Here is a 143,936-nt window from a genome sequence, read left to right as displayed (position 1 = left end):
GCCACGATCGGATGATAGGAGTAGATCGTTTGTAACTCTAACGAGAGCAGTCTCAGTACTATGGTATGGTCTAAATCCTGACTGGAAATCCTCACAGATTCCATTTCTTTCTAAAAAGGAACACAGTTGTGTTGAAACTGCCTTTTCTAGTATCTTTGACAGAAAAGGTAGATTCGAGATTGGCCTGTAATTTACTAAATCTCTCGGATCTAGTTGAGGTTTTTTAATAAGAGGTTTGATAATAGCCTGCTTAAAGGTTTTTGGCATGTGTCCTAGTGTTAAAGATGAATTAATTATATCAAGAAGTGGACCTACGACCTCTGGAAGCATTTCTTTCAGTAGTTTAGTCGGCATTGGGTCTAACATACATGTCGTTGATTTTGATGATTTGATAAGTTTAGATAATTCTTCCTCTCCTATAGCGGTGAATGATTCTAGTTTTACCTCAGGGACACTACAGTGCACTGTCTGAAGAGAAACTGTAGACGGTTGCATGTTTATAATTTTCTCTCTAATATTATCAATCTTGCAAGTAAAGAAGTTCATAAAGTCATTACTGCTGTGCTCTATGGAAACGTCAGCAGTTGAATCTCTGTTTCTAGTTAATTTAGCCACTGTGTCAAATAAATACCTAGGATTATGTTTGTTTTCTATTAAGAGATTTGAAAAATAAGTAGATCTAGCATTTCTTATGGCTGTTCTGTACTCAATCATTTTTTCTTTCCACGAAAGGCGAAAAACTTCTAGTTTTGTTTTCTTCCAACTACGTTCAGCTTTTCTAACAGCTCGTTTTAGAGCCCGAGTGTGCTCATCATACCACGGCGTTGGATTAGTTTCCTTAATCTTCTTTAGACGTAAAGGAGCGACCGCATCTAATGTGCTGGAAAAGAGAGAGCCAATAGTTTCTGTTGCAGCATCGAGTTCTTCTAAGTTGTCAGGTATACTAAGGCGATGAAACTGCTCGGGGAGATTATTTATAAAGCAATCTTTAGTGGCAGACGTGATTGTTCTACAATATTTATGGCTGGGTGGTGGTTTTGTAGCCTTGGCTAATTGTATTATACACGAGACTAAATAATGATCTGATATATCATCGCTCTGCTGTAGAATTTCAACAGCATCAATATCTATTCCATGCGACAGTATTAGATCTAGGGTATGATTACGACAATGAGTGGGTCCTGACACGTGTTGTTTAACACCAATAGAGTTTAAAATATCTGCAAATGCCAATCCAAATGCGTCTTTATTATTATCTACATGGATATTAAAATCACCAACAACAAGGACTTTATCCGCAGCCAGTACTAACTCTGATAGAAACTCAGCAAATTCTTTGATAAAGTCAGTATGGTGCCCTGGTGGCCTGTATACAGTAGCCAGCACAAATGTCAACTTACATAATGTTACATAAAGCACCATCACTTCAAAGGAATTATATTTGAAATTCTTTTGAATGATTCTGAATATATTACTATAAATTACAGCAACACCTCCCCCTTTGCCTTTCTGTCGAGGATTGTGTCGATAATCATAACCTTGAGGACTAGATTCATTTAAAGTAATGTAATCGTCTGGTTTTAGCCAGGTTTCTGTCAAACACAGCAAGTCTAGTTTATTGTCTGTGATAATTTCATTTACAATAAGTGCTTTTGAAGAAATAGATCTAATATTCAGTAACCCAAGCTTTATCATTTGTTTATCTGATTTATCTGTGATTTTCATTTTTTGAACATCAATTAAATTTTTACCCTTAAAAGGTTTTGGAAGTTTTTTGTATTTACTAGTTCGAGGTACAGACACAGTCTCTATGTGATAATATCTAGGTGAAAGTGTTTCTATGTGCTGTGAATTATCTGAGTTCTGTGACGTGAGGCGGCTAGCAGACGGTCGGTTTAGCCAGTTTGTCTGCGTCCTGATCTGGGCCCTGGTTTGTCATGTTTCAGCTCTAAGACTATTTGCCAAATTTCTAGAGAGAAGAGCAGCACCATCCCGGGAGGGATGAATACCATCTCTTTTCAACAGATCAGGTCTGCCCCAAAAGCTTTTCCAATTGTCTATGAAACCTATATTATTCTGCGCACACCACTTAGACAGCCAGCCATTGAGTGATGATAACCTGCTAACTATCTCATCACTCCGACGAACAGGAAGAGGGCCAGAACAAATTACTTTTGCTGACATTGAATTTGCGAGTTCACACACCTCTTTAATGTTAATTTTAGTGATCTCCGACTGGCGAAGTCGAACATCATTTGTGCCGACGTGGATAATGATTTTAGAATATTTACGTTTAGCATTAGCCAGCACTTTTAAATTTGCTTTGATGTCAGGTGCTCTGGCCCCCGGCAAACATGTGACTATGGTGGCTGGTGTCTCTATTTTCACGTTCCGTGTAATAGAATCGCCAATTACTAAGGCACTTTCAACAGGATTCTCAGTGGGTGCGTCACTGAGTGGGGAGAACCTGTTTGATGTTCTAATCGGAACGGAAGAGTGGTGTTTGTTCTTGCCATTATGCCGCCTCACAGTCACCCAGTTAGCCTGCTGCGTGGCTTCTACAACCGGAACCGAATGTGTAGTGTTTACTAGGCTAGTCGCATCCAAAGCAGTATCTAAGGCCCTTTCATTCTCACTATCCTCAATTAAAGTTTGGATGCGTGTCTCTAATTCTGAGATTCTCTCTGTCAGCCTGACAATATCCCTGCATTTATCACATGTGTAAGTCTCACTGCTGACAGAAAGAGCTAAGCTGTACATGTTGCATTTACTACACATGATAATCGTCGGACATGACTGACCGTGTGTTTGATGAGCGCCGTCCGAAAAACTGCAACACACACGGGACTCGCTGGCTGGATGTCTCGGTCGCTTGCCGGTGCCTGGGGCGAGGGTGATGTGCGGGACGCTGTACCTCGCGGTGGATCGATGAATGCCGGGCAGCAACGTCTCCACAGCTTCCCGATCTGGCGAGGACAGATCAGAATAACATACATCGGATAAATCCGCCATTCAATCGACAAGGAAGGTTGGTTTAGAGGAAAAAAAAGAAAGTAGACGGTAGCTAGCAGGCTATGGCTAACACTAGGTGATTACGCTGGTGGATTGCTAGTAATAAATCGTTCCGTTTAGTAATACTATGCAATAGGTTAAGTAATCTAGTGAAAAATAAGAAAGTTATATTATGCGAATAGGAATAAAGAGAAGGATTTAGGATAATCTCCACGAAGCTCCGAGCGTAGATCAGACAGCTGGCAGGCAGCAGCGTTGAGCAGCGTTGAACCGGAAACCGGAGTGTGAAGAAATATAGAGCTGAGTATCATCAGCGTAACAATGAAAACTAACGCCATGCTTCCTAATGATATCTCCCAAGGGTAGCATGTACAGAGTGAAAAGCAACGGTCCTAGTACTGAGCCTTGCGGTACTCCATATTTAACTTGTGATTGATATGACATCTCATCGTTTACTACTACAAACTGATAACGGTCAGATAAGTATGATTTGAACCATGCCAATGCAATTCCACTAATGCCAACATAGTTTTCGAGTCTATTTAGAAGAATATTGTGATCAATAGTGTCAAATGCAGCACTAAGATCCAGTAACACTAATAGAGAGATGCAACCACGATCTGATGATAAGAGCAAATCATTAGTAACTCTAATGAGAGCAGTCTCAGTACTATGGTACGGTCTAAATCCTGACTGGAAATCCTCACAGATACTATTTCTTTCTAAAAAGGAACATAGTTGTGATGAAACTGCCTTTGAAATCAGCCTGTAATTGACTAATTCTCTAGGATCAAGTTGTGGTTTTTTAATAAGAGGTTTAATAACAGCCAGCTTAAAAGGTTTTGGTAAGTGTCCTAGTCATAAAGATGAATTAACAATATTAAGAAGAGGATCTATGACCTCTGGAAGCATCTCTTTCAATAGCTTAGTCGGTATAGGGTCTAACATAGATGTTGTTGATTGTTGTTGATAGTACCCTCAGACGTTTCACCATTGTCAGCAGAGGAGACCTGAGGAACTATGTACACATTGTTATTGTTGTGGTAGCAGCAGTGAGCATTTTTCAGCAGGCTTCAGAACTAGAGCCATAAAATTCCAAAGTAGAACTCCTTTAAATGGGAATGGATTGCCTCCACTGGACAGGGAGTGAGCCAAACCGCTAAAAAAGTCCAATCAACCTCCAAAGCAACCCTTTGAAAATGCAGAGCAACAGTCTGAGTTGCCTCCACTTAATAACATCCTAACCACTCCATGTCAAGTTAACAAATATTCACCTGTAACTTCTCTTGCCAGCCAATAAATTATGATAACCTGCTACTTACCAGGACACAAAACTAAGGCATTATGGGATAAAAGTTCCCAAATATGTATTGTAAACGATGGAGGAACAAGTACTGACGTGAAACTGTAAGACATTTCTGAGGGAACAGAAGCCCCAGATGGCCTGCAGCTTGAGGCAGCCAATGGGACCAATATGGCTTATGTTGGATAGGTAGAGATAACTTTCAGATTGTCTTTCCCTGTTGACAGTGTAAAAGAGCTTGTCATTCGTGCTCTTGTCTTAAAAGATCAAAGGTTATCCAAGCTAATCGTTGGCTACAATGTGATTGAACAAGTGATGAAGCAGAGTGAAGTTAATGAAAACAGTGAGTAAAGGAAGATTGATTGATTGCACAAGATTGTTAAGTATGTCTTCCCTGGCATGAAGAAAAACAACAGACCTTCAGTACAGACCTTGACCATGTGACCACGGCGAATCCAAGTGAATACCTGGTGAAAACAACAAAAGACCCAGTGAACATACCAAAACTCATAATTATGCTGATACAGTGTCAAGTTAAAGTGCTGTATGTGAAGCAGGATAGTGTTCTGTTAGAACCACATGTAAACCCGCAGTGTCTCGAACCCCTGGAAACCTTGGAATTCTAAAAAAGGGGAAAAAGTCCAGTGGTCAAGATCAGTGTCAGAACATCACAGACCATAATAAAAGGCTTGCAGGGAAAACTGAGCTTGGGACAATGCAGTCAATAAAGTCTGTACGAAAGTCTGTGCTGCAGCTTCAGCCAGTATTGGTGAGGTTGCAAAAGCCACCAGTGTGGTTGGAAGTAACTGAAGAATTGTGGGACCCATTTCTTAATGTAAGCCACTTACCTATGCACCAGCGAAACAAAGTGAAACAGTTGCTGCAAGAAGAGTGTCATTCTTCTCAAATGACGATATTGGATGCATCAAGAGTCAAGTATCTCCCTGACTGACTGTTATCCGCATGTACACTTCAGTTCCTAAGCCAACTGTATCAGCATGACTTGATTGCTCAGGGCTGGATTGAGAAAATCCATTCTCCCTACACTTCGCCAAATTGTGTGTAGGGAAAACACCCTAGGAAGTAAAATTAGCTCAAATGAATAAAGAGTTGTTTAGATTACGACTGAGCAACTGATTCGTCCAGCGTTCATTTGCTCGAGCCGTAATAAGCTCTTGTAACGGATATAAATATCCAACAATCGTGAAAACACTGATTAGAGCACGGTAACTTGAAATCAACAGTTTAAGACATTAAATCATAAAGCACATAATACAAGACACTTTCTTTTTAAAATCTACAAGAGATTTTATTTATTCTAACACAAACTAATCTAACACAAAGGCACGCACATACACACACACACACACATACATTCATACGCGTTGCAGTAAGAAGGAAATGAGAGAGAAAGAGTTTTGAGACAGAGGGAGAGAGAGAGAAAGAGAGTGATCTGATTAACAGAATTCCTATCAATGCATTTCAAAGATCTGACCTGAACGAACCCTGAATCAATTTAAATGCACCAGTTCAGTTTAATCTGGAGGTACTTGCTTGCGTTGACTTTAAATGTGAATATCCCTCGTTGGCGTGTAGAGAAGGGTATTCCAAGTCGATGATTTGTCGCAGGGTCTTCAAGGTCCGTGTTGTGTTCGGTAGAACCCAATCACGTTTGAGCTTGCTGAAAAATTGAAGGGAAGTGTCTTTGTCACTGGAGTTAAAGTTGAAGCGGCAGAAGTAGTTGGTTGAACTTTTGCGGCAAAACTTAGAACACAAGACTTTTAGCGGTAAAGGAAAATTAAGTAAAAGAAAAGAAAAGTGAGTGAAGGTCGGATGGCTTGAATGAGCAGCTTGTCTGTTCTTTCTTGTTACTCCATTGTTCTTGGTACTTGTCTTGACCTCTCTTACCAGAACAGAACCAACTCCTTTCTCGTTTACTAACCAACTTCTCCCGTTCACTATCTTGCAATATGATCATTTAAACTTAGTTGTTTGTCACCCCTCTGAGGAGTCCTGGCCAATCAGACATTGTCCTGTTTCAAGAGGGCCTTCCTCTGCCCCCAATAAAACATAAGTGTTACATCCTGTTTCTGCTTCAGCAGAGAGTGCCATTTTAACATAATTTCTATTAAATGGAATACAATACATTTTAAACAGATTTCATTCAAGATCAAATTAATCAAATTAAGTCCAAATAAGGCATACTTTCAGTCATTCAGTCAAGAGTTAACACATTTACATGAATTGTGAGTGTTCTAAAGCCTAACTGTTTACAGGTAGTACTTGTGGAAACATAATGCAAAATGTATGTAGTTAAAAGATGTTTGATAAGTCCGTTAAAATTGTTGGAACAATTTTGAAGCAGATTTATTTGTTCGACAGTCTCTTTGGCTTTCCTGTGAAGTAAGGAAACAAAAGGGTCTGGATTGTCTCTCTGTCTTCTTGGGTGACCCTTTGGTATGTCGCTTCTGCTATCAGGAAGCTTGTGTCGTAAAAGTAATCAGCCTGGCTTTATCTGCAGACGGGCCGGAGCCGGAACCTCAATTCTGAATTAGAATTATGTTTTGAAAGAATCATCTGAATGATTCTTTTGTCTGGTTCGTCCACAGTTCCTACATGTGTTTTATTAAGGGTGTACTCACACTAGGCACGGTTGCCTTGAACCGAGCCCGAGCGTGATTGCCCCCCCTCTTCCCACTCCACGGCTGGCCTGCACTCACACTTGCACTTAACGTTCCAGGCCGGAGCACGCTTACCTCATATACAATGCAACTTTTTGTATGGAAGAAAACAGGAAGAAACGTACTTTCGCTAAGATACTGCCTAATAGATTTATCAATTATGCCGCGCAGCGCTTTTTGATTGTGCTGCAAGTATCAGAGGATTATTAGAAGGCTGACATTAATGGAGGAATTTGCAGCTTTACTCACAAACTACAATTCCTGTTCATCAATAAGGTGAGAACCAGACCCCTTATAAACCCAAATACAGTCGAATTAATTACATTAATTGAAAAGTGTACTATCCAAGTAGTAATAAAGATGTTTGCCGTCGTAATGATGACAGTAGCGCACACAAAAGTAGTAGCTGTTCCGTGCTCCAGCACGGTTAGTGCTCACACTGCATGCGAACTGTGCTCAAGCCCAACTGAACTGTGCTCTGACCTACCTCTTCCAAGCGGTCCAGGGATGGATAAATGAACCGCACCCGGGCACGCTATGGAAAGATCACACTAATCAAAGGAACCGGGCTTTGGGGGTCAAAGGGGCTCAGGCATGGTCCAGAGAACCTAGTGTGAGTACACCCTAACAAAGTTTGGGAGGAGCAAGTTCAGATAATTAACCTAATTAACAAGGGAGGAGCACATTCAGTTTACTCAATTAATGAAATAAGAGATATATATACAGCAGACTTGCCTCTGTTCCATGACAGTTTTCCATCATCCCTCCGTCATCCTCACTTCTAACTATTCCTATCCCAACCTGGGATGGGTGAGTACTCTGGGTTTGGGCCAAGTTCCAAGCTCTGAGCCCTCCCCTCGGACAGCATGCTAAATACGTATAACCTTTACTTTATTTAATTAAATGTATGTGTGAACTCATGAATCGCATATGACCGTAAGAAATATGGTAGCCTTAGGTTGTGCATCGACTATAGAGACCTCAATAGGAAGACACTACTTGATTCCCAGCCTATCCTTAGAGTTCAGGACATTCTGGACAGTTTAGGAGGTAACTTGTGGTTTTCTGTAAAAGATCAGGGCAAGGCTTACCACGAAGGCTTTATGTCCCCAGAGAGCAGAGCCTTTAAAGCATATAGTACACCATGGGGCTTATATGAGTGGGTTCATATTCCCTTCACCCTCATGAATGCACCTGCTGCATTTCAGCATTTCATGGAGGAGTGCTTGGACAGACTTAGGGAGGAAATTTATGTGCACTTCCTGGATGGCACCCATGCTTCCTGACGGAAGGAAAGGTGGTTTTCACAAAGACTTTTGGCAGACATCTTGAAGCAATGAGAAAGGTGTTGCAACAGTTACAAGCCCATGAAGTAAAGATGAAACCGTGGAAATGTGAGCTGTTCAAAGTACTAGATTCGCTACCTGGGTTGAATTGCTTCTGCAGAAAGCATTCGAATGGAACCTGCTGACATTGTCAAGTCAATTTCTCCTCTGGCCAATGAACGAATATGTTGTGGTTTAAGTGCAAAGGAGCAACCATGTCTAAAGTGCTGTGTAGGAATCATGGACGAACCAGACAAATGAATCATTCAGATGATTCTTTCAAAACATAATTCCATAAACCCAAGCTCAGAGAATCTAATTTTTGGCTCCAGTCCGTCTACCTGCTAGGTACTTTTATGGCACCCATGCTTCCTGATGGAAGGAAAGGTGGCAAATTTTTAAGCCATTTGTAGAAACCAAATGGTCAAAAAGACAACACAATTTAAGCCCAAGAAGATGAAGAGTCTTTGATCTCCAGATCAAAAGAGACAGAGACAATATAGGCCTGGTTCTCTGAGTGACCTAACTTTACAGCAAAACCCACAGAGACTGTTTCTACAAGTAAAACTGCATCGAATTGTTCCAAACAATTTGAAACGGACTTATCAAACATCTTTCAACTGCATACATTTTATATCATGTCCACACATGCTACATGTAACCAGTTATGCTTTAGAACATCCACAATTCATGGAAATGTGATAACTTTTGAATGATTGATTGAAAGTGTGTTTTGTTTGCAATGTATTTAAATCTCTAATTTATGTTCGAATCATGGCTTGAATGAAATCTGTGTAAAATGTATCATATTCCATGTAATAGAAATCATGTCTAAACGGTACTCTCTGCCGAGACTGGCAATTCCAGAGGCCCGAGGTAAACACTCAGTTTATGATTAGGGCGGAGAAAAGCCACCTTTGAAACAAGATGATACCTGATTGGTCAGAACTCCTCAAAGAGGTGGGACAAACACCTAAGTTTAAATAGTCACATCACAAGACAAAGAACTAGAAAAAGACCAGAAGAAAAAAGACAAGTCTAAGCTGAGGACAGACAAGCAGCTCATTCAAGCCATCCAACTTTTACTCACTTTTCATTTCTTTTACTTAACTTTCTTTTCCGTTGAGAGTCTTGTGTTCTAAGTTTTTCCTCAAAGTTGAACCAATGACTTTTGCTGCCTCAACTTTAAACTCAAAGTCACTACAAGAGACTTCATTCCATTTGCTAGCATGCTCAAACGTGATTGGGTTTTACCTAACCACAATCAGGACCTGAAAAGATCCTGCAACAAATCATTGACTCATCGAATCATCGGAAAAACCCTTCTCTCCAAGCCAAAAACGCCATTGAGGAGATTCACATTTATAGTCGACAAGCAAGTACCTCCAGATTCTAAAACTGAACTGGTGCATTAAATTAATGATTCATGGTTTGTTCAGGTCAGGTCTTTTGAAATGCATACTTTGCTAGAAATCATGCTCATCATTTCATTCTCTCTTAAACCCTTTCTCTCATTTCCTTTCTTTCTGCAACGTGTATGAATGTTATGTGTGCGTGTTTGTGTTAGATTAGTTTGTGTTAGAATAAATAAAATCTCCTGTAGATTTTAAAAGAAAGTGTCTTGTATTATGTGTTTGAAAATTTAATGTCTTAAACCGTCTTGTTACTGAGCTATTAATTAGTGTTTTCACTAGTTGGATATTTATATCCACTACAAGAGCTTATTACGGCCCGAGCAAATGAACACTGGACGATTCAGTTGCTCGGTCGTAAACTAAATGACTCTTTATAATTCCTTATAAATTAATTATTTCATTTGAGCTGATTTTGTTCCTACAGCTGGAAAAGAGAGAGTCAATAGTTTCTGTTGCAACATCGAGTTCTTCTAAGCTATCTGGTATGCCGAGGAGTAGAAACTGATCAGGAAGATTTTTTTATAAAGCAATCTTTAGTGGTAGAAGTGATAGTTATATTATTAATATTTCAAACAGGGAGTTTGTTTATACTTATACTAAATGGAGTATACACAAGACTAGATAATGATCTGAGATATCAGTGCTCTCCTGCAGAATTTCAACGCTCTCAACATCGATTCCATGTGACAATATTAGATCGAAAGTATGATTACAGCAGTGAGTGGGTCCTGACACGTTGTCTAACTCCAAAAGAGTTTAGAATGTCTGTAAATGCCAATCACAATGTGCCTTTTTCATTATCTACATGTATATAGCATGTATACGGCTAGCAGATGGTCGGTTTAGCCAGTCTGTATGTCTGCCCACTGAAAGGGATTAAAGTACCATTTCCATGGTAATGCAGTGTTCAATTTCAAAACAGGTTTTCACAGGATGAATTTTGAGTATTAAGATTTTGATTGATACCTAATTTATGAAGATTACTAAAATATGTGTAGGCACACTGACAATTTCAAACAGTGCTGTGATTCACAACAAATTGCTGTTGTTATTATTATTATTATTATTATTATTCAGTATGTTCATAATGATTTTGGTGCCAATATAAAATGTTATTACAATACAATTTTGTGAATGATATCAATGCTATGATTTTAAACCTCAGTGTCATCCTCCTTGTGGTATTTTTGTGTATTATGTTTTATTAATTAGTAAACATTGCTGTTTATTATTACTATGTATTGTTATATTGTTGCATATAATAACATTCACCTTTGTGTTTATTTTTAAACTGTGTGGAAAACATGCCTTAATTAATTTTAACTGGATTTTACTGTGTGTTAGTTAACTTTGGTCAAAACTAATTTCTTCTAGTTGAAAAAAAATTGAAACATGTGTGGCTATGTTTAATATACTCAATCTATTCAATGTCCACAGATGTCCAACGTTCTGGAAGGTATTACATACCAACCTAAAAAATGGTCCAGCAAGCCTTCAGTGACAAGGGCTTAAAAATTGGGAGACAAAAAAAAAAAAAATGTCTACCATATAATCTTCATAATAAATATACATTTGCAATATATTAGCTTTGTCACAGGCATCTTTGGCAAAAACAAACAGAAAAAAAAAAATGTTATTATTGCTGCTTCTGTGTTGACACAACAAAAGCAGATGGATTGGTGCTTATCAGAATTGTTTGACAGGACAAAGCTGTGAATAACAAAAAAGTGCTACGTTACTCCTATTTTATTACTTTGTTCAGGGTTTATCCACACAAATCTGACTTTGTGAGTGACTGTTATTATGGCCTGGTTTTCTGCAATATCAATTCTTGTGGTGTCTTGCCATCTGAGATAGATGATTACAGAATAAATTAAATCATTAATTTTTATTCCTCTTTTGTATTTCAAAATTCACAGCAAGTCTGTGTGTGGGTTTTGTTGTTGTTTATTTGTTTGTTTGCAACTCCACCACATAATTATAAAGATTTGGGGCATGTCAGAAATGTGATATTGTGAATAGTAGCTGTTGTTAGGTTCAAGGACGTATTTGTTGTTGTTGTTGGGTTCTTTTTTCCCTCTTCTTTCTCCCTGCCTGCATCTGAAATTGCATACTCTCTTGAGTAGGTATTTATTTTAAATAAGTAATTACATCACGACAGATAAAAAAGTACATTCCATATAGTATGAAAGTGTGTTGAAAGTGTGTAATATGAATATAATTCAGACATACTACATCTGCCATGCTGTCATTTTCATGTGACCTACCAGTGTCAGTTATGTCGCTTCACTGCCATTCACAAATCTTCTCCCATGGCCACATGGGATAGTACAGTGTCTATGGTATGCACACTTCAGAATCTCACCGGAAATCAAGCATAGCATCAGTTCTGGCATGTCACATCAGTCAAGCTCGCATCAGCTGACTCCCAGGTGACTCACATCTACACAGCTAATTATCCTCCTCCATCCCCAGCTCCTCCTCTCATCAGTCAGGATTTGGCCTTCTGATTCCCCTTGAATCAGACTAATTCTTGAAAAATGTGTACATGTTAAATTATTGACATTAATGATATCTGCACATTTATGTTGGTTCTGTTCTGTTACCCTAAGGGGGGTTATTGCTGCTTTCCCTGCTCTTATCCAAGCTAGGCTGCATGGATGTGCAGGGAGTTCTTGCCCAGAACAGAACGATACCGCCAATCCAAACTCTATGCAATTATCAATCATATTTGACGATAGTGGTCCTGACAGAAGTATAGGTCATCCGGGTACTTCTTGCCTTACTCTTTTATGAGTACTGTGAATTCGGACATACTTCTTTTGTCACATACTGTTTTTCACCTACTATATAATAGGGAAGTATGTCATTTCGGATGCATCCCATGTTTCTCTTTCTTTAATTCCAGTAAGCGGGAAGTAATGGCTGCCACCTGAGTCCAATGATTGGCTATCTGCTGTGTTTGGAAGATGAGAGGAAGCACTGGGAATTTAAGCAGCACCCTTTCCCCAGAGTGGTGTGTCTGTGTAGAAGTTGTTTTGTGAGGCTTCTATTCACAACCCAGAATCTTTAACAGTTGTTTATTGATTAGGCCTTTTGTTTGGGGTTTTCTTTTGTGCTATTGTGTTAATATTCTTCTTGTTGTAATTGGTACTAATGGCAAGAAAGACTACTAATTTGTAAGTTATTATTTGTTTGTATAACCTCTTATGCTTGTGCTCATGGTTACCTATAGATGGCATCAGTCTTATTCTGGGAAATGAACTTGCTGGTGGTAAGATTTTTTCTAGACCCATTGTGGTACACAAACCTAGTGTTGAGTTGCCTGATCGCTCTACCAAATTCTCTGATGCATTTCCTGCCTGTGTTGACCCCTGCACAGCCAAGAAAATTTGAAAATACTGTTGAGCTGTCAGACACTGTTATTATCTCTCAGCCTAATTGTGAAGAATGCGAGTTGAGTGTTGTGCCTGAAATTGTCACAGAACCTACTGAATCAAGTGCAGTACCAAATTTTTCTCTAAAGGTTTGTAAAAAAGACTTTATTGGCACTCAGACTTCTGACCCTTCCCTGGCTCCTGACATTGATGCCGTGGTGGACATTGTCAAGTGGTCTCACTTTATATTAAGTGGCCTTAACTACTATGTACTAACATCAAAAAATAAGTACAATGTACTTATTGGGTTCATATTGAATTGCAAAACACTTTAGCAGCTTTTGGGGTGGGATACGGGTAAGGTTAGGGAAAGCTTTGCTGGTATGGGTAGGTTTAAGGGTAGGGTTAAGGTGTAAGGGATGGGTAAACAGTGTAATTATAAATGTAATTACAGAAATTAATTACAGATGTAATTACATGCAGGTGTTTTTAAAATATAAGTACAATGTAATAACATGTATGTACACAATAAGTACATTGTATTAAATGATTAATTTAAATGTAAGTACATAGTAGTTAAGGCCACTTAATATAAAGTGGGTCCAGTCAAGTCAAGTCAAGTCACCTTTATTTATGTAACACTTTATACAATACAGATTGTGTCAATGCAGCTTTACAGTGGTAACAGAAAAATAATACAACAAAGTTTGTCTTGGCTGTACAGCAGCTCTAGAAGAACATAGTGTCACTGTACAGCTTAAGTAAGTTCATGTTGATAAATTTCCACTGTAAAACCATTATTAACTTTGTTAATTTATCTATACAGCAGCTCTGGAGAAAACAGTGATGTCATCGTCCATGCATTACATTGATGTGCTCTCGATATTTGTCATTAAAATAACCATAGAAACCGCCTTAAATTAACTATCAAAATAAGGATAAAGTCATGTCTGATAGTTGCAATCAATTTTTTATTGGTTAAAATGAATGGAGAATATCTTGTGTTTTTCCGTGGCTGCTCGAGCCCCCAGGATCAGCGCTAATGGTTTTATAAACAAGGCCCAGTTCAATGCTGGATTTACAGATCGTATGAAACTGAAAAATGGAGCGGTCACAGTGTATTGTGTGTGTTTAAATATTTTTTTTTGTTGACCATTGATAGCTTGCAGACGATCGCTACACAAAAGCTGTGCATGCTCTTTAGCTTTGGCCCACGACATGCCTCCAGGAGCTCGGCTGTTTTCAGAAAGACTCGGTACAGTGTATCTGTCTTTTATATATCTGATAAAACTAAAGATTGTTCAGAGATATGAAGAATGCTATTCTACTCTATAGGTACTCAAGATTAACATGAGATTGGCAGAAACTGCATGTGTTATGTACCCTTTAAGTGTCCCCAACAAAGCAAGCCAGAGGCAACAGTGGCAAGGAACCCAAACTCCATGAGGTGACAGAATGGAGAAAAAAAGAACCTTGGGAGAAACCAGGCTCAGTCAGGAGGCCAGTTCTCCTCTGGCCAACAAACAAACAGTGCATGATTATGATTCGGGCAGGATTGGAACATTCAAAATATTTAATCCAGTTCCATCTGGTTGAAGATCAGATTCATCACGCCGGTATGGAGATGGGTTTGTTGAGGATCTGTGCCACTGGCTGTCATGTTGATGAGGCCTTCACAGGGGAAAGTCTAGTTGACACAATCTCTGCTGACACTTCATGGATGCTTTGTGGTCGTGTCTGGGCACAGGTCCTCCGTCTGATCTGGATACGGCCCAGATCCGGCTGACTACGGTAAACCTCGGGATAAACAGAAAGACTAATATAAGCGTAGATGCCATTCGTCTTATGATGTAACAAGTACATCCCGTGTTCCCGATTCCAGCTGACCTAATTTATTCAGCCTAAACAATTATTTAACTGATTTTAATAATAGAAATTGATAATGTACTATGTGTATGCCAGGTTAAAGAGATGTGTTTTAGTCTAGATTTAAACTGACAGAGCGTGTCTGCTTCCCGAACAATGTTAAGAAGACTGTTCCAAAGTTAAGGTGCTAAATAGGAAAAGGATCTTGATTTTTGATTTTGATATTCTAGGTTATCAACTATTATCAACTGGCCAGAATTTTGAGATCACAATAGACGCGAAGGTCAATAATGCGTTATCAGCTCGCTCAAGCACTGGGGAGCTAAACCATTTAGTGCTTTGTAAGTAATTAGCAAGATTTTAAAGGGGTGGTTGATTATGTTTTAACTTGTTTAACTTTATTTAGTGTGTAATGTTGCTGTAAGAGCAAAAAAACATCTGCAAAGTTAGGATGCTCAAAGTTCAAAGCAAAAATATTTTCTTTTAAAGAATTCTCTGTTTAAGGACTACAAAAAACAGCTGGTAGGGACTACAACGAGCTTCTTCCTGGGTTGGTGACATCACTAACCCATAAATTTACATAAACCCTACCCCTGAGAACATGCAACAAAGGGGGTGAGGCCATGTTATTGCAATACAGTATGTAACAAATGCAATAGCATGTCATAAAAGCAAGATGACAAAATAAGTTATAACTGTAATTAAACTAAACTATACCTGTTCTATCTTCATGCAGCATATTCTCTAGTTCTGTAGGCATCTTACAACAGTTCCCACATGAGCGATTTATAGATTATCATGACAGAATATGCTAATTAATGACTTTAAGATAGTTAACTCCACATCAGCTACATAAATTCATCAACTAACCATTTAGAAACGTCCTGTGGCATTCTACATGTTGTCACTTCTTGAGTCTCTCCATCATTGTGTCCGATTCCAGTTTGAAAATAAAAGGCTGAACAGTTTCTGACATTTTCAGTGAGTCTGCATGACGTAACGTTAATCGGAGCTGCTAAGATAAGCTCCTGAAACTCTGCCCTCTTCTTGAGAGCAGCAGCTCATTTGCATTTAAAGGGGCACTCACAAAAACAGAGCGTTTTTGCTCACCCTCAAAAAGTGACAAATTTAACATGTTATAAAAAATGATCTGTAGGGTATTTTGAGTTAAAACTTCACACATTCTGGGGACATCAGAGACTTATTTTACATCTTGTAAAAGTGGCATTATATGACCCCTTTAAAATGTATGCAATGTTTAATATGGAGCCAATGCAGTGTTGTTTATTAAGCATGCAGGGCAACCACCCAGTAGAGCATAACAATAATCTAGCCTTGAGGTCATGAGCACATGAACTAACTGTACCGCATTCGTCATTGAAAGCATATGTCGTTGTTTAGATATATTTTTAAGATTGTATGCAGTTTTACAGATGCTAGAAATGTGGCTTTCAGATGAAAGATCCGTATCAAAGAGCACACCCAGGTTTCTAACTGATGACGAAGACTTGACAGAGCAGCCATCAAGTGTCAGACAGTATTCTATGTTATTATATGCAGAGGTTTTTGGTCCAATATTTAGAATCTCTGTTTTTTTCAGAATTAAGCAAGAGGAAATTACTAGTCATCCATTTTTTTTCCATATCAGCTATGGCCCTAGTACTAAGCCTCCATACTGATCTTGTGATCGGAATGACATCTCTTCATTTACTGTTACAAACTGATAACGGTCCGATAAGTATGATTTAAACCATGCCAATGCAATTCCACTAATGCCAACATAATTTCCGAGTCTATTCAAAAGTTGTGGTTGATAGTATCAAATGCAGCACTAAGATCCAGTAACACTAATAGAGAGTTACAACCACGATCGGATGATAAGAGCAAATAATTTGTAACTCTGCCTTTTCTAGTGTTTCTTATGGTAGATTCGAAATTGGCCTGTAATTAACTAATTCTCTAAGATCAAGTTGTGTTTTTTTTTTTTTTTTAATAAAAGGTTTAATAATAGCCAGCTTAAAAGTTTTAGGTATGTATCCTACTGACAATAATGAATTAATAATATAAAGAAGAGGATCTTTGACACTTGGAAGCATCTCTTTCAGTAACTTAGTCAGTGTAGGGTCTAACATACAATTCTTCCTCTCCTATAGCAATGAATTAATTAAATTTTTCCTTAGGGACACGACAATTCACTGATGCGATAACGTAGTAGACGGCTGCATGGTTATAATTTTCTCTCTAATATTATCAATCTTGCAAGTAAAGAAGTTCATAAAGTCATTACTGCTGTGCTGTTTGGAAATGTCAGAAGTTGAAGCTTTATTTCTTGTTAATTTAGCCACTGTATCAAATAAATACCTAGGGTTGTGTTTGTTTTCTTCTAAGAGAGTCAAAAAATAAGCAGATCTAGCGGTTCATAAGGCCTTTCTGTATGCAATAATGCTTTCTTTCCATGGAATGCGAAAAACCTCTAGTTTTCTTTTCTTTCAGCTGCACTCCATTTTTCTGGCTGCTTTCTTGAGGGCCTGAGTGTGCTCGTTGTACCACAGCGTTGGACTGTTTTCCTTAATCTTCTTTAAGCGCAAAAGGAGTGTAGCAAATTAGCTCAGAGGGGAAATATTAATATTAAAAATCAATTAATCAGTTCATCCAACAAACACTCAGTATTGAATATTAATTCTAAGAAAAGGGTATTTTTCATGACACAAGTAAAATAATTCTTTCTTAGCATGTACAGCATTTAGAGCGTGTAACAAGACCAGGAATCGTTAAATTGACATTGTTGCAAGCAGAGAATCAGAACTAAATATGTATTGTGCACAAGTTTTATTAAACTAAACACAAACACAACTAACCTAAACAAACACAGACACACAATCACACATACATGGGTAAAATGGAAAGTGACAGAATGAAGCCAGAAATGGAACAGGGAATGAAGCTATGGAAAAAGAATCATTAAACCATGAAAAGAACCACCAGTCTCTGATTTCAAAACACATTGTTAAGAGGATTTTACTGCTTATACCAAACCTTTGTTTAGTTAAAAAATTTGATACTTGCACTGGAAGCAGTCTGTTGTTCTGAACAGGATCTTGTTGATTCCATGAAACGATGGTGTTGAAGTTGCAATCGATTTGTTCTGCATTGAATGAAGAAATGATGACAAACTTGCATGGTTAGTTTGACTCTTGTAGTTGGGAGAGAGTTCTCTCTCTCCTGGGTAATCACATGGCTGGAGTGGACTGTGTCCAATGTGCTGGAAGTGATAGTTCTACCATATTTCTAACAGGGAGTAGGTTTTGCAGCCTTGGCTAGATGTAGTATACATGATATGAGATAATGATCTGAGATGTCATCGCTCTGCTGCAGAATTTCAATTGCATTAACATCGATTCCATGTGACAATAGATCTAAAGTATGATTACATGTATGACGTGTTGTCTAACTCCAGTAGAATTTAGAATCTCTGTAAATGTCAATCCCAATGTGTCTTTTTTATCATCTACATGGATATTAAAATCGCTAACAATTAGGACTTTATCCGCAGCCAGTACTAACTACGATAGGAAATCAGCAAATTTTTGATGAAGTCTGTATGGTGCCCTGCTGGCCTGTATATAGTAGCTAATACAAATGTCAAACGGGATTTATCACTTACTCCAGATAGCATTACATAAAGCAATATTACTTCCAAAGAATTTTATTTGAAATTAAAGCTGCAAGCAACGATGAAAGGGCCCTCGTACCCATGTCACCACCACCTGGTAGCTTTAGGAAAACAGAGCATGGTGGGCAGTATGCATTTAAGTATATAAATATAGGAGGGCTACGTCAGTCATTTGTATTTGACACACTTCCTGCTACCAGCTGGTGGCGATATGACTAACTAAATTTTGGCATGTAGATGTCTTCAGGGCAGAGCACTTATAAAACGTGAAGTTTGAGGCAAACTGGACATTGTATGTTTGAGTTACAACAACTTCCTGTTTCATGACGATAATAGCATGGTTTAGCACTCAGCTAAGTGTTGCTAGTATGTTTTAGAATGTAGCATGTTTAGCACTCAATTGCATATTTTAGTATGTTGTTAGTAGTGCATCACAGTGTTAAACACGTCACTTCCTGTTGCCAGTGGGTGGTGCTATTACTATAACTGAATATTGTCATGTAGATGTGTTCAGAGCAGGACTCTTTTCAAACATGTAAAGTTTGGGGCAGATTGAACATTGTATGCCTGAGTTACAACAATTTCCTGTTTCAAGGCGAAACATTAGACTTTGTCAGGCCACCACGGACATGCCGTTCAACAAAAACTCAAGATCTTTGCAATTTGACATCGCTAAGGAATTAAGATTAGACTGACCAAATACGATGCTGTTCTGGTTAAATCTCAATAAAGAGTTAATCACAGTGAAAAACATGACATTTCATGTTGCCTGCAGGTGGCGCTTTCACTGTAACTGAATATTGGCATGTAACCGTCTTCAGGCCAGGACTCTTTTCAAACATGTGAAGTTTGGGGCAGATCGGACAGTGCCCGAGTTAGAATAACATCCTGTTTCTTGGCGAAATGTCAAATTTTGTCAGGCCGCCACAGACACACCCTTCAGTGAAAACTCAAGAGCTTTGCAATTTAACGTCGCAAAGGCCTTTAGGTTAGACTGACCAGATATAATGTTTATTTGATAAAATCTCTAGGAGGAGTTAGTTAAAGTACAACATCTGGAAATGGCAAAAACTGCAAAAATTTTGCAGAGAAAATTCAAAATATTTCACTTCCTTTTGGATTTTTAGATTTTGCTCCCAAGGAATTTTTTGTAGGTATTGGGCTGTTACATGTGTCTACCGAATTTCATATTTGTACGTGAAACATAGCGTGAAGGGCATTTAATTGAAATTTTGTAGGTGGCGCTATCAAGCCATTTTGCCACCTGTAATTTTGAAACCCATATTAGACGTACATTTTCACTACTTCTGGCGTGTGTGCAAAGTTTAATGAGTTTACGAGCATGTTTAGGCCCTCAAAAATGTGATTCATTCCAGAGAAGAAGAATAATTGACTGAGCAATTACAATAGGGTGCTCACACCTCACACCATCAGTGCTCTGGCCTATAACTAATGACCTCTGAGTAATACTGAAGATATTACTATAAATTACAGCAACACCTCCCCCCTTTGCCTTTTAGATGAGGCTTGTGTTTATAACAGTAATCTTGGGGGTGGACTCATCTAAAGTAATCTAATCATCAGGTTTTAGCCAGGTTTCTGTCAAACACAGCACATCTAGGTTATAATCTGTAAACATATAATTTACAATAAGTGCTTTTAAAGAAAGGGATCTAATATTCAGCAACCCAAGCTTTTTCATTTGTTCATCTGTATTTTATTTTATTTTATATACTGTTTTTTATTTGTTGAACATCAATTAAATTTTTACCCTTAAATGGGTTTAGTAGTTTTTGTATTTACTAATTCAGGGAACAGACACAGTCTCTATGTGATGATATCTAGGTGGAAGCGTCTTTATGTGTTCAGATTTATCTGACATCTGTGATGTGAGACAGCTAGCAGATGGTTGGTTTCAGCAAGATTAGTCAAGGTTCAACTCTAAGACTATGTGCCATATTACTAGAGAGAAGAACGGCACCATCCCAGGAGAGACGAATACCATCTCTTTTTAACAGGTCAGGTCTGCCCTAAAAACGTTTCCAATTGTCTATGAAACCTATATTATTCTGCGGACACCACTTAGACAGCCAGCCATTGGGTGACAACAGTCTGCTAAGTATTTCATCACTCCAGCGAACAGGGAGGGGGGCCAGAGCATATTACAGTGTCTGACATCATACATATGAGTCATCATACATATTGTTGTTGACAGAGAAGGCTATACTAAACATGTGGCAGGCAGTGCAAGTGACAAAAACAGGAGAAGGTGACATGACTTGCCATGTTTGTTGACTGATTCAGGCTTACCACAGTTGTTTGATGGACTCATAGAAAGAGGAGCTTGAGAGAAAAAGACGGTAAGCACAGATGACAAGTTAACAGGCTAGCAAAATGCTAATGCATTGTGCTAGCAATAGCGATTTAGATAAAAGCTAGCGGTGTCAGATTAATGTGATAGGCAATATTAGACAATATCAGATTGTGATGAGTAAGTTATATTAAGCAATATAAACAACAAGGAATAATAGTAAGTAAAGATTCAAAACAAAGCTACAAACACAAGCCACTCAGCAGCGAGGCAGACAGGAAGCGGAAGCAGCGTCACTGTGTTTGTGTAAAACACAGTGTCAATGCCAGACGCTAGAGTAGCTTTTTGGGGGGGGGGGATGGAGTGCTGATGCACAAATGGAAGCCTCTGCATTCTGACTTTGACAAGAGATTCACCAAAATGTACTACCTTCTGATTATAATTTGCAAATTGTATAACTAGCTCATGAAAAAGCTTTATCAGGACACTGATAAAGCTTTTTCTGACATAAACCTGCCATTGTTTTGCCAAATATATAATTTTATGGCCTGGTTTAAAGTCATCTGTGTCAAAATTTGTTTTTCCTTCCTACTTAACAATTGGCAGGTAACCCAAACCAAACCCATACCAGTTCTCGGGAAGCCATTCAAACATTAATCATTGACTGTGTAGGGCCCTTGCCTAAGTCAAAGTTGGGTCACCAATATGTCCTGACTATTATGTGACCTATGACTCGTTACTCAGTGAGCACTTGCCGTCACAGAGTTCTTTGCCATTGTCTGTTCATGACTATGCCAGTTCTTTTCGTGAACGACTTCAGACTAGGATGTAAGTACAGTATGACCGAAAGAGTGTAGAATGTACTTTCGAGCCCAGTGAGTCTGTGCTCGTCTTGCTTCCTGAACCTAAATCACATCACAATGACATTGCAGGCTAGGTTCTCTGGCCCTTACACAGAACAGAGGAAGCTAAGTGATACAAACCGCATCATTTGTACTCCTGATTGTAAACGTAAGAGTAGGATATGTCATCTGAACATGTTAGTGAAGTTCCTAAATGTAATTTAGGGAGCCCATCTAATCTTCCAATCAACAGCCAGAGTATATAAGCAACTGCTTACCTCTCTTCAGTCTCAGCTGTTCCAGCATCCCTCCACCTCCCCAAACTCTACCTTCATCTCAGGTACCTTGCCCTATGTAATCATATCCTATATCTATTCACTGGGGGGGTATATCAGCTATATTAGCTAACCTAATACCCTAAAGATTATATGGGCAAACGAACTCGTTAAAAGGCCTATGTTGTACATAATGTTACTAAGGATACATCCCTCGTTAAACCAGTGTCTGTGTCTACAATAGTTTTGCCAAGTGGGTTAGTGGCAAAGATGCTCAAATTTCATGTGTTCGCTTGCAGAATTCTGATATTTTGGGTAATTTAAAGTCCTACCATTTTCACCTGTCTTCAAGCCAGTGTGAAGCCAATGATGTGCTGTCCCAGTACTATGTCATGATATTGATGTAGGTGACAGTCAGCCAATTAGCCAACAATCCAAAAAAAAAAAAAAAAAAACCCTGATATTTAGGTTTAGTATCTACATGACCATGGTCCTGCCATGCCTAGTCAAAGTCCATGGAGTTCACAATGTATGCTGGTACCTAAATCTGACTCAACTTTAGATTTTGTACTGACTACCATAAAATCAATGCTGTGACTAAGCCAGACTCCTTTCCACTTCCAAGAATGGAAGATTGCATAGACAGAGTTGGTAGTGCAGGCTATGTCACAAAATTAGACTAGCTAAAAGGGCACTGGCAAGTTCCCTAACACCTCATGCTTCAGAAATATCAGCATTTGTAACATCTGATAACTTCCTACAATACATATTAAATGCTCCTACTTTCCAACATCTTATGAACAGAGTACTGTCAGTGTATCTGGATGATGTAGTGGTGTAGTCAAACTCATGGGAGGATCACTTGGTTAAGTTGGATGGACTAACCTTGACCCTAGCAAATTGTGAGTTTGCTAAGGCTTTTGTCACATATCTTGTGTGTGGGACAAGGTCAGGTGCAACCAGTGGAAGCAAAATTTTGTGCCATTATTGAGTTTTCTACCCAGATTAACAAACGTGAGTTGTGGCGTTTCTTGGGAGTGGCCAGTTATTAAATTTAGTAACCAGGTGCTCTGAACCGTGCCTGAGCACGTTTGACCCCCAAAGCCCGGTTCATTTGACTAGTGTGATCGCTCCGTTCCGTGCCTGGGCGTGGTTCATTTAGGCTTGGAAGAGTTGGTCCAGAGCACGGTTCAGTTGGGCTTGTGCGTGGTTCGCATGCAGTGTGAGTGCTAACCGTGCCAGAGCACGGAACAGCTACTACTTTTGTGTGTGCTACTGTCATCATTACAACGCTAAACAACAGTCGTGAACAGTCGGGAACAATCATGCTCGGGCTCGGTTCAAGGCAACCTTGCCTAGTGTGAGTACACCCTTAATAAAACATAATTTGTCAAAAGTCATGGGAATTAATTGTTAATTAAGATCCTCAGGAACACTTAATAATTGCAAACAGGTGAGTTAGAAAAATGTTGGAACTGCACTCTGCAAGGTGCCATAGGGGTTTATTAGAGCTTGAGTTGCATCTTCCCCTTCATTATGGAAAGCATGCCAAAGTAGTTTAACATTTATCATTGAAAGATTTTATTGGCATGTGAACTTGTGAATTTCTTTGTGTAAAACATGGATCATAATTGTGACTCCCTCAAGTGCATAAGCTTATGAGAAGAAGAAAAAATCTCAATGTACATTTTGTGAGTCCTCAGAATGCTTTTGTTTTATTGAAAACATTTGTAACACAATAATGGCAATATATTTCCAATGATTAGTTACTACAGTGGTTCTTAATTCCAGTCCTGGTGCACATTTTGTATACCTCTTTCATCTGACACAATCATTTCAGTTCATAGAGCTCTCTCCTAACAAGCTGATGGTCTGAATCAGGTGTGTTAGATAAGAGAGACATAATGTGCAGAAAGGTGGGCTGCCAGGACCTGAATTGAGATCCACTGGGTTACTGAAATACAAATGTTAATCTGGCCCAGCAATCTGTAAGAATTGTAAAAACCAAAAATGACTGGAAAAGTCATTGGATATTAGTGGTCAACTGAATCTAGTTAAATCGAATGCCACTCTATATCCTCCATCTTCTCTGTCTCTTCTCTGTTTCTTCTTGTCTCTCCATTCTTGTCTTATCAGTCTTTTCAAGACCTGTCATGCCTTTCTTTTTCAGGATTTGTACAGCACTGGACTGGCTCTCAGTGCACGTTCTCCTCCTATGCCCAACCCCAGTGCCCCCTCACACTGCTATGCCCCTCGCCCTGTCCTCTCAGCACATCCAGAGGAAGGACTGCCTGTCCCTGTAGGAATGCCTGTTCGGGCCTGGCACCTGCCTCTGCCAGCGGCTGCTCCCATACCTTTCACCATTCCACCCCCCACCAGCTCTCACCAGCAGGCTGCTCATCATGAACGATGAGGTCATCAGCACTAATGCACTGGCCTGGCTGGTCTGCTCGGGAGTGTCCATCTTGGCCAATGCCTGGGGAATCCTGAGTGTGAGCGCCAAGCAGAAGAAGTGGAAGCCACTGGAATTCCTCATCTGCACACTGGCTGGCACGCACATTCTTAACATGGGCATCCCCATCACCATGTACTGTGTCATTCAGCTGCGCCGACAACACTCCAACTATGAGTGGAATGAAGGACTCTGCAAGGTCTTTGTCTCCACTTTCTATACCCTTACCCTGGTCACCTGTTTCTCAGTCACCTCTCTGTCCTACCACCGCATGTGGATGGTCCGCTGGCCGGTCAACTATAGGTAAGTGAAAGACACTTGAGCTGACCTTTGTTGACATAATAATTGGATTTTCATTTTAATTTATAGTGTGAAAATTATTACATTTTGAAAATGCTTACCTATTAAAAAATTTTTATAAGATAAATAAAAATGATAGAACACTCTGAATCATATTCCATTTAAGTATGCCAGTGTAAATGCAAGTTAAGAAATAGTAAAATCCTTCCATGATGTTACCTGCAATGTGGAGGTCAAAGCAAATTGTTGTTGATAGTTGTTTAAGTCCTGATACATGTCATGCAAAAAGACTTTTGGGTCATTCTGTGTCAAATCAACCAAATTTCGAGAAACTTCCCAGGCTCAAATTTTTTATTTTGTTAATATTTATTTCTATACAGAGACAAACAAACGTAACCCGTGCTGGCAAAATGATTCACAATGCACAAATTAAAAAAAAAAAAAAAAAAAAAAACCTTCAAAATGGTGTATGATCATTACGATTTGAAGTCGATAGAGTCCAAGTCAATTTTGAGAAAAATCAAGTGAAAGTTTTCTGAAGGTTCTGAAATAAAATCACCTAGCTAATATACCTTAAAATCCCTGGTAATACAAGGCTCGAAATTGCGACCATTTTAGTCGCATATGCTCTCAAAATTTAACGTGTGCGATCTTAAAATATATTTGGGAGCATTTATGCGAGTGCAAATAATTGTTGAGGTGCAACCTGTTTTCATTTCTTTACAAAACGTTCGAGATTACAGCACAGTACAGTATGTGCCTGCTGTGAGCTGATACAGTGACCGGTCTATCACACAACCAATTAAACTTCATCTTTATGTGCTTAAGTTTAAATCAGATTTTAGGTTGGTTAATATTAGCCATCAATCACTCCCTTTCACGGCGCTCCGTTGTCACATGACAGGGAGCTAGCGCGCAAAATATAAAGAGCTGAAGAGAGAAGATGAAAAGAACCGTTACACACGACTCGACATTAACACTTCAGTTTTTATATTTAAAACATATGATACAGTTAAGCAACATTATACGACCAAGAGTAAAACTTGTTTTCCTGAATATCCTGAATAAAACATCACGATTGAAAATGTAACACTGATTTCATACAACAGTTCAATGAAATGTAAAAAATAGTTAAAATTAAATCACTTACATTTTAGATGCAATAGTGGCTGTTTTTGTTCTTTTTCAGCAGCAAAAATAGTTGCAAACAAAGATCACAGCAGAACCAACACGCATGACAACAAAATCGTGTTTTCATTACTGAATGATTCAGCATTTTGAACGAATCGGTTGAGTCAAAGAATCAATGACCTGTTCATAAACAACTGTGTCATTATTGAATGAATCATCCATTCGAACGAATCGTTTCAATGAATGACTCAATTACTCACTCATTAACATGGTCACCTGCCGCCACCTACTGGCGGTTTAGTTTCATGTTTAAAAGTAATCATTCTTTCCAACATTTCTTATTTGTATATTCAAAAAAAAAAAAAAAAAAAAAATCTCATAACATTATTTAATGCAGTTGTAATTTTTCAGTGTAAATTATATTTGACTGGTAACAAACCTATAGTATCTTATTATTCTAATTGCATTTATTGATCAAATTATCCCCAAATTATCAAATTTAAGAATTTAAAATGAAAGATGAAACATTTAATAAGATTAGGGGAAAAAGCTCTTTATAAATGGTAAAAGCCCTTGGAGTAAATATGCAGGTTTAAATGTCAAAGCTGAGTGAACACAGATGAGAAAATTGCTTCAGTAAATTATATTTACAACACAAAAATAAATTTTTTTCCAGACAAGCAACTTTTTTATTTGGACAAGCGAATGACAAGGCTTTTTATGCTGTTTTTTTTTGCTGGTGCTCCTAACTTTTTGAAGTTGGGAGCACCAGTGCTACCAAGTAAAAAGGTTAATTTCGAGCCCTGTAATACCACCAAATTTGGCACAAACCAAGTCAAAACCCATATCTACAGGAAAAATAAACATATTAAACTTTTTTCCATGATTCCACAGTTATTTGATTAACATTAATGAAACAGACAGCATATTAAGACCTACTGTACCACATGTAGGCTATCTAATATAACGTTACACATCAGATGTTTTTTCCCAACTGTTAGCCAAACGTTCACTTAAGACACAACAGATAATGTTTGCATGAATACTCACCAAGACAGATTTTTTTTTAAATACTGTGATTCTGTGTGTATATCGGAATCGCACGCTGTCTGAGGCGTTTTTGTGTGCGCGCTTCGGATCTGTCAGTCAGCGCAAGCAAGATCGTTTTGTTTACATCAGCATTAGTTTGAAAATCACATTTCATTGGTTCAAACTCATGCCAACAAGAATTTGCTTTGATGAATATTCACAAAGTTGGAATGCTGCGCTTTAAAATGATACCACCGCACTTGTGCTGAGGGAAGTGCCAGTCCTCCAGAAGTGAGCAGAGAAAAACAGCATTTTTTAAGGAAAGGTACTCCTCTCAGAAAATATTCAAATAATGATACTTTTAGATGTTTAATTGCTATTTGAATCATTGGGAATGCTAGACAAGGACTTAATGAACTAATTTTTGTGAAAACCTCAATTTCGAGCAAAATGAACATTTTTCACTTGTTTTGCCTGTAGCTCGAAATTAGCATGTGTGCATTACAACTCATTTTGCCAGCACGGGTCACAAATAGTAATGGAAGCCAAAATATTAAATGTCACAGATGTATATTTACTGAGTAATCCATTATTTTGTAAAGGGGGGTCAAAATGACAATTTTCACCTGAGATTAGAAAGACGGCAGCATCATTTTATTTTTACACAGAGATTGGTAGGTGTATTAGTAAAATCTGTTGACTTCAGCAATCTTTGTTTCATTATATGCCAACGGTGACAGTTCAAAAATGACAAAAAGCACTTCTTGTGTTTTTTGCCTCAAGTTTGCATGCCTGTAACTCAAGATGTATTAAAGATATCTTAATATCCTTTTAGATTCTGGTTCTTAACAAACTTTACTTTTCGCAGGACCTCTGGTTGAGTTGACACGGAATGACCCTTTTACTGTTATCCTTTGAAATAACCTGACCAGTGCCCAAAAGTTGCAATAGTCTTTTGTTACCTATTGTGATGTATATCCAGTAGCGAACTGTGACTCTCAAACCTTGGCCCTCTCACCCCCTTCCCTTGTTGGGGGAAAAGTAAACTCAGCCTAGAAATCAGCCTAACTACTGTGTCCTCTTCTATAATACTGCATGTTACCTTTACATGCCACAAGCAAACATCAGAGTGAGCATGAGAATTCACCAAAATTAAACAAAAAGTAATAAAATGCAAATCATCATTACAAAAACTTGCTTCATCACACATTCGGTGTGTCATTTCAGCGGAATATGGTGACAACTGGCTACAAAACCAACTAAATTTAATGCAAGCCGATGCATCATGACAGCACAGACACTTTCTCATATGTTGATAATAAATCATATCATTAGACTGGCAGAGCAGCCGATTAAATGTTAAAGACCGTATTAAACGTATGATTTGAGAAAAAATTTAACTATTATGCAGAATTACAGCAAATGTGCTCTTTAAAAGTTGATCTCGAAAACGGCGTGGATGATAAATTAACAACAATATCCTCATCATTAATGTTGCTTGCAGTGTTCATAGCCAATAGCTCTAGCTGTTTTATCCACAGGGGGCGGAACGCGTCATAAACCTACTGATAACAAGCCCCACCCATTAAAAGGGATGATATGATTGGTCAATTTTTCTCTCAATTGAAATTCATCTCTCATTGACTTGCTATGGCTTGGCCTTCTGTAATTTCACAGCTGGACCACCAATCACTGAGCTGAAAGCATTAGGCAGAAACATCCTAATACGGAGAAAACGGACGTCAGCACAACACTCAACACAACTCAAACTTAATATGCAAATTTGAAAGGTTTATTTCCTGAAAAAGATTTAGATGTTTATTATCAAATTATAAATTTCTAAAATAACATTAGAATTGATGACTTTTTATTAAAAAAGGTTTTACTTTTTAAACTATTATTTAGAAGTTTGTAAATATTATTTTTTATAATAGTTGAGGCCTCTCTGAGGAACCTGACGGTTCCCCACTTTGTATATCCAAGGGAAATGGCTTCTCGAACAAGAAAAAATGTAGGATGGGGTTTGATTTTGTCCATCGGGATTTGATTTGATCTAGCAGGGCAGGGCAGGGCAGGGCAATGCAGAGTCTCGTTCCCTGTTCTCAGGGAACCATGGTTACATGCGTAAGCTGAGATGTTCCCTTTCGAAGGGGAACTCAACTCTGCGTTTCAGTACACTTTGAGGAATGATATACCCATGCCACCATGCTTAAGGAAAGTGGATGCCAAAAGATGGCTAGACAAACGTCAAGCAGTTTCGAAAGAAACGCCAGATAGCAACTCACCCTCGGGTCACACAAAGGCTGTCAGTGGCAGCATTCCCTACGGCCTACAGCCCAAGCTGAGCCTCAAAGAGGCCTTCCGTAGAAAGCCTACCAAGGCTGCTCCAAGGCTTCTGGGACCAAATCTTCAGAGGAAAGAAGGTCCCTTTAAGGGAATGTGGCCAGGGAACCGAAAGGAACCCCGGCCAGCCACTATAAGGGGAACGTAGTCACCCTAATGCCACCAGGGAGGCCGATCTGGTCTGACAAAGGACAGACTTAGTCTTGGCCAACCCTGTCTGAATACAGAATCTCAACATCGCATTCTTCAGAGAAGAGAGCAAGTAAGAGCAACTGCAGAAGGGGCAGTAAGCAACTCAAACCCACACATAGAGACGGGCATTCTGGAGAGCAGAACTCAGCTGAATGCTATAAACCCTCTTATTGAGGGGAGTAAACTCTGCTCAATCCTAGGATCTACTCAGCGCTTAATTATTTGCACTGAGGAGGCTGTGCGCTGAGAGACCCTGCTACAGGGGAGCACAAACCAGCCTGGGGCTGACCCTAAATGGGAGGCCTCATGGAAGCCTTCAACCAATGATCAGCTTAGGGAGCCCTAAGCACTATTAAAAAAACAACCCTAACAGGGGAGTACAAAACTCAACCTAACAGATAGACCATACTGTAGGCACATAATCATGGAGGCCAGAAAGGGGCCTACAACATGACAAAAGTTCTGCATAGAGAACTACATATCACACTAGTATACTTAGTCACATAGTGGGAAGTCCAAAAGCAGCCTGACAAGGCTGCACACATGAACATCTAACTTGCTGGAAGCAAGAACAAACTACATGACTTAGTAACAGCAGATAAGACTGTGAGTGCTCACATAACAGTCCATCCAATACAATCCAGCAAGCAGTGTACTCTGTAAAAGAAACTTTTACTCTATAAAGCAAGAGGAGTACAACATACGCCATCATGAACTAAGGAAGGCCCAATAACCTCAGTCAGACACGTGGCGTCAGCCTGTGGCAGTGTTTCAAGCTCCAGGAGGGACAAATAACCGAACTACAAGGAGGTTAATAAGTCACCTGGGGCCCTGGCCAACCAGCAGCATACTCAGAAAAACACCTCTAACTCTCTCAGCGAGAGGAGTAGACTATAACATACACCAGCATGTTCTCAAAGGAGGCCCAGAAGGCCTACCTGTCAACACGCGGCGCTAGTCTAGTGGCCACTAAAGTTCTAGGAACAAAAATAGAACCAAGTTACTTATGAGGTAGCTACTTAGCTCAACTAGAGCTAAAGGAAAAACCATGCTCAAGGAAGCAAATGCAGAAAAACTGAACAACAGTGCGGTTTAACACAAAAACTCACCCTGAGAGGCAAGCCACTCAGAAATGTACTCAGTAAAAGCACCTTTTACTCTCAAAGCGAGTGGAGTACACAACCGAACTCCAACATGCTACACAGAAGGCCTACAAGACCTACAAACACAAGACCTGCAAACACGTGGCATCGGCTAGTGGCAATCATAACCACACCAGCCAGCAGGCCATGCACCCAGTAAAAAACACCTTTTTACTCTTAAAGGTGCCATAGAATTGAAAATTGAATTTACCTTGGCATAGTTGAATAACAAGAGTTCAGTACATGGAAATGACATACAGTGAGTCTCAAACACCATTGTTTCCTCCTTCTTATGTAAATCTCATTTGTTTAAAAAACCTCAGAAGAACAGGCGAATCTCAACATAACACTGACTGTTACGCAACAGTCAGGATCATTAATATGTACGCCCCCAACATTTGCATATACCAGCCCATGTTCAGGGCATTAGGCAAGCCAGCCAGTATTAATGTCTGGAGCTGTGCACAGCTGAATCATCAGACGTTATGCAGGTAAACAAGCAAGGACAATAGCGAAAAATGACAGATGGAGCAATAATAACTGACATGATCCATGATATCATGATATTTTTGTGATATTTGTAAATTGTCTTTTTAAATGTTTCGTTAGCATGTTGCTAATGTACTGTTAAATGTGGTTAAAGTTACCATCGTTTCTTACTGTATTCACGGCGACAAGAGCCGTCGTTATTTTCATTTTTAAACACTTGCAGTCTGTATAATTCATAAACACAACTTCATTCTTTATAAATCTCTCCAACAGTGTGTAATGTTAGCTTTAGCCACGGAGCATACTGTCAAACTCATTCAGAATCAAATGTAAACATCCAAATAAATACTATACTTACATGATCTGATGCTGCATGACGAACACTTTGTAAAGATCCATTTTGTTATATTAGCTGTGTGAACTTTGTTTATGCAATGTATTATAGAGTCACAAGCTCTAGTCACAAGTTCTAGATAGTGGGGCCTAGCATACACTGCATACACTTATCTATGCAAAGATAAGGGCCTACCACCTGAGAAAACAGCACCAGGGAGGCTACCAGATACCAATCTGAATGGCTAGGGGTTTTTCCATACCCTCCCAATCTCAAACATGGAGATCAGGAAGGAATGGAAAGCCTACGGGAGCTACAGCACTTATGAACAGAAAGGAACCGCTCGTCAAGCCATCCGCGTGCGGCCCCTTTCTTAACGCGCCCTCACAGTAGCCGCAGCCTGCCAGAAGCACGTCCCACAAACACCAGCAGCTCCGCATATAAAGCAGCCAGAAAAGCTCTCGCTGCCGGATGCGATGACGTCAAACACGGACGTCATCGTCATCCAACAACTCATTCTCGTCAGCCCCGGGGGGTTGAGAGAGAATGCAACTCTCTCAAACTTCCCAACGAGCTCACCTGCAAGCCTCAGCACAAACAGGGCCAAAATCACCAGGCACAGATGCGGACACCTCTTCCCTCGAGAAGAGCGTCAAACAAGAACGGAGCATCCCGATAGGTAGACGTTCATAGTAAAAAACAGAAAAACACAGACAGCGCCCTCAAGCACTGTCTATGCGTGCTTCTCTCCCAGACAGAAAACACCCAGAAATGTGTATATCAAGTGTCAAAACCTGGGATACAGATGAACACACTCTCTTGAAACGATTGTAAGGCATAATATAGATTCCCTTACCGGATTCAATACAATCGTGATCAGACAGAACAGTCCCGAAATACGAAAAGATACTGACTGGTTCTCTAGGCGCTCCTTATATACTTTCAGGTTGTGCTATGATGACGTCATAGGCTGTCGCCGGCCAATGGTATTGGAGTGTTTTGATTCTTGGCTTTCAGACATCGGTTCACGTGTAACGTTTCCAAAAGCGTACTGAAACGCAGAGTTGAAGTTCCCTTTCGAAAGGGAAACTACAGCCACTGTAATTTCTTGAACATGAATATGTGGACATCAAAGCATGCAAACTGGGTGGGTTTAAACTTTTATTTTGAAATCGCAATGAACAACAATTTGCAAATTTAGTGTTGGCATAGATTTACAAATGACTTATGTTGCAAATCTTATGAAATGGCACAAACTGCGTTGACAAATGATGTTTTATTAACAAAGTTCGGGAGGAACACATTCAAATGATCTAACTAATCATCACATCACTCAAACCAGCAGTCGGCAATCAGCAATCAACATGTCTACCCAATCATCATGATTGGAGACACACACACACATTATAGGATTTTTTAACCATTCTATTAGAAGCACATTTGTGAGGCAGTGATGTTGGCAAGAAGGCCTGGCTCACAGTCTCCACTCTAATTCATCCCAAAGGTGTTCTATCGGGTTGAGGTCAGGACTCTGTGCAGGCCAGTCAAGTTCCTCACAGCAAACTCGCTTATCCATGTCTTCTTGCTTTGTGCACTGGTGCGCAGTCATGTTGGAACAGGAAGGGGCCATCCCCAAACTGTTTCCACAAAGTTGGGAGCATGAAATTGTCCAAAATCTTGGTATGCGAAAGCATTAAAGGCCCCGATATACTTCAAACTAAGTTCTTTTTCGTTCTTTTTTAAGGAGTAAAACGAAGTTTGAAATGCGTGAGCAGCGATATACTGTAATCGAACATCTGACACTGCCCACACTGCTGAGAGCGACGGTTAGATGAATATGTAAATACGCGCTGTACACTTTCTTCTCAGTAATAAAGTAAACACAACAAAAATGAGAAAACTGCAAGCATTTTTATAGAAAGCATAAAAAAAGCGTCTGATCATAACAACATTGGAATGTTAGCACAAGTTCTGCAAATTAGCACTCCAGTCACGTCACGTTTATATATATTGCACTTTATTCAATAGATTGCTTAAAAGCAAGCAGCTTTACAGTATCAAACATGAAAAACAGTGTCAGTGCCTCATTTCATCAGAAGCACAACTTCATTTTGTACTATAAAGCGGCTATCCAGTGTGTTCATGTTTTCACCCGCGGAGCTCTAACCTCAACAAACCCTACAGACTAAATGAGTGAGAGAACAGTTCCACGCGAGTGAAGTTGGAGCCTCGGCGCACACCTCCTATTACATTACCGTCACGGACCAATGGTAGTACGAAGGTGTTTTGCAGCCCATTCCATGAAGCTCTCTACACATTGCACTTGAGCTAATCTGAAGGCCACATGAAGTTTGGAGGTCTGTAGCTATTATCTGCAGAATATATCTGCAGAAAGTTGGCGACTTCTGTGCACTGTGCACTGTGCGCCTCAGCATGCGGTGACCCTGCTCTGTGATTTTACGTGGCCTACCACTTTGTGGCTGAGTTGCTGTTGTTCCCAATTGCTTCCACTTTGTTATGATACCACTAACAGTTGACCGTGGAATATTTAGTAGTGAGGAAATTTCACGAATGGACTTACTGCACAGGTGGCAACCTATCACGGTACTACGCTTGAATTAACTGAGCGACCCATTCTTTCACAAATGTTTGTAGAAGCAGTCTGCATGACTAGGTGCTTGATTTTATACACCTGTGGCCATGGAAGTGATTGGAACACCTGAATTCAATAATTTGGAGGGGTGTCCCAATACTTTTGGCAATATATATATGGGTCATTCCTGGGATTTGATAATATTAAAAACTTTTTAAAGTGGTGGTTCACCAAAATTAATTGTTAAAAACTTTTCACAGTACTTTGGTATGTCCATTATAATGAATAAAAATTATTTTTGCAATTTAATAATTTTTATCATAAAATAATGTCTTATTTCTATCGTACACTAAGCATTTTTTCATGTCCCTGAGGCACTTCACTGAACTTGTACTTTTATTTAACAAAATGTGCACAGTGTCTTTAATTTTTGGCAATATTGAAAGTATTTATTTGTATTTGCTGTCTTGTAAAAAATAATTTTCTAAAAAAATTCAAGATATTTTATAAAAAAAAAAAAAACTGACTGTAAAGTTATGTCCCTCAGTCTGAACTCAACCCCGTCACGCCAGCCATTCTCCGCCTATAATAATTTAGACTCCACCCATATGTGAAATCATTATCCAGAAATAACATCATTCAGGTCTCTTTTACAGTGGTGCAAAAGATGGTAAGGGGTATCATACTTTTTATTCATATTTTTGAGGTGTATTATAGTCAGGGACGGGTACTGTCAAGCTTAACAACTCAACTCCATCACATAAAATTAAAGGTGCAGGAAGCAATATCTGAGAAACACTGTTGATATTTGAAATCAACCCCTCGCTTCATCACTCCACCCCCAAAATACACAAACACGCAATACAAGAGTGGATGACTTTATCATAGCTGAAGCAAAGCAAAAAAATGCTTCTCAAAAAATAAAGCAAAGATGACGAACAAACAACAAGGAAGAACAAAAAATGAACATCTCCTTTTCTACAGTCTTTCTTCAAATCTTCCTCTTGCTCACTCTATCTCCTCCCCCATCATGTGTGGACACACCCCTTACTGCTGACTGGCTACAAGTGTTTTGTGGTGCTCGCATGCAAATGTGTTGACCCAGAAAGAAAGGCACAATATGAGAGAGAGACAACATTAAAAAAAAAAAAAAAAAAAAAAAAAAAAAAAAAATTAAAAATTGAAGGCAATTTCTCCCTTCAAAGTCTCTTAGTCTTCAACCCCGTCACACTATTCTCAACTATTATTTTGGAAAAATTTATTTTAATTTTAAGGTATTTTTTGCTGATTACCACCTGACATGTTAAGGACTAACACAATAAAATTGTGGTTTTAGTTAAACATCTAAATTGAAAACATTTTTTTACAAAAAGAGACCGGAGACACACAATTTTTTTTTTTTTTTTAACTTCAGTCCCATAAAAATGTGAAAATGATCATAAATGTTACATTTGTATTTATTAAATTGTTATGAGGGACACATGAGCAGTAGGTAGATGTTTGTTTTATTGCAAGTTTTGCGTAAAATATTTTTTAAACCAATTCCATTTTGTCCGTTACGGGTTGAGAATAAAAGGTGTTTGTAACTGAAAAAAAAAAAAAAAAAAAAAAAAATAAAAATAATAAAAGATCTTTAATGCCTGAGGTGAGAAAATATGATTTGTTGGAAGTTTAATATGTAATGATGTGGGGTATTTAGAAAATTAATTCTATGTAGTAAAAAAATTATATGTAGTTGAAAAATTCTCTCTCTCGCTATATATATATATATATATATATATATATATATATATATATATATATATATATATATATATATCTTTTCATGTGACAACACTGAAGAAATGACACAATGTAAAGTAGTGAGTGTACAGCTTGTATGTACAGTGTAACAGTGTAAATTTGCCGTCCCCTCAAAATAACTCAACACACAGCCATTAATGTCTAAATTGCTGGCCACAAAAGTACACCCCTAAGTGAAAATGTCCAAATTGGGCCCAAAGTGTCAATATTTCTGTGGCCACCATTATTTTCCAGCACTGCCTTAACCCTCTTGGGCATGGAGTTCACCAGAGCTTCACAGGTTGCCACTGGAGTCCTCTTCCACTCCTCCATGACGACATCATGGAGCTGGTGGTTGTTAGAGTCCTTGCGGTCCTCCACCTTCCATTTGAGGATGCCCCACAGATGCTCAATAGGGTTTAGGTCTGGAGACATGCTTGGCCAGTCCATCACCTTTACCCTCAGCTTCTTTAGCAAGGCATTGGTTGTCTTGGAGGTGTGTTTGGGGTCGTTATCATGTTGGAATACTGCCCTGTGGCCCAGTCTCCGAAGGGAGGGGATCATGCTCTGCTCATTCATGGTTCCCTCAATGAACTGTAGCTCCCCAGTGCCGGCAGCACTCATTCAGCCCCAGACCATGACACTCCCACCACCATGCTTGACTGTAGGCAAGACACACTTGTCTTTGTACTCCTCACCTGGTTGCCGCCACACATGCTTGACACCATCTGAACCAAATAAGTTTATCTTTCTTGTGCATCAACTTTAAAAGAGGCTCTCTTCTGGGATGACAGCCTTGCAGACCAATTTGATGCAGTGTGCGGCGTATGGTCTGAGCACTGACAGGCTGACTCCCCACCCTTTCAACCTCTGCAGCAATGCTGGCAGCACTCATATGTCTATTTCCCTAACACAACCTCTGAATATGAGTATATTTATGGTCTTAAATATTCATATTTATATATTTTTATTAATATTAATATTGAGTCAAATGATTCCTTCCAATATTTCAGGGCACCAGTCAGGAATCTCACATTGATAATAAAGAACAATCATGAAAGATTGTTGACTGAATTAGAATTTTATAAATTGGAGGAAGTTTATCATCTGACCAATTTGAAGGATTTAGTGAGATTTGGGCGAGCTTGTAGAGCCTTTGATTATCAACACAAGAATGACACAGTTTGCAATAAAATGAATTTATTAACAAAAAGATATACAAGAGTAAAATATCACACTCACTAAATACCAAGAAGGAAAATGACTAAACTACTAAGGAAAAATGACTAAACTACTAAGAAAATTATTTATTATTTATTAATCAATAATCAAACAGAAACTACAAACTACAACACAAATGGATGTTAACAAAACTGAATGCCAAGTAGATGAGCAACGGATTGGATGAAGCAATGAATGGGTAAATAGCAGTCTATGAGGGAGTCAATTGTGGTCTTTCTGGATGCTGGTATGAAATAGTAAATAAGCATTTACTATGAATACAGATAATGTGTCTAATGTATCTGTCTGTGTATGCTGACCCTAGATAAACAGTCTCTACACAAATAGCAATCTCATTTAACAACAACCTAATGCCAAGGCCTTTGGGAAAAGGTTTGGTTAGCTTATATTTACATTTCACTTGGTCGGGTGATCAGTCCGGGAATGGGAAACGTTGTCCACTGGTATCCTTCCGTGTGCAGTGGGAGACTGGATTGCTTTCCAACAGTTGCAGAGTGCTTGAGGTCTTTGTGTAATCTAGCGAACTGTAGGTCAGATGGTGGTCGGTCCATAGGATCTTCTGTAGGTTGGAGGTACTTAAGTTATGCAGGTCAGGAGCCAAAGTCCTCTGCAGAAGCAGCTGGATTGCTTGAAGATCCGTGCGGTGAAAGGTTTACTCGCAAGAGTATCACCTGGGTCGTGCTGTTGTTCTTCCCTCGTCAGGTCAGAAACTCAGAACAAGGGTTTGTTCACTTGGGAAGCTTTTATTCCTTCCCGTTGGGGAGGGGATTACTAGTCCCCACCTTTCCTGCTGTGGTGATGTGATTGGGTCATAGCATTCAAGGTGTCTGCCCATCACATCACCTTCCCATCCTGTGGAACTTGTTGTATTGTCCCAAAATACAGAGTTAAATAAGACAGTGTCTTTAGGACCTTGAAAAATGCTTTATTTCTTTTTCAAACCTTTCTCAAAGTCCTTGTGGCAGTGTTCTGAACTCGTTGAGTCCAAACTTGTTGGTTGAGGTATCACACTTCTGTCTCAGTGGGTGCAGTTGCATTGGCTTTTATTCCAGGTGTGGAATAAAAACCAACTGTGCACACTGTGTGTTTCCTGGATGAGTAAAAGGATGTATAGGGCATCTTCCTTACAGTATTCCTGTCCATTTTTGGTGATTTAATTTTTTGTGCACTTCCGGTTGACAGGGTACACTGCCGTGTTTGGCTGCCGCTCCTCTCCGTTTTGTTTTTGTTTATTTTGAGTTTTCAAGAGGGTTTTGGAGCATGTGAAGACTGCCTATTTTATTGCCATGCAGGAATACGCATCACCCGTTGGATCACTGTTTTTATTATTTGTTTCCTACTGGAATCTACTCTCCTGCTGTGTCTCCAATGGACTTACACCATTGTGAGGTTACGGCTGGTGTGGACTTCTCCAACATGGCTTTAAGGTACACTGCTTGCGAACTGTTGAACCTTAAAGGAAAGTTTTATCTGGCAAATTACATATATGCTCGCTGTTGGAATATTGAGACCTAAGCGCTATATACATCGCTCATCAGGACGCAACTTCTCTTGCTTGTCATCTAATACTGTTGCTTATCCTACATTTCTGTGCAAATCTCAAAGGCTGTCGTGTAGGTGTATGGGGGTTAATTTTAACAACCTATCGGCTCTTTACCCTCTGGAGCCTGAGGCTGATTTGGGGCCTGGAGAAGTTTTGACATGCCCTGACATTTGTGCTTTTTTCAGTTGTTCATAAACATATTAATGGAAAAGTGTCATTACACTGTATTCAGCACAAACTAGGCTACAATAATATGTGAGGAACATGTATGTATATGTTTGTATTTTTGAAGGAATAACGTTTATGCGTGGTTATTGAAAAAACAAAAAACTTAAGTCACTGAAATAATGTCAAAAAAATAATATTATATATGTGTTCACAAGACTTCTGCGTATTGGAGGTTGTAGACTAGAGTTTTTGCTTCAAAATTCCTTGATCCTGCCTACTCCTTCATATAAAACAATATATTGATTTAGTTTTTGTAAAACACTTTTTGTCAAGAAACACAGTATGCGTGGAGGCGTGAATCATCATGAATAATGGGTCATTTACACCTGAGAAGACAAAAGAATCTCATAAAGAGATCTAATGAGCTGCATATTAATGAGGCCTCTCAGTCAGGTAGGCTGTGAAAAAACCCTCTGTGATCATGTCTCAAGCTTATCATGGTGTATATCAAACATACAGAAAAAAACAGCAATACTGTGAAATATTATTACAATTTAAAATAATGGTATTCTATTATATACTTTAAAATATAATGTATTTCTGTGATGCAAAGTGTCTGAACAATTATGTTACCTCTATGGCATTTCATATAGGCTTTTAGCTTAAAAGCATGCACATTTGGAGAAATATTGATGGATTCTCATATGTTTATGTCAATTTTCTATACAGAGGAGTAATATTTATTCAATATTTATTGTCATCACTATGAGCGCTGGATACTGTGTTTTCAATTAATATTTGCAGCCAGAGGGCACTCTGTGCACCTTTATTCCACAAATGCCTCCTAAAGAAGAAAAGGCCATGTGACAATCCAGGAACTAACCGAACTAACAGAGCTTCCAGTGCAATGCAAAGCGTCGGATGCAGTCATGTAAAGCATGCTGCCACTGGACTCTAGAGCAGTGGAGACATGTTCTCTGGAGTGACGAATCACGCTTCTCTGTCTGGCAATCCGATGGACAAGTCTGGGTTTGGCGGTTGCCAGGAGAACAGTACTTGCCTGATTGAATTGAGCCAAGTGTAAAGTTTGGTGGAGGGGGGATTATGGTGTTGGGTTGTTTTTCAGGGGTTGGGCTTGGCCCCTTTAGTTCCAGTGAAACGAACACTTAATGCTTCAGCATACCAAGACATTTTGGACAATTTCATGCTCCTAACTTTGTGGGAACAGTTTGGGGATAGCCCCTTCCTGTTCCAACATGACTGCGCACCAGTGCACAAAGCATGGATGAGCGAGTTTGGTGTGGAGGAACTTGACTGGCCTGCACAGAGTCCTGACCTCAACCCGATAGAACACATTTGGGATGAATTAGAATGGAGACTGCGAGCCAGGCCTTCTCGTCCAACATCAGTGCCTGACCTCACAAATGCGCTTCTAGAAGAATGGTCAAAAATTCCCATAAACACACTCCTAAACCTTGTGGAAAGCCTTCCCAGAAGAGTTAAAGTTGTTATAGCTGCAAAGGGTGGGACAACTCCATATTAAACCCTACGGATTATGAATGGGATGTCATTAAGTTAATGCAATATAGTGTATGTCTGCAATGACTACTGCTTCAGGATATGATGTGTAGTAGTCTATAACAGTGAGTATATAGACATTCTGAGTAGGACCCACCAAATCAACACCTATCTTGCCCCATGGTCTGGATGGTAGTTCTAATGGATGCAGTGGATGTTCTTCATGCAAGGGGGATTCAGAACACACGCATTACAGTTTTTGACCATTCTTTCTACATCCATGTCCATATTAGGCCAATAGAATTTTTTTTTTCTCAAAAATTGCTTTGTGCGAATTACACCTTGATGTGACTCGTGTGCAATTTTCAAAGTTTGGGAAGAAGAACAATCCTGTGTCCCTGCAGCAAAAGACCATCATGGGGTTGACAACTCCTCTGAGCAGCGTTTGTAAGCATGTAGGCTTTCAGGAATTGTAGCAGGACACTGTCCTGTCTCCACTATGGCAATCAGTTGCATCAAGGTAGTATTTTCCATTGTAGCTCTTTTAAGTTTCTCAAGAGTCAAGGCTTGTACATCTATCATATTTACAGACAACACTCTGTCCATATACGTGTCCACGTAACTGTTGTCCTCAGTGTCTGAAGCAAAACTGCTCCAAGTCCGACTGGACTTGCATTACAAATCACAACTGTTGGAGCACTCATGTTGAAGTATGCTAGGCATGGCTTACTAGTTAATTCTTTTTTATTATTATTCAAGGTCAGTCTTTATTCTCGGAATCTTTGAAAAACATTTCTCAGTCTTTGCTCTAGTTCATTTTCATTTTCAGCAAACATGACCACATCATCCATGTAGCACACCACACGTGGCATCCCACATAACATAGAGTCCATGGCTTTCTGATATGCTTTAGGACAATCTGAATGGAACCTTCCTAAAATGGTAGCACCTCCGGTGCATTATGAATATGGTCATTTGTCTGGATTCAGGTGCCAGATCAACTTGTTAGAAACGCTTACGGGTATTCAGTTTTGCAAACACCTTTGCTCCCTGCATTGCTTGCAGTCTATTGTTGGTACTGGGTGTCTTTCACTTACCACCACTTTTTTCACTTCTCTCAGATATGTTGATCGGATTGCCAAGCCTGCGAGGAATTGCCAATCAAGATCTTTCGTGTGAGGCTGGCCGTTGTTCGCAGGGGTGGCTCCTCTGGCTCCTGCATCTCCTCCGCCCACCGCCTTCGAGCCGCGGGCCGGCAGACTGTAGATTACTCCTTCAGGCGGCTGATGTCGGCCCAACGCCCTTGCATGCCGGAGCCGCCGCTCATCTATGTTAAAGAGAGTTCCCGCCCTCTGGCAGAAGTGCCGGAAATGGTCTTGTTCAGCTGTAGAGAGGATGATGCCATGTCCACGAGTGCTTCTGACTCAGGTGCCTGGTCAGAGGTCCCTTCAGAGGCTAGCTGCACCCCGACTTCAATGGCCATGGAGCTGATGAGCATCCTCACGGAGACAGTAGCAGATTTGGAGTTGGACTGGGCAGCTCCTGAACAGCCGTCTAAATGTTGGATGGATGGGTCTTTCCTAGGCGCAAGCCGCCAAATGGACACACCACAGAGACCCGCCCCTTTCTTCCCTGAGCTCCACGAAGAGCTCACTCGTTCATGACGCTCCCCTCACTCAGCCCGAGCCCATGCACAAGGAACTCAGCTTCTCACGACAGCAGAGGGGGTGGAGAAAAGAGGGTACGTGTAACCACCTACCATTGAGGATGCTGTCACGGCTCACCTATGTCCGTCCTGAGGTTGTAAAACCGCCTCATTGCCTTATAAACCATGTTGAGCCGCAGCTCATATCGCTGAAAAGGCATATATTTCTGCAGGACACGCAGCATCTGCCTTTCACATGATGGCAGTCCTGCAGGTATTCTAGATATGACTGCTGAGGTCCCTGGATGAAGAAGGCCCGGACCCAGAGTCATTCCGCAAATTGCGGACAGCAGCTGATCTAGCCCTGGCCACATCTAAAAAGGTCGCCCAGGGAATCGGCCGCAATATGGGCAGCCTTGTGGCTCTGCTTCATCACCTGTGGCTGACGCTTATTCAGATGCAAAACGCAGAGAAGAGGCAGCTCCTTGACACCCTGGTGAGCCCGCAGGGTCTCTTTGGAGTGGCGGGGAGGCTTTTTCTGAGAAGTATACAGAAGCATTAAAGCAGTCGAAGATGCTGCCAGGTCAAGGTCCAGATCATCATCAGCTCAGCGATCGGCCGGATATGTTCCCACCGTGAGCCTGAGCCGCCGCTTCGGCCTGTGGAGAAAAAAGAGCAGCGTTCCTGATGTTCATGCCAGGAGGAAAAGTGCACGGTCCATGCATGACAACAGGCCAGCAGCCAAAAGAGCACGTTCTTGCTCAGAGTTCACTCGGCGGCCAGAAGAGAACTGTCATTCAACCTGGGGACCATTTCATAGTGGTGGATCTGAAAGATGCTTATTTTCACACCCAGGTAGCCCCTCATCACAGGCGCTTTCTGCGATTTGCATTCGAAGGTGTTGCATACCAGTTCAAAGTGTTACCATTCGGGCTGGCTTTAGCCCCACGTACGTTCACGCTCTGCATGAATGCAGCACTCTCATCCCTGAGACTCAGTGGAATGCGCATGCTGATCTCAATGACTGATCATCGCTTAATCAAGGAGTGTGCTCGAGGAACACAAACACAGGCTCCTCGCCCATCTAGTGCGTCTAGGTTTGTCTGTGAACATGCAAAAGAGCACGCTTCAGCCCTGGCAGTCGATTACTTTTCTGGGTATTGTTTTGGACTCGCGCACGATGATCACTCGCTTATCAGAGCAGAGAATCCAGTCCATTCACAATACACTTGCCTCGTTTGTGCAAGGCAAGGCAGTTCCTCTGAAAATGTTTCAAAGACTGCTTGGTCTAATGGCAGCTGCAGCTGATACAGAAAATGTATCATTTTAAGGGAAAAATAAGTTGATTTTAAATTTCATGGCATCAACACATCTCAAAAAGCTATTTCATGCATTCTGACTTATTTACACCAGAGATGGAAACTCGAGTCTGCGACTGGACTTGGACTCGTGAACTACTAACCCGAGACTTGACTCGAGACTTGACTTGGACTTGAAGACAGAGACTTAATACAAGTTAATGCAAGTCTTTTGGCGTGACATTCCAGATTACATTCTCTATTTACTACCCCACACGATGGCACGAAACACCACATTTTACTATCCATTAATTTCCAAATATATGCTGCAGCAGTGAATATCACGAATCATCTCTAAACACACCAGGCCATGGAGCGTGTGACGCATCTAAAGGCACGCAAATTCATCACCCATTAGAAAACAAATAATAACAATATAGCCAAGCCTTACATTGCAATAAACTTTGTCATTTAATTTGAAAAGCAATCAATTAATCTGAAGGGAAGCAATTTTAAAGTAAAAGTAATCTGTTTTGATATTTAAATACACTGCTAATTACAATAACAACTAGCTGAAAAAATATATTGATAAAAGTAGAACAAAGACTTGACTTGAGACTTCACTTGGACCCCTAAAGACTTGAGACTTGACTTGACTTGGTCCTCAAAGACTTGAGACTTGAGTTGGACTTGACCGCAGGGACTTGTGAACATGTCTGATTTACATTGTTAAAGAGTTGCATTCTCATGCTAAATATGGCCAAAGTTTCAAAACACAAGTTGGACGTATGATGGAGTATTTCTGTGACAAATATACTACTTCTGGTTGTGGACGTTTTACCGAATTTTTTTTTTGAGTATGGCCTGTATCACGTCAAGGCTGAAATTCCTTGTATAGGCATTTCTCCCTGATAAAGCGTGCACACAGACACCACCCAGAGAAAGAGCAAGAGCACGCCAATCAACGCGCTTCGTTCGGGATACGGAAGCCGAGAGATTTTTCAACAATGGCTGTCCCCCAATTCAAGGGCTGCACCCTTTGAAGGCTGCATACATCTTCAAGGCAGTCTCATTTAGGATAAATAACGGTTAGATTGCAAAGTAAGAAAGAAATTACAGTATTTTACACCTCACAATGAATATCAGTCAATTTTATTAAAGTTATTTTTCTTAAATATAATATCCTTGATGACGTATGCAGCCTTCAAATGCGACCTCCGGAGGACGCAGCCTCCGAAATGAGAAGCAGCTCCTGTCAACAAAGGAATGAGTTTTTGGTTGTGAGGGAAAGATTACCTTTTTCTGCTTCCCAAAGAACCCAGCGTTAAGGGAACAGTTTGTTTTTCCAGAGTTGTGCACGTATGTTTGTTTGTTCCCGGGATTTCGGTGATGAATGCTTTGTAAACAAGTCCCAGTTTTGCTCTGGATTTGCAGATCACGGGTAGTGAGTAAAGCTGCATCAGATGTCTGTGTTTTGTTGGCAATTGGCACGCAAGTGCATAAAATGTAAACAACACAAACGTTTTTGTTCCCTTTTTATTTATAATGATATCACAGCTTGCAGACGATCTCTACGCAAAAGCTGCCCGCGCTCATGACTTCTTTTTTTTTAACATTATCTTTTTATTTTGGCATTAAGACAACGTAGAACAGCACAAAAAGACAATGACAAGAAAGGGAAAGAAAAAAAAAGTGATTTTACAAGCTTTGAATTGCATCAGTTCCTTCAGTTTTATACATATTTTCTATAATGTTATACATTTCTAAGCCAGTGGGCAAGGGCAATATGGTGATCATGTAAATAATAACCTTTAGACTGTTATCCTTGACATTTTATAGATGTTTAAGAAAGGGTTCCCAGGTGGCCTCGAAGCTAGCAATGTTACCAGAGGTTGTGTCTGAGTCTCTCTAAATGCAAAGTGGTGGAGAGTTCAGACAGATTTAAAAAGTGGTTTTGATGCCTTTTTCCATAGACAAAGGATGATTTTTTTAGCTACCACCATTCCATATTGGACAGCTTTTTGAATTTGATGGCCGAAGCCATGAAGACAGTCAGACCAGCCGAAAAACAGCAATTGTTGGATCAGGGCAGAGATCACAAGAATATGCCTAAGAGTAGAATATGAAAATTTCGCTCCAAAACTCATTACGTTTCGGACAGGACCAAAAGAGATATCCCAGAGAGCCCTCTGCAGATTCACATTTGTTACAGGTAGAGGAGATCGAGGGGTAGAATTTGTTAAGCTTAACCCTAGTGTTACGTCCCCCTGGCGTATTAACTATTAAAATGCTGTTAAAAGGAATGTACTCATTTATCAAGGAGATGTGATGTGTGTAATAAAGAAACAGGCAGAGAGGAAAACTGAATTTGTAGTTGCTTTTAGTAAGAAAAATAATTCAATATAACAAAACACCCAATAATACAATAAACAGTGAACCAAACATACATCCAAAACAAATAAATACCTATTTACAAATTATATACAAACGTAAAGAATAAACAATAACAAAGCAAGGGACAAGAGCGGTGCTAAAGAAAAGAAATCAATAAAGCATAAACAAGTTAACTAAACCCCAACAAATACTAAACTAATCAAAAGAAAGCAAGGAAAATAACATCTTCAGTGTAGGACACCGCTATCTACACTATCTAACAGACATAAATACATACGTTAGGCACCCGCTCATAACGTAGTGTGTTTAAACAACTTTACTCTACGTGCTGTGAGGTGTAAGGACTTGAACAAACTCTGATAAACCGAGAGTTGAGTCACACCATAAACTCAATGAGTAGATCATGAAGAGCAAAGTTCCAAACAAAGAAAACAGAAAACACACAATAAACGTATCAAACTAAGCAAGGGCAAAACAAGAGCAACATACAAGAGCAACATACAAGAGCAAACACAGGCAAGCAAACAAAAGAAAAGCAAGCGCTTCTCCCGCACTCGTGTCACATCCGGGTCCCATAGCGTCTGATTGGTTCTCGGGATGTCGCGTGGACCCGATGACTGGCAGCGACGTCATCCAATCACAGGACCTGAGTGAAAGAGAGGGAGAAAACGATACTGGACGTAACACCTAGAATAATGAAGCTTATATACTAATTTATATTGAATTAGTTGGTGCCTTGAGTTAAAGGGTCATAAAACCCCCCCTGTTTTACCCTGGTCGTTCACACCTCAAAGCTCAAAAAAGTCTGTTAAAATGGGCGTGTAAAGCTCTGGAAAAGTGGGAGTGTGGGGGGGGAGAGAACAACCAATGAAACACAGACATAGAGCACACTCATTATACAGAATAATGAATATTAATATATGAGCACGGAGAAAATGCCTAACTTATGTATTTATGTTTGTTAGATAGTGTAGATAACTCCGAAGCACAAGGGAGAAATACGAAAGAATATTTAATAGGGCTAATAATAGGCTACTTTGATTACGTTTACTAGCACTGCAGTCTCAAAATCAGTCTTTTGTCTATTAGAATAATCGTGTCGTTGTGTTCAGATAGGCTACACCACTGGATCAGTCCAGTTTGCACATATAATTCATTTGAAGAAGACTTGATGAAATATGTGTGCATACATCGTGCTGGTTAATGTTTGGTGCAGGAGAATGTGTGAAATAAAAACTTTAAACACGGATACTTTATTCTGTATGAGCTATGAGCCACGTGGCTAGTGTTGTTAGACACAATGCGAAGCTCCGCGCTGAAACTGATCATATGCGCGCTCCACGTGTATATCATAACAATCGTATTTTTTATGTGTTCGTATTCAAACTCCAGCTCTGACCGCATCGCAAGCAAAATACAAACAACAAATGTGCTGCTGTGCTGAGGGAAACATAGCCTACGGCTCCCGTGTTTGCACGCAGCTAGAGCACGCAGAGGTGAATGTGAACATATTGTGTTGTAGCACTGAAGAAAGGATGTAGCGATTAATCAGTTATTAATCAATTTATGGGTGGAATATGAATACAATAATTCATAAAATTTTATGAATAATTATTATTCACATACCGACCCAAGTGGGAATTAACCATATATGGTGAATTAATTACAACGAATTATAATCAATCACATATATGACTAGTTCTGGTTTAATAATTATGTAGAAAACTATCGGTCTGTCCAGCAAACCGGTAAGTTATCCACAGACTATTACGACGGAAATGTTATCCTCTGGCCATGAGGATAAATTCCTATGATAGCATCCAAACGTAAAGCAAGGATGTTAGAATCAGAACGTTAAAGTGACTCGGTTGTTGTTGAATGAGCAAGTGAACAAAAAGCATGGATATGATGTGTTTAATATACGGGACGGGTAATACAAAGGTTATACGGATAAATGTACACAAGTAGATACAGATACATACAGAGTGAAAGTAAAAGTCAGAAAGAGAGATGATCAAAGAATGGCCAATTCCAACAGTTAACCTTGAAGAGCCAGCAAGGAAACCCAGTATTTAAACAAATTTCAGAGAAATTATAATACTTGCTTATGGTTCAAGTCGGGGTGCGGCAGAGTTTCAATGCGCCTGGCTTGGTTGGTCCTTCCCGAGAGGGTTTCTCCGGCGGGTTTTCAAACGAGGTTTATCTGGAAGTAAGATGACCGGAAGATAAAGAAGAGAGTCCGTCTCTACAGCAGGAACTTGTGCAGGAAAACTTGTGCACCCAAAAGACGCGTGTCGTGGTGTTTTAAAGACAACAGACCAGAACGCCTTCTTGAAATCGTCCTCCAATGATAGCGTTGCAATTTGGCAGTTTTCCACATCCCTTTGTCCTGTCTCCCGGATTAATTTATGGTATGTCCAATCGGTGCATTTTCTTCATAGTACTATTAAACAGTCTTTATGTAGGTCTTTTGTGTGTGTGTGTGTGTGTGTGTGTGTGTGTGTGTCTGTGGGTGTGTGCATGTATTTTCCTTTTTATGACCGTTTGGAATTCGGGCCTGTCTCCTAGAAACCCGATCCGTGGTGTTTGCATCTCCTTTGAAGTCGCAGAGGAGAGGTTCTGGACTTATCGAAATAGTCATAAAAAAGAGTCTCGTGATCCATTAGTGTCTGCCGGGCCAGAATCAATGTAAGATTTACAAACCAAAGTTCCGTGAATTGAGACTTAAACACAGTTTATGGTGGGACCTGCTCATCTTTGAGACTGTGCAGACCCTACAACGAACACCAACGATATGTCTCTGAATTACAAGAGACCGAGGCAAGAGAAGTGATACTTCCTCATGCATAATACCGCAATTATAATCTTATGCATACTACAGCGCAGTGATTGGATTAAATGAGCTTTAAGTCATGCATAAATGCAGAAACTGTTGACGTCAGCATGTTCGACCAGCCCATACTGGAGCCAATCATCACTCCGGATCTTTGCCGGTGGTACACGATGATGTCAGATTTTGTGACGTTGCTCCGACTTTGCTCTTCAAACCGGAAGTTAGAAATCGCTCTGAAAAATGCAAAAATAACAAATTTTAACTTTAAAAAAATATTAATGAGTACTTTTAGTGTTTTCAGTGATGTACAGCCTATACATATCTGTTCACAGCTCAAAAAATGTCTTCTAGGGTTTCATGACATTTTAATAGAGCATGTATTTATGACCTTAATAGACTATCTAGTCCTCATCAGTTATCTGAATACCTAAATCCTTTTCTCAGGAATCTTTCAGATGTAAGGTACATAGGTAGATCAAATTAGGAAATCTAATCCGCCCAGTGACCTTGGTTTACGTACATGTAGTTTAGAAATATGGTGCACTTTAAAGTCCCACACAAATGGCAATATAATCAAATCCAAGGCTTTAAAAAAACATTTTGAAATGGAAATTGGCAGGTTTTGAAAAAGGTACAGAAATCTGGACAATGTAACCATCTTGATTGCATTCACGCGCCCTACCATAGACAGTGGGAAGTGTCCTCCAACTTTCTATATTACGTTTCAAACTCTCTAGCATAGTTAAGTAGTTTAATTTATATATGACCTTTGCATTTGGATCTGTTTCCTCTTTTGCTTTTTTAAGAATCAAAGAAATGTTGGCATCGCACATTGATTGTGTAAATTCTTGACTGTCAATAGAATGGTTGAATAATCTCAGCATCAGGGGAGCGAGTTTCTGAGAATATTTCTTGTAAAATTAAATTCCGAAGCCGTCAGGTCCAGGGGCTTTACCGCTAGGGAAAGATTTGATGGCTTGAAATATTTTGTCTAAAGTTATTTCTGTATTAAGGGCGTCTCGTTCTGCATCATCTAAGTTAGGGAGATGTAGTGATTGAAGGAAGCAGGAAAGGGCTGTAGGGGCAACGGAAGTCCGAGATTCATATAAATCTTCATAAAATTCTTTGAAATGCTCATTGATGCCTCTGGGGTTTGTCACTAGGGTCCCATCCTTTTTCCTAATTTTAAGAATAGCTATTAGCTTGAATGCTTCTCAGCTGTCGTGCAAGCAGCCTGTCCGGTTTGTCCCCTAGTTCAATTTTTTTTGTTTTATTTTTAATAGCATATTATTAACTTGATTAGAAAGAATTGAATTATACTCTAGCTTTAATACTGTAATCTATTTGAGCACGTCAGGGTCCGCAGAGTCTGCATGTAAATGTTCAAGTCGATTAAGAAAAGATTCAGTTACTGACAGGCGTGCTTTCCTTTGTTTTTTATCCCAGATTCATATGCTATGATGTGTCCCCTTAATACCGCCTTAAGTGACTCCCACAGCGTTGAATCAGACACTTCCCATGTATCGTTGAATGCAAGATAGTCATCTAACCATTCTATGACATGCTGGGGAAAATAAGAATCAAGGAGTAATGTAGGGTTGAATCACCAGCTATAATTAGGCTTTATTTAAAAAATGTCAAAAGAAATGTTCACCGCAGAATTGTCTGAAATTATTCTATTGTGGTGTTTCATTGCAGTTGCAGTTACACATGACACAGTTACGCATTACACACCTTAAAGTAGACCAGGAAAAAATCTATTCTAGAATACAAGTTGTGAACGTAAGATAAAAAAGTATATTGCCTGTCAGTCAGATGCTTTAACCTCCAAATATCAACTAAATTAAGTGAGTTCATTAATTCGTTTAGAGTGATGGTAGAATTTGGCAGGTGACCCACAGAACGGACAGGGATCTTGTCCAAAATCTAGAACCAGGTTAAAGTCACCGCAAATTATTAGATGAGTGTTTGACAGATAGGGCAGGAGATTAAAAACTTTACGGAAAAAGGATGGGTCATCATAATTTGGTCCATATATATTCAATAACGTAATATGTACAGAAAAAATAAGACCAGAGACTATCACATATTGACCATTAGGATCACAAATAGTAGATATATGCTTAAAAGGAATTGTTTTGTGGAACCAAATGACCAGTCCTCTGGCTCTTGTACATTAAATTGAATGTGTGTCTCTTGTGAAAATATGATATCAGCAGAGATTGACTTAAAGTAAGAAAAGACTTTGAACCTTTTAGCCCGGTTATTGATGCCTTGTACGTTCCAACTGGCTAGGGTAACATTGCAGTCTGAAGATCTCATACTATATACCAATGTAAATGAGCTTCAATATTGTTGTAATGACTGTGTGGAATTGAAGTTATTACAGTAAACAGGACAAAACATATAACATTTAACACATAATCACGAAAAAAACCCCAAAAAAACTAAAAAAAAAACCCAACGGTCTCCCCTTCCCTCTTATCCGCTTCCCAAAACGAAGAACCGTGGAGCTACAAGGCTGCTAAGAAGCAAATGAGTTGAAACTAGCTTAACTGTCTGGTAAAAATGGCTCTTCCTCCACTCTCGGCACTTAAGATTAACAAAACTAGTAGTTTCGAACATTGGCACGAGGCCAAAACTAGCTTATGTACTTGTCAGGACTATAATCCCACAAAAATATAATTTCAATATAAAATCAATAGACTTAGTCTTAGTGAGAGCGCCCATTTACAGCCATCATCGGCTTTCCACATCAGAAAGCCCGGGGCATCAGTCTGTATGACAGTGCATGAAACGGGATCCAGGTTCCATTTGCATAGAGCAACTGTTAAAATTGTCCAAATCAAGTATGCGTGCATTAAAAAGTCAAGATGCAGCGGTGATTGTATTGGCAAATGCTTTGGCATTCGCGACTGAATCAAAGATTCTTTTTTCCGATCCGTGAGTGACGATAAGATGCGCAGGGAACAGCAGTCCATATATGACACCAGCCTCCTTTAATTCCTTTTTAACTTCATCAAAGTTTCGGCGCTGTGACAGTACTTCCGCTGTTAAATCAGGATATATGGAGATCTGCATACCTTCAAACTGTAAGTGTGATTGTTGTCGGGACAGCCTCAGGATTAGTTCTTTAACGGGGTAATGATGGATTCTTGCTATTAGCGTCTGGGGTGTCCTCCTTTGGCTGGCAGAGGTCCAATGTGATCCACTTTTACCCCAGATGGAAAGTTTTGGGCTCCCAAGAGAGCCGGAATCAGCTTTTCCACAAATTCAGCGGGTTGGTTGTGTTGGAAATCTCAGAAGCATAGACCAGGAGACTTTGGGATCTCTTGAAGCAGAAGTTACTCTTTATTGAGAAACACGCTGTGCGTCGCTGTGGTCATCCAAAATCTAACTAAGGCAGTGACTTGGTAGTTCAAATACATTCAAGGGGGAGGGATACATAGAGTAGAGGTGTGGATAATCTAAACAAAGGATGCAAATGCAGTACAGGAATCAGATCATTGCCTACATTTCCCAGCCATGATCTAATCAGCATAACTGTGTCATTCAAATGCATAGGTGCTAATCCAATCAGTCTGGCAGTATCACCTATACCTTTACATTATCATAGAGACAAAAGCACAGCTGTATCTTGAGCTGGTCATGCCACATGGTCAGGAAATGCATGAGACAAAAGGTTAGTGTCTCAGACACCTGGTCTGCCTGCCTTGCCACAATATACATAAAGTTTTCAGTTCATATACTATTACATTGGAACCTAGATATAACATAGAACAAATTTGTAATCCCACAGTTCCCCCTTTGAGAGTTCTAATAACTCTCACAAAATACAAATTTAGACACTTAAAAGTTTCATTCTTGTAACCTTTGATCGTTACAGGCACATAGCACTTGCTCTGTGTTGATTGTCTTTAGTGATGAATGGCATGTTGACACAGAAACAAACATGCAGCTAGGGCCCTTGTAGTTATTACGGGTAATAGTCTTTTCTGGTTGGAACAGTCATTTCTTCGTGATGAGTGTGAGTCATTTGTTGAATGAAACACTTGATACTGTGGACACATAGATAGTAAACTAGTAGGAAAAACAACAGCAGAATTGCTATTTCCTTGATCCACAGCCAAGGTTTACCTAACAGGTTTCCGAACCATGAAGAATTATCTTCAGTCATCTGGTGTAATTTTGCTGAAAGATCAAGAATGTCTTGTTGGATTTTGTTCAAGTTCTCTGTTGGATCCATTAACCTGGTGCAGCACTCAGGTCCGATAATGGCGCATGCTCCCCCTTGCGTTGCAAGAATGTAATCCAAAGCCACTCTGTTCTGTAAGATCATTATCTTGTGCGAAGCGAGAGTGTCTGTAATGTTACCTAGAGCCAAAGCCGTATCGTTGGCCAGTTTCTGTACAGAATTCGATAAGCTTCTGACTTGATCAAGGGCCTGCATGACACCATAAGACGGGATTAATGCACCAAGAGTTCTTGACCACCATGTTTGAGCACAAGTGAGTCCTGGAATGCAGCCATCTTCTTTGTTTGTTGTAGGAGCTGAATTATATAGATGTGGAGAGCTTGGGGTGGAGTGTGTATTTTCTCTGATAGCTGGTAGAACATAAACCAGGGTGCACCTGCCGTTGAATCGGCTGGTTAGGATGTTGTAGACAGAAGTTCCACATAACCAAACCAGTCGGTGGAGGAATCATACACCATTGATTTATTGCAAAGAGTTTTGGGAGAGATGGTGTCCGGTTAAGACACCCTTCTAAGTCCTTATCCTCTCTCCCTGCTGATGGAGTAATGTCCACATGGGATGCTGTTCTCTTTTCGACTACAAGGTTGCAACGTTCACGAGGAATTTCACCCAATGGAGTCGAGGCTGGAACATAATTTTCCCCGCACCAAGGAAAAATAATTGGCAAGAGTAGATCGGTCATGATGGGAGTAGCTGAAGTTAGGTTGCAGGATGGTAATCCAGGAATGCAACATGGAGAAGCTGGAGGAGTTGTGATGTTGTGACATGCACTCTTGTTGTATATTCCACTGGTATGAACTTCAAATAAGGTACATGTGTCACAGTTGGAGATGGGGTGTGCCACCCATGCAATTCCTGCTCCTACTGAATGTGGGTGTGGCATGCAAACGTTCTTTCCAGCAAACAAGGCATTTCTTGACATATTCATCACCTCTAAGAATATGTTGTTTCTGGAGTCTACACTTTGTGCGATGTCCATGATGATTACTAGTATGGCAATCTTGATCATGTTGATGGATGACTGAAGTTCCCGTATGTGATTCTCTGCGTTGTGTATTTTTTTATTTATTTATTTATTTTTTCCGTGACAGTTGGCTCGGTAGTGGGTCTAGTTGTCTTCATACGCAGGTCAGGAGGTCGGTGCGTATGGGTCTCGGGACAGCTATCAAGTGGTATCTGCACAGAGTAAGAAAGAAAACAAAAGACAACAGAGCAGTATGTGTTGTAAAAGTCTGCAAACACTAGGGTTGTATCCTCTGTTCAATCTAAGTCTGCTATTGTTGTTCCTTCTTTCCCTATTTCTTAATTCCTGTGACACCTAAAGAACAGTGAGGTAAGGATGGACTAGTGAGTGGGGGAAGGCCTATGAGGTATTCTTCACCGCAGGATTAACCCCCGATGCCTATTGCATTCGGTTCCTTCCTGGGCTCCTCACTGGTCTGTGTGTCCTATCCTATCCCTGTAGGTGGGGGAACAACTTTACAGTGTGACACATGAGTCCAGGTTTTCCTTCCCTGACACAACACTGCAGCAGCTGTAATTAGCATCACTTGATGTGGTCCTTGCCACTTAGGCTCTAACGGCTTGTTTCTGAATGACTTTATCATGACCCACTGACCTGGGATGATTGTTTGTCCACCTTCTGGTGGAGTCTGCCAACAAGACTCAACTCTCTCTCTGGCACTCTGTACTGCCTTTGTGAGGTTTTCACAGTAAGTGATCAGAGCATCTGAGGCAATGTGTACATCAGCATTTCTAAGATCAATCACACCTGGCATCTGCATTGGGTGTCCTGTAATAATCTCATGAGGGCTCAGTCCTACTGATCTGTTAGGTGACGCTCTCATGCTACACAGTACCGCTGGCAGTGCCTCGACCCATGGTACTCCTTCCTGATGCATTTTGCTTAGCCTGGTTTTGATTGTTCTGTTAGCTCTCTCAACCTGTCCTGATGCTTGTGGCCTGTAGGGGCAGTGAAGATTCCACTTAATTTTCATCATTTTAGACACTTCCTTGACTACCTGTCCTGTAAAGTGTGTACCTTGATCTGAGTCAATGTAATCTGGTAATCCCCACCTGGGAATAAAATCAGTGACCAGACATTTAGCAGTATGTGCAGCTGTAGCATGCCCTGTTGGATAAGCTTCTATCCATCTTGAGAACTTGTCTATTACTACCAAAACATCAGTTTTTCCCTTACAAGGAGGCAACGATATGTAATCAACTTGCAGGTGACGAAATGGTCCTGGTGGAGCTGGGGTATGTGTTGCTGCTGTAGTTGCTGCTGGCACATCATTATTTTTCTGACATGTAACACATCTTTTGACTGTTTCGGTAGCTACATTTCTGAATTTTGTATTCCACCATTGATTTGAGAACCTGTGATTCATCGTTGTTGGACCACTGTGACCCAAATTGTGTATTTGTTGAGCCAAATATGGCAGCAGTGATTCGGGAGCAACATACTTTCCCCCTTTGGTCCAGCAACCAGATGAATCCGCTGTGGCTCCTTTGTCTAACCATGTCCATGCTTCATATAGAGGAACGTCTTTGTACAGATCAATTATTGATTCAGGAGGCAGAATTGTCTTCTGTGCTGTACTACCTGAACACACTTGTACTGTTGCATAATAACAAGCCTGTTTAGCAGCTACATCAGCAAGAGCATTACCTTTAGCTTCCGTAGTATTAGTTGTGAGATGTGCTTTCACTTTGATCACTGCTAATTTCTTTGGAAGTTTCATGGCAAACATTAGATCTTTCACTAATCCAGCATGCTTAATGGGGGAACCAGCAGAAGTTAGAAACTGTCTACTCTGCCAAATGACACCAAAATCATGAGCTATCCCAAAAGAATACCTGGAATCAGTGTAGATATTTGCTACCGATCCTGAAGCTAGCGTGCATGCTCTAGTTAAGGCTACTAGTTCTGCAGCTTTAGCTGAAAAATGATCTGGAAGTCGACCTGAAGCTACCACTTCAGTGATGGAAGTTACTGCATAGCCTGCTCGTCTGTTACCCTTAATAACTTGAGCTGAACCATCAACAAACAACTCCAATTCTGCATTCTCTATAGGAGTTTCTTTTATTTCACTCGTAGCTGCAAATGTAAGCGTAACACAATCGTGAGTCATTTCTCCTTCATCCTCTAACACAACTTCAGTCATTGCAGACATCATACATGAGGATGGGTTTGTGACTGGCGCACGCTGTAAAACAATGTTCGGGGCTGTGAGAGTTGTTAACCAATTTCCCCAACGAGAGGAGGTGACAGAAGTGACTTTTGCTTGATTCATTAGTGCGGACACTGTATGAGGGCATCTTACATTTACCATCTGTCCTAACACCATTCCTGATGAAGCCTGAAGAGCTAGATGAACTGCCTGCACTGCTCTAAGACATGGGCCCATCCCTTGAGCGACTATGTCAAGTTTACCAGAATAGTAATGAATGGGGCGTAAACTGCCCCCATGATCTTGCATTAGACATGCAGTCATAAAGCCTAAGTGTTCATGGACATAAAGCACAAAGGGCCTATCAGATTGGGCAATTCCTAATGCTGGTGCTTGACATAGTGCTCTCTTCAAATCATTGAAAGCTTTGAGATGAATTTCTTCCATACAAACAGTATCAGAATCTTTAACCTGGCCTTTCAACAAGTCATAGAGTGGCTGAGCAATCGAGGCTTAGTCTTCAATCCAAGGTCTACAGTAACCTGCTGTTCCTAAAAATGATCGGAGTGTTTTAATGTTAGTAGGTGGAGTTATGGCTTTGACTGAAGCAGCTCGATCCTGTGTAATGGATCTATTTCCTGCACCAATTGTTTGACCCAGAAATGTGACTTGGTTTTTAGCAATTTGAGCTTTGTGAAAGCTGCATTTGTGTCCTCTTTTCTGCAAATAGTCCAACAATGCTGCCAATTCAGTTTGATGTACCTTGTGATCTGTAGAGGCAATCAAAATATCATCAACATATTGAATCATAGTGGACTGTTTGACTGGACATTCTGGGTCACACAAGTCACGTCTGACAGCCTGATGGTATATAGTTGGGGAATTCTGAAAACCCTGTGGTAACCGTGTCCACTGGTATTGCTCATAGTCAACTGTGAAAGCTAACCATGCCTGGCTGTCAGAGTGCAATGGTACAGAGTAGAATCCATTAGACATATCAATTACTGAAAAAACCTTGCAATCTAATGGTAGGCCATTACAAATTGTAGATGGATCTGCTACTAGGGGGGTGATTTTATCAATATGTTTATTGGCTACTCTGTAGTCTATGGTGAGTCTTTCTTGATGGGCCATATGGGTGAGTTACAGGGACTGTTAGTCTTAACTAGCACTCCTTGCTTTAGCAATTTTTCTACAATAGGTTTGATTCCCTGTATAGCTTCCTTATTGATCGGATATTGTTTGGTAACAGGAGGTGGAGTTCCTGTCAATTTGACTGGTTCTACACCTATCAAAAACCCACAATCATCCTTGTCTTTAGCCCAAATTGGATGATTCTGTAAGAAAGCATACTCAGGAGTGGTCGCATTATTAGTAGAAACTTGTGCTGAGGAAATTTTTATGCTAGCAGATTCTGAGGACAGGTCTAAAGTTAGATGCACTTGTCTCAGTAGATCCATGCCTAGAATTGCACCTGTATTTAATGGAGCACATAGCAATTTCGTAGTCAGAGTCTTTGGGCCTAACTGTACCTCTATGGACGGGGTTTCAAAACAGAATCTTCACCTATTACACCAGTTAAACGAAGTTTAGTTTTCTTGTACGGGATGTTTAAACCTTCAGCCAATTTTGTAGGAATTACTGTAATTTCTGCACCTGTATCAAGCAAAAAGTCAATCTCTTTCTCTTGTATGCTACCTTTCACAAAAATTCTTTGGTCATTGTGATGGATTACAGGGGAAAGGTAGTTACTCACAGCCCCAACAATTAGTTTTTTTCCTTTTCTTTTTGTGCTTTTAGAAGAGCCTGAGCGAGCTGTCCTAAAGTTTCAGTGTAACTTGGCGGGACTACTTCAGGGTTGTAGGCAGGCTGAGAAGGAGCAGAGTTATGCATATTGTTTCTTTTACTATCTTGCAACTTCTTCCTACACTCTTTCTCCCAGTGACCTGCTTTTTCACAGTAGTAGCATTTGCCTTCTTTTCTATGCCATCTATTGTCTTGATTTGTTGTGCTAAACGTAGCTGCTGCTACTCTCACTTTTGCCTTAATATCAGCATCTCTTTCCCATGTAGCTAAGCTGTCTAGGTTAGTTCTGATGGTTTTGTTAGACCAAGTTAGATCTAGGAATGGCAAGGCTTTTCTGTACTCGACTAAAAGGCCATCTGACCAGATGCGGACTAAGGGTCCCTTGTCATCTAGCACACATTCAGAATCATCAACTATTCCACTGTAAGTCACAGCTGACTGACAAAACCTTTCAGTGTATTCACTCACAGGTTCTTCTTTCCTTTGCACACAGTTAGTGATTCTGGACCAGTCTATTTTGGGTCCCATGATATTCTTTATAATTTTCAAAACACCTTCTCTCAAATCGCCTTTACTGACATGTTGTAGTTCAGAAGTAACAGCAGACTCAAAACTGTTGAATTCAGTTTCATTTAGAATTTGTGACATCAGCTGTGTGACTTCTGTCAACGACATGTCATAGAGACGCATTTTGCTTATCAGTGCACTTCTAAATTCAGGAAAATTTGTGCGTGCTGAGGGTAAGCTCTGGGATAGTCTCTCTACATCTTTAGGTCTTAGCGCCTTGGCAACAGTTTGTACTTGGACAACAGAAGAATTTGGAGGAACACTGTCAATTCCCTCAATTCCCTGAGATCTTCTCCTAGCACCACACACCTTCACTGAATCTAGGGGCACATCAGTTACTGATTGGATGGCTACATCTTTTTCAAAGAAAGCTTGTAAATCAGGGTAATTGTTATCAGACTGACTAACTTCATCCCCATCAGTTTTTTCTGCAGCTTTGTAGCGGTTCAATTTCTTAGTCAAAGAAGTTACTCTAGCACGGAGCTCTTTGTTCTGTTCCTCTAGCTCTGAGTTACGCTGAGACTGTTGTGTAGCTAGCGCTAAACCAAATTCTCTATGGCAGCAGATAATGCCTTTCACATTGTTCTTGCGAATACATGCTCCTAGTACCTTTTTACACTCATCTACAGACCAAATCTTGTCTATATGGATCTCATATTTCTGAGTGAGTTCTTGTCTAACTTTCTCAGTGACTATTAGGCTCATTTGCACTCCTAACTGTGATTTGAATTCACTATCTGACCACAAAGGAGTCGCAAGACCACCTTTATCAGTTGTGGGGATCAGTCTAGCATTCTTTCTAAACATTTTGTGAGTTCCTTGGTTACCACACAATCAAAACACTAAAACTTCTCTGATCAGCAGAGGGTACACTTGTTAATACAGATCAACTATTGTCAACCTTCGTTGAACAGAGGACAACACAAATTATTAGCACTTTACACTAATTCTTCCCTGTCTGAACAAAGGATACCAATTTTAGCACATAATGCTAAATCTTCTCTGCCTAAACAGAGGATAAACAACCTTCCCTTATAAAGCAGAGGATAAAACTTCCCTAACTTTACAGAGGATAACCCAATATTAGTGCGTGATGCCAATCTTCCCTGCCTAAACAGAGGATAAACAACCTTCCCTTATAAAGCAGAGGAAAAAACGTCCCTAACTTCACAGAGGATAAACCAATATTAGCACGTGATGCTAAACTTCCCTGCCTGAACAGAGGATAAACTTCATCTCTAAAAGAACATTTTTAGAGGATAACTTAGTTAACCAAACCCTACAGCTGTCTGTTAACTCTTCTCTGACGGCGCAGAGGATAACAACTGGTCTTAATGGTTCTTTTGGATAGAGTATCACTCACCAACCCTTGGGTGTACAGGAAAATTCAGCCTGGATCTTCCTTTGGATCAGATCTTTGTTGTGCTTGAAGTTCCAATCTGGATTGAGATGAGAAGCTCTATCCGGGTCACGGCACCAAAACTGTTGGAAATCTCAGAAGCATAGACCAGGAGACTTTGGGATCTCTTGAAGCAGAAGTTACTCTTTATTGAGAAACACGCTGTGCGTCGCTGTGGTCATCCAAAATCTAACTAAGGCAGTGACTTGGTAGTTCATATACATTCAAGGGGGAGGGATACATAGAGTAGAGGTGTGGACAATCTAAACAAAGGATGCAAATGCAGTACAGGAATCAGATCATTGCCTACATTTCCCAGCCATGATCTAATCAGCATAACTGTGTCATTCAAATGCATAGGTGCTAATCCAATCAGTCTGGCAGTATCACCTATACCTTTACATTATCATAGAGACAAAAGCACAGCTGTATCTTGAGCTGGTCATGCCACATGGTCAGGAAATGCATGAGACAAAAGGTTAGTGTCTCAGACACCTGGTCTGCCTGCCTTGCCACAATATACATAAAGTTTTCAGTTCATATACTATTACATTGGAACCTAGATATAACATAGAACAAATTTGTAATCCCACAGTTGTTTTCAACTTTCTCTTATAGCCCCGTAATTTTTATATTTTGCTGATGGGAGCAACCCTCCAGGTCATCAAGCTTGGCGTGTAGGGCTTTATTGGCCGCAGTGATGTCCTGGCAGAGAGTCTCTAGCACAGAGATGCGGTTCTCATGTTCGGTTCTAGCACCCTCCAATTTGGAGATGGGAATTAGTTTCAGAGAGCGATGTTTGCATCTGCCATAAAGTATTTTCAACAGAGTTAAATCTGTCATTCATCGACTTATCCATAGCTTGGATCGATGCTTGGATAGCCGCCAAAATAGGGGATAAGGCCACGGTCTCGTCCCACCCCTCCTCCCCCCACCGCGCTCATGACTCTATAGCACTGCCCATGGCAGGCACTCCAGGAGCTATGGAGATATGAAGAATGCAATATTACTCTATATGTACTCAAGATTAACATGAGATTGGCAGAAACTGTGAGTGATACCCCCCCTTTAAGTGTGACATTTTCAGGTGCTGTCCATGACGGAGGTGCTGAATTGGTTGATATCGATGGCTCGCGAATAGATAATTCACTTTATGCAGGAGCTGCTTCACTGCGTAATGTGAGAAAGCGGTGGTCTTTATAAAGGTAGCACTTCAGAAGTTGAAATTGCATTTATCAGGACTCATGGGATCTTACAAAAATAATCCAAATTGCAAACTAAATCTGCATTCTAATTTATCAATACTCTAGCTGAGCCCTAGCATGAGTTTAAGGCAACCGTTATTTTAGAACATTATTTTAGATCGTATTTATTTCTTAGACGTGTCATGCAGCTGACAGATATCTAGGTATCACGTTTATTTAGTTTTTCTTTTTTATTCAAAATATTCACAAACTTGTTAACCAGGCCTATATCATGAATTATATTATATATTGCTGTTGTAAAATATGTGGAAATGAATGTGTTTTGTTGTGCAATGAGTTTGCACCGCAATTCAGAGCTGTCGGATTTACGAAAATTTCCCCGAAATACATAAAAGTGGCCGGAGAACTGGGAGAACAATAGAGTAAACTACAGATATACATTACAGATACAGATACAAACTACAGATACACATTGTTCATACACAATGTGTATCTGATATGAATAAAACATTTTGTCAAATTATATAATTGAAAGGATTATTATTGCAGCTTCCACAGACATCAGTGTATAGAATTTGAATTTAACTATAAATGTCTTTTTATATGCACTGAGCCAAAGCACGTTTGAATTTAGCAATGACACACTGAACGTTCTAATCACACCAGTGTGATTGCGTCAAAGGGTTAAAATCAACCCCGTTTTGGGGATTGAGGGGGGACAAATTGAAACTGAGCGGGCAATGCTCCCTTTTGCCCCTCTTGGCTTTGGGCCTGAGTCAGGCCAACAAGATCTAAAAGCTGCTGAATTTGATCCAGGGCAGGCAAATTTCTTTTAGAATTGCAGCTTCTGACATGGTAGCCAGGGGACTAAAGTTAGTACACATACACTAAATGCCACCATGTTTGATTTAGCACAACTATTTTCTGTATCTCTGCTATAGTCTGACCAAACTCCCCACCACAATCATTCCCTTTAAATAGACTCCTAAGACTTTACTGCCCGATGTTTTGCCAGCTTATGTAGTATGTACCTTTAGATAATATAATTAAAAAGCTAACAACCAGTCTAATGACAATTTTATTCTTTGCATGTATTACAACTTCAGAATTATATTCGTATAGACTGAGATGTAAAGACACTTTTTGCACAGTGGTGGCCACTAGCAGAGTGAACTGTCGACAGTGATAAGGTATAGCTAAGAGTGGGCCAGACCAACCTTACAAACAAATGACTGAAGGTATACTTAACATTTCGGGAAACACTTAGTAATGTTAAGGTACTGCTTAAAGTATAATTTAAAAACAACGTAGAGTTCTTAAGAAGGTTTCGGGAAATCCAGCCCTGGTCAATTGTTGATACAGTCATGTTGGATTTTGGTGTCAAGCCACTGGAAAAAAGGCCTGTCAATGACAATGTCACAAATAAATATAGATTATTAGATACATCTGCCAGACAGACAGACAGTCAGTTCATTTAGAGCTATATCTGGGCAGTGATTCAATTTGAGGACAACTCTCCTTTAATCACAGATGTTTTATCTTAGTCCTGTGTAGTTTTTTTTCCATGTGATTATTATTTTTGTCTATGCTGTTCTCATACACTCCCATATCACAAAGCATTGAATGAATATTTGCAGGTGAATGCTTTTCTAGAGTGTAATGATTGCCAATCCCCTTTAGCAAACAATGAAAAGAAGCACTAAAATCAGCTTTTGTTGGCATACTACTATCAAACTGTAACGGTGGAAAATATAAATTATGATAAAACAAGGATAAAAAGGATGGAGGATAAAAATGCATGTCTTTTTTATGTTTGTATTTCAACTCACCATCCCTTAGGAAAGAAAAATCAAAAATGAGATCTCTTTAACATCCCAAAAATTTCTCCTAGACAAAAATGAGGTTACTTTAACAACAAATGGAGACTTTTTGCTTGAGCTTTCTGCTTCTCAGACTTGTCTCCTGAGACAAAAACTCTAACACTCTCACAATGGTCTCTTTTAAAGTTTTAGAGATCACAGCAACATCACACACTGTGTTCAGACAATTCTTCTTATAAGGAGAATTGTCTGAACACAGCGTGTGATGTTGTTGAGATCTCTAAAACTTTAAAGGAGACAAATGTGAGAGATCCAGTGTCTCTAAAGACACTGGATCTCTCACATTTGTCTCCTGTAAAGATTCAGAAGATATCTCATCAACTTAATATACTGTGCTCAGTTTTTTCTCGTTTCTTAGAGTCTGCTACTCTCACGTTTGTCTCTAAAGTTTCATAAGAGATCTCAATAACATTACACATTGTGCTCAAATTTTTCTCCTCAGCTAGGGACACTAAAGCTCTCACATTGGTCTCATCAAAAGTTTAGAAGAGATCTCAGCAACATCACACACTGTGCTCAGATTTTTCTCCTACACTAAAGACTCCAATGGTCTAACACATGTCTTCTCTGAAGTTTTAGAAGAGACCTCAGTAACATCACACACTGTGCTCAGATTTTCTCCTCAGCTAGAGACTCTTGAAGCTCTCACATTTGTCTCTTAAAGTTTAGATGAGATCTCAACAACTTTACAAAGTGTGCACCAATAAAGTAAAAAAAAAAAAAAAAAAAAAAACAGTCCATAATTTCAGTGTTTAAGCCTATATTAAGCGTGAAAATATGCAGAAATAAGGTTAACATTACCCTTAATTGTTGATACAATATGAAAGCTGTACAGTTTATATGCATAGGGCACATCATTTGTTGTTGGAAATAATAATGTACCAGATGCTGTTATCAGGCAAAATTGCTACAGGAAAGGTAACCCTGGAGCTTTCTTTGCTGAAAGGCACATTAAATGACTTATGACTCAATCCTTGACCAATTTAATTATTAATACATATTATATGTTATAAAAGTTTGAATACACAGAGACATTTGACTTGTTATACACTTTGCAAAGTTGTGAGATCACTTCTAAAATTTAGAGGAGACAAATGTGAGAGTGCCAAAGTCTTTAGCTAAGTCTGAGCACAGTGTGTGATGTTCTCAATCTCTTATGAAACTTTAGAGGAGAGATCCAGTGTCTCTAGCTGAGGAGAAAAATCTAAGCACAATGTGTGATGTTATTGTATATTGTAGGGGACAAATGTGAGACCACCAGAGACTCTAGTTAAGGCGAAAAAATGAGCATAGTGTGTGATGTTGTTGAGATCTCTTCTGAATCTTTAGGGGAGACAAATGTGAGAGCTCCAGAGTCTCTAAGTAAGTAGAAAAATCTGAGTGCAGTATATGATGCTGTTGAGATCTCTTCTAAAACTTTAAAGGAGACCATTGGGAGACTGTTAGAGTTTTTGCCTCAGGAAACAAGTGTGAGAAGCAGTCTCCATTCAATGTTAAAAAGAAAATCTCCTCAGAGATGTGTTATTCTGTTTTTGCAGATTTATTAACCTTTCATCAAGACTTTTAATCTTTAATCTCCTTTATTTTCTACCAGGTTGAGTAACACCAAAAAGCAGGCTGTCCATACCGTCATGGGCATCTGGATGGTGTCGTTCATTCTGTCCACCTTGCCTGCTGTGGGCTGGCATGATACCACAGAACGCTTTTACACCCATGACAACTGTCGCTTCATTGTGACCGAGATTGGCTTGGGCTTTGGCGTCTGCTTCCTCTTGCTGATCAGCGGGAGTGTGGTGATGGGCGTCATCTGTATTGGAATTGCCCTCTTCCAGACCTTTTCCATCCAGATGGGCCAAAACGTGGACAAGAACAAATTTAATGTTCCCACCATTGTAGTGGAGGATGCTCAGGGCAAAAGGCGTTCATCCATTGATGGTTCAGAGCCCATTAAGACATCGCTGCAGATCACCTATCTGATCAGCGGAATAGTCTTCATATACGATTTTCTAACTGGATTCCCCATATTGGTGAGTGCTTGTTTTCATTTAAAAGGACATGATTTTCAAAAAGGGCTTTAGTGGAGTTATAAATGTTATTTCAGACAGGACCACTTTGGCAAGTTACTTTGAGTTTATTGAAACACAAGTTATCTTTGGCAGTATGGTTCCTTATGGGGGTTCTTGCTCCGTAATTAATTGAACATGCAAGAGCTTTAGCATTAACCCCCCCATGGAACCATCAGCTTGGGAAATATACAGACGATTAAGACACTTTAGTAATGTCTTTAAAGCAAAACAGTGGTAACGTGTAGGCGTGGCAGTGGGACATCTATACTGTAGCTTGGCTATGAGGATCAGTGTCTCTCAGCAGTGAGGTCCATGCCAGCTAGGACTTGAAAGCCTTGGTAATCTGAAACAAAAAAGAAAACACCCAGAAAGTGCACAGTAATATGCTGATACTTATAGTGGGGAGGGAGGGAGGGTTGCAAGCAGTTTGAGCATTCTTACTGAGCAGTAATGCCACATATATATGTCCCAGGTCTCTTGATTGACGTATGATTGATATTGACTTTTTGAGGACTACTGACAGTGCAAGACAATGCTTTTGATTATAATGATCCTTTATGAAATCCTCATATATGTCAGTTAGAAAACTCCTTGGAACAAAGTTTCACATAGCTAAAAAACGACGCTGCATCATGGCGTTGATGCTTTGGGAATGCTTCCGCGTGAGCCAGTGAAGCATGTCACTGTAAAAAAAAAAATCTGTAGTTTTTACAAAATATAACTGGAAGCTGTATAACTATAAGTATATATATACTGAAGTATATATAACTGAAGTACAGTTTAATACTGTCATTTATGAAGAAGAAGAAGAAGAACAAAAAAAAAAAAAAAAAAACATTTTAAACCGGTAAATCCAACAGCCTTTTCTGCTAAAATTTGTTTTGTACTTTGACATCCACCATATTAACAGTGGTGGTAAAGAGAAAGCCACATGATGAATCAATGTTCATCACAAGTAGCTTTTCCACAAGCTGAGGTAAATACTAATATATAGAAGGTGCACACAGTGTCATAGACACAAACACAAAACACCATCATGGTAACACACATGACACTACAACAATTCAGTAAACATTCATATACTGTAACAACATAAGATGTAACATAAAACCCTAATGTACATAACTGATAAGAAAAAAAGAAAAAAAAAGAAAAGAAAAGAAGAAACACAATCATTACATTTTTTAAAAAAAACATCAAGTAAGTGGAAATTCTAAGAAATGCCAGTTTATGTCAGGTCAGATCAGAACACGGACTCAGTCTGCAGGCTCTCAAAAGATTTATTTAAAGTCTTTTCTCAAACAGTCAACACAAAGCAGATCTTTCAAATAATCAACACAAAAGCAGTCTATAATCCAGACAGGAGCAATCTCAGAAGCAAATTTAGAGCTGCGTTTTACAGAGAATTACACAGCCGCTGAAGAGCCTGAATAGGACAGTGTCATGCAGCAGAGGGCGCAGTTGAGGCGGAATGCGGGTGGCGCTCAGGCAGCGTGTGAGACCGGGCAACGGCACAGCGATCCGTGCAGGAAGACGGAGAGCGCAACCAGGGCTGAATGCAGGAGAGACCAGTCTGGGAATTCAGGAGAAGAGGTGAAAAACAAAACAGCATCTAAAAGATGAAAAACAAAACTGAAAAAACTCCGATACGACACAAAACAAAGAGGCAGGAATCCACACGACATGACAGAACACGAGACAAAGCTGGAAGCTTGCTGGCACAACGCACAAACAACGATCTGGCACAAGACAGCACACGAGAGGGGATTAAATAGAGGACTTGATTGATGCCGAACAGGTGGAAAGAGTGAACAATAACGAGATGGTGAATGGAATAACAAGGGGGCGGGGAAAGACGCCACAATGACAGCGCACACATGTGCTACAGATGACAACAACAACACGCGACAGACAGGGGAACAACAGACAAATCAGCCCAGGGACATGACAGTACCCCCCCTCCTAGGAGCGCCCCCTGGCGCCCCAGGGAGAGGCCTACCACGCTTCCGGTAGAAGTCCTTGATCAGAGACTGGTCCAGAATATCCCGAGCCCGGAATCCAACTCCTCTCCTCCGGACCATATCCCTCCCAGTCCACAAGAAACTGAAAGCCCCGACCCCGACGTCTAACATCCAGTAACCTTCTGACTGTGTAGACTGGAGAGCCATCCACTAGACGGGGAGGAGGGGAGGTGGGGACAGAAACAGATGGGTTAAGTCTAGAACGAAACACAGGCTTGACCCGAGAAACATGAAATACTGGGTGTACCCGACCAAGTGAAGGAGGTAACTTGAGCTTAACCGCCACTGGACTCAACACTTTAGTGATCTGGTATGGCCCAATGAACCTGGGGGCTAGCTTGCGAGAAACCACCCGGAGAGGAAGGTCCTTGGTAGACAGCCATACCTTCTGACCACATATGTAGCGAGGGGCAGGAGTGCGGTGACGGTCAGCCGCTGCTTTGGTTCGTCTGGAAGCCCGGGCCAAGGCCTCCCGAGCCCTCCTCCAGGTGCGACGACACCGGCGGACGAAGGCTAAGGCAGACGGAACAGCAGCATCGGGCTCCTGTGATGGGAACAAAGGAGGTTGAAACCCAATGGAACACTGGAATGGGGACATACCTGTAGCTGCCACCGGCAAGGAGTTGTGGGCGTACTCAATCCAGGATAGCTGTTGGCTCCAAGAGCTCGGATTCTGGGACGTCAGGCAGCGGAGCGCTTGTTCCAGATCCTGGTTGGCCCGCTCGGCCTGCCCATTGGTCTGAGGATGAAAACCTGACGACAGACTCGTAGAGGCCCCGATCTGCCGACAGAACTCCCTCCAGAACCGGGAGACAAATTGTGGCCCCCTATCGGAGACCACATCTAACGGAAGACCATGAATCCGGAAGACGTGATCAACCACCACTTGAGCGGTCTCCCTGGCTGAAGGCAATTTAGGGAGGGGGATGAAATGGGCCGCCTTGGAAAAGCGATCGACTACCGTCAAAACTACTGTGTTGCCCCTTGATGGTGGAAGACCAGTGACGAAGTCAAGGGCTATATGTGACCAGGGGCGGGAAGGGATGGGCAGAGGGTGAAGCAGACCAATGGGTGGCTGGTTAGAACTCTTGTTCTGGGCGCAAACCGAGCAGGCCAACACAAACTGCCTGACATCCTGGGCCATGGATGGCCACCAGAATCGCTGGCGGATGGCGGACAGCGATCTCCGGACTCCCGGATGACAGGCCAACTTGGACGAATGGCCCCACCAGAGGACTTCAGGGCGCAACCCAGCCGGCACGAATAGCCTGCCCTCCGGACACTCCCTTGGCACTTCTCTCTCTCGTACAGCCTCCTCCACTCGCTTCTCGATACCCCAGGAAAGGGACCCTACCACCATCTCCCTGGGAACAATGGTATCGGCCGGCGCACCCCCTCCAGGGGCCCCAAAGAGACGAGAGAGCGCATCGGGCTTGACGTTCTTGGACCCGGGACGATACGAGAGAGTGAAGTTGAACCGGCCAAAGAAGAGTGCCCATCGGGCCTGGCGTGAGTTCAACCTCTTGGCCGAACGGACATATTCCAGGTTCTTATGATCCATCCAGACCAAGAAGGGCTGCGTAGACCCCTCCAACCAGTGACGCCACTCGCCCAGAGCAAGCCTGACCGCCAACAGCTCCCGATTCCCTATGTCATAATTCCGTTCTGCTGGGCTCAGGCGGTGAGAGAAGTAGGCACAGGGGTGTACCTTCCCGTCTCTAGGGGACCGCTGAGAAAGGACCGCGCCTACTCCAACCTCAGAGGCATCTACCTCTACAATAAACTGCCGTTCAGGGTCTGGAAAAGAAAGAACAGGAGCAGAGATGAACCGGGACTTGAGAACATCAAAGGCCCCCTAGGCTTTCGAATTCCATTTAAACGGTACCTTGGTAGAGGTAAGAGCAGTCAAGGGTGCAGCCACCTGACTAAAGTTCCGGACGAAGCGCCGATAGAAGTTGGCGAATCCCAGAAAACGCTGCAGAGCCTTGCGTGAGTCTGGAGTTGGCCACTCGGCTACGGCCCTTACCTTAGCGGGATCAGCTCTAATCCCATCCGCCGAAATGATGTAGCCCAGGAACGAAACTGACTCCATGTGGAAGACACACTTATTGACGGAACTAATAAAAGATTGGATGGTGTTATTAGAGATGTACAGGAATTGAAGACCAGCTTGGAATTTACCCAAACAAAGTTTGAAGAGGAAAGGATGGGATGCACTGAGATAGAGGCGAAGATAAGGACATTTGAGACCAACATCACTACTTCCAAGCGGGAATTGGATGAAATGTTCAACAAGCTGGACTATATTGAAAACCAGAATAGGAGAACAAATATTTTAATTGATGGCATTGCGGATGAGAAAGGAGAGAATTGGTGTGAATCAGAGAAAAAGGTGCGAGAAATGTTTACAAAAAACTTGGGCTTAGATGGATTAAACATGGATATTGAGCGTGCCCAGAGACTTGGTCAGTTTCAGGACAGCGGAAGGCCAAGGAAAATTGTTGTCAAGCTTCTTCGCATTAAAGACAAAGAGCGGATTCTTTCTTCTGCTAAGAAACTAAAGGGCACCAGGATCTACATTAATGAAGACTTTTCTGAAGCTGTACAACTGAGGAGGAAAGAGTTGTGGCCGAAGGTGAAAGCTGCCAGAGAAAGAGGTGATAAAGCGATTTTGAAGTATGATAAACTGATTATCACCCCAAGGGCTGGACAAAGTCAGTTATTGCCCTAATGAGTTTTAAAGTATAATTTTATATATGTTTGTTTATATGTATGTGTGGCTGTGTGTAGGACTTATACGTATGTAGCTTACTTGATGATGATAAAATAACTCTGTGTATAAGATATTTAACCAGATTATAATTAATTTTAATTATGATGACCAGTATAAACAAACTACCTAAAGGTTTAATACTTGCACATATTAACATATGTAGTATAAGAAACAAAATTCAAGATTTGTCTTTATTTTTGCAATCAAACAAAATAGATATACTTATGATTTCTGAAACTCATCTGGATCATTTCATAGATGACTCAGATGTTGATATAGGGGGGTTCTCAATTTATAGAAATGATCGAAATAGGTTTGGAGGTGGTGTTGCCATTTATATACGTGATCATTTCTCTGTTAAATTGAGACATGATTTAATGGTTGATGGTGTTGAAGTGTTATGGTTACAGGTACAACTTTCATATTTAAAACCGATTATTCTTGGTTGTTGTTATAGGCCACCTAGTGCCAGGATAGAGTATGTAAATGGTTTATGTAATATGTTAGACAGGGTGACTGAGGAAAATAGAGAACTATACTGGATGGGTGATTTAAATATTGATTGGCTGTCTGATGCTTGTCCTTTGAGGAATAAGCTTAAAACTATGACAGACACTTGTGGTTTATCTCAATTAATGGATCAACCAACAAGAATTTCTAGTAACAATACAGGATTTTTAACATCAAAATGTATTGATCATATTTATACTAATAATCCTGATATGTGCTCTACTCCTGTTTCTGTAACAATTGGTTTTAGTGATCACAACTGTATTGCTGTCTCTAGGAGAACTAAGCTACCTAGAGCCTGTCCTAAAATCATTATGAAAAGATCTTATAGGGGATTTAATGAGGAGAGTTTTCTAAATGAATTGGATAATATTAAATGGAATTTGATAAGTGACATTAATGATGCGGATGCATCACTCAATTTATTTATGGATTGTTTTATGAGAGTAGTCAATAATCATGCCCCATTAAAGAAATTTACAGTTAAAGCCAAAGGTGCTCCTTGGGTGGATGACGAGTTAAGGAGCTTAATGGCTCAAAGGGATGAGGCTAAAAAGGTTGTGGTTCTTTCAGACTCTCTTGAGGACAGAAAATTTTATTGTATTTTAAGGAATCAGGTGACCAAGGTGAACAGAGTGAAAAAGAAAAAATATTTTCAGAAGAGAATTGAAGACTGTGGTACAGATAGTAAGAGAATGTGGAATGTATTCAATGAAATTATGGGGAAAAAATCAATGGGTACTTCTTTTGTTGAATTTAATGGAGTTTATTTGACTAAGCCAATACAGATTGCGAATTATTTTAATGATTACTTTGTTACTAAGGTTTCTAACATTAGAGAGACAATGAAACATACTGTTGATTTTAACTCGAATGAGCTAATTGAAAGGTGTATTATGAAAGATAAACTGTGTACATTTGAATTTCAGCGGGTTAGTGTTGTGCAGGTGGAAATGCTGCTGAGATCTTTGAAGGTGGGCGGGTCTGCTGGTTTGGACAACTTAGATAGTAGGCTGTTGAAGTTATCAGCTAGACATATTTCTAAACCAATCTGTCACATTTTTAACAGATGTTTGATAGGTGGTGAGTGTCCAAAACTTTGGAAAGAGAGTAAGATAATTCCTTTACCCAAAGACACAAAAGCAACTTTATGTGGTCTAAATAGCAGGCCTATTAGCATTTTGCCTGTTTTAAGTAAATTGTTGGAAAAGATTGTATTTGAGCAAGTGCAAGATTACTTTTCTAACAATGAATTGACTACGATGTTTCAACATGCATATAGGAAGGGTCATTCAACCTGCACTGCTATGACACAAATGTTGGATAGCTGGCAAGCATCGATTGATAAATCAAGGCTAGTGGGTACACTATTATTAGACTTCAGTGCTGCCTTTGATGTGATTGACCATGAAATTTTGATTTCCAAACTTATTAGTTATGGCTTTGCTTCCTCGGCAATTAAGTGGTTTAAGAGCTATTTGTTGGAGAGGTCGCAAAGAGTTTATTTTAATGGTGCATTATCTGGTAGTAAGTCCCTGGAGTGTGGTGTTCCTCAAGGTAGTTGCCTTGGACCTTTATTATTTTCAATTTTCATAAATGATATGCCATATATACTCAGTAAAGCTAAGTTGACTATGTTTGCTGATGATTCTACTCTTTATTATGCAGCCTCTACATGTTCTGAGCTTAATCATGTTCTGTCTTGTGAGATTAGCAAATTGTATAATTGGATCAAAACAAATAAACTTGTTCTAAATATTTCAAAAACTGTGAGTATAATATTTGGTTCTAAGTATAGATTATCTGATAATCCTAAAATTAATTTACAAGTAAATAGTCAAAATGTACAGCAAGTAAAAAAGGTGAAGCTTCTTGGTCTTTGGCTTGATTCTACATTATCATGGTCTGATCACATTAATAAAGTTGTGGCTAAAATGGGTAGAGCTGTGGCAGTAACGCGTAAATGTGCACATTTTTTAAATTCACAGTTGTTTAGTCGGGTTGTTTGTACATTGGTTTTGTGTCATTTGGATTATTGTTCTGTTGTATGGTCTGCTGCATCTAGTAGTCATTTAAAAAAATTACAAGTGGCTCAAAACAAGGCTGCAAGGCTTGTTCTAAGGTGTTCTTTGAGAACTAGTGTAGTAGAGATGCATGAACGTCTTGCTTGGCTGATGATTAAGCATAGACTATCTGTCAATATGTTAGTATTCTTTCATAGAATCATTAACACTAGGACTCCTAAATTTCTTTATGACAAAATAATATATTATTCTGATATGCATTTACATCATACAAGAGGGCGAATAGTGGACAGATTTTTTTACCCTTACCTAAATCTGACTCTATGAAGAGAACTGTGATGTACAGGTCAATTGTGTTATGGAATAATCTTCCAGTTGAGGTTCGTGAAATCAAGGGAAAAACTGGTTTTAAAAAAAGACTAAGATTGTATTTTTCAACATCATAATATTGTTTGGATTGGTTGAGTAAGGTTGGATTGTGTGTTATGTTGTTTGTATATTTTTATTTTTTATTTTATTTTATTTTATGTGATATATTTGTAGCAATTTGTGATTGTAATTATTGGATGTTGTATGTATTGTTTGGACCCCAGGAAGACTAGCTGTTGTTTCGGCATCAGCTAATGGGGATCCTTTTCAAATAAACAAATAAACACACTTCTCCGCCTTAACATACAGCTGGTTCTCCAACAGCCGTTGTAGCACCTGACGAACATGCTGAGTGTGTACCTGAACAGAAGGAGAAAAAATTAGAATGTCGTCAAGGTACACGAAGACAAATTTGTTAATCATGTCCCTCAGCACGTCGTTGACCAGGGCCTGGAAGACAGCTGGGGCATTGGTCAGGCCAAACGGGAGGACCCGGTACTCGAAGTGTCCCGAGGGAGTGATAAATGCTGTCTTCCACTCATCCCCCTCTCGTATCCGGACCAGATGATAAGCATTGCGGAGGTCCAACTTACTGAAAACCTTGGCTCCCTGCAAAAGTTCAAAGGCAGATGACATTAAAGGCAGGGGGTACCTATTCTTAACCGTAATGTCATTCAACCCCCTATAATCAATACAAGGACGCAGGGAGCCATCCTTCTTCTTGACGAAGAAGAACCCTGCACCAGCCGGAGACGAAGAGGGGCGGATGAGACCGGCATCGAGAGATTCTCTAATGTATTTGTCCATAGCCTCTCTTTCTGGACCAGACAGGGAATAGAGGCGACCCTTGGGTGGAGAAGTGCCTGGGAGGAGATTGATGGCACAATCATATGGCCGGTGAGGAGGTAAGGACAAGGCTCGGGACTTGCTGAAGACCTGCCGAAGATCATGGTATCTCACCGGGACCCCAGACAGATCTGCCGCCTCCACCTGCAAAACAGGAAGCACAGAGCCAGGAGAGGAGGCCATACCCATACAAGACGCAAGACAAGACTGATTCCATGATAAAACAGAATTACCAGCCCAATCCACGTGAGGGCTGTGCTGCACCAACCACGGATGCCCCAGAACCACTGGGGCACTCGGGGAGTGGAGGAGATACAGCTCAGTGACCTCACGGTGATTGCCAGAGACAACAAGACTTACAGGGGGGGTGACGTGAGTGATGGTTGTGATAAGGGAATCGTCCAGGGACCGAACAGAGATGGGACTAGGAAGGAGAATGGCCAGAATGCCCCACTGCTCCGCCATACCATTGTCCAAGAAGTTACCGCCGGCCCCAGAATCCACTAGAGCAGAGCAGGAGTAATTAGATCCTCTGAACTGGACAGTAACAGGAAGGAGGGTGCGAGAAGAGGGGGAGGAAACAAGGGAAGAAGTGCCCACCAGGATCCCCCTGGCTACTGATGGGCCCTGGCTTTTAAAGGGCACTTAATGGCAAAGTGCCCAGCCTTTCCGCAGTAAAAGCATAGGCCCCGAGTCAGTCGTTCCTGTTTTTGCTGGGGAGTGAGGCGCAGGCGTCCCAGCTGCATTGGTTAAGGATCAGCTGGAGATGGCAAAAGCTGAGCCGGAGTAATGTCATTAGTGAGCTCTCCGAAACTCCAGGGGGGGCGAGCAGCCAAGCGCTGATGCCGAAAACAAAGGCGGCTCTCCACACGGAGAGCTAAGTCAACAAGGTCGTCGAAACCACTTGGGATCTCATGGGTGGCAATCTCATCTTGGATCTCCTCATTAAGTCCAGCACGAAACATAGCTCTACATGATGCCGCGTTCCAGTCACAGGAAGCCGCTAATGTCTTGAATTCAATTGCAAACTCAGTCACTGAGTGCTTTCCTTGACGTAGGCGTGCCAGCTGAGCCGCTGCTTCCTCACCTCGAGCAGACCGGTCGAACAGCTTGATCATCTCATTACGAAACGCCTCAAAGGTAACGCAAAAAGGGGCATGAGCCTCCCAGACCGATGTTCCCCAGTCACGGGCTTTTCCAATGAGCAAGGTTAATACATATGCAATCTTGGTCTGTTCTTCTGCATACCGACGAGGCTGTAGAGCAAAAACCAGAGAACATTGAGCCAAAAATGCACGACAAGAGTTTGGGTTACCATCATATGGTGGCGGGTTGTTAGCATGAGGTTCTTGCTCATGACGGGGAGAAGAAAAGCTGGTAGTGGCATCTGCTCTGTTAGCTGAAGTCTCCCTGCGAAGCTCCTGGAGTTGGACCGTTAAATCTGCCAGCTGAGATGTTAAAAACTCAACCTCCTGAGACGTGGCCGAAAGCTGGGAGGCATGCTGGCCCAAGAGGATGCCCTGCTGAGTGACTGCTGACCTGAGGGGATCTGTGCCTGCTGAGTCCATAACTGGCCAGATCGTTCTGTCAGGTCAGATCAGAACACGGACTCAGTCTGCAGGCTCTCAAAAGATTTATTTAAAGTCTTTTCTCAAACAGTCAACACAAAGCAGATCTTTCAAATAATCAACACAAAAGCAGTCTATAATCCAGACAGGAGCAATCTCAGAAGCAAATTTAGAGCTGCGTTTTACAGAGAATTACACAGCCGCTGAAGAGCCTGAATAGGACAGTGTCATGCAGCAGAGGGCGCAGTTGAGGCGGAATGCGGGTGGCGCTCAGGCAGCGTGTGAGACCGGGCAACGGCACAGCGATCCGTGCAGGAAGACGGAGAGCGCAACCAGGGCTGAATGCAGGAGAGACCAGTCTGGGAATTCAGGAGAAGAGGTGAAAAACAAAACAGCATCTAAAAGATGAAAAACAAAACTGAAATAACTCCGATACGACACAAAACAAAGAGGCAGGAATCCACACGACATGACAGAACACGAGACAAAGCTGGAAGCTTGCTGGCACAACGCACAAACAACGATCTGGCACAAGACAGCACACGAGAGGGGATTAAATAGAGGACTTGATTGATGCCGAACAGGTGGAAAGAGTGAACAATAACGAGATGGTGAATGGAATAACAAGGGGGCGGGGAAAGACGCCACAATGACAGCGCACACATGTGCTACAGATGACAACAACAACAACACGCGACAGACAGGGGAACAACAGACAAATCAGCCCAGGGACATGACAGTTTATGGTTTTTGACTGTCAATTATAAAATGATTTGTTCTTGTTACTTTCAAAAATGGTACATATACTTACTATTAAAGGGTTAGTTCACCCAAAAATGAAAATTCTGTCATTAATTACTTAACCTCATGTCGTTCCAAACCTGTAAGACCTTTATTCATCTTCAGAAAATTTTTATATTAGGTCTTTGGCTGTCACAATAATCAATATATCGACTTGTCGTGCAATATATGTACATGACCTCAATAATTTTTAGTGACGCCCCTTTTTTATATTGCCCATTATGTTTACATGATAATGAATGTCACCAACATTTTGCCAATCATGCTGTCATCTGCAGTTCCTACACAAAGCAGTCATTCACAGGTGAAAAAAAGGCATTATTTGAGGTGTTATAGTGTTTTCCTGACAACTACAGACAGTTTGGAAGAACAAGTCTGTAAATGTAAAATCTCTATAGTGCCTTTTGTGCATTTTTTTTTTTTTTACTTGTTAATTTGCACTTTTTTTAGAAAATATTTACCATTCATTCAAGTTTTTATTTAGGATATTACATTTTTTGATCCTTCATTTCCATGATCTAAACAATTAAATGGTTGTCATTTGAAAGTGTGTAGGCCTATTTACATTATTATGCTGTTATATTATGAATATATATTTAGTGGCATAAAATGGTCTTAAAATGGCAATAATATTGTTTATCACAATTATTTCTAAAGTAGGCCTGTCATGATAACTACTTTTTGTTGTGCAATATATTGTATATTGCACAACAAAAAGTAGTTATCATGACAGGCCTACTTTATATACTTATAGGGTCACAGGGTTGCTGGAGCCTATCCCAGTGACTCCGACCACAAAGGCGCTTTTAAAACACTTTGAGAATTTAAATTCTCTCCTATCTTCATACATCAAGGTTTTAGAATACAGAATATTTAGGTAGTCATCTCCTTTAGGTAGTCATTTCCTGTAAGTAAATCTGTTTCCCCTTGAATGGCACCAGGTTGTGGCTGGAAGGGATAGAACTATGGCTGAAAGTGATGCAAAATCTCACCATAAAATAACAATAAATTAAATTTGCTACTTATCAGATTGTTTTATTAATGTCTACATCTACCCCTACCCTTACAATGTACAGAATATACATTCTTCTCCAAAAAGAAGCCCCATGAAGAGGCCATTAATGATGCCCTACAGATATATCTTGATTATTTAATTAATTAGTATATACGTGTAACAATAAATTGTCCGTTGCACAATAATGTGACTATGAATCATGCATGTGAAAAATTAATTGTCATGTAGAGTTAATTACAATGTTGCAATCAGAAATGTGATTGTTCACCACTGATCATCTAAACTGCATATGTGCTTGAGCGCCAGTCCTTCAGTCTGACAGAAGCAGTGAAGAAGCATTAATTATAGCATCCATATTGGCATCTGTTGTGCGTTCATCATATATATCAAAATGATGTTGAAAAGGTTGAAATAAGATGGTTGTTCTGTGCATGTCGAATTGTTCTGTGAAAGTCAGTATTGGTCAATATTGAAATCACAATTATTTAACACAAGAGAGAGTCTGTGGCTCGGGAACTAGGCCTGCACCAGGTGGAAAAGTTGCAGGAGAAATGTTGCAGGAGAACATTGAGTGGGCCTGGATTAAAATAAAGTCAAGTAAATCTAGGAGCATATCAATAATCAAGGGAAGACTGTCAGACCATTGTTTCTTCATTGAGGAAGAACGTCTCAGGTTATGTCTGTAACCCTGGTTCCCTGAATAGGGAACGAGATGCTGTGTTGAAGCAGATGCTCATAGGCGTGCAGGGAGTATGGCTAAGCAACGCAGCATCTCGTTCCCTATTCAGGGAACCAGGGTTACAGACGTAACCTGAGACGTTCCCTTTCATGGGAACATCGACTCTGCGTTGAATCGCACTGGGAACCCTATCCCAACTAGGCCATAATATCGAGTGCCTGTCTGTTATCTCTGAGACGAGAGCACAGAGGACCCTGGAGTGGAGCCCAAATCAAGGTTATAAAACCTAATGAAGGTGTGCTGGGATGACCACCCAGCCGCATCACATATCTCGTTGATGGGAACCCCCGAGATCAAAGCCTTTGAGGCAGCCATACCCCTAATAGAATGTGCCCGGACAGCCAAAGGTGAAGGCTACCTGGAAGACTCATAGGCAAGAGAGATGGCCTCGACCACCCACTTGCTCATTCTCTGCTTAGACGCCGGGCCTCCTTTTTTGGGAGACCTGTAACAGACAAACAATTGATCAGTTTTTCACCACAGGGCAGCTCTGTTGACGTAGGTGTCTAGAGCCCTAACGGGGCAAAGCAGATTGAATTTTTCCTGATCCGGATTTGCAAAAGGAGGAGGACAGAAGGCCTGCAGTATGATAGGCCCTGGGACATTGGTAGGGACCTTGGGTATATACCCAGGTCTCGGATGCAGGAAAGCCTTGACCATACCAGGCGCAAATTCCAGACATGAAAAAGAAAGTGCTTGTAGATCTCCAATTCTTTTGACATTTACATTTTTTACATTTTTACGCATTTGGCAGACGCTTTTATCCAAAGCGACTTACATTGCATTATACTATACATTTGTAACTGAGTATATGCAATCCCTGGGATCGAACCCATGACCTTGGCATTGCTAGTGCCACGCTCTAACCACTGAGCTACAGGAAAGCTCCATATGATTTGAGAGATGATATAGCCAGCAAAAATATGGTTTTTAGAGTGAGGAACTTCTCAGATACTTCCTCTAAATGTTTGAAGGGAGCCTTAGCTAACCCTTCCAACACAATAGCCAAGTCCCAGGATGGAGTTCTTGAACACACAGCAGGCCTCAGCCTCTGGGTGCCACGAAGAAAACGAATAACTAGGGGGTCCTTTCCCACAGAAATACCCCCCACAGGAGCATGATAAGCGGAAATAGCTGCAATATAAACCTTCAAAGTAGAAGGAGATAGACCATCCGAGACCTTTTCTTGGAGAAATCGCAGAACATGACTGATAGATGAGTGGAACGGGTCCACTTGAAGATGGCTACACCAAGTAGCAAACAGCTTACATTTATATGCATACATTAACTTTTTGCAATGCACACTGACATCTCCCTCGAGAGCTGCCTGGGCATGCTCCACTCCCAAGCAAGCAACGCACACCTCGTGTGTATCCCCACCCATGATGAAGCGAGGGCAGGGAGGAACACACTTGACAAACTGCTGCTTGCTAGTCACCATAATACGTGTCTTAACTTATTATATATATATATATGTGTGTGTGTGTGCTTGGTGAAACAGAAAATACTCTTGCCCTCAGACTAAGAGATATTTTCGAGCTGTATTTGTAATGGACAGACAACACTAAATAAGACACACGATAACACAGAGCACTGCTGAAGACACAGAAGCTGGTGTTCTTTGTTCTCAGGAGTGCTTTATAGTTTCCCGGTCCATGACATCACTCTGATGTCCCGTCACATTATTGGTTCGATTTCACAAGTGCTTCAAGACGTAATCACGCTGAGGTGATCCCAATGCGATTCAACACAGCGTTGAACCCTTACCAATGGTGATGGAAAAACCAGTTAAGAGCCTGAGTCGCTGGTATGATGCTATTTTCAAGGACACAGATCAAGTGGACCAACTCCTATGGAAGCATATGTGTAGCAATATTCAATTTGAAATGTAATATGCAAAATGGCAATGCAATATGTAAAATTGCAATGCATTTCTGTATTTAAATTTACATTTTCCATTCCATATATGCAATGTTTGGAGCAAAATGATAATTCAAATTCAATAATAGAATTTACATTTGCCATTTCCTACACTACGTTTAACAAATAATTTAAACATATATTTTAATGCTTTATAAGTTGCGAAATTAAAATGAAAATGTATTAAAGAAATTATTATATATGTTTAACACGGTCAAGCCAAAATTGTAGCAAAATGAACATTTAAATGTTATTTTTCTTAATTGCATTTACACTCACAGTGCGATTGCATTTTCATTAAATGCCCCGCAATGAAGTAGCAAAATTCAATGTGGATTTGAAAATGCATTTCCAGCCGATCAAGTTCCCGCCCCGCCCTGTCAATCACTTCATTAAGGCGGGGCAAGGTGTTGGAAACATGGCGGCAGCAGAGTTATGAAGAGCGAGGCATAAACTGGCAGATGATGCTGATCAAGAACAGAGAAATGTCAATGTTCCTGCAGATGATGCGCTTCTGTCAGTCATAGAACCAGTACGTTATTAGAAGCATAGATATTTATGGTTAGGTGTCTCGCAGTGAACGCGCCTGATGCTCGTGAGGTGAGCGCGCTCGCGCAGCTAGAAGTGCTGAAACAGACGCGTCGAGTGAGCGGTGCTTTACAACAGGTTCCTTTACTCATAGAAATAATCTTAAACAAGATGTCCGAGATTATTGCTTGCTCTATCAGTATGATGTCTGTTTTTCTCTTTTTATCGTTCCGATTATTGCTACACATATGCTTCCATACAACTCAGGTGGGACACCCTAAGTACAGTACAGTCCAAAAGTTTGGAACCACTAAGATTTTTAATGTTTTTAAAAGAAGTTTCTTTTGCTCACCAAGGCTACATTTATTTAATTAAAAATACAGTAAAAAACAGTAATATTGTGAAATATTATTACAATTTAAAATAACTGTGTACTATTTAAATATATTTGACAAAGTAATTTATTCCTGTGATGCAAAGCTGAATTTTCAGCATCCTTACTCCAGTCTTCAGTGTCACATGATCCTTCAGAAATCATTCTAATATGCTGATTTGCTGCTCAATAAACATTTATGATTATTTTCAATGTTGAAAACAGTTGTGTACTTTTTTTTTTTCAGGATTCCTTGATGAATAGAAAGTTCAAAAGAACAGCATTTATCTGAAATACAAAGATTTTGAAAAGAAATTAAAGAAATGAATACTTTTATTCAGCAAGGATGCTGTTACGAATGGGAGGCTCAGGCAGGAGATCCAAGTGCAGCGTTTTATTAAGAATGAGAATGGTCGTACAGGCAGGGTCAATCAGGAACAAACAGGAGCAGCAAAGGACAGGCAGGGTCGTAGTCAGGGTACAGGCGGTAGGTCACAAGCCAGGCAGATATCACTCACAGGTTGGTATACAAAGCAAGGATCAGGACAGGCAGCAACGGATCAAAAACAGGAACAGACAAGGTCGAGAACAGACAGGCAAACAGGGAATAAACGCTCGGAAATTGTACACTGGGGAAACAATACTTTGCGGTGAGGTGGTGTGTGTGGAAGTCCTTTATAGTCCAGGTAATGAGCTGCAGCTGGGTGTGGTGATCAGTGATTAGTGTGAAGTGTGTGCAGGTGAGTGACAGAGAGGATGATGGGAGATGTAGTCCAGGAACAATGACAGGAACAGACGGTGATCATGACATAATGCCCCCCTCCCGGAAGGCGCGTCCTCGCGACGTGAAGGAACAGCTAGGGAGGGGGGGGTGGGTGCATTGGAGGTTTAACGGCAGACGGGGACGGAATCTCCAATGCAGCCCCAGGGATTCAGGCAGCCACGGTGGGTCAGGTGGCTCAGGCGGCCATGGCAGGTCGGATGGCCTGGGCAGCCACAGTAGGTCGGATGGTTCAGGCAACCACGGCAGGTCAGGTGGCTTGGGCAGCCGCAGCAATGAGTCCATGAATGGCCCAAGTGGGCTACAGTCCATAAATGGCCCTGACAACAGTGACTGGGCAGGGTCCCCACCCACTAGCTCCCCACCCACTAGCTCCCCACCCCTAGGTATACTGCCCCCCCCCAAAAAGTTCTTGGGGATTTCAGCGGGGCCCGTCGCAGGTTCGTGGGCAAGGAGTTCGGGTGGCGCCGGCAGGGCCAGGCGTGTGGGTGGCGCCGGCAGAGCGAGGAGCTCGGGTGAAGCCGGCAGAGCGAGGAGCTCGGGTGGCGCCGGCAGGGCGAGGAGCTCGGGTGGCGCCGGCAGGGCGAGGAGCTCGGGTGGCGCCGGCAGGGCGAGGAGCTCGGGTGGCGCCGGCAGGGCGAGGAGCTCGGGTGGCGCCGGCAGGGCGAGGAGCTCGGGTGGCGCCGGCAGGGCGAGGAGCTCGGGTGGCGCCGGCAGGGCGAGGAGCTCGGGTGGCGCCGGCAGGGCGAGGAGCTCGGGTGGCGCCGGCAGGGCGAGGCGTTTGGGCGGAGCAGGGGAGACCTCTGGAATGGTCCCCAGGCCCACAGCGGCCTCTTGAAGGGCATCGGCGTCTTGAGGAGAGGAGGACGCCTTCTTCCTCCTCCTCCTCCTCTTTTTCCGAGGGTGAGTCGATGATTCACCGGTTGGAGCGGGTTCAGGAGTAGACTCACTGGCTGAAGCGGATTCTGGAGCGGACTTAATGGCTGGAACGTCCCCTACCTCCGTGAGCACCGAAGGGGCGGCCATCTTGCCCGTAGGCACTGGCAAAGCAGCCATCTTGTCCATTGCGTCCAGGGCGCTTGAGAGCGTAGCAACCGGCGAGCTTGAGAGCGTTGCAACAGGCGAGCTTGAGAGCGTTGCAACAGGCGAGCTTGAGAGCGTTGCAACAGGCGAGCTTGAGAGCGTAGCAACCGGCTGGCTCGAGAGCGAAGCGGCCGGCTGGCTCGAGAGCGAAGCGGCCGGCTGGCTCGAGAGCGAAGCGGCCGGCGGGCTCGAGAGCGAAGCGGCCGGCGGGCTAGAGAGCGAAGCGGCCGGCTGGCTCGAGTGCGAAGCGGCCGGCTGGCTCGAGTGCGAAGCGGCCGGCTGGCTCGAGTGCGAAGCGGCCGGCGGGCTCGAGTGCGAAGCGGCCGGCGGGCTCGAGTGCGAAGCGGCCGGCGGGCTCGAGTGCGAAGCGGCCGGCGGGCTCGAGTGCGAAGCGGCCGGCGGGCTCGAGTGCGAAGCGGCCGGCGGGCTCGAGTGCGAAGGGGCCGGCGGGCTTGAGAATGAAGTGGCTGGTGGATGCTTAGGGATGCCAGCCGCTCGAGCTGAAGTCATCGGCGGATCTGCCACACTGCAACACAGTCCTCTCCGCTCCCGATCAGCGGCGACGTGACGTTGCTCTGGGCGATCAGCGAAGGCGTGACGTTGCTCTGGGCGATCAGCGAAGGCGTGACGTTGCTCTGGGCGATCAGCGAAGGCGTGACGTTGCTCTGGGCGATCAGCGAAGGCGTGACGTTGCTCTGGGCGATCAGCGAAGGCGTGACGTTGCTCTGGGCGATCAGCGAAGGCGTGACGTTGCTCTGGGCGATCAGCGAAGGCGTGACGTTGCTCTGGGCGATCAGCGAAGGCGTGACGTTGCTCTGGGCGATCAGCGAAGGCGTGACGTTGCTCTGGGCGATCAGCGAAGGCGTGACGTTGCTCTGGGCGATCAGCGAAGGCGTGACGTTGCTCTGGGCGATCAGCGAAGGCGTGACGTTGCTCTGGGCGATCAGCGAAGGCGTGACGTTGCTCTGGGCGATCAGCGAAGGCGTGACGTTGCTCTGGGCGATCAGCGAAGGCGTGACGTTGCTCTGGGCGATCAGCGAAGGCGTGACGTTGCTCTGGGCGATCAGCGAAGGCGTGACGTTGCTCTGGGCGATCAGCGAAGGCGTGACGTTGCTCTGGGCGATCAGCGAAGGCGTGACGTTGCTCTGGGCGATCAGCGAAGGCGTGACGTTGCTCTGGGCGATCAGCGAAGGCGTGACGTTGCTCTGGGCGATCAGCGAAGGCGTGACGTTGCTCTGGGCGATCAGCGAAGGCGTGACGTTGCTCTGGGCGATCAGCGAAGGCGTGACGTTGCTCTGGGCGATCAGCGAAGGCGTGACGTTGCTCTGGGCGATCAGCGAAGGCGTGACGTTGCTCTGGGCGATCAGCGAAGGCGTGACGTTGCTCTGGGCGATCAGCGAAGGCGTGACGTTGCTCTGGGCGATCAGCGAAGGCGTGACGTTGCTCTGGGCGATCAGCGAAGGCGTGACGTTGCTCTGGGCGATCAGCGGCGACGTGACTCGTGGTAGAGGCCGCCATTTTGTGTGTGTTCTCGGGCTTGGCAGCCATTACAGGATTCACCGTTGTGTCGGAATCCTCCGCGACTCCCACAGTGAAAGTCGAACCAACTGCAAGCAAGGCAAAGTCCAGGAATTCTATGAACGATCCGCGGGGACCATTGGTTAGTACACAGTCCTTTAGTGGTTCGTTTAATCCGTAAGCGAAGAAGTCAATGAGGGCACAGTCCGGCAGATCAGATAGATAAGCAATATCCAAAAAGTTCTGAATGTGCACCTCGAGGGTACGGGTACCTTGGCGGAGGCTGATCAGTTGCATTGCTGGGTCCATGTTGAAACGGGAAAGACGCTCACCGAAGCTGCTGGATCTGGTAGTGGCGAAGTATTCTGTTACGAATGGGAGGCTCAGGCAGGAGATCCAAGGGCAGCGTTTTATTAAGAATGAGAATGGTCGTACAGGCAGGGTCAATCAGGAACAAACAGGAGCAGCAAAGGACAGGCAGGGTCGTAGTCAGGGTACAGGCGGTAGGTCACAAGGCAGGCAGATATCACTCACAGGTTGGTATACAAAGCAAGGATCAGGACAGGCAGCAACGGATCAAAAACAGGAACAGACAAGGTCGAGAACAGACAGGCAAACAGGGAATAAACGCTCGGAAATTGTACACTGGGGAAACAATACTTCGCGGTGAGGTGGTGTGTGTGGAAGTCCTTTATAGTCCAGGTAATGAGCTGCAGCTGGGTGTGGTGATCAGTGATTAGTGTGAAGTGTGTGCAGGTGAGTGACAGAGAGGATGATGGGAGATGTAGTCCAGGAACAATGACAGGAACAGACGGTGATCATGACAGATGCATTAAATCAATCAAAAGTGGCAGTAAAGACATTTATAATGTTACAAAAGATTAGATTTTCAGATAAACACTGTTCTTTTGAACTTTCTATTCATCAAATAATCCTGAAAAAAAATATTGTACACAAATATTTTGTACAATTGTACACATTAAATGTTTCTTGAGCAGCAGATCAGCATATTAGAATGATTTCTGAAGGATCATGTGACATTGAAGACTGGAGTAATGATGCTGAAAATTCAGCTTTGCCATCACAGGAATAAATTACTTTGTGAAATATATTCAAATAGAAAACAGTTATTTTAAATTGTAATAATATTTCACAATATTACTGTTTTTACTGTATTTTTAATTAAATAAATGTAACCTTGGTGAGCAGACGAAACGTCTTTTAAAAACATTAAAAATCTTTGTGGTTCCAAACTTTTGGACTGTACTGTAAGTCCTTGGTCCCTGGTAGGTTAAAACTTTTTTAAATTCTGTCTCTTACCATGGCTGATCTATGAGGTCTCAGTCTCGAAAGTTGAAAATTGGAAAGGGTAATAAGCTCATTTGTTAAAAAAATGGCTAGGCTTCCCCAGGTACATGAGCAACATAGGGCTGTATGGAAAAGGCACCTTGGAGTTTCCGGTGTACAAATGCTCCAAAGGCTGGAAATGACATTGAATCCTGTGATCCATGCTAACCCAAATAGCTCCTGCCCTCAACACTGGAAAGAAGTGGACTTCATCCACAGCTGTACAACAGGCTAAGTCAGCCTTTAAAGCACAGAGACATTGTTGGCCATGTTCAGCAAGGGAGAGAAGGCCTCAGCCTTGGAGATAGTAAACCATCCTGGCACAAGACAACTCTATCTCAGCATCGAAACCTTGTGGTTGATGAGGAGTACCAACAAGAGCAAGCACCGCAATGTGCAAAGGGAAAGCAAGACATTATCTCCCAAGCGACGCAAGGGTAATGGATGTGATGGGAGGGAGTTGAGAGGTCAAAGTTCTCTTGGAAGAATCTGTGGGGCATGGAAGCATCTCAAATTAATTTCCTGTTATGAGCCACCTATGATGTTCTGCCATCTCCAGTGAACCTTAGTCAGTGGTATGAAGATTCTACGTGCCCCCTCTGCTCACCTGAAGCACATCTTGGTTGGCTGCAAGGTAAGTTCCACGCAAGGCCGCTATACATGGAGGCACAACCAGGTGCTGAAGTATCTTACATCATCATTGGACTCCAGACGGGTCTCAATCAATGCCTTACGTACTCCGTTATGTCTTCATGTTCCAGTAAACGGGTTTGTGGGGGAAGGGGCAAAGGAGGTCAAAGTGAAGACCCCAGATACTGGCCAGTTGTGTGGAGCTCAAGACTTAATGCTTTTAACTGACCTGAATCAGAGGCTTTGCTCCCCCCCATGCATAAGGGGAACTGTATGTGTATGTATGCCATTTTTCTTTGCTTTTTACCATATAAATAATTGCAGTGCGTCATTGTAGGTGGTGAGCTTTGCCAGCCTGAAATTTGACCGCTCTTACAGCTGGATGGTCCTATGTGTACTCTGGTGCTCCATAGCACAATCAATCCTCCTTCCCATGTTCCTGTGGGCTTGTGACCGCTACAGGGCAGACGTCAAGATGGTCTGGGAGAAATGTGTGGCCATCATGTCCAACGATGAAGTAGATGAAGGTAAGGAACACTGAGTTTCTTTTAGCATTTTCCAAGGAGAAAGCAATATTGTTTTCAAACTAATACAAAATATATTATATACAGTACTATGCAACACTAAATACTTGTAAATTCTAGAATTAAATACTTGTCATTAACTTTACTCAGTAAGAATCTTGAATGGTCACTAGTGAAAATGCTAAAATGAAAAAAAAAGAAAAGAAAAAAAAGATTGTGGGAAAAGGCAAATGTGCTCTGCTTGTATAATTCTGGTGAAAATAGATCATCCTGCTATCACATGCATAAAGAAAATTATTTTAAAGATGCACAATATGTATACATGTAGAATGTGTAGTATGATAGTATTTATTCAATGATATTAAAACACGACCTCAGATGTTGATGGTGGTGAAGAAAGGAAGTAAAGAAAGTTTCATCCATTATGTTTTTATAAATTTTTTTCTTTAGAATGAATTATTAATTAACTAATTAATTAATTAATTTTACATACATTACTGCCACGTTTGAAAAAAAAATCAAATCTACAATGATGATTACAGTCATTGGATTTATCATGTGACCTACATTTTGAGATGAATGGACATTATTTTAAATTATTGTCTCTTATTAATATGTTTAGCTGACTTACACTCAGAAAGAAATATATATAACTGTAATATAACCTGTTAAGTTTTCTTTGGAGTAAGCACCACTGTAGAAATTTTTCTGCAAAGTTCTTATTTGTCACAGGCAAATGCTTCAGTAAGCCTGCTGTAGACTGCTATATCTAAACATTTTAAATGACATAAATCCAGAAAGATGAAAAAAACACCTCTCAGGTTACGACTGAGACGGGAAATGACACACTGTGTCTTGGATTGACGCTATGGGGAATGCTATCAGTGTTACCAGTATCTGAAGCACATGTGAACAAATGCCAATTTAGGCATAGGCATTAGGGGTGTAACCCCGGTGTCCTGGCCAAATTCCCTCACCAATCACAGCCTCCTAATAATCCCCATCCATTTAAATTGGCTCTTTCACTCTCTCTCATCTCCACCTACAGCTGGTGTGTGGTGAGCGCACTGCCGCCGTTGTACTGTGGCTGCCGTCGCATCATCCAAGTGGATGCTGCACACTAGTGGTGGATGAGGAGAGACCCCTGATATGATTGTAAAGCACTTTGGGTGTACAGTTGTACATAGGAAAGCACTATATAAATGCCTCATTCAATTCAATTTAATTCAATTCAATTTTTCATTGCCTGGCGACAGTCCATGACATCATTAGCAAAGTGCCCAGAAGAATAAGAGAGCACCCATAACACACATAATCAACTTCTTTGTCTGAAGGAGATGTGCCGGCAGGCCCAAGGCATGGCAACGAGACGCAGTGTCTCATTCCCCTTCTCAGAGAACCATGGTTACAGTCGTAACCTGAGATATTCCCATTTGAAGTGGAACTCAACACTGCATCTTGGATTGACACCATAAGGGGAATAAATAACCACTCTGCCATGCTGAGGGAATGCTTGCCTCACTAGGTGAGAATATGTACAACAATAGTGGGCACAGCATAAGTTGACTCAAGTATTATTTAACGGAGTGTCAAACCAGGATGCAACCCTTCCAAGACTCACATAAGCCGCTTTTCCACCGTCTGGCCGAATGGTTCTTAGAAAGGTAAGGAACAGTTCCAGTTGCGTTTCCACTTGAGCCTGGCACTGCACAATTACAAACTGTTCTCGGCACAGAATTCTCAGCACAGTCTAACCGTGCTGAATTGTGCTGGTAGAATCCGCGAAGTGACGTCACCACTTAGGATTGGTCATTTGTCTGTTGCCTGGCTACCTGGCTAAGCATTCTATTTGAGTGACGTAAACACAAACGTCGCTCAAATAGAGGGCTCTGAACCTCAAATATAGGCCTCATTCACTGAACACACATGCTCTTCACCCAAGCACAGAATGCACAGCTTGTGTGTATCCTCAGATTTCAAAAACCAGGGACATGGATTCACACACTTTTTAAAATGCTTGCTAGTATTTTCCAATCTGCCTTCACTATGCACTATTCAAACAAATGGCTCCTGAAGACAAAAAAGCTGATGACGTGTGCCTCTTATACTTCTGGGTTCTCCACTAATGATGTCACGGACTGTCATCAGCCAATGAAAAATTGTCGTGTGTTCACACGTGCTTCAGACACCGGTCACACTGATGGCATTCCCCATAGAGTCAATCCAAAACTCAGTGATGAGTTCCACTTCGAAAGGGAATTGCAATGGAGCACAAAAAGGAAAAAAATAAAAGAATATTCAGAGAAGAGCAAGCAAGACTGCCCAAAATTACAGCATAATTATTTCACTTATGCAACAACCTTATTTGCATGTTGTCACTAGTTAATGCCCCTGCAGTACCACTGGCCAAAATACTGCAGGTGTAGTCAGGGCCGGGGGAAGACAATCCAGCGCTCTGGGCAAAATAGCAATATGCCACCCACTACATTCAAATTTTTAAGAGAAAAAAAATGCAAATTTATCATATTGATCCCTACTGTTGACTTAAGACAGGTGTAATGAATTAATGCAGTTGACTCACCATTTAAAAGAGTTGCTTTGGCTGCTGTGAACTCTTCAATTATCTTGGAGTAATCCAATTTGCAACAGTTTGTCAAGACCCGCCCCCTTTAGTTACTGTTGCTATGTATGTCCGACAAGCCATGCCGCTCTCACGCCACACATCATGTTCTCAGAGAGTGAAAAATACATTGCAGAGAAAAGAGGACACTGACAATGGGTCGACAGACAAGACAGTGCAGGTTACTTTTGATATGAAATAAAGTCTCAAATTTCAAATTTTGTATTTTTTAAAGAAATATAAACAATAGCATTTTGTGGCTCTTTAATGTGTCATGACAGATCACTGTAGCGCCTCAGTTCAAGCGGCTTGTGAACCGATGATCTCTTCCTACTTCCTACACTTCCTACTCTTCCTACTATACCATCAAATAAACATGAATGAACATCATAAGGAATGTTGTTTCAACTGCGGAAAGACGTCAGTATGCACCATTTTTCAAGTTCAAGTCCACTGACGTTAATCTACTAACTCCCCTGACTGCTTTTTTGGACATAACAGCAGATTCTGTGTTATGATTGGTTAGAACGCCTGTCAGTCAAACTCCCGGTGAAGACATTGTCGATCGTGTTCGTCATGGTTCGGTGCCCTCTAGTGGTTTGGTGCCCCTGGGCAATTTCCCAGTTTTCACAGCACTTCCACCGGCCCTGGGTGTAGTGACAAGCATAGTACTACAGGCATTGTTATTATACTGTAAAACTTTTTAGAGTGAAATTAAAGTATATTCCAGGTTAAAAATTACATTCACAGTAGAAATTGTATCTAACTACACTCTCAGAAATTTTAGTCAAGTTTATACATTATATTGTACTGTAAAAAAGCTTGGTTTTACTGTGAGTTTACAGTACAATGTACACAAATTACTAAAAAAACAAACAATATCATACTGTATTTCTACAGTGCAATGAAGGCACCCAGCATCCAATGCAGAGTTTTTTTAAGTGCGTCCTAATTTGCGTATTTATGCCATAAATAGTGTGAGTATTATGTTCACATTGAAAATTCCAAATAGAAAAAGTGCGCTTTAAATAACCAGATGATGCACTTAATTAACCGAAAAACGAAGTGTGGAATGTTGGACACTTCATGCACTCAACTTTTGCAGCTTTAATTATGTAGCGGAGGTGGAGGGGCTATCAGATTTTTATTTTGAATGACAAAATAACCTTGTAAAATTCATACACTACATGGTTGAGTACATAGTGCTTAAGAATATATTGTATAAGTGCATAGTGTATACTGCGTCATTTGGGATGCAACTTTTGATACTTGTTGGTTTTCTCTGTGCCTATTTTTGGTTCACCTTTAGAAGTTTGTGTTGTTGGTTTATTTTGGTCAGAGCTTATCTTTTTTATTTTTTTATTATTTGTAGAGTGCCACCATTGTTGTTTTGTATGTTGAGTGCTGATGTCACACATTTCAAATATGTATTTCAGCAGTTGCTTCACTGTTGAGAAAGATCCATCCACAAACAGTTATGAATTTAAAATAAGTTATTGCTTAAATAATGCTAAAATAAAATCTTTATATTCATGCTCAGAATAGTTTACCTAGCTTAAAATCAGCCAATAAGCTTATTTATATTCTAGCTTGTCAGGGTTTTAACAAATGTTTTCATTTGTCAAGCAAATAGAACACTAATCTCCATTGTGGTGATTTCAAAACAATTGCAGTGGTAAACAATTAAATCTATTACAGTTGCATGGTTAAACACAAATCTATAATGTGAATTCACAGTAAAACAAGAGCAGTAAATTATTATGATGTTAGCATCATTCCATTGATTCACAATAATTTGTAAGAAAATCTCCCAGCATGCATTAATTTCACACACACACACACAAAAAAAAAAAAAAAAAAAAAAAAATCTGACTACAGCAGTTTATTGTAAAATAGTACACTTTAATCCTGGCATTTTTTTTTACAGTGTACAAAAAAATCCTTTCAATGAACCCCCATATTAATTTACTATGTCCATCATTTTCTGTACCTAAGAAAATACCTTGTAAAAATTTGTACAGAAAATATTAAAACAAACAAACAAACAAACAAAAACAATTGCAACAATGTAAAAGAAGAATTTATCTGGATTCCCATCAAAAATAACTAGAGGTCACATGATAATTATATGATTAATATGCTTAATCACAAACTGTTAGTAAATAAAGCTGTCATTATGTATTACTGAATGTAGGTTTTAAGTGTTTGACTTTGCTGTTAGCTGTATTTCATTACCCTTCCTGCAATTTGGCACCATTTCTAAGTTTGCAGTCATGAGGAATATGTGCAAGAAATGGAATTTGTAATCTTAATTTTACCAGTGCTCTGCTTCTTTTCAGACGGTTTGCCTTGTGTAACACAACTCAGTTGTATGTATAAGGGTTGCTTCTTGTACTTGTGTCTCACTCAAATGCATGCTAAGCTCAGCTGCCTGTGCTAATAGCTGATTTCATCTGTCATCCCACTGTGTACCCCCATTTTGCCTTAAGATCAGCATTTCACATTGCCCTACAACTGTTTTTAAAGTTCTGAAAAAATAAATTTGTTTGTACCCCTTAGAAAATCTTTTGCACCAAAACAAATTTTAGGGAATCTTTAATGACAGTTTGCTCTAGCTGTATTCGGTAGCACTGCTTAATTAGTAAATTTCAACAGTCAGTCATGATTTTCAGTACAAGACACTTCAATGGATTCTAATGATTTCAAATAAAGCATTTTTTTTTACGGCCTCCAATTCTAATGCGGACCGTAAATCTATAAAATTGATTTTTTACTACTTATCCGTCTGTCTGTATGTCTGTCTGTCTGTGTATTTTGAGCACACTGATTTTTAATCCTGATATATATGCTTTCTGCATTTGCAGAAAACAGCCAGGATGGAGGCATTCATCCGGACTTAATATTTGACAGACCATTTGACTATAGCTCCGCTGGTGATATCATGACGGTAGACCGTATTGCCAAATACGAATTCTCAACCTTAGAAAGGGGGGGCCCCCAGGGTTATCCATTGAGGGAGCTTCAGGAAGATAAAATGCACTATTTGCAGGTATATTTCCATTGATTTTGTTTTCAAATTGATCTTTTCTTTATTTTTAATTAAAAATGTGCATGTTGCAATGGCCCTCCACCTCAGTATTTGCAAAACCTTTATAGTCACTATACAATATTATTCGATAATATCACCTCTTTTACTGGAATCATTTTACATTCATGTTGTCTTACTTAATTAGACTTTTCAAACACCAAGATTTGAAATTGGAGACTTTTTTGTGTGAGAAATGTTTGGAAAATATGATCTAACAAACACTTTTGTTTTCTTCACCCCAGTGGTATGTGATGTATTTTTGATGTAGGCCTACTGTTGCAGGGCTCATGTGACGACTGCCACTGATGCCTTTTCAGTTTATATTTTAAAGTTAAAAGCTTGAAGTCATTGCAAATATAAATGAGGGGAAAAAAACAATTCAAATACTAGTCTGAATTCAAAACATATGACTAATCTTGTGACATGTAAAAAATCCCATGTGATAGACACAATGACCCACTATGTATAGAACCATCTGAGCCACTTCTACAAGGAAATAAAGGCTTTATTTAAGAGTTCATGTTAGAGCCTGCCAGTATGTTTTAGAGGTGTGCAATGCTTCACTTCAAACTTTTAACCTTTTTACATACAAATGATTACTTTACATACTGCCCATAAACACATGTAACCTCCACATGTAACTTTCATTGGCCTGGATTATCAGTTTCACATATTATACATTTTTCTTTCTGTAAAAACAATTAACCAATTATTAAAAATATACCTGACTGGAATGCAAATTTGGACTTGGAGGTTAAATGTGGAGAACATGCCATAAATGTGTACGCCAAACACTTCCCAAAGCTCTGTTAGACAATCTGCAGTGCTTGACTGCTTTTCATTGCTGATTTTATTGCTATATACATTGCACGAATCAACTTTTGAAGTTCTCTTCAAAATGTATAAAACATTGTGTGTGTTAGAATTGCTCTAAAGATGTTCTGCAAAAAACACTGATGCTTATTGACAAAGAACTCAAAACAAACATGTCTACATTAGAACATTATACTATTAGACTACAGGATCAATGTTCTTTTTCAATTTCACCAGTGTTTTACATCATCATCATCAGAGTATCAGAATATCATAATAATTGGGAAGTACAAGCTGTTATTGTTTTTGCTGTCAAGCTATTTTGGCTTATGGAACAATAAACACTTCCAGACAATAATATTTAACACTGTCAAACAATTGTGAGGTAATTCCATCTTTACCTTTATATGAGACAAAATGAAAAAATAAATAAATAAATAAATTCTGTGGGCAGTATATTTAAAGCAATATGACAAGCTTTTACAAAATAGACATATCATTTTAATCAGTAAAAGGCCAAAATGTAAAAATGTTGAAGTGTTCATTACAGCTCGTCCTGTATCAAAATATAATACATAATTTTGTGTAATAGTTGATATACTTAAATGGTTAAGATCACCAGTATTGGTTTTTAAAGAAACCTAATCACTGAGCTATTACAAAATCATTAAAAAAAAAAAAGAAAGAAAGAAAGAAAGAAAGAAAGAAAGAAAGAAAGAAAGAAAGAAAGAAAGAAAGAAAGAAAGAAAGAAAGAAAGAAAGAAAGAAAGAAAGAAAGAAAGAAAGAAAGAAAGAAAGAAACCTTAAATGTCATTGCTTAATTGATGCTTTGCTTCCCTCTACTGGCCAGAGTATAGTAAAGACCTCATAATCCATAGGACTTCTTTGTAAACTGCCGTCTCATTCATTAACCAATACAGTTGCTTCCATGCTAGGCTTGTGCTGTATGCTTTGGATAGTGTACTAAAAGTTATTTCGAATACTAAAAACTAATTTTATGTCTTTCCTGTGTAGTTCTCAGAACAATGTGGAATGTGAGTATCTGTTTGAAGAATGAGTGATTATGAGCTAAACAAAATATTAACTTCATTTTGTACTCAAAATATTTTTAAAAGACATCCCTATTAAAAGGTAAAAATCTATGAATATTAGTAGCCTACTTTCAAGTGAAAGCAGACCTATGTTGCCATTATACATAGTTCACAAAATTCCACTGATTGACTTTATAAGAGATGCAAAAGCATTGAGAACATGTTTTATGTCTTTAGATTGAGCCGGAAGCAGAAATTTGTATAATTTTGCTTTTAGAAATGTACTGGTTCATTCGTCTGTGTGTTACTCCAGGTGCCCCCTACAAGAAGATACTCCCACGACGAAACCGACATGTGGACCACCGGTCAGATCCCGTCTTACCTACATCGCTGGGGCTCCACAGAGGACATCATTGGCATCCCTCAGTGCAGTTTGCCACGCCACGAGAGACGTCGGAGCAGCCCGGCACCCTACCACGAGGAGAGCCACCTTCACCGCAAAAGGAGGCGATCAGAGGACATGCATTCACTCAAGCAGATTCCACGAGTCGAGCGTTATGAGGACGATTTCAAGTGCTTTAGCCGCGACGAAGTGATTAAGTTCATCGACGAGACACCGCTGGCTAGTCCAATGAGGAGCCCGCGCCGAGCCTCTGCGATCTCTCTTGTCCCAGAGACGTTCGAGCAGCACATCGTCTTGTTGCCGCATTTCCCGCTCACACACTTTGAGCGCGAGCCTCAAGCGTTGAGGCGCTTCTCCGACCATGGCAAAGGAGCCACACTAACTGAGATCCCTCAGGATACGCCAAGAAAGACGAAGGACGATAGCGATGGCAGGAGTGCAACTGGCGAAGGATCAGGCATTAAGGGATGCATTGAGCATAGGCGTGATGCCAAGCGTGCATCAGAGCTGGTTCTTTTGGGCCAGGGTGGACGGACAGGTGATCAGTCTTCTTCAAGTATTAGGACACGACAGGTAGATGCATCTGCTTGGGTGGAACAGAAACACCTTTCTAAAGGCGAAAGCAAAGGAAGCACAAATAGTTTTATAAGTTCACAATCTGCATCGTCAGGCTATATCACTTTTCACTCTGAATCCATAGGATCCACAAACTAAGGAACAGTTTTATTAGTATTATAAAATAGTCCCTGATATGCTTATTAGCATTAAAGCTTTGACTAAGTGGAATGTTTTTGTTATCTAGGAACAAGGCTTTTTGAGATGTGGTTGATTCAAAATGGCATAGGGACATTATTGGTTTGTTGTTACTGATACAGGGCTGGATTCAGTAGGGCCAGTTCGCCTCCAAGCCAAGAGAAGCTGAACAAGCAGTTAAGAGTCCTGAGCTCAGCACTTGAAGTGTGAGATGATCACAAGGCCTTCTACTCATAGATGTGAGCTTTTTACTGAGGCCCATTTCATATAAGACAGTTTTCAGCTTTTATGTTTCAATGATAATTTAGTGTTCTGATCAAAATACTGCCTTACTTGACTAAGGAATAAGGGCCTGTTCCATCACTTTGTGTAGGTCTATATAGGGTAGGCCTGGGAGTTCATGCTTTATTCAAATACATTTTAAATTTCTTACATTCATGTCTAAAGATGCGTAGATGCATATTGTGTTTAGCCATCTAATATTAGCCAAACAAAATATATGTTTCCTTATTTTTTTGGCCAAATTGCCCTTGTCTGTTATTACATAGGGGAAGAGGTGAATTCAAAGATGTGTTTGCCCAATAGTCCATGATCGAAATAATTCTGTAGCGATATAGAATTGTAGGAGATATTATAAAATAGTCCCTGATATGCTTATTAGCATTAAAGCTTTGACTAAGTGGAATGTTTTTGTTATCTAGGAACAAGGCTTTTTGAGATGTGGTTGATTCAAAATGGCATAGGGACATTATTGGTTTGTTGTTACTGATACAGGGCTGGATTCAGTAGGGCCAGTTCGCCTCCAAGCCAAGAGAAGCTGAACAAGCAGTTAAGAGTCCTGAGCTCAGCACTTGAAGTGTGAGATGATCACAAGGCCTTCTACTCATAGATGTGAGCTTTTTACTGAGGCCCATTTCATATAAGACAGTTTTCAGCTTTTATGTTTCAATGATAATTTAGTGTTCTGATCAAAATACTGCCTTACTTGACTAAGGAATAAGGGCCTGTTCCATCACTTTGTGTAGGTCTATATAGGGTAGGCCTGGGAGTTCATGCTTTATTCAAATACATTTTAAATTTCTTACATTCATGTCTAAAGATGCATAGATGCATATTGTGTTTAGCCATCTAATATTAGCCAAACAAAATATATGTTTCCTTATTTTTTTGGCCAAATTGCCCTTGTCTGTTATTACATAGGGGAAGAGGTGAATTCAAAGATGTGTGTGCCCAATAGTCCATGATCCAAATAATTCTGTAGCGATATAGAATTGTAGGCTATTGTTTTTGAGGGGATTGATATATCAGTAAACAGTATGCAGAGTTCTGATTTCAGATTTTATTCCCTGCATTTAATGAAACCTCAAAGGTCAACTTGGTTGTGGAAAAGGTTAGCAGTTAAGTTATATAGTGTTTCTTTACAACACTTTAGCTCACAGAGCTTTTAAGCAGACTCTTTAACTGTGTTTTTGTTGTTTCTGGTGGTTGTGGCATGTTTTTAACATTTTAGTTTTTAATATTTAAGTAAACAACAACAACAAAAAAAAAGATATTTTGTTATATCATTTGAATTATCAATTATCATATTTTTGAAGCACAAGGTTCTCTTTGTAGATCCAGACATGCTTGCCAATAGCCTAAAAATGTTTAATTTCACAGATATGTTTTTATAAGTTTGTGTTAAGTGCTTTGTGATGATTGAAAATGTATATCCGATGCATTGTTATTCTCATGATTACAGTCTTATTTGTCTGGTAGCCCGTAACAAAGTATGATATAAAAAGTGACACTATTTAAAAACACCCATAACCTGCACCGACATGCATCGACATGCACTTTTTACAAAACAAGTGACATAATCTTGCCATATGGAGAAAAGGACTTTTTTGAAAGCAGGTGTTATTTGATTTGTTATACTGTAGTAGACATAACCACTAAATCAGAATTGGATATTTGTTGTATTTTGTGTTGTATATGACCACATTTTCTACACTTGTCAAAAGATTTCAGCTTTTTAAATGATTTGTTTTTGTTAATTTATATAAAAAATCGATTGCTTGCTGCCAGCATGCACTTTTGTACGTTTCATACAGCCAAATATTGGTGTTGAAATATCAATTGGTGCTGGATACCTTGGCAGCTTCATGTGGGATCCACTAGGACATTCTTAAAATTTAATGTGGGAAACTGCAGATTGCCCCTCATAGTCTAATATACATTAAGGGCATCAATAAGTCTTCCTCCTCCTATACTCAGGATGCCCCCCCCCCTCCCCCTAATTAATTCACATTTGCTTTTGACAACATCATTGGGATGACTTTAAAATTAATGTGTCTAAAGGATTGCTACCTGGTGGAAAATATACATTGATTAAAATCAAGACTTGTTTTATATAACCATTACATATGATATATTTCACAGTTATCTAGCATATGTAGCACTGAAACCTAGACATGCCATAGATTTGAGCCTACATTTATGGTGAGAATGATCACTATTGCCGTAGCACAGTGGGTATTTTAAATAATTTTGAATATGAATGCAAACAGACTTGTTCAGTTTCAATAATATAATGAAACTTTAAAGCTACTTTAAAGGTTACAAGGCTGGTGTTGTGTCCATGCATTGAGTGTTAACTCTCTTAATTGAACAGATTTAAACATTTGTATCTCCACCTATAGCAAAGTGTTTTTAATTACTGATGTTTTGTTGTTGAATTAATATCTCTCTCTCTCTCTCTCTCTCTCTCTCTCTCTCTCTCAATTCAATTCAATTCAATTCAATTCAATTCAATTCAATTCAATTCAGTTAGCTTTACTGACATGACAGTGTAGAATAGCACAATGTTGCCAAAGCATTAAAGGCACAGCATGTAACTTTTGCTGCTAGAGTTCGCTTATTCAAATTAATAACAAAGGCATAGCTTGATGACACCATGAATGAGTCATGAATCTTCAGGAATCTTCACCTCAATAGCCAATGGAACACAATCTGACAGGACTCAGGCAGAAATCGTTTTCATGGATGAGCTAAAATATTAAATACTAATACTAAATACTAATATATTAAAGTTTTATTAATGTTTCTGTGGTATGACACAGGGTGGGGCTGAGAGCCTGGGACATTTTACGTTGCTGTTTATATTATGTTTTAATGCCACAGTCGGCCACTGCCGCTCCTTTCGTTTTATTGTTTATGCATATACGATTAAAATTTCAATTGAAGTTGCATTTAACATTCGCCTCCTCTTAACTTGAACTTTCTTACAGTTATGTTAGATCACTTAAATTCACATTATTTCATTTCATTCTAATGGAACAAGCTGCAAGTGATGAATTACTTCTCATACAGGTCACTTTATTCGATGAATTAAAATTGCGGGGTAATGGAGCACTGTTTACTAGTCAAAATAATCATATTAAACATACATTTGAGTGTGTTGAAAGTTAACGTTATACTATGTGCGTTTGCTCAGTGGCCGGTGTGAGACAGTTGTTGCACACTGCAGTAAGCTAGATCGATATTAAAATATATTAATAAAAGATGGATGACTTGAGTTGCTAAATGACATGCAATTAATTTCAAAACATTGTATGGTGGAGAAAATGCTGTATTACTGTTACTACAAATAAATCTCTTTATGATTATGCAAAGTTAGTCACTTGACAAAATAGTGTTGTCTGATTTACTTTTTGCGTACAAACATGTTATGTGCAGTAAATCAAGGAAAAGACATTCAAACAATAAGACTAACCATGTTGAGTGTATTTTGTATTTTGTTTACGTATTTTGTTTCTAAAGTGTATTTTGTTTCTACGCAAGTAAAACCGGAAGTCGAGAGTAACACAGATCTGCCGTTATTGACAGGCAACGCAATGACATGGGATGTTACACTGGTCAAAATAGCTGATTTCTCTGGATTTAAATGCTGGAAATCATTGGGATAATGCAAGTACACAAGTCAACAAAATATATAACATTTTTCTAGTGGTATCCAGTTTAATCTAAAAATCTTACATATTGTGCCTTTAAGTACTAAACATATTATACACTTATATAAATAAATGAATAAATCACATGTAAGCAAAAAAATAAATAAAAATGCACAGAGCAGTGAAAAAAAGTAAAATTAGGCTCAGCTCATATAACAGGAGAACAGATTGCTCTGCCAGCTGGACACACTCTTAATTTTCTCAAATTAAATTAAATCTCACACTCTTAAGTTTGTCAAAATTACTTGTACACTAGAAATCAGGTAGAATTCAAGCTATTTGAGTAAAGTAAGTGTCTCCAATGGTCTTATATTTGCCGCATTCCATGAAGAAGTGCAACTCGTCCTTGACTCCATCAGTGCAGTGTGAACACAGACTGTGCTCTCCAGGTCTCCAGCTCTGCTTGTGTTGGCCCATCCCTACAAACAGACTGTGCTCACTCACGTGATACTCCATCAGCAGCTTTATTTGATGATAGTCTTTAAAATTCATTAGCTATAGTGCTAATTTATGGTTTTAACGATTTTCTTATGCTATAATAAGCCCTACTTGTCGATCAGATATTTTATTGCCCGATCAAATTGTCCAGAGGCTGAGATTGTCAGACCCAAATACATTTGACATGATTAAGAATTGTTCCACAAGTGTAAAAACTTATTTTTTCAAAATAAAATTCAATTTCAAATAGCATGTACTTTAAAGGTAAGACCAGGGCTAATTTTCATACTTTTTTACACCAGTGAATATTTTTCAGGTTAGGTTTCTTTTTTTAAAGTCAATCTGTATTCAAAATATATAATAAACTAATGATTGATTAAAACAGGATCATCCACTAATATCTCCATGCTAAGTTTAAGATGTTGTCATGCAAGATGAAATAAACTGACTTCGTTTCAGTGAAGAAAGGTGAGTTACTTAAAGGTGCCATAGAATTGAAAATTGAATTTACCTTGGCATAGTTAAATAACAAGAGTTCAGTACATGGGAATAACATACAGTGAGTTTCAAACACCATTGTTTCCTCCTTCTTATGTAAATCTCATTTGTTTAAAATACCTCAGAAGAACAGGCGAATCTCAACATAACACCAACTGTGACGATAATATATATACGATATTTGACGATATTTGCATATACCAGCCCATGTTCAAGGCATTACACAAGCCAGAATTAATGTCTGGATCTGTGCACAGCCGAATCATCAGACGTTGTGCAGGTAAGCAAGCAAGGACAATAGCGAAAAATGGCAGATGGGGCAATAATAACTGACAGGATCCATGATATCGTGATTTTTTTTTTAGTGATATTTGTAAATTGTCTTTCTAAATGTTTTGTTAGCATGTTGCTAATGTACTGTTAAATGTGGTTAAAGTTTCTTACTGTATTCATGGAGACAAGAGCAGTCTTTATTTTCATTTTTTAAACACTTGCAGTCTGTATAATTCATAAACACAGCTTCATTCTTTATAAACAGCTTCATTCTTCATTCTCCAACAGTGTAGAATTAGCCCGTTAGCTACTGAGCATAGCCTCAAACTCATTCAGAACCAAATGTAAACATCCAAATAAATACTGTACTTACATAATCGGTTATGCTGCATGACAAACACTTTGTAAAGATCCATTTTGAGGGTTATATTAGCTGTGTGAACTTTGTTTATGCAATGTATTATAGAGTCACAAGCTCGGGGGCCGGGAGCGTGAGGATTTAAAGGGGAAGCAACCTGAATCTGCGCATTTATAATGATACCCCAAAATAGGCAGTTAAAAAAAATGGATAAAAAAAAATATATGGGTTATTTTGAGCTGAAACTTCATAGACACATTCAGGGAACACCTTAGACTTATATTACATCTTGTGAAAAAGCATTCTAGGGCACCTTAACTTTTTTTTCAGTTAATTTATTTGCCACAATATGCATCATATTGTGTTTATTATTTGATGTTTATGGAAGCAGGCTTATGCTTGCTTATTCTGTAGTTGGAACTGTGGTGTAGTGTTGACCAAGTAATGACACATAAACTTTAAATGCTTCTTATAAAAATCACAGTTCCAAATCCTGAATACTTATACTGATTTTGTGCTTATGTAGAGGACTGTTGTTATTTAATGTGGTCACATATAATTGTTTTACCCCACCACAAATAATGATAATCTACATAAAAAACTATATGGCATGTAAACTGTGGACAACCCTTTCTAAATATAACAGAATTCTAGAAAATGCTGTGTATCAACTTTGCTGCTGCAGTTTTTGCAGTTGTTTACTGACTGGTCTTTCAAACTTTTAAAATTAAATGTTCAAAAAGACAAAAGCAACAGAGATCAGCCACTGAAATTGAGAAAAACGGCCTGCAGACTGCAATTGCTTTTCCAATAAATCCTGAAAGTATTTAATGGGGTTCAGGTTCAGGTCTACTTTTCTTTTTTCTTCTTTTTTTTTTGCTGGCCAAAAAAGTTGAAAATTTGTAAGTACTGTGCAGGTTGGCATTTTCATATGAATTTGTGTAATCTGACAAAAACGTACAATTTGTTGGTAAAACATCAACATGAAGAGCCACTCCTAAATCAAACCCTCAGGGGACCATGAGCACTATTTTCTCATTACAAAATGTCATGAAAATGTGTTGTCCACACCAGATTTAAAAATCTGGTGAATTTGAATTTGTGGGTGTTTTCAAACTGGTGGGTGTTTATAAATCACGCAATAATAAATAACTACATGCTCCTCGTTCGCATTACTTTATTCTTGCAATCAATGATTTAAATATAGCAAGTCCATCTTGAATCCTCACTGAACGTTATTTGATCAAAATATATGTGGTGTATGTGTGGACTCATTTAACATTTAAATTTTGATGAAACACATGGACAGGACAATTTCAAATGAACTGAATTTTGCAGCTCCTTTGCGGCACAAAACTTTATCTGAAGCATTTATCTTAAGGCCCTCTTCATATGTATTATTTATTTCTACTGTATGCAACACCTTTTATCGATATGCTTGTAGTTTAACACATACAAGGATTTATTTTATTATTCATACCAGACACATGACAGCAAAAACAAAAACAAATATAGCTGCGAGCAGCGATGGCGGGCCCAAGCCCGGTCGCAACGCCACCCCGGTGGCTTCAGGGCAGCTGTGCACAGCGGGCAATAGGCACTTAAAACGGTTAAACATCAAAGGACTTTGTCAAATTCACTCCACATTTACTGCACTACAAGGTGCCGCTATAGAGCCCCTCCTCCCTGCCCATTTTCAAAGGATTACATGTGCCAAGTTTTAACATTATTCTGATGAATTTTGAAGCAAATCAGGTAAAAATAAGAGGGTGATCTCAATGTATGCTGAAAGTGACACATTTTCTGCTTCCAGTTGGTGGCGCTATGACTTTGAATCACAATAGTCAAATCCATGTGATCAGCCTTGTACAACGAAGACTAAGCCAAAGTTTCATCAAAATCAATTAATGTATGCAGAAGTTATAACACTTTGTTTCCCTTTTCTTGCCATAAATTCGTTGCCTCGCCACGGCCAAACCGTTTGAGGTATCCAAAATCCGTTTGCAATTAAACAACTTCAATGTGTTAGCAACAAGTTAAAAAAAGCTTGGTGTAAATTGGATAAACCCTGTAGGAGTAGTAGTATAAAATTCATAGCCTGTTTTTTCAAAAAATTAACATTCAAACAAAAATAGCCGACTTCCTGTTGGTCGGAGCTAATGAATGTAAATTAGAAAATTGTCCGGCTTGATGAGAACAATATGTGTACCGAGTTTGGTGACTGTAGGAAAAACTAACCCCCCCACTTTTGTCAAAAGGTGGCGCTACTGAGCCCCTCCACCACGCCCATTTCTATGGCTTTGTCCATGTCTACTGGTTGACAATATTGATGTGTGTGTTGAGTTTCATGCAATTTGAAGCATGTTAAGAGCCTCAAAAACACTCAAGAATATTATTACAGTTTGACCTGTTGCCATGGCAACAATATTTCAAATATCAAAAATCCTGTCATAGGTCTACATCTGCTGTGTATTGACATTACGCTGATGAAGTTTGAAGCAAATCAGGTAAAAATAAGAGGGTGATCTCAAAGCATTTCAAAAAGTGATACACTTCCTGCTGCCAGTTGGTGGCGCTATAACTTTGACACACAATAGTCACATCCATGTGATCAGACTACTACAACCAACACACTCGTGAAGTTTCATAAAGATCAATATATGTATGCAGACGTTATAACACATTTCCTGTTTCCTTTTTCTCGCCATAAATTCGTTGCCTCACCACGGCCAAACCGTTCGAGATATCAAAAATCCCCTGGCAATTTTTAATCATCAATGTCTTGACTTCATGCTGACCGAGTTTGGTGGCGATCGGATTAATCGTCTAGGAGGAGTATATCAAATTCCAGAGCATGCGTTTTTCAAACAACCCTTAATAGCTGACTTCCTGTTGGCGTGGCGTTTAACTTAGAGCACGAAAGTTGTTCAGCCCGATAAGGTCTATATGTGTACCGAGTTTCATACTAATACGTGCAAGCGTGTTTAATATATGGACCAAATTTTCAGACTTTTTTCAAGGGGGCGCTGTCGAGCCCCCCTGCCACGCCCGGATACCAGCCTCTGGGGCGTCCTAATGGCCGCGGATTCCAATGTGTGTGCAAATTTTCAAGAGTTTTTGAGCATGTTAAGGCCCCCAAAAAGCCCCGGAAGACGGAAAAAAATAAATAAATAAATAAATAAATAAAAAAAAATAAAAAAATAATAAATATAGCTGCGAGCAGCGATGGCGGGCCCAAGCCCGGTGGCACCGCCACCCCGGTGGCTTCAGGGCAACTGTGCACAGCGGGCAATAGGCACTTAAAACGGTTAAACATCAAAGGACTATGTCAAATTCACTCCACATTTACTGCACTACAAGGTGCCGCTATAGAGTCCCTCCTCCCTGCCCATTTTCAAAGGATTACATGTGCCAAGTTTTAACATTATTCTGATGAATTTTGAAGCAAATCAGGTAAAAATAAGAGGGTGATCTCAATGTATGCTGAAAGTGACACATTTTCTGCTTCCAGTTGGTGGCGCTATGACTTTGAATCACAATAGTCAAATCCATGTGATCAGCCTTGTACAACGAAGACTAAGCCAAAGTTTCATCAAAATCAATTACTGTATGCAGAAGTTATAACACTTTGTTTCCCTTTTCTTGCCATAAATTCGTTGCCTCGCCACGGCCAAACCGTTTGAGATATCCAAAATCTGTTTGCAATTAAACAACTTCAATGTATTAGCAACAAGTTAAAAAAAGCTTGGTGTAAATTGGATAAACCCTGTAGGAGTAGTAGTATAAAATTCATAGCCTGTTTTTTCAAAAAATTAACATTCAAACCAAAATAGCTGACTTCCTGTTGGTTGGAGCTAATGAATGTAAATTAGAAAATTGTCCAGCTTGATGAGAACAATATGTGTACCGAGTTTGGTGACTGTAGGAAAAACTAACCCCCCCACTTTTGACAAAAGGTGGCGCTACTGAGCCCCTTCACCACGCCCATTTCTATGGCTTTGTCCATGTCTACTGGTTGACAATATTGATGTGTGTGTCGAGTTTCATGCAATTTGAAGCATGTTAAGAGCCTCAAAAACACTCAAGAATATTATTACAGTTTGACCTGTTGCCATGGCAACAATATTTCAAATATCAAAAATCCTGTCATAGGTCTACATCTGCTGTGTATTGACATTACACTGATGAAGTTTGAAGCAAATCAGGTAAAAATAAGAGGGTGATCTCAAAGCATTTCAAAAAGTGATACACTTCCTGCTGCCAGTTGGTGGTGCTATAACTTTGACTCACAATAGTCACATCCATGTGATCAGACTACTACAACTAACACACTAGTGAAGTTTCATAAAGATCAATATATGTATGCAGACGTTATAACACATTTCCTGTTTCCTTTTTCTCGCCATAAATTTGTTGCCTCGCCACGGCCAAACCGTTTGAGGTATCCAAAATCCGTTTGCAATTAAACAACTTCAATGTGTTAGCAACAAGTTAAAAAAAGCTTGGTGTAAATTGGATAAACCCTGTAGGAGTAGTAGTATAAAATTCATAGCCTGTTTTTTCAAAAAATTAACATTCAAACAAAAATAGCCGACTTCCTGTTGGTCGGAGCTAATGAATGTAAATTAGAAAATTGTCCGGCTTGATGAGAACAATATGTGTACCGAGTTTGGTGACTGTAGGAAAAACTAACCCCCACTTTTGTCAAAAGGTGGCGCTACTGAGCCCCTCCACCACGCCCATTTCTATGGCTTTGTCCATGTCTACTGGTTGACAATATTGATGTGTGTGTCGAGTTTCATGCAATTTGAAGCATGTTAAGAGCCTCAAAAACACTCAAGAAAATTATTACAGTTTGACCTGTTGCCATGGCAACAATATTTCAAATATCAAAAATCCTGTCATAGGTCTACATCTGCTGTGTATTGACATTACACTGATGAAGTTTGAAGCAAATCAGGTAAAAATAAGAGGGTGATCTCAAAGCATTTCAAAAAGTGATACACTTCCTGCTGCCAGTTGGTGGCGCTATAACTTTGACTCACAATAGTCACATCCATGTGATCAGACTACTACAACCAACACACTCGTGAAGTTTCATAAAGATCAATATATGTATGCAGACGTTATAACACATTTCCTGTTTCCTTTTTCTCGCCATAAATTCGTTGCCTCGCCACGGCCAAACCGTTCGAGATATCAAAAATCCCCTGGCAATTTTTAATCATCAGTGTCTTGACTTCATGCTGACCGAGTTTGGTGGCGATCGGATTAATCGTCTAGGAGGAGTATATCAAATTCCAGAGCATGCGTTTTTCAAACAACCCTTAATAGCTGACTTCCTGTTGGCGTGGCGTTTAACTTAGAGTACGAAAGTTGTTCGGCCCGATGAGGTCTATATGTGTACCGAGTTTCATACTAATACGTGCAAGCGTGTTTAATATATGGACCAAATTTTCAGACTTTTTTCAAGGGGGCGCTGTCGAGCCCCCCTGCCACGCCCGGATACCAGCCTCTGGGGCGTCCTAATGGCCGCGGATTCCAATGTGTGTGCCAATTTTCAAGAGTTTTTGAGCATGTTAAGGCCCCCAAAAAGCCCCGGAAGATGGAAAAAAAAAATAAAAAAAAATAATAAATATAGCTGCGAGCAGCGATGGCGGGCCCAAGCCCGGTGGCACCGCCACCCCAGTGGCTTCAGGGCAACTGTGCACAGCGGGCAATAGGCACTTAAAACGGTTAAACATCAAAGGACTATGTCAAATTCACTCCACATTTACTGCACTACAAGGTGCCGTTATAGAGCCCCTCCTCCCTGCCCATTTTCAAAGGATTACATGTGTCAAGTTTTAACATTATTCTGATGAATTTTGAAGCAAATCAGGTAAAAATAAGAGGGTGATCTCAATGTATGCTGAAAGTGACACATTTTCTGCTTCCAGTTGGTGGCGCTATGACTTTGAATCACAATAGTCAAATCCATGTGATCAGCCTTGTACAGCGAAGACTAAGCCAAAGTTTCATCAAAATCAATTAATGTATGCAGAAGTTATAACACTTTGTTTCCCTTTTCTTGCCATAAATTCGTTGCCTCGCCACGGCCAAACCGTTTGAGATATCCAAAATCCGTTTGCAATTAAACAACTTCAATGTGTTAGCAACAAGTTAAAAAAAGCTTGGTGTAAATTGGATAAACCCTGTAGGAGTAGTAGTATAAAATTCATAGCCTGTTTTTTCAAAAAATTAACATTCAAACCAAAATAGCTGACTTCCTGTTGGTCGGAGCTAGTGAATGTAAATTAGAAAATTGTCCGGCTTGATGAGAATAATATGTGTACCGAGTTTGGTGACTGTAGGAAAAACTAACCCCCCCACTTTTGTCAAAAGGTGGCGCTACTGAGCCCCTCCACCACGCCCATTTCTATGGCTTTGTCCATGTCTACTGGTTGACAATATTGATGTGTGTGTCGAGTTTCATGCAATTTGAAGCATGTTAAGAGCCTCAAAAACAATCAAGAATATTATTACAGTTTGACCTGTTGCCATGGCAACAATATTTCAAATATCAAAAATCCTGTCATAGGTCTACATCTGCTGTGTATTGACATTACACTGATGAAGTTTGAAGCAAATCAGGTAAAAATAAGAGGGTGATCTCAAAGCATTTTAAAAGTGATACACTTCTTGCTGCCATTTGGTGGCGCTATAACTTTGACTCACAATAGTTACATCCATGTGATCAGACTACTACAACCAACACACTCCTGAAGTTTCATAAACATCAATCAATGTATGCAGAAGTTATAACACATTTCCTGTTTCCCTTTTCTCGCCATAAATTCGTTGCCTCGCCACGGCCAAACCGTTTGAGATATCCACCGCAATTAAACAACTTCAATGTGTTCGCAACAAGTTAAAAAAAGCTTGGTGTAAATTGGATAAACCCTGTAGGAGTAGTAGTATAAAATTCATAGCCTGTTTTTTCAAAAAATTAACATTCAAGTTTGGTGGCGATCTGATTAATCGTCTAGGAGGAGTATATCAAATTCCAGAGCATGCGTTTTTCAAACAACCCTTAATAGCTGACTTCCTGTTGGCGTGGCGATTAACTTAGAGCGCGAAAGTTGTTCGGCCCGATGAGGTCTATATGTGTACCGAGTTTCATACTAATACGTGCAAGCATGTTTAATATATGGACCAAATTTTCAGACTTTTTTCAAGGGGGCGCTGTCGAGCCCCCCTGCCACGCCCGGGTACCAGCCTCTCCGGCGTCCTAATGGCCGCGGATTCCAATGTGTGTGCCAATTTTCAAGAGTTTTTGAGCATGTTAAGGCCCCCAAAAAGCCCCGGAAGACGGAAAAAAAAAAAAAAAAAAATTAATAACGAGCAGCGATGGCGGGCCCAAGCCCGGTGGCACCGCCACCCCGGTGGCTTCAGGGCAACTGTGCACAGCGGGCAATAGGCACTTAAAACGGTTAAACATCAAAGGACTATGTCAAATTCACTCCACATTTACTGCACTACAAGGTGCCGCTATAGAGCACCTCCTCCCTGCCCATTTTCAAAGGTTTACATGTGCCAAGTTTTAACATTATTCTGATGAATTTTGAAGCAAATCAGGTAAAAATAAGAGGGTGATCTCAATGTATGCTGAAAGTGACACATTTTCTGCTTCCAGTTGGTGGCGCTATGACTTTGAATCACAATAGTCAAATCCATGTGATCAGCCTTGTACAACAAAGACTAAGCCAAAGTTTCATCAAAATCAATTAATGTATGCAGAAGTTATAACACTTTGTTTCCCTTTTCTTGCCATAAATTCGTTGCCTCGCCACGGCCAAACCGTTTGAGATATCCAAAATCCGTTTGCAATTAAACAACTTCAATGTGTTAGCAACAAGTTAAAAAAAGCTTGGTGTAAATTGGATAAACCCTGTAGGAGTAGTAGTATAAAATTCATAGCCTGTTTTTTCGAAAAATTAACATTCAAACCAAAATAGCTGACTTCCTGTTGGTCGGAGCTAATGAATGTAAATTAGAAAATTGTCCGGCTTGATGAGAATAATATGTGTACCGAGTTTGGTGACTGTAGGAAAAACTAACCCCCACTTTTGTCAAAAGGTGGCGCTACTGAGCCCCTCCACCACGCCCATTTCTATGGCTTTGTCCATGTCTACTGGTTGACAATATTGATGTGTGTGTCGAGTTTCATGCAATTTGAAGCATGTTAAGAGCCTCAAAAACACTCAAGAATATTATTACAGTTTGACCTGTTGCCATGGCAACAATATTTCAAATATCAAAAATCCTGTCATAGGTCTACATCTGCTGTGTATTGACATTACACTGATGAAGTTTGAAGCAAATCAGGTAAAAATAAGAGGGTGATCTCAAAGCATTTTAAAAGTGATACACTTCTTGCTGCCATTTGGTGGCGCTATAACTTTGACTCACAATAGTTACATCCATGTGATCAGACTACTACAACCAACACACTCCTGAAGTTTCATAAACATCAATCAATGTATGCAGAAGTTATAACACATTTCCTGTTTCCCTTTTCTCGCCATAAATTCGTTGCCTCGCCACGGCCAAACCGTTTGAGATATCCAAAATCCGTTTGCAATTAAACAACTTCAATGTGTTCGCAACAAGTTAAAAAAAGCTTGGTGTAAATTGGATAAACCCTGTAGGAGTAGTAGTATAAAATTCATAGCCTGTTTTTTCAAAAAATTAACATTCAAACCAAAATAGCTGACTTCCTGTTGGTCGGAGCTAATGAATGTAAATTAGAAAATTGTCCGGCTTGATGAGAATAATATGTGTACCGAGTTTGGTGACTGTAGGAAAAACTAACCCCCACTTTTGTCAAAAGGTGGCGCTACTGAGCCCCTCCACCACGCCCATTTCTATGGCTTTGTCCATGTCTACTGGTTGACAATATTGATGTGTGTGTCGAGTTTCATGCAATTTGAAGCATGTTAAGAGCCTCAAAAACACTCAAGAATATTATTACAGTTTGACCTGTTGCCATGGCAACAATATTTCAAATATCAAAAATCCTGTCATAGGTCTACATCTGCTGTGTATTGACATTACACTGATGAAGTTTGAAGCAAATCAGGTAAAAATAAGAGGGTGATCTCAAAACATTTCAAAAAGTGATACACTTCCTGCTGCCAGTTGGTGGCGCTATAACTTTGACTCACAATAGTCACATCCATGTGATCAGACTCCTATAACGAACGCACTCGTGAAGTTTCATAAAGATCAATATATGTATTAAGACGTTATAACACATTTCCTGTTTCCTTTTTCTCGCCATAAATTTGTTGCCTCGCCACGGCCAAACCGTTCGAGATATCAAAAATCCCCTGGCAATTTTTAATCATCAGTGTCTTGACTTCATGCTGACCGAGTTTGGTGGCGATCGGATTAATCGTCTAGGAGGAGTATATCAAATTCCAGAGCATGCGTTTTTCAAACAACCCTTAATAGCTGACTTCCTGTTGGCGTGGCGATTAACTTAGAGCGCGAAAGTTGTTCGGCCCGATGAGGTCTATATGTGTACCGAGTTTCATACTAATACGTGCAAGCATGTTTAATATATGGACCAAATTTTCAGACTTTTTTCAAGGGGGCGCTGTCGAGCCCCCCTGCCACGCCCGGGTACCAGCCTCTCCGGCGTCCTAATGGCCGCGGATTCCAATGTGTGTGCCAATTTTCAAGAGTTTTTGAGCATGTTAAGGCCCCCAAAAAGCCCCGGAAGACGGAAAAAAAAAAAAAAAAAAAAAAAATAATAATAATAATAATAATAATAATCCTTAGAAGAACAAGAGGGCCCTGCGCGAATTTTCGCTTGGGCCCTAAAAATATAGCTGCGAGCAGCGATGGCGGGCCCAAGCCCGGTGGCACCGCCACCCCGGTGGCTTCAGGGCAACTGTGCACAGCGGGCAATAGGCACTTAAAACGGTTAAACATCAAAGGGCTATGTCAAATTCACTCCACATTTACTGCACTACAAGGTGCCGTTATAGAGCCCCTCCTCCCTGCCCATTTTCAAAGGATTACATGTGCCAAGTTTTAACATTATTCTGATGAATTTTGAAGCAAATCAGGTAAAAATAAGAGGGTGATCTCAATGTATGCTGAAAGTGACACATTTTCTGCTTCCAGTTGGTGGCGCTATGACTTTGAATCACAATAGTCAAATCCATGTGATCAGCCTTGTACAACGAAGACTAAGCCAAAGTTTCATCAAAATCAATTAATGTATGCAAAAGTTATAACACTTTGTTTCCCTTTTCTTGCCATAAATTCGTTGCCTCGCCACGACCAAACCGTTTGAGATATCCAAAATCCGTTTGCAATTAAACAACTTCAATGTGTTAGCAACAAGTTAAAAAAAGCTTGGTGTAAATTGGATAAACCCTGTAGGAGTAGTAGTATAAAATTCATAGCCTGTTTTTTCAAAAAATTAACATTCAAACCAAAATAGCTGACTTCCTGTTGGTCGGAGCTAATGAATGTAAATTAGAAAATTGTCCGGCTTGATGAGAATAATATGTGTACCGAGTTTGGTGACTGTAGGAAAAACTAACCCCCCACTTTTGTCAAAAGGTGGCGCTACTGAGCCCCTCCACCACGCCCATTTCTATGGCTTTGTCCATGTCTACTGGTTGACAATATTGATGTGTGTGTCGAGTTTCATGCAATTTGAAGCATGTTAAGAGCCTCAAAAACACTCAAGAATATTATTACAGTTTGACCTGTTGCCATGGCTACAATATTTCAAATATCAAAAATCCTGTCATAGGTCTACATCTGCTGTGTATTGACATTACACTGATGAAGTTTGAAGCAAATCAGGTAAAAATAAGAGGGTGATCTCAAAACATTTCAAAAAGTGATACACTTCCTGCTGCCAGTTGGTGGCGCTATAACTTTGACTCACAATAGTCACATCCATGTGATCAGACTCCTATAACGAACACACTCGTGAAGTTTCATAAAGATCAATATATGTATTAAGACGTTATAACACATTTCCTGTTTCCTTTTTCTCGCCATAAATTCGTTGCCTCGCCACGGCCAAACCGTTCGAGATATCAAAAATCCCCTGGCAATTTTTAATCATCAGTGTCTTGACTTCATGCTGACCGAGTTTGGTGGCGATCGGATTAATCGTCTAGGAGGAGTATATCAAATTCCAGAGCATGCGTTTTTCAAACAACCCTTAATAGCTGACTTCCTGTTGGCGTGGCGATTAACTTAGAGCGCGAAAGTTGTTCGGCCCGATGAGGTCTATATGTGTACCGAGTTTCATACTAATACGTGCAAGCATGTTTAATATATGGACCAAATTTTCAGATTTTTTTCAAGGGGGCGCTGTCGAGCCCCCCTGCCACGCCCGGGTACCAGCCTCTCCGGCGTCCTAATGGCCGCGGATTCCAATGTGTGTGCCAATTTTCAAGAGTTTTTGAGCATGTTAAGGCCCCCAAAAAGCCCCGGAAGACGGAAAAAAAAAAATAAAAAAAAAATAATAATAATCCTTAGAAGAACAAGAGGGCCCTGCGCGAATTTTCGCTTGGGCCCTAATAATAAATATAGCTGCGAGCAGCAATGGCGGGCCCAAGCCCGGTGGCACCGCCACCCCGGTGGCTTCAGGGCAACTGTGCACAGCGGGCAATAGGCACTTAAAACGGTTAAACATCAAAGGACTATGTCAAATTCACTCCACATTTACTGCACTACAAGGTGCCGTTATAGAGCCCCTCCTCCCTGCCCATTTTCAAAGGATTACATGTGCCAAGTTTTAACATTATTCTGATGAATTTTGAAGCAAATCAGGTAAAAATAAGAGGGTGATCTCAATGTATGCTGAAAGTGACACATTTTCTGCTTCCAGTTGGTGGCGCTATGACTTTGAATCACAATAGTCAAATCCATGTGATCAGCCTTGTACAACGAAGACTAAGCCAAAGTTTCATCAAAATCAATTAATGTATGCAGAAGTTATAACACTTTGTTTCCCTTTTCTTGCCATAAATTCGTTGCCTCGCCACGGCCAAACCGTTTGAGATATCCAAAATCCGTTTGCAATTAAACAACTTCAATGTGTTAGCAACAAGTTAAAAAAGCTTGGTGTAAATTGGATAAACCCTGTAGGAGTAGTAGTATAAAATTCATAGCCTGTTTTTTCAAAAAATTAACATTCAAACCAAAATAGCTGACTTCCTGTTGGTCGGAGCTAATGAATGTAAATTAGAAAATTGTCCGGCTTGATGAGAATAATATGTGTACCGAGTTTGGTGACTGTAGGAAAAACTAACCCCCACTTTTGTCAAAAGGTGGCGCTACTGAGCCCCTCCACCACGCCCATTTCTATGGCTTTGTCCATGTGTACTGGTTGACAATATTGATGTGTGTGTCGAGTTTCATGCAATTTGAAGCATGTTAAGAGCCTCAAAAACACTCAAGAATATTATTACAGTTTGACCTGTTGCCATGGCAACAATATTTCAAATATCAAAAATCCTGTCATAGGTCTACATCTGCTGTGTATTGACATTACACTGATGAAGTTTGAAGCAAATCAGGTAAAAATAAGAGGGTGATCTCAAAACATTTCAAAAAGTGATACACTTCCTGCTGCCAGTTGGTGGCGCTATAACTTTGACTCACAATAGTCACATCCATGTGATCAGACTCCTATAACGAACACACTCGTGAAGTTTCATAAAGATCAATATATGTATTAAGACGTTATAACACATTTCCTGTTTCCTTTTTCTCGCCATAAATTCGTTGCCTCGCCACGGCCAAACCGTTCGAGATATCAAAAATCCCCTGGCAATTTTTAATCATCAGTGTCTTGACTTCATGCTGACCGAGTTTGGTGGCGATCGGATTAATCGTCTAGGAGGAGTATATCAAATTCCAGAGCATGCGTTTTTCAAACAACCCTTAATAGCTGACTTCCTGTTGGCGTGGCGATTAACTTAGAGCGCGAAAGTTGTTCGGCCCGATGAGGTCTATATGTGTACCGAGTTTCATACTAATACGTGCAAGCATGTTTAATATATGGACCAAATTTTCAGACTTTTTTCAAGGGGGCGCTGTCGAGCCCCCCTGCCACGCCCGGGTACCAGCCTCTCCGGCGTCCTAATGGCCGCGGATTCCAATGTGTGTGCCAATTTTCAAGAGTTTTTGAGCATGTTAAGGCCCCCAAAAAGCCCCAGAAGACGGAAAAAAAAAAAAAAAAAAAAATAATAATAATAATAATAAATATAGCTGCGAGCAGCGATGGCGGGCCCAAGCCCGGTGGCACCGCCACCCCGGTGGCTTCAGGGCAACTGTGCACAGCGGGCAATAGGCACTTAAAACGGTTAAACATCAAAGGACTATGTCAAATTCACTCCACATTTACTGCACTACAAGGTGCCGCTATAGAGCCCCTCCTCCCTGCCCATTTTCAAAGGATTACATGTGCCAAGTTTTAACATTATTCTGATGAATTTTGAAGCAAATCAGGTAAAAATAAGAGGGTGATCTCAATGTATGCTGAAAGTGACACATTTTCTGCTTCCAGTTGGTGGCGCTATGACTTTGAATCACAATACTCAAATCCATGTGATCAGCCTTGTACAACGAAGACTAAGCCAAAGTTTCATCAAAATCAATTAATGTATGCAGAAGTTATAACACTTTGTTTCCCTTTTCTTGCCATAAATTCGTTGCCTCGCCACGGCCAAACCGTTTGAGATATCCAAAATCCGTTTGCAATTAAACAACTTCAATGTGTTAGCAACAAGTTAAAAAAGCTTGGTGTAAATTGGATAAACCCTGTAGGAGTAGTAGTATAAAATTCATAGCCTGTTTTTTCAAAAAATTAACATTCAAACCAAAATAGCTGACTTCCTGTTGGTCGGAGCTAATGAATGTAAATTAGAAAATTGTCCGGCTTGATGAGAATAATATGTGTACCGAGTTTGGTGACTGTAGGAAAAACTAACCCCCCCACTTTTGTCAAAAGGTGGCGCTACTGAGCCCCTCCACCACGCCCATTTCTATGGCTTTGTCCATGTCTACTGGTTGACAATATTGATGTGTGTGTCGAGTTTCATGCAATTTGAAGCATGTTAAGAGCCTCAAAAACACTCAAGAATATTATTACAGTTTGACCTGTTGCCATGGCAACAATATTTCAAATATCAAAAATCCTGTCATAGGTCTACATCTGCTGTGTATTGACATTACACTGATGAAGTTTGAAGCAAATCAGGTAAAAATAAGAGGGTGATCTCAAAGCATTTTAAAAGTGATACACTTCTTGCTGCCATTTGGTGGCGCTATAACTTTGACTCACAATAGTTACATCCATGTGATCAGACTACTACAACCAACACACTCCTGAAGTTTCATAAACATCAATCAATGTATGCAGAAGTTATAACACATTTCCTGTTTCCCTTTTCTCGCCATAAATTCGTTGCCTCGCCACGGCCAAACCGTTTGAGATATCCAAAATCCGTTTGCAATTAAACAACTTCAATGTGTTCGCAACAAGTTAAAAAAAGCTTGGTGTAAATTGGATAAAGCCTGTAGGAGTAGTAGTATAAAATTCATAGCCTGTTTTTTCAAAAAATTAACATTCAAACCAAAATAGCTGACTTCCTGTTGGTCGGAGCTAATGAATGTAAATTAGAAAATTGTCCGGCTTGATGAGAATAATATGTGTACCGAGTTTGGTGACTGTAGGAAAAACTAACCCCCACTTTTGTCAAAAGGTGGCGCTACTGAGCCCCTCCACCACGCCCATTTCTATGGCTTTGTCCATGTCTACTGGTTGACAATATTGATGTGTGTGTCGAGTTTCATGCAATTTGAAGCATGTTAAGAGCCTCAAAAACACTCAAGAATATTATTACAGTTTGACCTGTTGCCATGGCAACAATATTTCAAATATCAAAAATCCTGTCATAGGTCTACATCTGCTGTGTATTGACATTACACTGATGAAGTTTGAAGCAAATCAGGTAAAAATAAGAGGGTGATCTCAAAACATTTCAAAAAGTGATACACTTCCTGCTGCCAGTTGGTGGCGCTATAACTTTGACTCACAATAGTCACATCCATGTGATCAGACTCCTATAACGAACACACTCGTGAAGTTTCATAAAGATCAATATATGTATTAAGACGTTATAACACATTTCCTGTTTCCTTTTTCTCGCCATAAATTCGTTGCCTCGCCACGGCCAAACCGTTCGAGATATCAAAAATCCCCTGGCAATTTTTAATCATCAGTGTCTTGACTTCATGCTGACCGAGTTTGGTGGCGATCGGATTAATCGTCTAGGAGGAGTATATCAAATTCCAGAGCATGCGTTTTTCAAACAACCCTTAATAGCTGACTTCCTGTTGGCGTGGCGATTAACTTAGAGCGCGAAAGTTGTTCGGCCCGATGAGGTCTATATGTGTACCGAGTTTCATACTAATACGTGCAAGCATGTTTAATATATGGACCAAATTTTCAGACTTTTTTCAAGGGGGCGCTGTCGAGCCCCCCTGCCACGCCCGGGTACCAGCCTCTCCGGCGTCCTAATGGCCGCGGATTCCAATGTGTGTGCCAATTTTCAAGAGTTTTTGAGCATGTTAAGGCCCCCAAAAAGCCCCGGAAGACGGAAAAAAAAAAAAAAAAAAAAAATAATAATAAATATAGCTGCGAGCAGCGATGGCGGGCCCAAGCCTGGTGGCACCGCCACCCCGGTGGCTTCAGGGCAACTGTGCACAGCGGGCAATAGGCACTTAAAACGGTTAAACATCAAAGGACTATGTCAAATTCACTCCACATTTACTGCACTACAAGGTGCCGTTATAGAGCCCCTCCTCCCTGCCCATTTTCAAAGGATTACATGTGCCAAGTTTTAACATTATTCTGATGAATTTTGAAGCAAATCAGGTAAAAATAAGAGGGTGATCTCAATGTATGCTGAAAGTGACACATTTTCTGCTTCCAGTTGGTGGCGCTATGACTTTGAATCACAATAGTCAAATCCATGTGATCAGCCTTGTACAACGAAGACTAAGCCAAAGTTTCATCAAAATCAATTAATGTATGCAGAAGTTATAACACTTTGTTTCCCTTTTCTTGCCATAAATTCGTTGCCTCGCCACGGCCAAACCGTTTGAGATATCCAAAATCCGTTTGCAATTAAACAACTTCAATGTGTTAGCAACAAGTTAAAAAAAGCTTGGTGTAAATTGGATAAACCCTGTAGGAGTAGTAGTATAAAATTCATAGCCTGTTTTTTCAAAAAATTAACATTCAAACCAAAATATCTGACTTCCTGATGGTCGGAGCTAATGAATGTAAATTAGAAAATTGTCCGGCTTGATGAGTACAATATGTGTACCGAGTTTGGTGACTGTAGGAAAAACTAACCCCCCCACTTTTGTCAAAAGGTGGCGCTACTGAGCCCCTCCACCACGCCCATTTCTATGGCTTTGTCCATGTCTACTGGTTGACAATATTGATGTGTGTGTCGAGTTTCATGCAATTTGAAGCATGTTAAGAGCCTCAAAAACACTCAAGAATATTATTACAGTTTGACCTGTTGCCATGGCAACAATATTTCAAATATCAAAAATCCTGTCATAGGTCTACATCTGCTGTGTATTGACATTACACTGATGAAGTTTGAAGCAAATCAGGTAAAAATAAGAGGGTGATCTCAAAGCATTTTAAAAGTGATACACTTCTTGCTGCCATTTGGTGGCGCTATAACTTTGACTCACAATAGTTACATCCATGTGATCAGACTACTACAACCAACACACTCCTGAAGTTTCATAAACATCAATCAATGTATGCAGAAGTTATAACACATTTCCTGTTTCCCTTTTCTCGCCATAAATTCGTTGCCTCGCCACGGCCAAACCGTTTGAGATATCCAAAATCCGTTTGCAATTAAACAACTTCAATGTGTTCGCAACAAGTTAAAAAAAGCTTGGTGTAAATTGGATAAACCCTGTAGGAGTAGTAGTATAAAATTCATAGCCTGTTTTTTTCAAAAAATTAACATTCAAACCAAAATAGCTGACTTCCTGTTGGTCGGAGCTAATGAATGTAAATTAGAAAATTGTCCGGCTTGATGAGAATAATATGTGTACCGAGTTTGGTGACTGTAGGAAAAACTAACCCCCACTTTTGTCAAAAGGTGGCGCTACTGAGCCCCTCCACCACGCCCATTTCTATGGCTTTGTCCATGTCTACTGGTTGACAATATTGATGTGTGTGTCGAGTTTCATGCAATTTGAAGCATGTTAAGAGCCTCAAAAACACTCAAGAATATTATTACAGTTTGACCTGTTGCCATGGCAACAATATTTCAAATATCAAAAATCCTGTCATAGGTCTACATCTGCTGTGTATTGACATTACACTGATGAAGTTTGAAGCAAATCAGGTAAAAATAAGAGGGTGATCTCAAAACATTTCAAAAAGTGATACACTTCCTGCTGCCAGTTGGTGGCGCTATAACTTTGACTCACAATAGTCACATCCATGTGATCAGACTCCTATAACGAACACACTCGTGAAGTTTCATAAAGATCAATATATGTATTAAGACGTTATAACACATTTCCTGTTTCCTTTTTCTCGCCATAAATTCGTTGCCTCGCCACGGCCAAACCGTTCGAGATATCAAAAATCCCCTGGCAATTTTTAATCATCAGTGTCTTGACTTCATGCTGACCGAGTTTGGTGGCGATCGGATTAATCGTCTAGGAGGAGTATATCAAATTCCAGAGCATGCGTTTTTCAAACAACCCTTAATAGCTGACTTCCTGTTGGCGTGGCGATTAACTTAGAGCGCGAAAGTTGTTCGGCCCGATGAGGTCTATATGTGTACCGAGTTTCATACTAATACGTGCAAGCATGTTTAATATATGGACCAAATTTTCAGACTTTTTTTCAAGGGGGCGCTGTCGAGCCCCCCTGCCACGCCCGGGTACCAGCCTCTCCGGCGTCCTAATGGCCGCGGATTCCAATGTGTGTGCCAATTTTCAAGAGTTTTTGAGCATGTTAAGGCCCCCAAAAAGCCCCGGAAGACGGAAAAAAAAAAAAAAAAAAAAAAAAAAAAAATAATAATAATAATAATAATCCTTAGAAGAACAAGAGGGACCTGCGCGAATTTTCGCTTGGGCCCTAAATATAGCTGCGAGCAGCGATGGCGGGCCCAAGCCCGGTGGCACCGCCACCCCGGTGGCTTCAGGGCAACTGTGCACAGCGGGCAATAGGCACTTAAAACGGTTAAACATCAAAGGACTATGTCAAATTCACTCCACATTTACTGCACTACAAGGTGCCGCTATAGACCCCTTCCTCCCTGCCCATTTTCAAAGGATTACATGTGCCAAGTTTTAACATTATTCTGATGAATTTTGAAGCAAATCAGGTAAAAATAAGAGGGTGATCTCAATGTATGCTGAAAGTGACACATTTTCTGCTTCCAGTTGGTGGCGCTATGACTTTGAATCACAATAGTCAAATCCATGTGATCAGCCTTGTACAACGAAGACTAAGCCAAAGTTTCATCAAAATCAATTAATGTATGCAGAAGTTATAACACTTTGTTTCCCTTTTCTTGCCATAAATTCGTTGCCTCGCCACGGCCAAACCGTTTGAGATATCCAAAATCCGTTTGCAATTAAACAACTTCAATGTGTTAGCAACAAGTTAAAAAAAGCTTGGTGTAAATTGGATAAACCCTGTAGGAGTAGTAGTATAAAATTCATAGCCTGTTTTTTCAAAAAATTAACATTCAAACCAAAATAGCTGACTTCCTGTTGGTCGGAGCTAATGAATGTAAATTAGAAAATTGTCCGGCTTGATGAGAATAATATGTGTACCGAGTTTGGTGACTGTAGGAAAAACTAACGCCCCACTTTTGTCAAAAGGTGGCGCTACTGAGCCCCTCCACCACGCCCATTTGTATGGCTTTGTCCATGTCTACTGGTTGACAATATTGATGTGTGTGTCGAGTTTCATGCAATTTGAAGCATGTTAAGAGCCTCAAAAACACTCAAGAATATTATTACAGTTTGACCTGTTGCCATGGCAACAATATTTCAAATATCAAAAATCCTGTCATAGGTCTACATCTGCTGTGTATTGACATTACACTGATGAAGTTTGAAGCAAATCAGGTAAAAATAAGAGGGTGATCTCAAAGCATTTTAAAAGTGATACACTTCTTGCTGCCATTTGGTGGCGCTATAACTTTGACTCACAATAGTTACATCCATGTGATCAGACTACTACAACCAACACACTCCTGAAGTTTCATAAACATCAATCAATATATGCAGAAGTTATAACACATTTCCTGTTTCCCTTTTCTCGCCATAAATTCGTTGCCTCGCCACGGCCAAACCGTTTGAGATATCCAAAATCCGTTTGCAATTAAACAACTTCAATGTGTTCGCAACAAGTTAAAAAAAGCTTGGTGTAAATTGGATAAACCCTGTAGGAGTAGTAGTATAAAATTCATAGCCTGTTTTTTTCAAAAAATTAACATTCAAACCAAAATAGCTGACTTCCTGTTGGTCGGAGCTAATGAATGTAAATTAGAAAATTGTCCGGCTTGATGAGAATAATATGTGTACCGAGTTTGGTGACTGTAGGAAAAACTAACCCCCACTTTTGTCAAAAGGTGGCGCTACTGAGCCCCTCCACCACGCCCATTTCTATGGCTTTGTCCATGTCTACTGGTTGACAATATTGATGTGTGTGTCGAGTTTCATGCAATTTGAAGCATGTTAAGAGCCTCAAAAACACTCAAGAATATTATTACAGTTTGACCTGTTGCCATGGCAACAATATTTCAAATATCAAAAATCCTGTCATAGGTCTACATCTGCTGTGTATTGACATTACACTGATGAAGTTTGAAGCAAATCAGGTAAAAATAAGAGGGTGATCTCAAAACATTTCAAAAAGTGATACACTTCCTGCTGCCAGTTGGTGGCGCTATAACTTTGACTCACAATAGTCACATCCATGTGATCAGACTCATATAACGAACACACTCGTGAAGTTTCATAAAGATCAATATATGTATTAAGACGTTATAACACATTTCCTGTTTCCTTTTTCTCGCCATAAATTCGTTGCCTCGCCACGGCCAAACCGTTCGAGATATCAAAAATCCCCTGGCAATTTTTAATCATCAGTGTCTTGACTTCATGCTGACCGAGTTTGGTGGCGATCGGATTAATCGTCTAGGAGGAGTATATCAAATTCCAGAGCATGCGTTTTTCAAACAACCCTTAATAGCTGACTTCCTGTTGGCGTGGCGATTAACTTAGAGCGCGAAAGTTGTTCGGCCCGATGAGGTCTATATGTGTACCGAGTTTCATACTAATACGTGCAAGCATGTTTAATATATGGACCAAATTTTCAGACTTTTTTCAAGGGGGCGCTGTCGAGCCCCCCTGCCACGCCCGGGTACCAACCTCTCCGGCGTCCTAATGGCCGCGGATTCCAATGTGTGTGCCAATTTTCAAGAGTTTTTGAGCATGTTAAGGCCCCCAAAAAGCCCCGGAAGACGGAAAAAAAATAAAAAAAAAAATAAAATAAAAAATAATAATAATCCTTAGAAGAACAAGAGGGCCCTGCGCGAATTTTCGCTTGGGCCCTAAATATAGCTGCGAGCAGCGATGGCGGGCCCAAGCCCGGTGGCACCGCCACCCCGGTGGCTTCAGGGCAACTGTGCACAGCGGGCAATAGGCACTTAAAACGGTTAAACATCAAAGGACTATGTCAAATTCACTCCACATTTACTGCACTACAAGGTGCCGCTATAGAGCCCCTCCTCCCTGCCCATTTTCAAAGGATTACATGTGCCAAGTTTTAACATTATTCTGATGAATTTTGAAGCAAATCAGGTAAAAATAAGAGGGTGATCTCAATGTATGCTGAAAGTGACACATTTTCTGCTTCCAGTTGGTGGCGCTATGACTTTGAATCACAATAGTCAAATCCATGTGATCAGCCTTGTACAACGAAGACTAAGCCAAAGTTTCATCAAAATCAATTAATGTATGCAGAAGTTATAACACTTTGTTTCCCTTTTCTTGCCATAAATTCGTTGCCTCGCCACGGCCAAACCGTTTGAGATATCCAAAATCCGTTTGCAATTAAACAACTTCAATGTGTTAGCAACAAGTTAAAAAAAGCTTGGTGTAAATTGGATAAACCCTGTAGGAGTAGTAGTATAAAATTCATAGCCTGTTTTTTCAAAAAATTAACATTCAAACCAAAATAGCTGACTTCCTGTTGGTCGGAGCTAATGAATGTAAATTAGAAAATTGTCCGGCTTGATGAGAATAATATGTTTACCGAGTTTGGTGACTGTAGGAAAAACTAACCCCCACTTTTGTCAAAAGGTGGCGCTACTGAGCCCCTCCACCACGCCCATTTCTATGGCTTTGTCCATGTCTACTGGTTGACAATATTGATGTGTGTGTCGAGTTTCATGCAATTTGAAGCATGTTAAGAGCCTCAAAAACACTCAAGAATATTATTACAGTTTGACCTGTTGCCATGGCAACAATATTTCAAATATCAAAAATCCTGTCATAGGTCTACATCTGCTGTGTATTGACATTACACTGATGAAGTTTGAAGCAAATCAGGTAAAAATAAGAGGGTGATCTCAAAGCATTTTAAAAGTGATACACTTCTTGCTGCCATTTGGTGGCGCTATAACTTTGACTCACAATAGTTACATCCATGTGATCAGACTACTACAACCAACACACTCCTGAAGTTTCATAAACATCAATCAATGTATGCAGAAGTTATAACACATTTCCTGTTTCCCTTTTCTCGCCATAAATTCGTTGCCTCGCCACGGCCAAACCGTTTGAGATATCCAAAATCCGTTTGCAATTAAACAACTTCAATGTGTTCGCAACAAGTTAAAAAAAGCTTGGTGTAAATTGGATAAACCCTGTAGGAGTAGTAGTATAAAATTCATAGCCTGTTTTTTCAAAAAATTTACATTCAAACCAAAATAGCTGACTTCCTGTTGGTCGGAGCTAATGAATGTAAATTAGAAAATTGTCCGGCTTGATGAGAATAATATGTGTACCGAGTTTGGTGACTGTAGGAAAAACTAACACCCAAAATTTTTTCAAAAGGTGGCGCTACTGAGCCCCTCCACCACGCCCATTTCTATGGCTTTGTCCATGTCTACTGGTTGACAATATTGATGTGTGTGTCGAGTTTCATGCAATTTGAAGCATGTTAAGAGCCTCAAAAACACTCAAGAATATTATTACAGTTTGACCTGTTGCCATGGCAACAATATTTCAAATATCAAAAATCCTGTCATAGGTCTACATCTGCTGTGTATTGACATTACACTGATGAAGTTTGAAGCAAATCAGGTAAAAATAAGAGGGTGATCTCAAAACATTTCAAAAAGTGATACACTTCCTGCTGCCAGTTGGTGGCGCTATAACTTTGACTCACAATAGTCACATCCATGTGATCAGACTCCTATAACGAACACACTCGTGAAGTTTCATAAAGATCAATATATGTATTAAGACGTTATGACACATTTCCTGTTTCCTTTTTCTCGCCATAAATTCGTTGCCTCGCCACGGCCAAACCGTTCGAGATATCAAAAATCCCCTGGCAATTTTTAATCATCAGTGTCTTGACTTCATGCTGACCGAGTTTGGTGGCGATCGGATTAATCGTCTAGGAGGAGTATATCAAATTCCAGAGCATGCGTTTTTCAAACAACCCTTAATAGCTGACTTCCTGTTGGCGTGGCGATTAACTTAGAGCGCGAAAGTTGTTCGGCCCGATGAGGTCTATATGTGTACCGAGTTTCATACTAATACGTGCAAGCATGTTTAATATATGGACCAAATTTTCAGACTTTTTTCAAGGGGGCGCTGTCGAGCCCCCCTGCCACACCCGGGTACCAGCCTCTCCGGCGTCCTAATGGCCGCGGATTCCAATGTGTGTGCCAATTTTCAAGAGTTTTTGAGCATGTTAAGGCCCCCAAAAAGCCCCGGAAGACGGAAAAAAAAAAAAAAAAAAAAAAAAAAAAAAATAATAATAATAATCCTTAGAAGAACAAGAGGGCCCTGCGCGAATTTTCGCTTGGGCCCTAATAATCCTTAGAAGAACAAGAGGGCCCTGCGCGAATTTTCGCTTGGGCCCTAATAATAATCCTTAGAAGAACAAGAGGGCCCTGCGCGCTTAATTCGCTTGGGCCCTAATAATCCTTAGAAGAACAAGAGGGCCCTGCGCGAATTTTCGCTTGGGCCCTAAATATAGCTGCGAGCAGCGATGGCGGGCCCAAGCCCGGTGGCACCGCCACCCCGGTGGCTTCAGGGCAACTGTGCACAGCGGGCAATAGGCACTTTAAACGGTTAAACATCAAAGGACTATGTCAAATTCACTCCACATTTACTGCACTACAAGGTGCCATTATAGAGCCCCTCCTCCCTGCCCATTTTCAAAGGATTACATGTGCCAAGTTTTAACATTATTCTGATGAATTTTGAAGCAAATCAGGTAAAAATAAGAGGTTGATCTCAATGTATGCTGAAAGTGACACATTTTCTGCTTCCAGTTGGTGGCGCTATGACTTTGAATCACAATAGTCAAATCCATGTGATCAGCCTTGTACAACGAAGACTAAGCCAAAGTTTCATCAAAATCAATTAATGTATGCAGAAGTTATAACACTTTGTTTCCCTTTTCTTGCCATAAATTCGTTGCCTCGCCACGGCCAAACCGTTTGAGATATCCAAAATCCGTTTGCAATTAAACAACTTCAATGTGTTAGCAACAAGTTAAAAAAGCTTGGTGTAAATTGGATAAACCCTGTAGGAGTAGTAGTATAAAATTCATAGCCTGTTTTTTCGAAAAATTAACATTCAAACCAAAATAGCTGACTTCCTGTTGGTCGGAGCTAATGAATGTAAATTAGAAAATTGTCCGGCTTGATGAGAATAATATGTGTACCGAGTTTGGTGACTGTAGGAAAAACTAACCCCCACTTTTGTCAAAAGGTGGCGCTACTGAGCCCCTCCACCACGCCCATTTCTATGGCTTTGTCCATGTCTACTGGTTGACAATATTGATGTGTGTGTCGAGTTTCATGCAATTTGAAGCATGTTAAGAGCCTCAAAAACACTCAAGAATATTATTACAGTTTGACCTGTTGCCATGGCAACAATATTTCAAATATCAAAAATCCTGTCATAGGTCTACATCTGCTGTGTATTGACATTACACTGATGAAGTTTGAAGCAAATCAGGTAAAAATAAGAGGGTGATCTCAAAGCATTTTAAAAGTGATACACTTCTTGCTGCCATTTGGTGGCGCTATAACTTTGACTCACAATAGTTACATCCATGTGATCAGACTACTACAACCAACACACTCCTGAAGTTTCATAAACATCAATCAATGTATGCAGAAGTTATAACACATTTCCTGTTTCCCTTTTCTCGCCATAAATTCGTTGCCTCGCCACGGCCAAACCGTTTGAGATATCCAAAATCCGTTTGCAATTAAACAACTTCAATGTGTTAGCAACAAGTTAAAAAAAGCTTGGTGTAAATTGGATAAACCCTGTAGGAGTAGTAGTATAAAATTCATAGCCTGTTTTTTCAAAAAATTAACATTCAAACCAAAATAGCTGACTTCCTGTTGGTCGGAGCTAATGAATGTAAATTAGAAAATTGTCCGGCTTGATGAGAATAATATGTGTACCGAGTTTGGTTACTGTAGGAAAAACTAACCACCACTTTTGTCAAAAGGTGGCGCTACTGAGCCCCTCCACCACGCCCATTTCTATGGCTTTGTCCATGTCTACTGGTTGACAATATTGATGTGTGTGTCGAGTTTCATGCAATTTGAAGCATGTTAAGAGCCTCAAAAACACTCAAGAATATTATTACAGTTTGACCTGTTGCCATGGCAACAATATTTCTAATATCAAAAATCCTGTCATAGGTCTACATCTGCTGTGTATTGACATTACACTGATGAAGTTTGAAGCAAATCAGGTAAAAATAAGAGGGTGATCTCAAAGCATTTTAAAAGTGATACACTTCTTGCTGCCATTTGGTGGCGCTATAACTTTGACTCACAATAGTTACATCCATGTGATCAGACTACTACAACCAACACACTCCTGAAGTTTCATAAACATCAATCAATGTATGCAGAAGTTATAACACATTTCCTGTTTCCCTTTTCTCGCCATAAATTCGTTGCCTCGCCACGGCCAAACCGTTTGAGATATCCAAAATCCGTTTGCAATTAAACAACTTCAATGTGTTCGCAACAAGTTAAAAAAGCTTGGTGTAAATTGGATAAACCCTGTAGGAGTAGTAGTATAAAATTCATAGCCTGTTTTTTCAAAAAATTAACATTCAAACCAAAATAGCTGACTTCCTGTTGGTCGGAGCTAATGAATGTAAATTAGAAAATTGTCCGGCTTGATGAGAATAATATGTGTACCGAGTTTGGTGACTGTAGGAAAAACTAACCCCCACTTTTGTCAAAAGGTGGCGCTACTGAGCCCCTCCACCACGCCCATTTCTATGGCTTTGTCCATGTGTACTGGTTGACAATATTGATGTGTGTGTCGAGTTTCATGCAATTTGAAGCATGTTAAGAGCCTCAAAAACACTCAAGAATATTATTACAGTTTGACCTGTTGCCATGGCAACAATATTTCAAATATCAAAAATCCTGTCATAGGTCTACATCTGCTGTGTATTGACATTACACTGATGAAGTTTGAAGCAAATCAGGTAAAAATAAGAGGGTGATCTCAAAACATTTCAAAAAGTGATACACTTCCTGCTGCCAGTTGGTGGCGCTATAACTTTGACTCACAATAGTCACATCCATGTGATCAGACTCCTATAACGAACACACTCGTGAAGTTTCATAAAGATCAATATATGTATTAAGACGTTATAACACATTTCCTGTTTCCTTTTTCTCGCCATAAATTCGTTGCCTCGCCACGGCCAAACCGTTCGAGATATCAAAAATCCCCTGGCAATTTTTAATCATCAGTGTCTTGACTTCATGCTGACCGAGTTTGGTGGCGATCGGATTAATCGTCTAGGAGGAGTATATCAAATTCCAGAGCATGCGTTTTTCAAACAACCCTTAATAGCTGACTTCCTGTTGGCGTGGCGATTAACTTAGAGCGCGAAAGTTGTTCGGCCCGATGAGGTCTATATGTGTACCGAGTTTCATACTAATACGTGCAAGCATGTTTAATATATGGACCAAATTTTCAGACTTTTTTCAAGGGGGCGCTGTCGAGCCCCCCTGCCACGCCCGGGTACCAGCCTCTCCGGCGTCCTAATGGCCGCGGATTCCAATGTGTGTGCCAATTTTCAAGAGTTTTTGAGCATGTTAAGGCCCCCAAAAAGCCCCGGAAGACGGAAAAAAAAAAATAAAAAAAAAATAAAAAAATAAATAATAATAAATATAGCTGCGAGCAGCGATGGCGGGCCCAAGCCCGGTGGCACCGCCACCCCGGTGGCTTCAGGGCAACTGTGCACAGCGGGCAATAGGCACTTAAAACGGTTAAACATCAAAGGACTATGTCAAATTCACTCCACATTTACTGCACTACAAGGTGCCGCTATAGAGCCCCTCCTCCCTGCCCATTTTCAAAGGATTACATGTGCCAAGTTTTAACATTATTCTGATGAATTTTGAAGCAAATCAGGTAAAAATAAGAGGGTGATCTCAATGTATGCTGAAAGTGACACATTTTCTGCTTCCAGTTGGTGGCGCTATGACTTTGAATCACAATAGTCAAATCCATGTGATCAGCCTTGTACAACGAAGACTAAGCCAAAGTTTCATCAAAATCAATTAATGTATGCAGAAGTTATAACACTTTGTTTCCCTTTTCTTGCCATAAATTCGTTGCCTCGCCACGGCCAAACCATTTGAGATATCCAAAATCCGTTTGCAATTAAACAACTTCAATGTGTTAGCAACAAGTTAAAAAAAGCTTGGTGTAAATTGGATAAACCCTGTAGGAGTAGTAGTATAAAATTCATAGCCTGTTTTTTCAAAAAATTAACATTCAAACCAAAATAGCTGACTTCCTGTTGGTCGGAGCTAATGAATGTAAATTAGAAAATTGTCCGGCTTGATGAGAATAATGTGTGTACCGAGTTTGGTGACTATAGTAAAAACTAACCCCCAAACTTTTGTCAAAAGTTGGCGCTACTGAGCCCCTCCACCACGCCCATTTCTATGGCTTTGTCCATGTCTACTGGTTGACAATATTGATGTGTGTGTCGAGTTTCATGCAATTTGAAGCATGTTAAGAGCCTCAAAAACACTCAAGAATATTATTACAGTTTGACCTGTTGCCATGGCAACAATATTTCAAATATCAAAAATCCTGTCATAGGTCTACATCTGCTGTGTATTGACATTACACTGATGAAGTTTGAAGCAAATCAGGTAAAAATAAGAGGGTGATCTCAAAGCATTTTAAAAGTGATACACTTCTTGCTGCCATTTGGTGGCGCTATAACTTTGACTCACAATAGTTACATCCATGTGATCAGACTACTACGACCAACACACTCCTGAAGTTTCATAAACATCAATCAATGTATGCAGAAGTTATAACACATTTCCTGTTTCCCTTTTCTCGCCATAAATTCGTTGCCTCGCCACGGCCAAACCGTTTGAGATATCCAAAATCCGTTTGCAATTAAACAACTTCAATGTGTTCGCAACAAGTTAAAAAAAGCTTGGTGTAAATTGGATAAACCCTGTAGGAGTAGTAGTATAAAATTCATAGCCTGTTTTTTAAAAAATTAACATTCAAACCAAAATAGCTGACTTCCTGTTGGTCGGAGCTAATGAATGTAAATTAGAAAATTGTCCGGCTTGATGAGAATAATATGTGTACCGAGTTTGGTGACTGTAGGAAAAACTAACCCCCACTTTTGTCAAAAGGTGGCGCTACTGAGCCCCTCCACCACGCCCATTTCTATGGCTTTGTCCATGTCTACTGGTTGACAATATTGATGTGTGTGTCGAGTTTCATGCAATTTGAAGCATGTTAAGAGCCTCAAAAACACTCAAGAATATTATTACAGTTTGACCTGTTGCCATGGCAACAATATTTCAAATATCAAAAATCCTGTCATAGGTCTACATCTGCTGTGTATTGACATTACACTGATGAAGTTTGAAGCAAATCAGGTAAAAATAAGAGGGTGATCTCAAAGCATTTTAAAAGTGATACACTTCTTGCTGCCATTTGGTGGCGCTATAACTTTGACTCACAATAGTTACATCCATGTGATCAGACTACTACAACCAACACACTCCTGAAGTTTCATAAACATCAATCAATGTATGCAGAAGTTATAACACATTTCCTGTTTCCCTTTTCTCGCCATAAATTCGTTGCCTCGCCACGGCCAAACCGTTTGAGATATCCAAAATCCGTTTGCAATTAAACAACTTCAATGTGTTCGCAACAAGTTCAAAAAAGCTTGGTGTAAATTGGATAAACCCTGTAGGAGTAGTAGTATAAAATTCATAGCCTGTTTTTTAAAAAATTAACATTCAAACCAAAATAGCTGACTTCCTGTTGGTCGGAGCTAATGAATGTAAATTAGAAAATTGTCCGGCTTGATGAGAATAATATGTGTACCGAGTTTGGTGACTGTAGGAAAAACTAACCCCCACTTTTGTCAAAAGGTGGCGCTACTGAGCCCCTCCACCACGCCCATTTCTATGGCTTTGTCCATGTCTACTGGTTGACAATATTGATGTGTGTGTCGAGTTTCATGCAATTTGAAGCATGTTAAGAGCCTCAAAAACACTCAAGAATATTATTACAGTTTGACCTGTTGCCATGGCAACAATATTTCAAATATCAAAAATCCTGTCATAGGTCTACATCTGCTGTGTATTGACATTACACTGATGAAGTTTGAAGCAAATCAGGTAAAAATAAGAGGGTGATCTCAAAGCATTTTAAAAGTGATACACTTCTTGCTGCCATTTGGTGGCGCTATAACTTTGACTCACAATAGTTACATCCATGTGATCAGACTACTACAACCAACACACTCCTGAAGTTTCATAAACATCAATCAATGTATGCAGAAGTTATAACACATTTCCTGTTTCCCTTTTCTCGCCATAAATTCGTTGCCTCGCCACGGCCAAACCGTTTGAGATATCCAAAATCCGTTTGCAATTAAACAACTTCAATGTGTTCGCAACAAGTTAAAAAAGCTTGGTGTAAATTGGATAAACCCTGTAGGAGTAGTAGTATAAAATTCATAGCCTGTTTTTTAAAAAATTAACATTCAAACCAAAATAGCTGACTTCCTGTTGGTCGGAGCTAATGAATGTAAATTAGAAAATTGTCCGGCTTGATGAGAATAATATGTGTACCGAGTTTGGTGACTGTAGGAAAAACTAACCCCCACTTTTGTCAAAAGGTGGCGCTACTGAGCCCCTCCACCACGCCCATTTCTATGGCTTTGTCCATGTCTACTGGTTGACAATATTGATGTGTGTGTCGAGTTTCATGCAATTTGAAGCATGTTAAGAGCCTCAAAAACACTCAAGAATATTATTACAGTTTGACCTGTTGCCATGGCAACAATATTTCAAATATCAAAAATCCTGTCATAGGTCTACATCTGCTGTGTATTGACATTACACTGATGAAGTTTGAAGCAAATCAGGTAAAAATAAGAGGGTGATCTCAAAACATTTCAAAAAGTGATACACTTCCTGCTGCCAGTTGGTGGCGCTATAACTTTGACTCACAATAGTCACATCCATGTGATCAGACTCCTATAACGAACACACTCGTGAAGTTTCATAAAGATCAATATATGTATTAAGACGTTATAACACATTTCCTGTTTCCTTTTTCTCGCCATAAATTCGTTGCCTCGCCACGGCCAAACCGTTCGAGATATCAAAAATCCCCTGGCAATTTTTAATCATCAGTGTCTTGACTTCATGCTGACCGAGTTTGGTGGCGATCGGATTAATCGTCTAGGAGGAGTATATCAAATTCCAGAGCATGCGTTTTTCAAACAACCCTTAATAGCTGACTTCCTGTTGGCGTGGCGATTAACTTAGAGCGCGAAAGTTGTTCGGCCCGATGAGGTCTATATGTGTACCGAGTTTCATACTAATACGTGCAAGCATGTTTAATATATGGACCAAATTTTCAGACTTTTTTCAAGGGGGCGCTGTCGAGCCCCCCTGCCACGCCCGGGTACCAGCCTCTCCGGCGTCCTAATGGCCGCGGATTCCAATGTGTGTGCCAATTTTCAAGAGTTTTTGAGCATGTTAAGGCCCCCAAAAAGCCCCGGAAGACGGAAAAAAAAAAAAAAAAAAATTAATAACGAGCAGCGATGGCGGGCCCAAGCCCGGTGGCACCGCCACCCCGGTGGCTTCAGGGCAACTGTGCACAGCGGGCAATAGGCACTTAAAACGGTTAAACATCAAAGGACTATGTCAAATTCACTCCACATTTACTGCACTACAAGGTGCCGCTATAGAGCCCCTCCTCCCTGCCCATTTTCAAAGGATTACATGTGCCAAGTTTTAACATTATTCTGATGAATTTTGAAGCAAATCAGGTAAAAATAAGAGGGTGATCTCAATGTATGCTGAAAGTGACACATTTTCTGCTTCCAGTTGGTGGCGCTATGACTTTGAATCACAATAGTCAAATCCATGTGATCAGCCTTGTACAACAAAGACTAAGCCAAAGTTTCATCAAAATCAATTAATGTATGCAAAAGTTATAACACTTTGTTTCCCTTTTCTTGCCATAAATTCGTTGCCTCGCCACGACCAAACCGTTTGAGATATCCAAAATCCGTTTGCAATTAAACAACTTCAATGTGTTAGCAACAAGTTAAAAAAAGCTTGGTGTAAATTGGATAAACCCTGTAGGAGTAGTAGTATAAAATTCATAGCCTGTTTTTTCGAAAAATTAACATTCAAACCAAAATAGCTGACTTCCTGTTGGTCGGAGCTAATGAATGTAAATTAGAAAATTGTCCGGCTTGATGAGAATAATATGTGTACCGAGTTTGGTGACTGTAGGAAAAACTAACCCCCACTTTTGTCAAAAGGTGGCGCTACTGAGCCCCTCCACCACGCCCATTTCTATGGCTTTGTCCATGTCTACTGGTTGACAATATTGATGTGTGTGTCGAGTTTCATGCAATTTGAAGCATGTTAAGAGCCTCAAAAACACTCAAGAATATTATTACAGTTTGACCTGTTGCCATGGCAACAATATTTCAAATATCAAAAATCCTGTCATAGGTCTACATCTGCTGTGTATTGACATTACACTGATGAAGTTTGAAGCAAATCAGGTAAAAATAAGAGGGTGATCTCAAAGCATTTTAAAAGTGATACACTTCTTGCTGCCATTTGGTGGCGCTATAACTTTGACTCACAATAGTTACATCCATGTGATCAGACTACTACAACCAACACACTCCTGAAGTTTCATAAACATCAATCAATGTATGCAGAAGTTATAACACATTTCCTGTTTCCCTTTTCTCGCCATAAATTCGTTGCCTCGCCACGGCCAAACCGTTTGAGATATCCAAAATCCGTTTGCAATTAAACAACTTCAATGTGTTCGCAACAAGTTAAAAAAAGCTTGGTGTAAATTGGATAAACCCTGTAGGAGTAGTAGTATAAAATTCATAGCCTGTTTTTTCAAAAAATTAACATTCAAACCAAAATAGCTGACTTCCTGTTGGTCGGAGCTAATGAATGTAAATTAGAAAATTGTCCGGCTTGATGAGAATAATATGTGTACCGAGTTTGGTGACTGTAGGAAAAACTAACCCCCACTTTTGTCAAAAGGTGGCGCTACTGAGCCCCTCCACCACGCCCATTTCTATGGCTTTGTCCATGTCTACTGGTTGACAATATTGATGTGTGTGTCGAGTTTCATGCAATTTGAAGCATGTTAAGAGCCTCAAAAACACTCAAGAATATTATTACAGTTTGACCTGTTGCCATGGCAACAATATTTCAAATATCAAAAATCCTGTCATAGGTCTACATCTGCTGTGTATTGACATTACACTGATGAAGTTTGAAGCAAATCAGGTAAAAATAAGAGGGTGATCTCAAAACATTTCAAAAAGTGATACACTTCCTGCTGCCAGTTGGTGGCGCTATAACTTTGACTCACAATAGTCACATCCATGTGATCAGACTCCTATAACGAACACACTCGTGAAGTTTCATAAAGATCAATATATGTATTAAGACGTTATAACACATTTCCTGTTTCCTTTTTCTCGCCATAAATTCGTTGCCTCGCCACGGCCAAACCGTTCGAGATATCAAAAATCCCCTGGCAATTTTTAATCATCAGTGTCTTGACTTCATGCTGACCGAGTTTGGTGGCGATCGGATTAATCGTCTAGGAGGAGTATATCAAATTCCAGAGCATGCGTTTTTCAAACAACCCTTAATAGCTGACTTCCTGTTGGCGTGGCGATTAACTTAGAGCGCGAAAGTTGTTCGGCCCGATGAGGTCTATATGTGTACCGAGTTTCATACTAATACGTGCAAGCATGTTTAATATATGGACCAAATTTTCAGACTTTTTTCAAGGGGGCGCTGTCGAGCCCCCCTGCCACGCCCGGGTACCAGCCTCTCCGGCGTCCTAATGGCCGCGGATTCCAATGTGTGTGCCAATTTTCAAGAGTTTTTGAGCATGTTAAGGCCCCCAAAAAGCCCCAGAAGACGGAAAAAAAAAAAAAAAAAAAAAATAATAATAATAATAATAATAAATATAGCTGCGAGCAGCGATGGCGGGCCCAAGCCCGGTGGCACCGCCACCCCGGTGGCTTCAGGGCAACTGTGCACAGCGGGCAATAGGCACTTAAAACGGTTAAACATCAAAGGACTATGTCAAATTCACTCCACATTTACTGCACTACAAGGTGCCGCTATAGAGCCCCTCCTCCCTGCCCATTTTCAAAGGATTACATGTGCCAAGTTTTAACATTATTCTGATGAATTTTGAAGCAAATCAGGTAAAAATAAGAGGGTGATCTCAATGTATGCTGAAAGTGACACATTTTCTGCTTCCAGTTGGTGGCGCTATGACTTTGAATCACAATACTCAAATCCATGTGATCAGCCTTGTACAACGAAGACTAAGCCAAAGTTTCATCAAAACCAATTAATGTATGCAGAAGTTATAACACTTTGTTTCCCTTTTCTTGCCATAAATTCGTTGCCTCGCCACGGCCAAACCGTTTGAGATATCCAAAATCCGTTTGCAATTAAACAACTTCAATGTGTTAGCAACAAGTTAAAAAAAGCTTGGTGTAAATTGGATAAACCCTGTAGGAGTAGTAGTATAAAATTCATAGCCTGTTTTTTCAAAAAATTAACATTCAAACCAAAATAGCTGACTTCCTGTTGGTCGGAGCTAATGAATGTAAATTAGAAAATTGTCCGGCTTGATGAGAATAATATGTGTACCGAGTTTGGTGACTGTAGGAAAAACTAACCCCCACTTTTGTCAAAAGGTGGCGCTACTGAGCCCCTCCACCACGCCCATTTCTATGGCTTTGTCCATGTCTACTGGTTGACAATATTGATGTGTGTGTCGAGTTTCATGCAATTTGAAGCATGTTAAGAGCCTCAAAAACACTCAAGAATATTATTACAGTTTGACCTGTTGCCATGGCAACAATATTTCAAATATCAAAAATCCTGTCATAGGTCTACATCTGCTGTGTATTGACATTACACTGATGAAGTTTGAAGCAAATCAGGTAAAAATAAGAGGGTGATCTCAAAGCATTTTAAAAGTGATACACTTCTTGCTGCCATTTGGTGGCGCTATAACTTTGACTCACAATAGTTACATCCATGTGATCAGACTACTAAAACCAACACACTCCTGAAGTTTCATAAACATCAATCAATGTATGCAGAAGTTATAACACATTTCCTGTTTCCCTTTTCTCGCCATAAATTCGTTGCCTCGCCACGGCCAAACCGTTTGAGATATCCAAAATCCGTTTGCAATTAAACAACTTCAATGTGTTCGCAACAAGTTAAAAAAAGCTTGGTGTAATTTGGATAAAGCCTGTAGGAGTAGTAGTATAAAATTCATAGCCTGTTTTTTCAAAAAATTAACATTCAAACCAAAATAGCTGACTTCCTGTTGGTCGGAGCTAATGAATGTAAATTAGAAAATTGTCCGGCTTGATGAGAATAATATGTGTACCGAGTTTGGTGACTGTAGGAAAAACTAACCCCCCCACTTTTGTCAAAAGGTGGCGCTACTGAGCCCCTCCACCACGCCCATTTCTATGGCTTTGTCCATGTCTACTGGTTGACAATATTGATGTGTGTGTCGAGTTTCATGCAATTTGAAGCATGTTAAGAGCCTCAAAAACACTCAAGAATATTATTACAGTTTGACCTGTTGCCATGGCAACAATATTTCAAATATCAAAAATCCTGTCATAGGTCTACATCTGCTGTGTATTGACATTACACTGATGAAGTTTGAAGCAAATCAGGTAAAAATAAGAGGGTGATCTCAAAACATTTCAAAAAGTGATACACTTCCTGCTGCCAGTTGGTGGCGCTATAACTTTGACTCACAATAGTCACATCCATGTGATCAGACTCCTATAACGAACACACTCGTGAAGTTTCATAAAGATCAATATATGTATTAAGACGTTATAACACATTTCCTGTTTCCTTTTTCTCGCCATAAATTCGTTGCCTCGCCACGGCCAAACCGTTCGAGATATCAAAAATCCCCTGGCAATTTTTAATCATCAGTGTCTTGACTTCATGCTGACCGAGTTTGGTGGCGATCGGATTAATCGTCTAGGAGGAGTATATCAAATTCCAGAGCATGCGTTTTTCAAACAACCCTTAATAGCTGACTTCCTGTTGGCGTGGCGATTAACTTAGAGCGCGAAAGTTGTTCGGCCCGATGAGGTCTATATGTGTACCGAGTTTCATACTAATACGTGCAAGCATGTTTAATATATGGACCAAATTTTCAGACTTTTTTCAAGGGGGCGCTGTCGAGCCCCCCTGCCACGCCCGGGTACCAGCCTCTCCGGCGTCCTAATGGCCGCGGATTCCAATGTGTGTGCCAATTTTCAAGAGTTTTTGAGCATGTTAAGGCCCCCAAAAAGCCCCGGAAGACGGAAAAAAATAAAAATAAAATAAAATAAAAATAATAATAAATATAGCTGCGAGCAGCGATGGCGGGCCCAAGCCTGGTGGCACCGCCACCCCGGTGGCTTCAGGGCAACTGTGCACAGCGGGCAATAGGCACTTAAAACGGTTAAACATCAAAGGACTATGTCAAATTCACTCCACATTTACTGCACTACAAGGTGCCGTTATAGAGCCCCTCCTCCCTGCCCATTTTCAAAGGATTACATGTGCCAAGTTTTAACATTATTCTGATGAATTTTGAAGCAAATCAGGTAAAAATAAGAGGGTGATCTCAATGTATGCTGAAAGTGACACATTTTCTGCTTCCAGTTGGTGGCGCTATGACTTTGAATCACAATAGTCAAATCCATGTGATCAGCCTTGTACAACGAAGACTAAGCCAAAGTTTCATCAAAATCAATTAATGTATGCAGAAGTTATAACACTTTGTTTCCCTTTTCTTGCCATAAATTTGTTGCCTCGCCACGGCCAAACCGTTTGAGATATCCAAAATCCGTTTGCAATTAAACAACTTCAATGTGTTAGCAACAAGTTAAAAAAAGCTTGGTGTAAATTGGATAAACCCTGTAGGAGTAGTAGTATAAAATTCATAGCCTGTTTTTTCAAAAAATTAACATTCAAACCAAAATAGCTGACTTCCTGTTGGTCGGAGCTAATGAATGTAAATTAGAAAATTGTCCGGCTTGATGAGAATAATATGTGTACCGAGTTTGGTGACTGTAGGAAAAACTAACCCCCACTTTTGTCAAAAGGTGGCGCTACTGAGCCCCTCCACCACGCCCATTTGTATGGCTTTGTCCATGTCTACTGGTTGACAATATTGATGTGTGTGTCGAGTTTCATGCAATTTGAAGCATGTTAAGAGCCTCAAAAACACTCAAGAATATTATTACAGTTTGACCTGTTGCCATGGCAACAATATTTCAAATATCAAAAATCCTGTCATAGGTCTACATCTGCTGTGTATTGACATTACACTGATGAAGTTTGAAGCAAATCAGGTAAAAATAAGAGGGTGATCTCAAAGCATTTTAAAAGTGATACACTTCTTGCTGCCATTTGGTGGCGCTATAACTTTGACTCACAATAGTTACATCCATGTGATCAGACTACTACAACCAACACACTCCTGAAGTTTCATAAACATCAATCAATATATGCAGAAGTTATAACACATTTCCTGTTTCCCTTTTCTCGCCATAAATTCGTTGCCTCGCCACGGCCAAACCGTTTGAGATATCCAAAATCCGTTTGCAATTAAACAACTTCAATGTGTTCGCAACAATTTAAAAAAGCTTGGTGTAAATTGGATAAACCCTGTAGGAGTAGTAGTATAAAATTCATAGCCTGTTTTTTTCAAAAAATTAACATTCAAACCAAAATAGCTGACTTCCTGTTGGTCGGAGCTAATGAATGTAAATTAGAAAATTGTCCGGCTTGATGAGAATAATATGTGTACCGAGTTTGGTGACTGTAGGAAAAACTATCCCCCACTTTTGTCAAAAGGTGGCGCTACTGAGCCCCTCCACCACGCCCATTTCTATGGCTTTGTCCATGTCTACTGGTTGACAATATTGATGTGTGTGTCGAGTTTCATGCAATTTGAAGCATGTTAAGAGCCTCAAAAACACTCAAGAATATTATTACAGTTTGACCTGTTGCCATGGCAACAATATTTCAAATATCAAAAATCCTGTCATAGGTCTACATCTGCTGTGTATTGACATTACACTGATGAAGTTTGAAGCAAATCAGGTAAAAATAAGAGGGTGATCTCAAAACATTTCAAAAAGTGATACACTTCCTGCTGCCAGTTGGTGGCGCTATAACTTTGACTCACAATAGTCACATCCATGTGATCAGACTCATATAATGAACACACTCGTGAAGTTTCATAAAGATCAATATATGTATTAAGACGTTATAACACATTTCCTGTTTCCTTTTTCTCGCCATAAATTCGTTGCCTCGCCACGGCCAAACCGTTCGAGATATCAAAAATCCCCTGGCAATTTTTAATCATCAGTGTCTTGACTTCATGCTGACCGAGTTTGGTGGCGATCGGATTAATCGTCTAGGAGGAGTATATCAAATTCCAGAGCATGCGTTTTTCAAACAACCCTTAATAGCTGACTTCCTGTTGGCGTGGCGATTAACTTAGAGCGCGAAAGTTGTTCGGCCCGATGAGGTCTATATGTGTACCGAGTTTCATACTAATACGTGCAAGCATGTTTAATATATGGACCAAATTTTCAGACTTTTTTCAAGGGGGCGCTGTCGAGCCCCCCTGCCACGCCCGGGTACCAACCTCTCCGGCGTCCTAATGGCCGCGGATTCCAATGTGTGTGCCAATTTTCAAGAGTTTTTGAGCATGTTAAGGCCCCCAAAAAGCCCCGGAAGACGGAAAAAAAAAAAAAAAAAAAAAATAATAATAATAATCCTTAGAAGAACAAGAGGGCCCTGCGCGAATTTTCGCTTGGGCCCTAAATATAGCTGCGAGCAGCGATGGCGGGCCCAAGCCCGGTGGCACCGCCACCCCGGTGGCTTCAGGGCAACTGTGCACAGCGGGCAATAGGCACTTAAAACGGTTAAACATCAAAGGACTATGTCAAATTCACTCCACATTTACTGCACTACAAGGTGCCGCTATAGAGCCCCTCCTCCCTGCCCATTTTCAAAGGATTACATGTGCCAAGTTTTAACATTATTCTGATGAATTTTGAAGCAAATCAGGTAAAAATAAGAGGGTGATCTCAATGTATGCTGAAAGTGACACATTTTCTGCTTCCAGTTGGTGGCGCTATGACTTTGAATCACAATAGTCAAATCCATGTGATCAGCCTTGTACAACGAAGACTAAGCCAAAGTTTCATCAAAATCAATTAATGTATGCAGAAGTTATAACACTTTGTTTCCCTTTTCTTGCCATAAATTCGTTGCCTCGCCACGGCCAAACCGTTTGAGATATCCAAAATCCGTTTGCAATTAAACAACTTCAATGTGTTAGCAACAAGTTAAAAAAAGCTTGGTGTAAATTGGATAAACCCTGTAGGAGTAGTAGTATAAAATTCATAGCCTGTTTTTTCAAAAAATTAACATTCAAACCAAAATAGCTGACTTCCTGTTGGTCGGAGCTAATGAATGTAAATTAGAAAATTGTCCGGCTTGATGAGAATAATATGTTTACCGAGTTTGGTGACTGTAGGAAAAACTAACCCCCACTTTTGTCAAAAGGTGGCGCTACTGAGCCCCTCCACCACGCCCATTTCTATGGCTTTGTCCATGTCTACTGGTTGACAATATTGATGTGTGTGTCGAGTTTCATGCAATTTGAAGCATGTTAAGAGCCTCAAAAACACTCAAGAATATTATTACAGTTTGACCTGTTGCCATGGCAACAATATTTCAAATATCAAAAATCCTGTCATAGGTCTACATCTGCTGTGTATTGACATTACACTGATGAAGTTTGAAGCAAATCAGGTAAAAATAAGAGGGTGATCTCAAAGCATTTTAAAAGTGATACACTTCTTGCTGCCATTTGGTGGCGCTATAACTTTGACTCACAATAGTTACATCCATGTGATCAGACTACTACAACCAACACACTCCTGAAGTTTCATAAACATCAATCAATGTATGCAGAAGTTATAACACATTTCCTGTTTCCCTTTTCTCGCCATAAATTCGTTGCCTCGCCACGGCCAAACCGTTTGAGATATCCAAAATCCGTTTGCAATTAAACAACTTCAATGTGTTAGCAACAAGTTAAAAAAAGCTTGGTGTAAATTGGATAAACCCTGTAGGAGTAGTAGTATAAAATTCATAGCCTGTTTTTTCAAAAAATTAACATTCAAACCAAAATAGCTGACTTCCTGTTGGTCGGAGCTAATGAATGTAAATTAGAAAATTGTCCGGCTTGATGAGAATAATATGTGTACCGAGTTTGGTGACTGTAGGAAAAACTAACACCCCCCACTTTTGTCAAAAGGTGGCGCTACTGAGCCCCTCCACCACGCCCATTTCTATGGCTTTGTCCATGTCTACTGGTTGACAATATTGATGTGTGTGTCGAGTTTCATGCAATTTGAAGCATGTTAAGAGCCTCAAAAACACTCAAGAATATTATTACAGTTTGACCTGTTGCCATGGCAACAATATTTCTAATATCAAAAATCCTGTCATAGGTCTACATCTGCTGTGTATTGACATTACACTGATGAAGTTTGAAGCAAATCAGGTAAAAATAAGAGGGTGATCTCAAAGCATTTTAAAAGTGATACACTTCTTGCTGCCATTTGGTGGCGCTATAACTTTGACTCACAATAGTTACATCCATGTGATCAGACTACTACAACCAACACACTCCTGAAGTTTCATAAACATCAATCAATGTATGCAGAAGTTATAACACATTTCCTGTTTCCCTTTTCTCGCCATAAATTCGTTGCCTCGCCACGGCCAAACCGTTTGAGATATCCAAAATCCGTTTGCAATTAAACAACTTCAATGTGTTCGCAACAAGTTAAAAAAAGCTTGGTGTAAATTGGATAAACCCTGTAGGAGTAGTAGTATAAAATTCATAGCCTGTTTTTTCAAAAAATTAACATTCAAACCAAAATAGCTGACTTCCTGTTGGTCGGAGCTAATGAATGTAAATTAGAAAATTGTCCGGCTTGATGAGAATAATATGTGTACCGAGTTTGGTGACTGTAGGAAAAACTAACCCCCACTTTTGTCAAAAGGTGGTGCTACTGAGCCCCTCCACCACGCCCATTTCTATGGCTTTGTCCATGTGTACTGGTTGACAATATTGATGTGTGTGTCGAGTTTCATGCAATTTGAAGCATGTTAAGAGCCTCAAAAACACTCAAGAATATTATTACAGTTTGACCTGTTGCCATGGCAACAATATTTCAAATATCAAAAATCCTGTCATAGGTCTACATCTGCTGTGTATTGACATTACACTGATGAAGTTTGAAGCAAATCAGGTAAAAATAAGAGGGTGATCTCAAAACATTTCAAAAAGTGATACACTTCCTGCTGCCAGTTGGTGGCGCTATAACTTTGACTCACAATAGTCACATCCATGTGATCAGACTCCTATAACGAACACACTCGTGAAGTTTCATAAAGATCAATATATGTATTAAGACGTTATAACACATTTCCTGTTTCCTTTTTCTCGCCATAAATTCGTTGCCTCGCCACGGCCAAACCGTTCGAGATATCAAAAATCCCCTGGCAATTTTTAATCATCAGTGTCTTGACTTCATGCTGACCGAGTTTGGTGGCGATCGGATTAATCGTCTAGGAGGAGTATATCAAATTCCAGAGCATGCGTTTTTCAAACAACCCTTAATAGCTGACTTCCTGTTGGCGTGGCGATTAACTTAGAGCGCGAAAGTTGTTCGGCCCGATGAGGTCTATATGTGTACCGAGTTTCATACTAATACGTGCAAGCATGTTTAATATATGGACCAAATTTTCAGACTTTTTTCAAGGGGGCGCTGTCGAGCCCCCCTGCCACGCCCGGGTACCAGCCTCTCCGGCGTCCTAATGGCCGCGGATTCCAATGTGTGTGCCAATTTTCAAGAGTTTTTGAGCATGTTAAGGCCCCCAAAAAGCCCCGGAAGACAGAAAAAAAAAAATAAAAAAAATAAAAAAAATAAATAATAATAAATATAGCTGCGAGCAGCGATGGCGGGCCCAAGCCCGGTGGCACCGCCACCCCGGTGGCTTCAGGGCAACTGTGCACAGCGGGCAATAGGCACTTAAAACGGTTAAACATCAAAGGACTATGTCAAATTCACTCCACATTTACTGCACTACAAGGTGCCACTATAGAGCCCCTCCTCCCTGCCCATTTTCAAAGGATTACATGTGCCAAGTTTTAACATTATTCTGATGAATTTTGAAGCAAATCAGGTAAAAATAAGAGGGTGATCTCAATGTATGCTGAAAGTGACACATTTTCTGCTTCCAGTTGGTGGCGCTATGACTTTGAATCACAATAGTCAAATCCATGTGATCAGCCTTGTACAACGAAGACTAAGCCAAAGTTTCATCAAAATCAATTAATGTATGCAGAAGTTATAACACTTTGTTTCCCTTTTCTTGCCATAAATTCGTTGCCTCGCCACGGCCAAACCGTTTGAGATATCCAAAATCCGTTTGCAATTAAACAACTTCAATGTGTTCGCAACAAGTTAAAAAAAGCTTGGTGTAAATTGGATAAACCCTGTAGGAGTAGTAGTATAAAATTCATAGCCTGTTTTTTCAAAAAATTAACATTCAAACCAAAATAGCTGACTTCCTGTTGGTCGGAGCTAATGAATGTAAATTAGAAAATTGTCCGGTTTGATGAGAATAATATGTGTACCGAGTTTGGTGACTGTAGGAAAAACTAACCCCCACTTTTGTCAAAAGGTGGCGCTACTGAGCCCCTCCACCACGCCCATTTCTATGGCTTTGTCCATGTCTACTGGTTGACAATATTGATGTGTGTGTCGAGTTTCATGCAATTTGAAGCATGTTAAGAGCCTCAAAAACACTCAAGAATATTATTACAGTTTGACCTGTTGCCATGGCAACAATATTTCAAATATCAAAAATCCTGTCATAGGTCTACATCTGCTGTGTATTGACATTACACTGATGAAGTTTGAAGCAAATCAGGTAAAAATAAGAGGGTGATCTCAAAACATTTCAAAAAGTGATACACTTCCTGCTGCCAGTTGGTGGCGCTATAACTTTGACTCACAATAGTCACATCCATGTGATCAGACTCCTATAACGAACGCACTCGTGAAGTTTCATAAAGATCAATATATGTATTAAGACGTTATAACACATTTCCTGTTTCCTTTTTCTCGCCATAAATTCGTTGCCTCGCCACGGCCAAACCGTTCGAGATATCAAAAATCCCCTGGCAATTTTTAATCATCAGTGTCTTGACTTCATGCTGACCGAGTTTGGTGGCGATCGGATTAATCGTCTAGGAGGAGTATATCAAATTCCAGAGCATGCGTTTTTCAAACAACCCTTAATAGCTGACTTCCTGTTGGCGTGGCGATTAACTTAGAGCGCGAAAGTTGTTCGGCCCGATGAGGTCTATATGTGTACCGAGTTTCATACTAATACGTGCAAGCATGTTTAATATATGGACCAAATTTTCAGACTTTTTTCAAGGGGGCGCTGTCGAGCCCCCCTGCCACGCCCGGGTACCAGCCTCTCCGGCGTCCTAATGGCCGCGGATTCCAATGTGTGTGCCAATTTTCAAGAGTTTTTGAGCATGTTAAGGCCCCCAAAAAGCCCCGGAAGACGAAAAAAAAAAAAAAACAAAAAAAAAAAAAATAATAATAATAATCCTTAGAAGAACAAGAGGGCCCTGCGCGCTTAATTCGCTTGGGCCCTAATAATCCTTAGAAGAACAAGAGGGCCCTGCGCGAATTTTCGCTTGGGCCCTAATAATAATAATCCTTAGAAGAACAAGAGGGCCCTGCGCGAATTTTCGCTTGGGCCCTAAAAAAAATAATAATAATCCTTAGAAGAACAAGAGGGCCCTGCGCGAATTTTCGCTTGGGCCCTAAAAATAATAATAATCCTTAGAAGAACAAGAGGGCCCTGCGCGAATTTTCGCTTGGGCCCTAATAATCCTTAGAAGAACAAGAGGGCCCTGCGCGAATTTTCGCTTGGGCCCTAATAATCCTTAGAAGAACAAGAGGGCCCTGCGCGAATTTTCGCTTGGGCCCTAATAATCCTTAGAAGAACAAGAGGGCCCTGCGCGAATTTTCGCTTGGGCCCTAAATAGCATCTTTATTAAACTATTTTGTCTCTTCCCTGTCATTCTCCTATGCTGTTGACATGGAAAACAGTGCAGAAACTGCAGGTTTTACGTCAGAACACCGGCTCATTATTGGCCGAGCCCTGTGTCAGTCTCACACGCATGCGCTGTGCTGATCACGTGATCAGCTTTGGCCAATCCTGAGCTGGCATTCAGACATAAAGAAGGAAGGCTTCACCGTGTTACTGTGTCACCTATGTGAGGATAATGACAGGAAGAGATTGTTTATAGTCATAATTT

General features: G+C 40.4%; 1 protein-coding gene across 1 annotated transcript; it reads left to right on the top strand.

Moving 5' to 3' along the window:
* The first annotated feature begins 24,482 nt into the window (after window positions 1–24,482).
* Window positions 24,483–95,286, top strand: LOC137026613 (probable G-protein coupled receptor 153). The gene is made up of 5 exons (XM_067394009.1): window positions 24,483–24,835; window positions 64,388–64,820; window positions 86,043–86,232; window positions 91,714–91,898; window positions 94,095–95,286. The coding sequence occupies exons 1-5, from the start codon at window positions 24,483–24,485 to the stop codon at window positions 94,896–94,898; spliced, it is 1,965 nt and encodes a 654-aa protein (XP_067250110.1). The 3' UTR covers window positions 94,899–95,286.
* The last annotated feature ends 48,650 nt before the right edge of the window (window positions 95,287–143,936 follow it).

The sequence above is a fragment of the Chanodichthys erythropterus genome, chromosome 9 (assembly GCF_024489055.1).
Source record: "Chanodichthys erythropterus isolate Z2021 chromosome 9, ASM2448905v1, whole genome shotgun sequence".
Lineage (NCBI taxonomy): Eukaryota > Metazoa > Chordata > Actinopteri > Cypriniformes > Xenocyprididae > Chanodichthys > Chanodichthys erythropterus.
The sequence above is the reverse complement of the archived record's forward strand: the minus strand, read 5'-3'. Positions and strand labels throughout refer to the sequence as shown.

Bases quoted from the DNA above. Each gene is read 5' to 3' on its own strand.
- LOC137026613 (XM_067394009.1), top strand. From the start codon at position 24,483: ATGAACGATGAGGTCATCAGCACTAATGCACTGGCCTGGCTGGTCTGC. The intron at 64,821-86,042 runs GTGAGTGCTTGT...GCGTCATTGTAG, and splicing joins TAACTGGATTCCCCATATTG to GTGGTGAGCTTTGCCAGCCT. The intron at 86,233-91,713 runs GTAAGGAACACT...CTGCATTTGCAG, and splicing joins CAACGATGAAGTAGATGAAG to AAAACAGCCAGGATGGAGGC.